The sequence below is a fragment of the Myodes glareolus genome, chromosome 4 (assembly GCF_982192425.1).
Source record: "Myodes glareolus chromosome 4, mMyoGla1.1, whole genome shotgun sequence".
Taxonomy (NCBI): domain Eukaryota; kingdom Metazoa; phylum Chordata; class Mammalia; order Rodentia; family Cricetidae; genus Myodes; species Myodes glareolus.
The window spans coordinates 75,603,227-75,747,405 of NC_142029.1; the positions used below are offsets into that span (position 1 = coordinate 75,603,227).

Sequence of the window (144,179 nt, forward strand, 5' to 3'; positions counted from 1 at the left end):
TCCCACGTCTACCATTCCCAAGGACTTTTGTTTCACACAGTTGATGAGCCAAGGGTTGGGCAGGCCTATTCCGAAGGTTTTTTCTGTGACACCTGTATGCAAGAAGGCATAGAACTCAATAAGCAACTGAACCAGGTTAATAACCTGCTACTCTCCGAGACTAGGGCACTGACTAGAGCAATGTATACCATACGGTCGCAGACAGAGTGTAATAAAACTACTTTTCTAGGAAGGCGGGGAAGAAGGATGGAAACAGTTTACTCAGTAGGCGTAGTGGACACTGCGGTGACCACCAGTCCTCATCAGTGAAGAACTTGCTGGCCAGATGCTGGGAAAGCAGTCTGCACTTGGAACCTTTCGAGGACAATTCAGTGGCAGAGAGGCTCCTACCCAGGGCTGAGACCCTTTAGAGATTGCTCACACTCAATAGCTGATTGATACACGAAGAGGAAGATCTGCTATCTGGCTGGATTTGGGATTACTCCAAAAGTTCTTTCATAAGGTTCTGGAGAGATGACTCAGTGGTTAAGGGTACTGGCTGCTCTCTCAGAAGATCCAGCTTTTGCGACACTCCTTGGTAAGTATTCTCTTGGTAAAATTCAGTTCAGGTTTCTTTCAGAGACCCTACCTCGGGACAATGGAGCATGGTCCTTGCTGACTCAGTTTCTAAATTGTACTTTCCAGAAAGCTCTTGGTACCTTAGAGAGTGTAGTGGGGTCAGGCCCAGCTCTTTTTGCATTGGTCTCATGATTGTGTGTGTGTGTGTGTGTGTATGTGTGTGTGTGTGACCTGCAGGGCCTTGGACCCTATTCCCTGTAACACACACGTACACACATACCACCCCACCCTGAGATGCACCAACACCCCGGTCACACCATAGCCAGCCACCCTATGTAGTCAGAGATCCTTGAGAAGACGTAACAGTTACAGGCCCCCAAACAACAATGTCTCTGTGTCTCGGCTCCTTCCTACAGCTGGGACTACAACGGGAGCCTGCTTTATTAGATCCCATTATAAATGGATGATTTGCCATCTCTGAAGATAAATGGGAAGCTTAATGCAGAGGTACCCTGTCTGGGGAAACTGGAGAGTTATGGATGTTAGCTTTGCAGCCTTGTGAAAGCACTTTCTTAGGGAAACTGAAATGACCAAGATGAGATTGAATTAGTATGTACTGGTATGAGCTTTTTCTCCCCCTATCCATCTTGATTTTTTTTTTTTTTAAGGGAAAAGATTTGCCTCCTGTGTGAGCAGTTTCATAAAATGCAAAGCTGAACTTGGGGTTGGTAATTAGCAGGGTTGCTGCCTGGTGTTAAGGTGGCAGCTGCCCAGCTGGAGTCTTCTGTGGAGGTGGGTAAGGGAGCGCCCTCTGCTGGCTCCCCTCCCAGTGGTGCCTGCCTGCTCCCACTCACTCCGCCCCCACTCCTGCCAGGTGCTTCCTTTCCTAGTCTTGACGGGGTAATTAGCGCCACCTTCCTTTCCAGCTGCGGGCTCCTGGATTCTGCTTCTGCTTCTCTGGGTGTCTCTCCCACACGTCCTCTTTATTGCCCTGGCTCATTCTGAATTTCAGACTCAGGTTGCAGCTAAGATGTAAGCTCGCTCCTTGCCAGTAGGCAACTGCATCTACTCCAGACTAAATGGTCGAGATGAAAAGATGAAGCTCTAGACTCCTGCTCGTCAAGAGAAGGATCTAATGGAGGAAACACGGACGTATACAGTGCCCAAACCAGCGCTCTATGATGGAGCTATCTGAGATGACAGGGATGTCCCGTGTTTGTGGTATACATTGTGGTCCCTTGAGACTAAGAAGAGGCAGGTGTCTGGGTCTTCAGCCAACCGGCTTAGGATCTAAGCAAATAGCTTCTGAGATTTGAGCCTCAGTGTTACATTTTGTAGACTTACAATGTGCTTCTAGAACCTCTCTAGAACCAAAGATCCACTGGCCTAGTCCCACTTCCTCCCGAGATAGAGGGAGAAAGAAAGGCTGTGATGTGTCCCGTTTCATTCATGATAAGGGAGAGACAAAATCGGGACCCTAACTCTTACTTCCTGGCTTTTTGACTCCAGTAGGCTGTACAAAGTGTGAGGTAGGGAACAAGCTTTAAGAGAGAACAGAAGACCTCAGGACTAGTTAGGACTCGGAGGCGTCTGTTGAAGCCTCCTGTTTAAGCCGTCACAGAAGTAAGACCAAGTTTGAGGGCTGGTGTGTACTGGAGGCTTATGGGGTGATTACAGAGGACATTTATTAGTGATATTACTCCATCACCGAGGCCTAGTACGCATCCCCATGGTCAGTGTCTGTCCGAAGTATCTTCAGCATCAGATAATTCTAGGAGTGAGTCATAGAAAGAGACAGAATGGTGTGTCCCCCAGTTTACCTGGGACACCAAAGAGTGGGAGCACTGAGAATCCCTGTCTCTCAGAGACTTTACTGGGCATAAGAGTTAATATTTTGGGTGGTCCCCATCAAACAGTGGATTCCAACATGGCTTCTGGATGAATCAAACACTTTGTAGAGATGGAGAATGGAAAGGGAGAGTTTGCAGTGAATAGACTTAGCCTCCTCTCTGCTCCACAAATATTTATGGACATAGATAGCGTCTAAAGAAAGTCTCGCACACAGGGCTGGGAGGGTCGGAAGCAGTAAGCATCAGGTGAACTCATTTGAAATTCAAAGCACAGACTATGTAGTTTTCTTTACATAATGCCAAGCACTGGGCCCACCCCAGGTCTCAGAGTACTTTTTGGAGATGCTGAGCTTTGTGAATGGAAGGATCTTGGTCACCTTGGCTCCCTAGCCTGCTCCAAACTAAGGCATGGGTGAGTTCTAGAGTGAGCACCCATCATGATCCTGGGCAGAGCCTAGGACCCACCTGGAGCTTCCTCCATTTCAGGTTTTCCCTAGTAATGTTCCTCATGTTGGTGAGAGCCTTCCGGCTTTTTATGGAACCACATAAAAACACTATAAATACCAGTGTATTTAAACTTGTCTGTGGCTTCTTACTTCAGATCGGGGGAGGGGGGTGAGAATTTTCTTGCTCACCTTGGATGTTCATCCTCTTTTAAAATTTATAAATTTAAATTCTTTTTTTAGTATTATGTAGTGTGTGTTTATATGATGTGAGTATGGTGTCTCGTGTATGTGTACGAAGGTCAGGACCACTTTGTGGAGTCTGCTCTCTACTTCCACCTTTCTGTGACTTCCGGGACCTGAATTCAAGTCACCAGGCTGGTGTGACAAGTGCTTTAACCTGCTGAGACATCTCCCTGGCCCATGTGTGTATCCTCTGGGTGCTATCTTTATGGTCTCCTTCTGGCTGTGGTGGGAGTTAAGCTCAAGGAACATTCAGGATGATTTCAGGCCTCTTCCTTCCTCTCCCCATTTGACTGTGGAGAAACCAAGAGATCCCAGGTCAGGTAGGGACTCCCTCAAGGTTGCACAACCAGTCAGCAGCAAGGTGTAATTGAGATTCCAGCTGTTTAAATCATCTGCCCACTTGCTCAGAAGGTTTTTAGTAAATTCTTACTGGGTATCCAGAAACCATGATAGCCAACAGGACAACAGAGTGGCAAGAAGACCCAGTCCTCATTCCTAGTGCTTGCGTTGGAGTAGGAAAAGAAATAAACATATAATCTTACCTATCTTTTCTTACACGTCATGAAGGAAATGGCAGAGTAGCTAGGAAAAGCTCCCTGGAACAGTCCTATATAAATTTTGTTCCCAGGGTGTTTGGAGACTCAAGGTTAGAACTAGGGACAGAGTGTCCCAGGCCAAGGGAACAGCTTTCACCAAAGCCCTGGGGAAGCAAAGTTTGTTGTCAAGGTCATTGTGGTGAGACAGAATAAGTGAGAGAAACTGGGATGGGGCCAGGTCATGAGGTCATGTGGTCAGCCAAGGTCATGTGGCAGCCCTCCTAGGTCGTCTGAGCAGAATAGCTGAGGTCCTGCAGCACAGTGTAGGAGGAGGTCAAGGGCTGACAAGCATCTGGATTGACAGGGACTTGGCTGTTTGGAGAAAGGCGCTCTGAAGACACAAGGACATGTGGCGTGGCTGCTAAAGGTGGGGGTAGCACAGGGAAGGTAGGGACTTGGTCACCTCAAGAGGCAATGTGAAAAGATCTTAAGGGGGAGCCCCAGAGTTCGCTGAAGAGGCTGGCAGAGGCAAATCAAGAGAGGCTCACCAGACCTACCTGAGGTCATTGAAGGGCTGGAGCCAAAGGACTGGAGCGACCTGCCTGTGCCTTAGTAGATCCATATGGAAGGAACCAACCTTGGGTGTTGAGTACCAAGGGAATCTGTGGTTATGCTGAGCTTCTGTGGTTTACCTCCTTGGGTAGGACTCCTGTCCTCAAACGTCCTGGCCAGATACTCTGCAGGGCAGATAGAATATGTGCAATGTTAATAGACCTTTGACCTGGTAGATGGGATGCATACCGGCAAGGTAGCAGGACCAAGTCCAGAGGTGGCAATAATAGATGTGACAGGAAGGGAAGGGAGGGGAAGGGAAGGGGAAGCTGACTTTGGTGGAAAGTGTCTACCATTCATTCCTCCCTGACAAGCTGCTTTTTCCGGCTGTGGCAGTGAGGCTGTAGGATCAGCCTGTATACCATTGTAAGTTGTGTGAGTGTGACTGATATAACGTTGGAGACACAACCCATGGATCCTGCCCTTTTGGTGACTATCCAGGCTGAAATAACAATTCGGTTGACAGTGTCCTCTCTCAGAGAGGTTCCCATCATTGAATGAGACAGTAGAAATGAGACATAGAAGGCAGTCGATGTACTGTCCAAGACACTGAGTGCTCAGGGCACAGAGGGCCCAAAGTTCCACTCTCTTGCCCTGGACTAGGATCCTTGATCTCGTATTACTCAATGTCTTCCTGACCTTTTCTATTTTTAAATTTTTATTTCATTTTGCTTTAGGTGTATGGGTGTTTTGCTTGTTTGTTTGCCTGTGTCCCACCTGTGTACCTATGGAAGCCAGAAGAGGGTGCATTATCCCCTGCAACTAGGGTTACAGATGGTTATGAACCACTGCATTGGTGCTGGGCATTAAATCCAGGTCCTCTGGAAAAGCAGCCAGTGCTTTCAGCCCAAGCTGTCTTGTCAGGCCCCATTTTCTCATCATTTAGGAGAAGACGATATCATGTAAGAGGCTCCATTTGTCTTCTTGATGCTGGCCCAGAGAAGACGCCAGTTAAATCACTTCTCTCCAAATCTCTCTTGGGGAAGAGCTTGTCCTAGATCGTTTTTTCTGCAGGTGTACCAGAGCACGGTGCTGAGCCAACAGGGTGCCTGTGTTGGCAGAAGTCTGGGTAGGTCTGGAAGTGTCTCTCCCAATTGAGTTTGGTCTGATCTCTGTCATGAAGATCACATAGTTCCATTCTCTCTGTGTGCTGTGAATTAAAACACAAAACCAAACCAAACCAGAGAAGGAATGCCTAGAAACACCCTAGAAATCATCTCAGAGGTCTCTGCTGAGATGATAGGACTAAGGTCCTGTGAGCTGTCATTCGGCTTCCGGACCTGCCTTTTCTGAGAAACTGGCCCTACAGCATCATCCAGTGGCATCTTCCATCCTGGCCTTTCCATGCATCACAAGCTGCAACATCCTGGCATTAATTCATTTATTTATGCTTCTTAATATGTGACCTGTGGGCTGTTTCCCATAACAACAATGACAACGACAACAGACACTGCCATTTATCATGCACGTAGGTGGCAGACACCTCAAGAAGCAACCCTGGGAACCTGGGACTGTGGTGGTTTACAGTGCTTGCTTAGAGTCAACAACCGAGTCAGGATTTGGACACACACTTTCCTGGCCTAGCTCAGTCTAAGCCAGTTAACCAGCATACGTTCTCTGTGTGTCCTATTAGACCGTCGAAGCCCCAGGAAGAGACTGCTGCATTCTTCCCATCTCCCTTTATTGTAAAACTCTGCTCAGTAACAAAAGTCAAGATTATTGTTGGGTATATCAGATACATACCTTGACTGAAGTTGAAAATGTTGTGTACAACCCCCCAGTTGTAGACAGAGAAGGGTACAATTAATTCTCAATTTCCATCCATCCTCCCTCCCTTCCTCCCTCCCTCCCCTTTCCTTCCTTCCTTCCTTCCTTCCTTCCTTCCTTCCTGCCTGCCTGCCTGCCTGCCTGCCTGCCTGCCTGCCTTCCTTCCTTCCTTCCTTCCTTCTTCCTTCTTTCCTTCCTTTACTTTTTGGTGTGTGTGTTCGTGTGTATGTGCAGAGTGTGTGTTACAGTGTATGTTACAGTGTGTGTTACAGTGTGTTACAGTGTGTGTGTATGCACACATGGAGTGTGTGAATGCAAGCACACTCATGCTGTGTGGTGTGTACAGAGGTCAAGAGGTCAGATGACAACCTGAGGTGTTGGTCCTTGTCTTCCCCGTTGCTTGAGACAGCCTTTTGTTTGGGTCTGCACCAGGTCTGCTGAGCTAACTGGCCTGCAGATTTTTAGGAATTGCCATGTCTCACACTTTCTTCCCACAGATATAGAAATAGAGGTGTTCATGCTACATGTCTGACTTTTATTGGGTCCTGGGGATTTGAACTTGGGTCCTTATGCTTGTCACACATGCTTTTACCCACTGAGCTATCTTCCTAGCCCTGACTTCCAGTTTTACCTGGTTGTACATGAGAGTGACCTTACAGACTTTGAGGCATGGGAATCAGGTCCCAAGTGACCTTGCTGCTGGTGTGTCAAAATAAGAAGACCCTCCTATGGAAGGGCACAACTAAAGAGATACCCAAGAATCTGTGTCTCAACCAGGTATCTGGCATTGGCATTGGTCCCAAGGTTTATTGTAGATGTCTTACATCAATATCCAGGACTCTATAAGAAGTAGAAACAAGAGTTGGTGATTGTTATCTACAGCCTTAGAGGGTTATTAGAGCTTGGTGTGAGGCTCACACAGTCAAGCAGTACAGGCTGGTGGTGCTGGCTCCCGGGGTAGACACCTTGTGAACTAGCATTGTCTAGGGATGCCTCTGCCATCTCCCTTTCTCCTTTTTGGACTCTGTCTTCACAGAACACCCTTACCTAGCCTTCCCACTGCCAGGAGCTCTGCGAAGCATTTGATTTGGGGCTCCAAATGAGCTATCTGAGTGGCCCCGAGGAGCCCCCATCTCTCTTTGTTTTTATCTGAACAGCTACATCAAATACCAATGTGCTTTGTTGTTAAGGGTAAGGTGGTTATAACTTAACTTTGTTGTTCATCACTCATCGCTATATGACCTTGAACTAGTCTGTTAGCATTTAGTCAGTAAATATTTGCTGAGCACCTACTGTGTGCCACACACTAACATAGATTGTGTAGACTAGGATAGGAAAGTGGCGTGCTAGGACTGGCAGAGGCCAGAACATCACTGGGAAGGGCAGTTAGGGCCTCTTTTGGTTGAAAGCATAATGATGATGCCTAAAGACATGATGGAGGAAAAGAAAATGTTATGGAGACATAGGATACAGCAAGTCCAAGGCCTTAAGCGGCAGAGCAGGGAACCACTGAGAAGTCTAAGAGGTTCCTAGGTTGCTGCCACACAGACAGTGAATTGCAGGGCCTCAAGGTGGAAGCAGAGAGTCCAGCTAGATGGCTACTGCAAGGGTCCTGGCCAGTAATGATGATGCTTGGGTCACTGGCTCTCTGAACCTGTTTCCAAAGTGAAGACAAGACTTTCCAGGATGGTGATGGAGAGGAAATGAAGTGAGTAAACAATATTCAGTCCACAGAAACCATAGTAACAACAGCAGCAACAGCAACAGCAGCAACAGCAATAGCAATGACAATAACAGCAGCAGCAACAACAACACTGGCAGCAGCAATAACAGCAACATAAACAACAGCAGCAGCAGCAGCAGCAGCAGCAACAACAACAACAACAACAACAAGAGACAGTCATGGTTGCAGGCGTGGCTGTGAGAACCCTCCCAGGAGAATTGAACCTATAATTGTCAGGACTTTTCAGCCGGAAAATCTGGGGACAGGATGCAGGCTGCCCTTCCTGGCTTTTTTTTTTCCTTTTTTTTTCTTTTTTTAATTTCATCTTGCATTCCAACCACAGTTATCCCTCCCATCCCTCCTCCCACCCACCTTACCTCCCCGCCCCACAGGAGCACCTCCCAATGGGTAAGGGCTCCCATACGGAGTAGACAAAGTCTGGCACTTTAAGTTGGAGTGGGATCAAGGCCCTTCCCCCTGCCTTAAGTCTGAGCACAGTATCCCACAAAAAGGAATGAGCTCCCACAAACTAGCTCATGCACCAGGGACAGATCCTGGTTCTACTGCCTGGGGCCCCTTAGGTAATCCAGGCTTCACCACTGTTTCCCACATATGGAGGGCCTAGGTCAGTCCCATGGAGGCTCCACAGCTGTCGGTCTAGAGTTCGTGAGTTTCCACGAGCTTGGTTCAGCTGCCTCTGTAGATTTCTCTGTCATGATCTTGACCTCCCTTGCTCATATATTTCCTTCTCCCTGTCTTCTGTTGGATTCCCAGAGCTCGGCCTGGTGTTTGGTTGTGGATTTCTGCATCTGATTCCATCAGTTACTGAATGCAGGCTCTATGATGCCAGTTGGGCTATTCACCAATCTGATTACAGAAGAAGGCCAGTTGGGGTGCTCCTACCACTATTGCTAGAAGTCTTAGCTGGGGTCACTTTTTGTGGATTCTTGGGAATTTCCTCAGCACCAGGTTTCCCCCTAAATCCATAATGTCTCTCTCTATCAAGATCTCTGTTTAATTGCTCTCCCACTCCATCCATCTCCCTCGACCATCCCATTCCCTCATCCTTCCTGGCTTTCTTATCCTGGGTTGTTAGTAGCGTGAAGAGCAGCCATGGTGCTCAGCACTCACGGCAAGACGGTCACCAGTCTGGAAGAAGTGGACAGGTGGTCTCTGGAGGAGGGACACTTCTATGTGGCACCAAAGCAAGACTGCCAGCAAGTGGGAGACCCCAAGCATTTTATGCTCCGTGCCTTCCCAAGATGGAGCTGGGAGACATTCCTGCCTTTCCAGTAAGTCTGCCGAGTTGAGACGGGATGGGAAAAAGGCCCAGCTAACAGGACAAGCAAACTGGGATGCAGAAGATGTGGAGACAGTCTCTTCTTGCCCCTGCCTTTCCATCAGCACGGAGGAGTGCACAGGAAACAGAGGAAGCAGAGATGCCCAGTCTTCTTCCCCAGCTTCCCGCCTGTCCTCTGAGAGGACAAGATGAGATAGACTGGGGCTGGGAAGGGGGATTTGGGAGGTACTCTCAGCATGCCACGACAGCAACTGAACCCTGGAGCCTATTTCTGCTCAGCGAGCGGCATCTTCTACCCTGCAGACATTCACCTCTTCTGAGTGGTGCTGGGACAAGCTGAGGGGCTAGAGAGCGCCGATGCCCTGCAGTCACACCTTGGACTGCTCTAGCTGGCTGCCACTGTGGTAAAGGGAAATTTTATGAGCTCTTCATTCCTCAGGTCCCACGGGGCCTTTGCCTTGCTCAGACCATCTCGGATACACACATATATCTTCAAAAGAAAAAGAAAGAGAGAGAAAAGCTATTTTATTTCATTGCCAAACTATCCACTTTAAATACCCTTTTTATTACAGTATCTGCATAGTAATACTAATAATAGATCTTGTTGGCAGTTCTAATGAGGCTGGAGAATATAAGGGTCCCAATAAAGTTAATTGTTGCCTTTAATATTCTCATACATTTATACATGGTAAATCTTTAAAGGAGAAAAAACACTCCATTTCACCCCTGTTAAGCAGCCGGTCCCAGACTGGATAGAGACCAAGTATAGTAGCAATGTGGGCCTGGAACTCGGCTCAGGACAACTTGGGCTGTCAGCTCCAAACTTCATTTCAGCAGCACCAGCCTGGGTTTTAAGCCAATTGGAGTCAGACTTCTAGGCTGGCCTTGATGCTTCTTCACTTTGTAGCTTAGACACACGACTGAACCTCTCTTAGCCTCATATTTATATTTTTGTCTAAGACGTGGAATTCATGCTATGTGTATGTAACTCAACGTAGTACATGACGTGTTCTCTGTGTTCTTCCTATGGAAATTATTATCATTATTTCTCTTCTCTGTGTGCATGTACTTAGTGCGGCAGGTGTGTGTGTGCATATGTGTGCGTGTGGACAGAGATCAATTTTCCGTTTCATTCCTCACTCACCACCCACTGTATTCTTTAAGGCAGGGTCTCTTCCTGGCCTGAATTAATCGATTAGGCTAGACTGACTGGCCAGTGAGCCCCAGGGTCTGCCTGTCACTTATTCCCCGTTACCGTGGTTACAAACACATGCCACTGTGCCCTCGCTTTTTACAAGGGCTCAAACTCAGATCCTTGGGCTTGTAGAGCAAGCACTTTCCTGACTGAGTCATCTCCCCAGATATGTCATCACGATTTAAAACTGTTTAAACACAATTAATATTTTATCTAACCACCCCGCATTCTCACTGAGGGCGAAATGAATCACAGGGCCACAAAGATTGTGTGAACTCCAGAGCCAACCACAAAGTTCTCTGTGGTTGGTCAGTTCTTCAAGGTTGCACAGTGCCAAGGGTTAACCAGAGCTTGAAGCCAGGGTTCTTGCTACTCAGGATCTTCCAATATTCATCAGCTTCTAGGTGACCCCTGACCTCTGCATCTCTACCCCAAGAGCGTCTCACCAACTTCGCTTTTCTTCTACCTTTTAATGCTTCCTGGGTCCCTCCTGCCCGAGTCTAGACCAACCTTGATTCCAAACTGAGGTAAGGGAGGGCTTCTTCCCCAGCCTTGGGACAGATAGTCCTGATTCTCATCGACCACTCCCAGTGGCCATTCTTTCCTTTCTCCTTTTCGTGGAGAAAAAAAAATCACATGAATTTTGCAGTTGCAGAACAAAGAAGAGCGTGTGTTTCACCATTTATTCTGTCTCCGACTCCATGTATTTCTGACAGTTCCATTGCACTACTGACACTTATGATGTTTTCCTACCAGGAGGGGTGGCAGAGGGAGATTTTACCCCCCCAGGTCCAGCTTTCACGGTCTGAGAGAGGGAGTGAGAACTGAGATGTCCCAGGTTAGGGACAGCCCCTGTGACCTTGTGTTTCAGCAAACAGAGCACAAACAAGACTCTCCCTTTCCCGACCTTCCCCACCCAACCAGGGTTCTCTTCTACACATCAACGCCTCTCCTACTGGCAAGTGGCAAGAAATACTATGTGACAGGATGGTTGCCATGGCAACTCTCATTTCCAGTTAAACAACCAGGCGCTGATGAAAGGGGTCTCGTTTGCTTTGGTTAAAGGGTTTGTTGAGAAGGGTGTGGGGCTCCTTTCTTCCTTTTTTTTCTGTCGCCTTTCTTATTCTTTGCCTTTGGTCTTGTGTGTGTGTGTGTGTGTGTGTGTGTGTGTGTGTGTGTGTGAAAGAGGGAAGCATGAAGTAGGGACCTTGATGGGCTAGGGTTGCTCAGTTCCTGGAGAAGAGGAAGGTAGCATCGGGCTGGACCAGAGGGAGTTAGATGGGGTTCTGGGTCTGAGAGAAGAGAATGCACCTCCAGTCCTTACATCCGTGGTTTCCTCCCAGACTCACCAGCTTACGTCTGTATTTTCTCAGAGGAAGGAAGGACCTGTTGGGGGAAGAAATGGGTTGGTGGAGGACCCTGTGTCCCAACAGGTGGTTGGGTAATTAAGTGAGCTTTATGCACACAACACTGTTTTGCCCGATGTAATTGCAGTTTCCATATAAATAATTCACGGGAAATTATTAGAGTGAGGACATCGCCCGCCTCTTCATAATTTGCTTAACCGAAATAGGCTCTTTCATCATGCACGTTGATTTGCCTTAAGACCATGCACTCAGCATCCTTCATAGGCCTGCTCCTCTGAAAACGAGAATGCAGAATTTAATTAAGTTATGCAAATCTGGCGTCCCCTGCCTGGGGAGAGGCAGAGTGTTTGCCCACATGGCTGTGGGGTGGCACAGGGAAGGGAAGGTGGAGCCAAGGTGTGCCCCAGGGGGTGGGTAGCTGTTTGGGGAGGGACCAGAGTGCTCCCTCCTCATAATAAGAGCAGCACAGGATGGGAGAAGGGTTTGGGTCTGGACTCCATGGGTGGGGCAGAGAAGACTCCAGGGATTTGACCTCCTGATTGACTGGCATGTAACTCTGGAGAGGTTCTTAACCTGAGGGACCTGTCAGGACCCTTCCATGTAAACTGAGGATAATAAAGGCACTGAGCTGGGGCTGGGAGCAGAGATTTAAACACTGTGTACCGTGCTGAATATGGTTCTCGCTCCAGGGTGTAAGGAATCACCCGCCAGCCGTCCTGTGATTATTGTAACATTTGCTGTGATTGTTGTTACTGCTCTTATGTAACGACACTGAATTCTCTGATTCAGGTTTTCTTTGCTTTTCACGGAGATGTCTGATTGAGACCCTCCTGCCTTCCTGCCTCAAGGAGAGTCAAACTTACATCTTTCTCCATAGATTAACCCGTGATTTGGGGAAAATTTTTTAATTAGAGGGAGAAAAACCTCACTTTTTGTTTGTTTTTTGAGACAAGGTTTCACTGTAGCTATCAAGCCTGTCCTGGACCTAGCTCTTGTAGACCAGGCTGGCCTCAAACTCACAGAGATCTGCCTGCTTCTGTCTCCTAAGTGCTGGAATTAAAGATGTGCACCACCAACCCCGACTTGAAAACCCTGCAATTTGAAGCCGTGAAGATGAAGGTTCACATTCCAGATCCGTTTGCTTGAATATGGTTATGAGCAAACTAATTGCCTTTATAAACCCTGAGGACTTCTTGGGTGGGGTGGGGTTGAGGGGATGGGGAGTAGGGTAAGAGAACTTCCCCTCTAGGGCTGGGGGTGGGGTTAGGAGGAACTTTCTCAAGGATCCAGACTAGTACCTGTTTTACGCTCTACAAAAAGTCATGACTGTCAGTGACTCTAGCCCACCTGCCTTAGCCTCCTCTGCTTACCCTTCCTTTGCCTTCTTCCACCATGGCCCTTCCTCTCCCTCCTTCCTTCTTTCATGCCATCCATCAAATACTCTCTATTAGTTCACTTTTCTTATTCCTCGGACAGACTACCTGCACATCAGAACTTGGAGGAAGAAGAATGTATTTTAACTCGGTTTCATGATAGGGAAGGCATGGTGGCAGCATTAATGATGGTCGCTTCTGTCTGTGGCAGGTTGGGATGATTTGCTCATATCCTGCTAGTCAGTCAGTAAGTAGAGGGCTCTGACTGGAACTGGAGCCAGGTTGTGACCTATAAACTTGGCCCCTGTGACCCTACATCTGCCAGCAGGGCCCCATGCTGAAAGAGTTTATAACATTAGAAAACAGCACCCCCTGCTGGGTACCAAGTGTTTAAGCATACAAGTCTGTGGGGGACAGTTCCCATTTCAACAATAAAAATGTCCCTAAAATCCAATAAGACATCTACATTGTAGAATAAGTAACTGATGACTTTAGAAGCCCCTTTTCCCCTTAAGGGGACTGACATTATTTCAGGGGACTAGGTGTGCTTAATTCCTAAATACCAAAGGCTTGGTAGCCCACAGAGGTACTCTATAGACCAGCAATCAAGTCAGAGATACTCCCCAGTCTCTATAGACAGGTGATCCTTAGTTTCTACTAGACAGTAAGTGTTTTTTTGCAAAGGAAGCTTAGTTTGGGAATTTGTCTAATAGCAGGTTTTGTATATCTTTTTCTCCCCTCCCTCCTTCCCTCCTTCCCTCCCTTCCTCCCTCCCTCCCTTCCTCTTCCTATATATCTACGTATCTCTCTGTGTGCCTATTTCTCTGTCTCTGTCTCTTTCTCCTCATTTCTTCTTCTCTCCTTATGTCTCCCAACCATTACCCCAGAGCCAGTTGCCTCATGCAGTAAATAAATCTCTATCGATCACCTGTGATATATAAGGTACCATGAAAAGTATTTAGGTTTACATTGGTAAACGAAACAGACCCAGTTTCTGCCCTAATTGAAGTTGTAGGTGCCAGATATATGCAAAAGGTTGCATCTCTAAGTATATTGCGCCATACTCATTAAAGCCTGTGCGGGAAAGATGAAGGAAGATGGGAAAAGAGCGGGGGACTGTTAAAATGGCAGGCATTCTCTCAGCAGGATTGGGAGGGAACTCACTGAAAGGTGAGAGGAAGGGTATTCTGAGTGGTGGAAGTGAGTGTACAAAGCTCGAGTCAGGAAGAGGACTGGTCTCTTTGAGAAGCTGAGAGTTGACAAGCGGCTGAGATAGCTGAGAGAACGAAAGTGCTGACGTTATCCCGTGACTGGACCCTATAGAAGGTCTCGGCCAATATCGGGGTACCTCAGGGTCCAGTCAAGCTGACACGTGAAATGTGTCACTCTCACTAAAGGGACAGGACAAGGGCGAAGCAACACTGTGGGGTTAGTGACAGCCAGGTGCTGTTGTCTCTCTCTACCCCTTAGGCTCACGGGACTGTGAGGGAGCAGTGTCCTAAAGCTGCTCGTGAGAGGCAAGAGATGGGGGCTCAGGACCGTGCGAAGTCACCTTGGGCAGAGATACAGTTAAAGCTTCCAGAAGTTGCCTTTCAGTACCAAGACCTGTGTCCCAAAGAAGTTTTCAGTCCTTCCCAGAAGTGGGGGTGAGTAGGACTTCCCACAAGGAACTTGGAGAGCATTGGGGACCCAGCGACAGAGGGATGTTTGTTTCTGGCTCTGCTGATTTATCCTTATTGAATTAGCAACTGATATGTAGCATCCTCACCTCTAGAGGGATGTTCTGGGTCTTTCTGTTGGGGCCCTTCACAGCTGCTCTCCATGTTTCTCTGAGTTCTAGGAGGCTGACCTTTAAAGGCCGTATCTTAGTCAGCTTTTGATCCCTGTGATGAAGTCCACTTGAAAAAGAAAAGTCAGCTTAAATGGATGAAAAGTTTATTTTGGTTTGTGTATTTTCAGCCCATCCATGGTCACCGACAGTTTCTTTGGGCTTTTGGAACCACAATACATGAAGGAAGGAAAGAGTGTGGCGGAGGAGGACTGTTCACTTCCTGGTGGCAGAAAAGCCGAAGTAGAAGAATAGACCAGGTTCCCATTTGTCCTTCTCAAAGGCAGGCCTCCAGTGGCTTGACTTCATTTCAGCTCCTCCAGGTTCCCAGCAACCCTCAGCAGCACCAACAGCTGGGGACCAAACCTTTCACACACGGCATTTGGAGGACGCTGTAGATCCACACCACAATAGACTACATTAACAGGATAAAATATCTAAGAGGGGATCTTTTCCCTTCTGGTTTGGCTGAAGTGAAGAATCAAGAAAGCGTGGAAAGGCAGAAAGGTTAAGGTATGCACCTCTCCTGTCTCCTCATTGCTAGGCAGCAGGTGGGCTGTGTCCCTCTCGAAACTGTCACACTCTAAGTGTCCTGTGTCCAGGCTCGGGTCACCACTGACTCTCAGTCCCATCCACCTAAGGTGGGGAGAGACACTGATACCTGCCTGTTGCTAATTGCACAGTGCTGTGTCACCCTTGTCCTGTCCCCTTAGCCCTGCCCGTGTATTTGAAGAATGCCCTCAGTGAGCATGGGGATTAGTTTTATATGTCAACTTGTCTGGGCTAGGAGGTACACTGCCATTTGTCCAGACCTTTCGGTGTGTCCGGTGTCTCTAGGAGTCAGCACTTGAATTAGTATGCAGCAAAGATCGCTCTCCCTCACGAGTCATGAACAATCCACCAGAGAGATCTGGATAGAAGAAAACTGCCGAGGAAGAGGAAACACGTGATCATCTGGAGTTGAGACATGAACTTTCTACCCCCATTTGATCATCTTGAGTTGACATGAGTCTTCTACCTTCAGACTGGAACTTATACCCTTGGTTTTCTGGTTCTTTGACTCAGCAACTTTGGGTCTTGTGAGCCATTCAACTCATGGCAGAAAGAGAGAAAGCAGGTGTCATGCTTCATATTGATGGTCAACATGATAGTATCCAGAGTCACCCAGGAGGCAAATCTCCAGGCATGCCTCTGAGGGCGTTTCCAGATTAGGTTAATTTATGGGAGATGGCCCATCATTAATGCGGGCCGTACCATTCCATGGGAAGGGGGTACCCTTCCGTGGGAAGGATGCAGACTCACTACCAATATTCACCTCTCCCTGCTTTTTGATTACAGAGGCCATGGGACCAACTGTCTCACACCCTGCTACCATGACTCCCCTGACATGATAGATTTTGCAAACTGTGAGCCAGAATCAACATCTCCTTCTTTCCATTGCTTTGGTCAAGTATTTTCTCACAGCCATAAGAAAAGTTGTTAATACAGGTATCCGGGACAAGATACAGCCCCCAGTGGCATGACCTCAGGGATCTTTTTTTCTCTAACTAGGCCTAGAAGTTTCCATCACCTCCCAATGCTATCTATCACATCATTAGCAAGGTGTTAATGAAGGTCACATTTCACCAAGGGAAAAAAACCTTTGATAAGCTCACCATGCCCCTTAATACAAGTATACCTCTCGATGACTGGATCTACCAACTGGGAACTAAGCCTTTAGCACCTAACTCTTTGGTGGAGTACATCTTATATTCAAACCATATTGGAACCTCTCAGCTTCCATAATTGTGTGAGCCAATCTCCTCCCTGCCCCTACCCCTGACTTTTCTCCCACACACCAGCCTTGATTGGAAAATTAGTATCAGGAAAAGGGAAGAGATGAAACAATTATCTCCATTACTGCTTCTTCACCTCTTCACAAATCCCTTTACCTTTCACTTCATTAAAACTTAATTGACATACAATAAACTGAACATATTTAAAGTGTACTATACGATGAGTTTTGACATATGTGTGTTCAAGATAATGAGCATATCCATCATCCCCCCAAGTTTCTTTGTGCCTGCCCCCTTTGAAATCCCTGGCTCCTGCTCCCCGCCCCCAGTCCCTAGGCAACCAAATCTGCTTTCTGTCACTACAATCTCATTTGCATTTCCTACAATTATATAAATGGAAGCATACAGTATGAGCTCTGTTTGCTTGCCTTCTTTCACTCAGCATAATTATTTTGAGCTCCATCTGTGCCGTAGTAAGTATCGATAGTTCACTCCTTTTCATCTCTGATAGTATTTTGTTATATGAATATCCCATGGCTTGTTTATTCATTTGCCAGTTGATGGACACGTGTAAGGTTTCCAGTTTTTTTTACTATTCCAATCCATGTTGCTAAGAGCCTTTGGGTGGAAGTCTTGGCCTGGCTGTGTGCTTTCCCTCTTCCTGGGTAAACTCCTAAGAGAGGAATGGTTGGATCACATTCTAGGTAGTTGTTTAACTGTTTGAAAAGATGCCACATTGCCTTCTAAATCAGTCGTACCATTTTACATTACCCAGCAGTGTATGAGAATTCCAATTGATTCACGCTCTTGGCAGTGCCTGGTATGTTCAGGCTGCTTAACTTTAGCCATTCCAAGAGATGCCACCAGTATCTCATGGTAGTTTTCATTTGCATTTCCCTAATCAATAGCAATGTTGAGGATCCATCATACGTTTCTTTTCTGTGATGTACCTTCTACAGTGAAGCCAGGTTTTCCTTTTTTAAACTCAACTTAAAATTAAGTTGTTTATGTTTTTATTGTTGTTTTGAGGGTCGTTTGCATATCACAGATATAAATCTTTCATGAAATATGACTTAGGGATACTCTGAAGTGGGGAGATGGCTGAGTGTGTGAAGAAGAGTTAGCCACGCAGGTGTGAGAACCTGAGTTCACACCCCGAGAATCCACAGAAAGCTGGATGCAGGAGCACACATGGCTGTAATCCCTGCACTCACTCCCGCAGAGAGATGGAAGGTGCAGACAGGAGAATCCACGGACAATCACAGGCCAGCTAGCCTGGCATGCACAGTGAGAATGAAAGGGGAGGCAGGGAGACCCTGTCCCAAATATGGTGGAGGACAAGGCCTGACTTATATTAGTGGGCCGTGGCATACAAATGTTTGAATTCACACAGACAAATGCACACACATACACACCACACACACATTGTACACATGTACAAAGGCAAATTATAGTAGCAACAATAATATTTTCCTGGCCTGTGGCTTGTTTTTTCATTCTCTTAACTATATTTGAAGAGCATAGATTTGTGAGTGTTGGTGAAATTTACCAATTTGTTCTTTAATACCATTGTACTTAAGTGTTGGGGGTGACCTTGCATGGACACCCCTTGGGAGAGGTGGTGAGAAGGCATGGAGTCAACAACATAGACTCTGGGGTCAGGCAAGAAACAAAAGCCAACTCATTTATTAAGGGGATGGGTAGGCCTCTTATACCCTCCCCCGAGGTCCCATTGGCTCAGGCAGTCAGCTCTGCTGCATTGTCCTTCCCTCATTGGCATCTCTGGTTAGATGTCTTTGCATCAGCAGTCTCTGGGTGTCGTGGCAGGCCTTAGGTTGTCTCAGGGAGGAATTACCTGCTGCGCATGCTCATGCGGGCTGGTTTGGGCAGGGCAACTGCACTTTGGGTTGACTGGCCTACAGTTTCTTCTACACCTAAGAAACATTCTCCTTCTCTATGAAGGCCATATCATGTTTCTTGACTATGTCAGTTGGCCATGTGGAATGATTGGTCTATCCTTTCAAAGTTTATAAAGCATACTTTATGATGTTTACACAACAACAAAAAATTGTTTAATGGAAGTCTTTTTCAGAGCATATCTTTGGGCTGTGATCATGGATTTGTCCATTACTCTGTGTAGTTCTGCCTTTCCTGTACACCATTTAAAACTTTGCTATCAGACACATACATATTAGGGATTGTATTTTACTGAACAACCCCCCCTTCTGCTATAAAAAAAAAACACTAAACATATCCCTGATAATATTTTGTGTGTGTATGTGCTGAAGCCTACTTTCTCTGATAGAAGGTAACCATCACAGCGTTGTTTCCTTTTAGTAGCTTTATTGGGTTTTGTTATACAGAATAACTTCTATAAGTTGAAATTTTTATCTGTAAGTGTTGCGATGGTTTGTATATTTAGTGCTTCCATGAAAGGCTCTTGTATTGAAGGTGTATTCCCTGATGCAAGTGGTGTTCAGAGCAGCATTCTACAGACGTGGTTGGATCATAGAAGCCTTGCCTTCATCAGGCGGAATCCATTCATGAGTTCACAATCTGGGAACATTATTGGGAAGTTACGAGAACATTAGGAGGGGGGACATGTAGGTCTCTTTGGGTCTGCCTGTGAAGGATGTGTCTTGCCCCATGCCCCTTCCTGTTGGTCTATCTCTCTGCTCCCTGGCCACCATCAGGTAGGTAGCTCCACTCCAGCATTCCTTCCGACAATGAAGAACTGATAATTCTGAAATAGTGAGCCAAATCAATCTTTCCTCCTCTCTGCTACTTCTGCCAGACATTTCCCACAGAAATGAAAGGTCTGACCTGCAGAGTTCTGTGTGCTCTTTTTGATTTTTTAAATATGATGCACAGAATCACTGAAAATTTGGGCTTTTACACACGGCCGTCCAGTGTTGAGACTTTTACTTGAAATGACTAACCTGTCTCTACTGCATAGCCTCTACAGAGTTGTCAAAATGGCTCTATTTCTGCACTCTGTCTTTTATTGATCTGTTTATTTAGCATTTATACCCAGACCTGACTTTCATCGCTGTAACTCTGTAGCTCTAAGATGAAGGTAGTGCTGGCTTTCTAGCTTTGCCCTCTCTGAAGTTCTGTTTTCTGCTTCAGAGTTTGTGTGTTTATTTGTATTTTCACCAAATTTTAAAAAGTTTTCAATTTCTACTAAGTAGCATGGTGCAGCCGTATGTGGTGGTGCATGCCTTTAATCCTAAAACTAGAAGGTAAAAGAAGGAAGTTTGAGGGTAGCTGGGTCACACAGGGTCAAAAACCTAAATCTGGAATAATGATTGATAATATCTCAGATCTAAAATTGACATTCTTAAGACATAGAATGTTCCAAATCATGAACAGAATGCGTATTACTATTTATTAAGGTGTTTAAATCCTTCTCCCCCAAATAATTCAGGCTCTTTGATTTTCATGTCTTTCAAGTATTTCATACTATTGATAACATCATAAAAGATCATTTTTATAATTTCCACTTTTGAGTACATATTTTGGTATTTTAAAATATTGAAATTAGCACATTCACCATATATCTTTCAACTTTGGTCAACTTATTTGTTAGTTCTGACAGCTTTTTAGAGATTCTATTGCACTTTTAGTCCATGAATAATCATGGTGTCTTTGAATAAAGATAATTGCTTTTGATCTTTTCCAATTCCAATTCCTTTTCTAATGTTTCTTACTGCTCGGACTCACAGTACAGTGTCAAACAGAAGACGATGTCCTGTGCTGTTTTATGGTGCATGTGAGGGCAAATCATGGTTTTTTATATACATAAATACCCTTTGTTGGGCCAAGGAAAATTTTCTTTTATGTACACTTTGGGGTGAAGTTTTGTTTCAAATGGATGCTGTCTTTTGTCAAATTCTTTATCAGCATTTATTGAGAATCTGTGTACTTTCTTTTAAAATTTTATTCATACACTAAATTACATCGGTATATCTAAATATTAAGCCAACCTTGCATTCCCAAACTAAATCTCTCTTACTCATAATAATTACCTTTTTTTTAAAATAGAAATTTCAACTTGTGCTAATCTTGTGTAGATTTTTTTTCAGCAATAATACGGGCCTGAAATTTCCTGGTAACAACCTTTTTTGAAGCTGTGAATAACAATGTTCCTATATAATGAGTTGTGACTATTTCCTTGTTTTCAGTTTTTCAGAAGAGAATGTAAAAATTGATACTGTTTTCATAAAATTATGAATGACCCCCTTTGATCTTGAAGGTTTTGTCTTGTTTGGTTATTGCAACAAGATCTAAGTACGTAGCCCCGGCTATCCTTGAACTCCTTGTATAGCCCAGGCTAGCCACGAGATCATGATCCTCCTGTATTATCCCCCTAAGTCTTGGATTATAAACCCGTGACACCATACTGAGCTCAAAGTTTTTTGTCAGAAGATTTTTCACTTTAACTGCCATTTTCTTAAGAGAGTGATGTCTATATTCTTTATTTTTCATTGAGAATTGATTATTTTAATCCTCCTATTTATCATTTTCTAGGTTGTTGTATTATTGGCATAGTTATTTACGACGAGCCTTTGCACTTTGATGCAGGGTCCATTGAGTTGTGATGTTTCTCATCATTTATCCGTGTGGTTGTTATCTTCTTTCTACTTCTGATCAGCTTGGTTAAAGATTTAACTTATCAATTTTATTGATAATCTCAAAGAATCACATTTCAGTTTTATCGAGTTTTCTTTATTGTTTTCCTGCTATTGATTTCCGTTCTGGTATTTATGATGAACTTTTCTTCTCATTGCCTTGGGTTTCATTTACGTTTTAACTCTCTTAAGGTAGGAGTTGAGTTCTTTGATTTAATAATTTCCCCTTTCCTTGTTTTTTCTAGTGGTGGCTTTTAGTGCAAAATACCTTCTCTACCAGGTGCTGCATTTGTGGCTTCCTACAATTTTAATTAAGTCACGCCATGTGTCTGTCTACCTAAGAGTACTTTATAATTTCCATTTTGAGTCCCCCAGGATCCCTAGGTTATTTGTGTAGTGAGTGTTTGGATATTTTTCAGAAATACCGTTATTAATTCCTGATTTAACTTAGTTAATTAGAACATTTTGATGACTTGAACTCTTTTATATGAACTGAGCTCTTTGTGGCACCAAATATGCGCCATATTATGAAGTAGTCTTTCTACCTTTGAAGCAAGTTTCTCTATGCTACGCAAAAAATTGCTGGGCAGAGTGATCAGTGGTGTTCACTGGGCTGATTTGTTTGATGGTGCAGTTCAGATATTCCTCATGTTTCCTACCTGCGGATAAAGAAGTATAACCAGTCACGAGCTAGCATCATTCCAGCCAGGAGCAGGTCATATAGATGACCCGAGTCCCACAAAAATATAATGGAGCTGAGAATCATGTGGCCATCATAGTGTAAGTTGTTATTCACACCCTGGTGGTGATGCTGGAAACAGCAAACCTACTGTGCTGACAAGCACATACAAGTCCAGCAAATACAGTGATTTAGAGTATATTCTAGTTATGAGAATAAATGATATACTGCTGGCTTGTATGTTTACTCTATTATACCTTTTATCACTATTTTAGAGTGTATGCTTTCCATTTATAGAAATATTTGCTGGAAATAACATGTTGCCACATGGGTAGCAGTCTCATAAGCTCACCTTCCCAGCACCTCTTGATTGTACCAAGTAACCACAAGGAGTGATTGGCATATACACTCTAGGTTTCATAAGTAGACTCCATGTTTGAACAGAGGTACCTATTATTTCTCTAATGTCCACACATCCCAAAGAATCTCACAAGTGTGCCTTGTTCTTGGTTTGTCCTTCACTCCTGACAGTTGTTTTGCTTTAAATCATTTAAAACTTTGTTATTAGTGGTATAAACACTAAAGATTATATGTCCTTTTAGATAATCAACTCTCTTTTCATTATAAAGCAAGTTTTTTTTAAAACGGTGATATTTTTGTTCTGAAAGCTACTTTATTTGATATAATAACCACTCCAGCTTTCTCTCTCTTTCTCTCTTTCTTTCTCATAGCTTCACAGAGAAAGATTGCACAGTAGAAATTGACCCAACTTCACATGTAAATTCAATGGGCTGTAGTTTCAGAGTTGAAAAGCCATCGCTGTAATTTAATACTAGAACACTTTGTCACCTCCAGAGGAAACCCATGCTTGCCAGCAGCCACCCTAGTCCCTTCTCTCCACCTTTGTTCAGAAGTTTACTATTTTCACTTCTTACTGATTTTACAGTTATGTTTATTCTAGAAATTTCCTAGAAGTGAAGTCATATTTTATGTGCTCTTTTTGTTTGGGGGCCTTGAAACTATTTCAATTACACCTTCTATTTGAACGTAACTACAATTATCTACAAATTCATAGATATTTTCACTGCTTTAACAGAGAGATCCCACATCTTCCTTGACCAGCTTTATCCCCTATCTTGCAAATTTTGAGTTTGCTGTTACAGCAATGATTCCGACTCAGACATGTTAAAGTCACAGAACATGCACAGCACCATTGGGATGCCGCATGGTGGCTTTATACATATTCCTCCTATTCTCTACCTTTTCAACCTTTGGCAACTGCGGTGGCTTGGATAGGAATGGCCCCCAGAGACTCATGTGTTTGAATGCTTGGCCTCTCAGGAGGAGCACTGTTAGAAGGTGTGACCTTGTTGGAGTAGGTGTGTCCTTGTTGGAGGAAGTGTGTCACTGAGCACTGAGTGGTTGGACTTTGAGGTCTTATCTACGCTCAAGCTATGCCCAGTATGGAACACAGTCTCCTTTGGTGTCTGGGGATGAAGATGTGAAACTCTCAGCTATCTCTCTAGCACTATGTCTGCCTGCATGCCATCATGTTTCCCACCATGACGATAATGGACTAAACCTCTGAACTGTAAGTCAGCCCCAATTAAATATTTTCCTTTATAAGAGTTGCCGTGGTCATGATGTCTCTTCACAGCAATAAAACCCTAACTGAGACAGCAACAAAAAAATCTAGCCTGCTTTTCTAAAAGTGTATTCTTTTAAAAATACATGTGTGGTTGAGATTGGCTTTTTTTGATCTAACACAATTGTTTGGGAACAAACGAGGCTGCTGCACATGGCAATAGTTTGGTACCTTTCGTTACTAAGTAGTATTCCACAGTGTGGATGTGCCGTGGTGGCCTCAACTTTCACACGCTGCACACATCTCAGTCAGTTAACCCTTTCAGTTGTTATGAGTATGGGTTCCGTAAACATTCACGAGCCAGCCTTTGTGTGCATGTAAGTCCTCATTCTTGTTAGATATATCCTTAATAATCCAATAGCACTGTTGTATGGTAATGACAGGCCCGTTTTTCACAAAACCGCTGAGCAGTTTTCCAGAGTGTCTGTATACTGTGACACGTGTAGCAGTAATGTGAACACGGTCCAGTTTCTATAAACCTTCAGTTGTGTTTACGTTGTCACTATTCTTTTAATTTTAGCTTCTCTGATGGGCATGCCATGATATTTCACTGTGATTTAATTTGCATTTTCCTAAAGGGTAATGATGATGGACTTTTTCTCATGTTCTTACTTTAACCATCTGTCTATCCTCGTTGGTGAAATGCCTCTTCATGTCTGTCCATTTTCTAATTGGATTTCTTAACTAAATTTTGAGGCGTCTTTCCATACTCTGGATGGGAACCTTTGCTGCACGCACAGTTTGAAAACATGGTTTCTCGCTCTACAGCTTCCCGTCTTAACACTCTCACAAGGTCTTTGACAGAAGCAGAAATCTTTATCTTAACAGAATCTAATTTATCATTTCCTCCTTTAAATGTGACTTTGATTTCAAGTCTAAGAATCCAATGGCTAACCCTAGATTTTCTAATTTTTTTTTTGAGACAGGGTTTTATCCTTTGTGGCTAGTCTGGAACTCACTATATAGTCCAGGCTGGCCTTTGCCTTGCATTAATTCTGTCTCAGTCTCCCAAGGGTTGGAATTCTAAGCCACACCTGGCTTAGAATGTTATTTAATATAGATACAGTTTTAAATTTGACATTTAAGGCTATAATCTATTTCAATTACTTTCTGCTCAACGTGTGAGATTTGGGCTTAGTTCTTTTTGTTTCCCTAAAGATGTCCAATCGCTTCAACACCATTTGTTGAAGAGGCGATTTTTCCTCCAGTGAATTGCTTTTGCACCTTTGTCATAAGTCAATTCAGCATATTTGTGTGGCTTTGTTTCTAGTTTCTCTACTCTATCCTATTTATCTGTCTATCTGCCAATACCACACGGTCTCAATTATTGTAACTATATTAGTCTAGAAATCAAACAAGCAGTTCCTTCACCTCTGCTATTTTTCAAAATTCTTTTAACTATTTCCATTCCTGTATCTTTTCACATAAAGTTTAGGACTTATATATCTATAAAACATATGTTTGGGAGTTTGATAGTACCACTGCTAATTTTCCCTATTAATTTGGGGGTGATTAACATCATTTGCTTAGTTCTGCTGAATTTTCTAACCCACTAACACTGGTATATAACTATTTATATCTCACCAATTTATCAACATTGAGTAGTCTTTAGCCTAGAAGTACCATACAAGTTGTCTTTTATGCTTAAAAGCTAAATATTTCTTTTTTTGATAGAGTTTAATTAGTGTTATTGTTTTAACATGGTGGTACATACCTGCAACCCCAGGAGGCAGAGACAAGAGGAGTGCTGAACATTTGAGGACAGACAGGCTTGTGTAGCAAATTCCAGGCCATCCAGGGTTACACAACAAGATCCTCTTTCAAAACAAAACAAAACAAAATAGCATAACCCAACAACATGGTATTGTAATATAAATTTTTATTTCCTTGAATTCATTGCTAGTATATGCCAATATCATTTACTTGTATATGTTTACACATGCTCTTACTAACTGCACTTACTGGTGTAAGCAGAGACTTCCTGTCCCAACTGCCTGCTCCCAAATCACCATACAGAGGCTTAATATTACTTATAAATGCTCAGCCGATAGCTCAGGCTTGTTACTAGCTAACTCTTACAATTAAATTAACCCAAATTTCTAACTTACCCTGTGCAATGTGGTTCATGATTTGTCACCTCACTTTCTACATGTCCTGCTCCCTTGGCAGCTGGCTGGCATCCCCTCCGACTCCACCCTTCTTCATCACAGTATCCTCAGTTTAAATGTACCACCTAACTTTATCCTGCCTTGCTATAAGTCAAACAGCTTCTTTGTTATCCAATGAGAGTAATATGTATTCACAGTGTACAGAAGGATTATTCCACAGCATATTGGTTCCAGAAGTCTCTGGTAGGAACTTGGGTTTCTTCATAGACAGTCATTTTGTGTACAAATATGGATGGTTTTCTTTCTTGCTTTCTGAATCACACATGGTTAACTCCTTTTCTTACCTTATCACACACACATAGGTATCCCAAACTGGTAATGATGAGAGGAGATTTGCCAACAGCATAATAATAGCTGAGAATTTCAACATTCCACTCACAGAAATTGATGTAATATATTGCTAATAAAATACTAAAATAAAGAAAATTATTATAGCTCCTGTATGTATTTAAAAGTATAGGAGATATTATAACAGCTCCATAAATTTACATCCATAAATTAAAACTTTGATTTAATGAATTCCTACGGAAACTGACTAGTACAGAACAGTCAGTATAAAAAAAAAAGACCACAGCTGTCTAACTAAGAAAATCAAATTTGCAATAAAAACCTTTCAAATTAGAGAAGTCTACCAAACACATGGAAAATTAGTATCAGTTCTATGTACTCCTGTCTAGAAAACAGAAGAGGAGGGAATCTCTTATATTAATTTTTGAAATGGCTCTGATACTGTACCAGAAAAAGACAGAACAAAGCAAAGTTACAAACTAATATTATATAAGGGTATAAACACACAAATTTTAAAATATACATTATCTAGTAAATTTTTCAATATATGAAAATTATTATGAACTTATGACCAAGTGAGATCTATATCAAGGATCTTATATTTGTTCAGAAATTAATCAATGTAATTAATTTACCATATTATCAATTTCAGGAAGAAAATTCATACAGTTATCAGTGCAAAGCTCAATGCCAATTCACAGCAGAAACCACAAAAAGAAAACTTAGTGAATTCTTTGTAGGAAACTTTCCTAATTCCATAAAGAACTAATGATCTACAGCTAACCACATCATTATGCTAGAGTGAAAGCAATTGCTTGTTCAACATGTTCACTCAAAACAGTGCTTAAATTCTAGCCATTGTAATAAGATAAGACAAGGAATTAAACATGTGTAACTTGGAAAGCAAGAAATAAAATCATCCCTGTTTGTTCACAAAATGACTATCTATACAAAAATCCCAAGCCCCTGTCAGAGACTTCCGGAACCAATAATTATAGTTAGTAAGATTATAGAGTATGTGATAAATATACACGGATCAATGATATTTGCATATGATAGCAATGAATTAAAGGAAATAAAAATTTATAACACAATACAGTGCTGTTGGATTATGTTGTTTTGTTCTATTTTGAAAGAGAATATTGCTATGTAAACCTGGTTGGCCTGAAATTTGCTATATAAATGTTTATACGTATAGCAAGTTTCATATTATATATATGTGTGTATATGTATGTATGTATGATATATATATCATACAAAATCATTAATTCCATTGTTTGGGTCATTTTCTTAGCATTGTTAAGAGTCTTCTTAGTAGATTAATCCTAATAGTAATAGGATTAATATATTAGATTATTAATATAATCTAAATGTATTAATATTACTACATAATACATTTTTCTTTCTTCAGCAATATTTTTTTGTTCTGAAGTGTAACATTTATGGTATAATTTTGCTCATATGTAATTTTAATCCTCTTGCTTTTAGATTCTTTATATTATTAAAGTTAGTAGCTTGAAGGCATCATGTAGTTAAGTCATGTGTTTAAATCCTCTTTTTAATTTGTAATTTTGTATCATTTATAGTTAATGTGATTATTGCTATATCAAGGATTCATCTGTTGTTTGATTTATGCTCTGTCTAATCTTATTTTGTAGATGTTTGTCTATGATATGTGTATGTGCCATGACACACATGTGGAGGTCCAAAGACAGCTTTGTGGAGTCTATTCTCTCCTTCAATTTTTATGTGGATTGAACTCAGGTTGTCGGGCTTATGAGGTAAGTGCCAAGTGTCTTTACTCATGAGCCATCTCACCAACCCCAATCTTCTTTTTTTTCTACTGTGTTTATTTTCCTAATTTATTAATGTTGTGGGTATATTTTTTGTTTAGCTTTTCTAGCTAATTTTCTACATATCATACTTTGTGTATACAGCATGTCACATTCCACTATGACCACATCCTTTAAACTCCCTCAACGTAGAGAAGTTAGCTTCTTCTGCATTTCTTTACCTTCTTTGGTTTGTAAAGTATGTTTCTTAAAGACATCTTCCACATGCTCTTAGAAAAACAGCAGTCAGTTTTACCACTGCTGCTTCAACAGTTACATAGAGCCCAGAGCACTCAACAGAAAGGACACCATCTGCATTTGCCTGTAACCTACTTCCGGAGTTCTTCCTGGAGTTCCAAATTATCTTCTTTCTATCACTTCCCTTCTAGTTTGAGACTCCTTTAGCCACTCTTTTAGGTTAGATATCTGGTGACATATTTTTGTTCAGAGAACATTTATTTCCTTCTTATCCACGATAGACAGTTTTGTCAGATATGGAATCTCAGGCAACAGATTTTTGGGGATCAGCACCTGGAAAATACTGTGTAACTTCCTATGGATCTCCAGGGTGTTCACTGAGAATTTTACTATAATTTGAGCTATTTCTCCATCGCAAGTGAGTATAAAAGGAAGTTTCTTTTACTTACCACTTGTTCTCATATAACCACTCTTAACTACTCTGAGTCTTATATTAATTATAAATGCTCAGTTAATAGCTCAGGTTTATTATTACCTGGCTCTTAAATTTAAAGTAAATTCTTATTTACACTCTGACATGTGGCAGTACTTTTATTAACATGACACTTTCATCTCCTGCTCTCTTTTCATCTGCTGCCCACTCCTGACTCCACCCTTTTCTTTCCTATCATCTTTAGTTTGGTTGCCCCACCTATACTTCCTGTCTGGCTACTGGTCAATCAGCCTTTTATTAAACCAATTTGAGTGAGAAATCTTTACACTGTACAAGAGGTTTATTCCACAGGATTTATCCCTTTTTGTCTAGTTAAAATAAAAGTTTTAGCTTTAACATAGTAAGATTATATACAACAAAACAGTTATCAAGTAAGAATGATAATTACAATATTTAGTCTATTTGTATTTGGCAAAATTAGAGAAAATACTTTATTATCTATTTTATCTTTGTGAGTTCAAAGCTTTGTACCTAATTTATTTTTATCATAACTAAAGAAAACTGTAACTATCTAGTCTTCAACTACATCAAAGACACCAGAAGGGTGAAATGTTACCTAATGACAGGGACATCATACTGCCTGGACAGGTACCCAAAATTGCTCTGTAATGCTGGGGCCTCCAACTCTGGCCACAGGCCTAGCATATCTGATAGACTTATCTGTGAAAAAGAGAATTTTGAAGAATTGTCCTACCTTGTCTTGGCAAAGTTAGGCAGTGGCCTTTCTTGCACCCTACTGATCCAGACTGGACAGTAGCTTTCAGCAATTCTTTGTCCACATAGCTAGTTTTTGCCAAAACAAAAAAACAAACTCCATATGGAGTTTTTTTGAAGTAATTTGTACTTCCCCGAACAGATGTCTCACTGTTAAGAAAAGTCTAAGTTCTTAAAACATTTTAAATGCCATGTTCTTCAGGTCTTTGAAATGTTTGATGATTGCCTATCTATCTGAAATATATCTCTGTATGACCTTGAAAACCTAACATGACCATAAGTTTGCTATTATAGATGACTATAAATATGTATTTCTTAATTATATATTACATTTTAAATGAACTACATGAACATAATACCCTAAACTAGAGTAGAAATATATAAACAGTAAGACAAAATTAACTTTAAATTTATATCAATAAACCAAAATCCATAGTAATGCAAAATATATAAGATTAATAGTTGTTCTTTGACTGGGCAGTGGTGGCACATGCCTTTAATTCCAGCACTTGTGAGGCAGAGGCAGGCAGATCTCTGTGAGTTTGAAGCCAGCCTGGTCTACAAGAACTAGTTCCAGGACAGGCTCCAAAGCTGCAGAGAAACCCTGTCTTGAAAAACCAAATCAAACCAAATCAAAACAAAATAGTTGGGTTTTTTTTTTTTTTGGCTAAAAGTAGATTCAATAATCTACCCTTTTATTCTATCACTTATATATCATATCTCCCTTTCTTCTTTTAGAAAGAGATCTTTACATTTAACTCTTTTGTTTAGCCTTCTTCTTTACTATGACCACTAACAATTTGTAATCAATCCTCCTTAAAGGATAATAAATATCCCCAACCCCTCCTTTGGAAATGTGGGCATAGTTCTCTAGACTACTTCTTGTTGTTTGGGAGCACTGGTAATCCTTGTACCTTGAGAAAATTAAGATAATTGCTAAGTCTTGGCTGTAGTATTCTGTGAGACAAGATCATCTCAGTCAGTAGTTTAGAAGCAGTTCTGGATATTGGATCACCTGGGCCATTGTTTTCCTTGGTGTCTGGTCCCCTTGCTCTGAAAACACATAAACTTTTAAAGGTATTATATATCTATCTATATTAGTACAAGTATAGATTGTACATTGTATACAAGTCATACAAAAATAATTTTTTGTTTTATGTTAGAGAAGGTGAACTATACAACATGTGTCTTGTAGTTCTTTTAAGTTTATTACTTTATGTTTGTAGCCATATTTTTTCAGGTGATTTTCTTCAATCAAACCTGATTTTTCTTATTCCAGAATGAATCCATAGCCTCTCATTTCCTGTGGAAACAAAAGCATAACCTCTCCCCCAAAGTAATTTATATTTTGACTTAAATTTTAAAGTCAGTATAATTTTAAAGTATATAGCTTGCTTTAATATAACAGTTTTCATAATCCAAGGTCTTTTAGTAGCAAAAAGTTTTAAAGACAGCAATAATATACACAATCCAGATTCGCTGTGTTTCCCAGCTTTATGTGACTATTATATTTTTATTCCTCTATTCCTTTTTAAAAGACTTCCTCTACTTTTTTCTCCCCCAAGACTACGTAGAGGTTTTCTTTGTCTGAATCTGTCCTTATTGCATCCCTGCAACTTTATCTGTGTGAGAAAAAAAATGAACAAAAACAGACAAACAAGCAAACAAAAAATTGCTGCGTAACTTACATCATGGTGTGCTGGTGTTGGCTCCTTTCCCTCAGCTCCCTGAGAGTCTAATCTCATGGTGGAGGTATGTTTACTGCCAGCTCTCAAAGTCATGTTTACTGTTCCACTCTAGGATGTTTCTAGGTCCATGCCATCACTGTATAGCATAGCACCAGCTGCTCATAAACTTCATGTAAGTGTTTGACAGTAGAGCCTCTTAAAAGAGTTGCCCATTTTTGCCACTAGCAGCAAACCAGAAAACAGTCTCTTAGTGGTGCTACACCTCTGCTCACTGCTAGCAAACAGAACTCACAGGAGAATATGTGGCTTCCAAGAAACCATGCTTAACTCTGTTCTTGTGTGTCTGGGATCCCTTTTTAAGCTTTGTCAGGTTTTATGTGGAATTTTTGGCCACATATTGGAGTGTCATATGTAAAAGGAAGTTTCTCGTCTCAACCACTTGTTCTCAGATAACCACTCTGAGTTTTATATTAATTGTAAATGCTTGGCTAATAGCTCAGGCTTATTACTAACTAGCTCTTAACATTTTAAGCTAACCCATATTCCTTATTTATGCTCTGCCATGTGGTGGTATCTCTATTAGCATGATACATTCATCTTCTACTCCCTCTGTGACTGCTGGCAAATCCTGACTCTATCCTTTCCCTTCCTATTATTCTTAGTTCAGTTGCCCCACCTATACTTCCTGCCTGGCTACTGGCCAATCACCATTATATCAAACCAACTTGAGTGATAAATTTTTACAGTGTATAAGGATTATTGCACAGCAAGTGAGCCATTGTTCTTTTATGTCTGTAGCCTTCAGTTTAGTCACTACATGTGGTGGTGAAGGTGTTATTAAGTTTTATCTTGTTTGGGATTTTGTAGCAGTTCCAGTGTGTAGGTTTATGTCTCTGGGCAAGCACAGAAAGTTTTCAGTCATTATTCCATGGAGTGTTTATTCTTGCTTTCCTTCACTATTTCTTGAAATCTAGTAATATGAAAATAAGATATTTTGTTATAATTTCTCAGGTTTTTGTGGTTATGTTCCTTTTCTATAGTCTATAGTCTTGATTTTTCTTGATTATTCAAATTTTTCCTACCTCATGAGCCGAAACTTTGTTACTGATTATGTTAAGATTTTTAATAAACTATTTTATGTTATGTGCATGGATACTTTGCTTATATTTATGTCTGCACAACGTGTGTATGCCAGGTGTCTGCAGAGGCCAGAGAGGGCGTCATATACCCTGGAACTGTTGGTGGAATTGAACCCTGGTCCTCTGGAAGAGCTCTTTACTGCTCTGCCATCTCTCCAGCTCCTGTGTTAACATCTTGTAACACCTTTACTTATCATAGATTACTTTAAAGAAATGTTATAGCAATAATGCTAACAACAGAAAATTTTCATTTCTCTCTCATATTTTTATTTTAGAAAACAGGGAGTCAGGTAGTCCAGGATGACCTCGAATTTATTATACAGCTGAACATAATCTTGAACTTCTAATTCCTCTGTTTCTGCCTCTCAAGTGCTGGGATCCCAGGCAAGTGATAGCACACTGTGTTTATGTGGTGCTGAGAACTAAACTCAGGACTGTGTACATACTAGGCAAGCCCTCCCCCAGCGGAGCCACATCCCAGCCTCTCCTTGTGCTTTCAGTGCTATTAATTTTACATGTTCCCTCTTCTGTCAACCCTGTACTGCATTGTTATTTGTGTTTAGTCATTTATTAAATGAAGATAGTTAAATGTTTAAGGAAAGAGCATACATGGTTATTTACACAGTTACCATTTTCAGGTTTCCTTCATTTCTTTGTTCAGGCTCATCTTCCCTCTGATGTCTGGAAGATACCACCATCCCCCAAGCTGGTAGAAGTCCTTCAGTAGTTTTATGAGTGTAGACTTTCATCTCAGCTTTTAAAATGTCTGAACACTTTTGACATCATCTTTGTTCTTAAGTCAGTTTTACTGGACACAAAATTCTTCTTGACTCTTTTTTATTTTAAGTATTTTACTTTATGATACTGCTCTGTGGTCTTCTCCTTTGCCTTGTGTATTTTCTTGCTGGGATAAAATACCCCAATGAAAGCAATTTAAGGACAGAGGGTTTATTTTGGTTCACAGTTCAGGGACCCAGTCCTTCCCAGTGGAAAAGTCATGGTAGCAGCAGGTCACGTTGCCTCCAATCACAAGACAGAAAGATGAGTGCTGCACAGTTCACGTCTTCCTTTCTGTGCAGTGAGGACACCAGTCTAGGGAATAGTGCCACCCACGGTAAGAGTGGTCCTTATACCCCAATCTAGATAATCCCACAGGATTCTCAAATGCTTGTCTCCTTGGTGATTCTAGATCCTGTCAAGCAACCATCAAGGGTAACCATTACATCTTTGTTCTAAGGAGATGTTTTCTGCCAACCTTATCTTTGTTCCTTTGTATATTATCTATCTTTCTGAGGTAGTATTAAGATTTTTCTCTTTATCTTTTTAGTTTCATTTCTTGAGTAGTTTAATGTTGGTATGCCTTATGATTCATGTAATGATTCTTACTCTTGGGGTTCACAGAGCATGTGTGTGTGTGTGTGTGTGTGTGTGTGTGTGTGTGTGTGTGTGCGTGTGTGTGTGTGTTAACTTATAGTTTGTATCAAATAGATATGTTTTGATTATTATTCAAATACATTTTCTACCCCTCCTCTCTTGCAGACTGTAATTGCCTGTATATTAGAGTGTTTGAGGGCATCCTACACCTCACTTAGAATGTGTTCACTTTAAAGATTCTATTTTCTCTGATTCATTTTACTTTCTTTCTTTTTTTATTGCTGTTTTCAGAGTCACTGGTCTTTCCTTTTGCCATGTCTAATCTGCCATTAGTCCTACCTTGTACAGTTGTCATTTCACATAATGTAATTTTCATCTCTAGAACTTTAAATTATTCCTCTTTTGTCTCCTCTACATCTTGGCTTGTTTCTCATTACATAAAATCCAGTTACAACAAATGGATTTGGTATCATGTGTGAATTCTGATACTTATGTCAGTTCTGAATTTTTTCAATTGATAAACTTCATCTATCTATATATCTATCTATCTATATATATTACTTTGAATGTTTAGTACTTTTTAAATGGGTGCTAAAAATGTGAGTTTTCTTATTGAGTGTCTCACATTGTTTAATGAATTCCATATTATTTCATCAACAAATAACAAATCACAGTGCATAGTTCTATAAGGGATCAACATTCCCCTTATGTGCTGACTGAGAGAACTAGGTACCTTAGATGATGTGTATGGGCCTGGTTTAAATTGTGTGGTTGAGAAAGTTTTTTTCTGGAAAGATGGTATTTAACCTGAATCCTGAAGGCTGAATGGAGTCAGTTGTAGTAAGCTTCCTTCTCTTTCTGGTCAGGCCCAAGCTCCAAACCCCAACTCTTATCCAAAACAGTGGGATGAGAAAGACAGGATACCGGAGGCTAACAGTGAAAGAGGGAATTTGCTCTGCAAGAGGATCTGTGCAGGTCAGCGTCAGGGAAGGATTTTCTGGCTGGGAGCTGGGTGGGAAAAATACCTTGTGAGTCCGCACATCAGCAGCTGCCACTCTGGTGCATGGAAGGTAGGTAGCTCAGGGGACTGTTAGTGCCATCCTATGGCTTGGCATGGAGGAGTGAGGCTGGGTCACTAGCCGTTCAGAGACATTTGTACCACCACAACCTTGGGGTTGTGATCTCAGCTTGGCACGGTCTTTGGTAACTAAGATTAAGTTCAGATTGTTGAGTTGGGTTATGGATCCAACTGCCTTGTCAATGTCATAAATGTCCTTGAGTGCAACTAGTTTTGGAAGCAGAGCTAAACTCAGCTGGACTTCTTTGAACCTAGAATAAAGAATGTGGGACTGTAGTGGGTGCAAAGGAAAAGGGCCAACGAAAGAAACACTCTTTGACTTTGAAACCAGAGCCAAAGAAACACACTCTTGCCCCTGACTAACTCAGCACAAAAACCAACCAATTCCCGAACAGGAAAACTAGCCATTCCCTGAACACAAAACCAACCAATCCCTGAACACGAAATCCAGCCAATCTCTAAGCTTGTCCAAACTCAGGGATTGAAAGTCAACCAATTCCCACCCTGAAAATCTTCACTCTGGAAAAACTCCATCCCTAAGAAGCCCTATATGAGGCTTGTAGTTCAGTTGGGAGCTGTGTTTTTCCACCTCGGCAGAAGTAGCCTGCCTCCTGAATCCGTCCTCCCAATAAATCTCTTGAATCAGTTTTGAGTGGAGGAGAGACATTAACAACTTTCGCTGGAGCTAGAGCAGAGAAGAGCAGGGCTGTACCGGTTTCGCTGGAGAAACCTTGCTAGCAGAGCAGAGTTGTTAGAAACCTGAGCAGAACTGTAAAGGAACCCCTCCCCTGCCTGGGCAGAGCTGTGACAATGGGAGAACCTTTCTCTGGAGCAGGGCTGTGAGCTGCTAGGCTTACAGTGACTTTGTGGTATCCTTGGCTCCTGACTGCCAGGATGCTTTTCCATCCCAGCTGTAATACTTACTGTGGGGCCATCCCCCACATGTGGTATTGGAAGGGAAACTAGCCACTGACATCACCGCACCATGGAAGAGCGTGGCTATAGACATCCTGTCCTGTGACTTCAGGCCAGCTAGGGAGTGGACCATTGAGGTAAGAGCTGACTCAGAGCTTCACAGTTTCCGGGGCGTTTGCTTCTGCCCACTTGGACCCAGTGTCCTAGGAGCTATCCAGAGAATGCAGTGTTGCTTGTATGAAAGAAGCATCTCTGTCCATAGACACATGGGGCCCAGTGGATTGGAAAGGGCATAGGGTGGTAAGCAAAGAGAGTAATGAATCTCTCTACTGCCCTTTGGACCACAGGAGCTGCGTGTGCTATGGGTGAATTCATGACTTCACCCACTGGCTTTGGTACCCAGCATGTATCAGACACATGCAGATACCTTCTTGCTGTCTATAAATTGGCTACACAAGAGGCAACAGCACAGGGAACTACCTGGTGACTTAGCAAGCTATGGACCCAGGCCCGCTGTAACCATTGCTGTTCTCATAGAATAAAGCAGTCAGTGAGTGGAGCAAGGGGTAGGGAACTCACATCCGTACAAGCGAGCACAGAGACTGAAAGACCAAGGGGGAGGGACCCCAAGGAAACACAGATAAGCCAGGCTTGATGACCTCCATGGTGAGATAATGCATACGTGAAAAATGACGGAATAACTGTAACCAGTAGACCTGTCAGGAAATATGAATGGAGCCACTCAGAGATTTTCATGGGAAGTAGAGAAAGATCTGGTATAGGAGGCTGGAGGTACCAGCGAGGCCCGCAGTGAGCTCCTCCTTAACTCCTTAACAAAGGAATCTGACAGGCTTCACTGAGGGGTGACTGTGAGGCTCGTTCTGGAAGGAATGTGCAAGCAGTTCATGGCAGGAGGTGGAGATGTTTGCTTGTCTTGTCTGGCTACTGTGGGAGAAAGGAAGGGGCTGCAGGAGGAAGGGTCTTATAGAACAAAGGGGCGAGAGGAAATGTTTGCATCGGAAACATTCTCTAAAAGCCTGTTTATTAACTCTTTGGGTCTCAGCCACAGTGGGTAGTGTCAGATTCTTTAAGAGGTGGGTTCTATAGAAGGTGTTTTTGAGGTGATTTAGAGTACCCTTGAAGGGGTTGATGGGACCTGTCCCTCCCTGTCTTTGGCTCCCTGACGGTGAAGTGCATGGCTTTTCTTCACCTCCTGCTCACACTGTCTTATGTTTCCTGGTCTTCAGCCCAAAGCAATGGGTCCAATCAATCACGGAAGCTCAAATTAATCTTTTAATCTTTATAACCTTTTTCTGACGTGTGTTACAGTTTCAGAAAGAAATATAACTGAAGGTGTAAGTCACAAACATATAACCCAGAAAATAGACCAGCATCACTGAAACCCAGAGAAATCCCAGGCCCAGCCCTTGGCCTGATCACACTACTCAGGTCTCAAGTACAACTATACCTCTCCTGGCTAGGCACCATCCTCCTGAAACACATTTTTACCTTGACCATCTTTGTAGCTTCCATTTCTTAGAGGCTGGGGCCCTCTGTCCTTTACCCTGCCTTCTTCTCTCTTATCTACCTACACTCCACTGCTCTCGTGTGTGGCTCTATACCTGCCCTCCAGAAGATGGACTTCCCATTAGAGATCCACTGTTCCTTGCTCTGCACTCTGACCCCAGCCTGTCCCTGTTTCCTTTGTTTGTCTTTCTGAATAATTCTACTCCTTCATTTGAACCTGGTTCAAATGACTGCTTCTTGCAGGAAGCCTGCCCTGGCTTCCCCAGTATGAAGCAGTCTCTACCTCCCCTTTGTTCCTGTGGCATTTGCAGTCCACGAATCTTCTTGCACTTAACACATGGCTCTTGGGTTTTCATTGTACAGCTGTGCAGGTAGGGAAAGGAGCTTTCTGAACTACGGAGATCTGGCTCCAAGGCCTGTTGGTCTTTCAACATGTTAGTTGATCTTTTTGTGCTATAATCTTTGTTCTTATGAAAGCAATGCAGAGGGTTAATGTAGTTGAATTCTGCTGTGAGGATTAGAACAACCTGGTATGTGAAACAGGGTTAATAAATAGAGCTTATTAGATGCTCATGGAGCGCATGCAGTTTCCACAAACGTCTCTTCGGCATGAGATTCTCGACACCATGAAGGGCCAACTACCATCTTGGGATGCCCAGGGGACTCAGGCTGACCTCTCTGAGTGTCCAGGTCTGTGTGGCCCTGCACTAGCCAGTGCCCTGTGCCTGTTTGCCCTGACCCATGACAGGTGCACACTCTGACCTTAATGGGAATTGTGACCCCGTGATGCAGGGCCAGCGATTATTACTGAGTTTCTCGGAGCTCTCAGTCCCGAGACTTAGTCCTATCTTTGCAAGACCTTAAAGCAGGTCCTCAAGGACGTCTCCACCCCCAGGGATTTGTTCCCCTTTTCTTGGTCACAAAAAGCTCTACTTTCCTAATGAGCTGTTAAGGAACTGCCAATTACGCATATAAATGAAGAAGCTGGAAACCATTATGGGTCCAGAAATGAGCTGAAGGGAGCAGCCTCCTCTCTGGCCGCCGGGTTTGCCTTGCCGCTCCTGGGAAAGCTGGTCGGAGTAGGGCCGAAATCAAGCACCGCCAGCAGCCCATGCTTCCTTCCTTCCTCTCACCCGGCTCTGTCTGCTCTGAAGTTTGTCCCTCACTGTGCTGAGCAGTTTTGTGTCAACTTGACTCAGGCTGGTGTCATCTGAGGAAAGGGAATGTCATCTGAGAAAAAGCCTCGCTGTTGTAGACAAACCTGTAAGGCATTTTCTTAGTTGGTGATTGATGGGGGCAGGTTTAGCCCACTGTCAGTGGGGCCACCCCTGGGCTGGTGATCCTGGGTTCTATAAGAGGAGGTTGAACAAGCCAAGAGGAGCAAGCCAGTAAGCTGCACCCCTCCATGGTCTCTGCATCAGTTCCGACTTCCAAGTTCCTGCCCTGTTTGAGTTCCTGTCCTGGTTTCATTTGAGTGATAAGGAAGTAGAAGCTGAATAAACCCCTTTCCTCGCCAACTTGCTTTTTGTTCATGGTGTTTTGTCAGAGCGGCAGAATGTTAACTAAGACACTCATATCAGGTAAAAGGGCAGAAGAGTGTCCATGCATTTAATATGTAACTTTATGAAATGTCTGAGCGATTTCAGACATAGCATACAGTCGGTCGCAACTACTGAACATGTATGGTATATGTTCTTCTAGAAAATTCTTCTTGTTAACTTTTATTTGGCTATGTATATGTCGCCCCAGAAATCTATGGCAAAAATTACTCATTAAACTACTAGTTAGTTTAACTAAAAAGAAAGAAGAGCATGATGAGGAGGAAGAGAAGAGAAGTGGAAACCATTGGGTTGAGTCAAGCAGGGATAGGAGGCAGGAGGCTGCCCTGGGGCAGTTTATCTTCCTGACCAACCTTGCATCACCTAATCTCATTAGCAAAGTCCCACCTTTTTAGTTCGTAGGGACCCCCCCCCCCCCCGCTTTTTTTCATTCTAAAGTACACAAAAATGTTTCTATGAAATATTTGGCCAAGATACCTTTAGGAGTACTGGTTTGTATATCAGGCCACTTGGAGGCCAACACTGTCTCTCCTTTTTGGTACAGCAATAACCTTGCTGTGTTACAGTGTCTTCACTTGCACAGACAGAAGGTGAGGACAGGAAATGACTTCCAGGATCAAGGCAGAGGATCCTGAAATTAAGACAGATTAACAAGAGAAAAACCTACAAATTTGTTTTATTAATAGATGCATCATCTACATGGAACCTTCAAGAAATGAAGACTCGAAGATATAAAGAAACTTATGTGTATGCTGTTTGGTGGGGAAGTGCAGAAGTATGATTGGGCAGAGGGAGTGTTCTAAGGATGCATCTTGGGGGAGGTGTTTATCCTTCCCCAGTTCCTTGACAGAGGAGTACACATTTTAAAGAGAGCCTCCGCCCCCTAAGATGCTACTGAATAACTCCTCTTAGGTTTCTATAAATTGGATGGCCCTTATAAAACTCTCCTAACCTTTCAGTTCCTTCAACTTAAAAAAAAGTAGGTGTGTTAACATGAGGCTTAACTTACCTAGAAGTTGAAGAGGCACCAAAGGAACTCTTCCCCTTCAGCAGTTACAGCCCATTGTAATAGTCAAGCAGAATAACAAGAGAACAGTAAAAAGAGGTTTATGCCCTAATAATAAAGACAGCCCCACATCATAGGGCCTTCCTGCCCTGGTTTCCCTTTCCTACTTGGCAGAAGCTCTTTAGGTGGACCTGTGAGAAGAGAGTCCCTCTGTTGTCTCATGATTGCTGAACCTTGAATGAGCCCGATTCCTTTCCAAGAGGTCTCATCTCAGGAGTCCTGACTGGCCTTTGAGTAGTGAAAAGCCTGGATCTAGTGGTATTAAACTCAATAAGCCCTGCCCAGAGTCTTTCTGCATCTCTCTGTCTTACAGATGAAGACTCTTCCTTGTAATATTTGGTGGACATGACAGTTTATGACCTACTTTGAGGCCAGATAACTTTCTAGGTTTTATCCTTCCATCAGCAGAGAAAGACAGGGGTGGGTGGAAAGTCAGGGGGAAATTCTGGCTGTTGTTTACATAGGTGTCTAGGGGAGCATGTCCTGAACCTTCATAGACAATCATAGCACTGTTTGGATAGGGATCTGGGAAGCCGAAAATGTACAATGTATGTAAACTCCAATAATTGTATCCAAACTCCGATAAGCTTTTAATCAATACCTATGACTTTCTAAGATAAAGTAGGAACTCACGGTGGGCAAATATGCTCCTTTACCAAGGCTCACGAAAGTTCTATGAGGAAAGAGAGGCCTACAGTCTCTGTTTCGCCAGCAAAGAAACTGAGGCAAAGAGAAATTAGCTCGAGGTCACCAGCAGAGATGGGAGTCTCACTTCCATTATCTGCGTCTGGCAACCCTGTCCTTTCCATTAGCTGTGCTGACTGCTAAGCCTGATTGTGTTCCCTCTCCCAAGGGATTTGCATTTTAATGGTGGCCAGAGGTTCTATGTTAATGCACAAAACTATGAATATCTAATTGTAGAATCTTAAAATACCACCTAGGGGGTGGGGGTAAGTGGGCAGGGTCAGGTATTGAGTAGGGAAAGGTTTTTTTTTTTGTTTTTTTTTTTTCAATAGCAAGGAAAGAAAAAAAATGTACTGCATTTGGAATCATGTTATACAAGCAAAAGGTCTTTCTTCTAGCCTGATTTGGAAAGAAGAATCTCACCCAGAAAAAGGAGAGGCAGGCAAAGTGGGGCTAAAAAGGCTGCCGACTTTTAGGTAAAGAACCATTATTACCGGGTCTTTGGGATTTGGAAAGGATTTGGATGGCTGAGGTCCCAGGAGAGGCTCTGACAACAATTCTCAGCTGGAACTGAGGAGACTCTTGAAGGACAAAGATGTTGCTGCTACCTCTAATCAAATGCAAGGAATGGGTGCAATTACAAAGGAGAACTTAATCAACTCTCCCATCCAGAATCCTGCCTGGGCTAGCACTGGCCTTAGGTGAGCAAGATTTTACGTTCAGATGATGCCACCAAGTCCCACTTTATCTCCATCTGGTTCTCTTAAGGCTTCGTCTTGAGGTTACTTGGAATACATCTAGCAGAGCCAGAATATACCCTCCTTATAACCAAGGGTATTGGAAACTTTGGGAAGCCGCCAACCCCCCATTGGGGAAATTTGAATCTCCTATCTGAGTAATGGACTCAGAAGAAAGCTCAAGTATAGGCGGAAATCCATAGCCTCAGCAACTTCCTGGAAGAGGAAGATGAAAAGAAAAAGAGAAAGCCATGCCTTTTGGGTTAGGCCTGGAGGTTAGGCAAGCAGCCACAGGGTAGAAAGGAGGTAGCTTTAGAGAAAGAGCAAAAGTCCAAAGTACCAAGGAAAATATACTTAGATTCCAGAGGTCACCGAAAAGAGACAGGAAAGAAGAAAAGGGGGAAGGGGAAAGTTACACCTTTTTTGAGCAAGGAATCAGAAAGACAGGTAGTACTTAACAGAGCCTCATGGCAGCTCCATAGCAACTGCAGAAAGAGCAGGAACTTGAGGAGGAAAAGCGCATCATCTTATTAGGGGAATAATTATCCCTCCCATCTCTTTAGCACAGTGTTAGGTGAACACACTTTTCTGAGGAGTGGTCAGGTGATTGAGGAGTGATTCTTTTCTGAGGAGTGGTCAGGTGATTCTGAGGAGAGGCCAGATGATTGACAGGTCCAGCTAGATTCACTCTTACATTTTCTGTAGCTTGGCACGTTAGGTGTCCATCCAGGCCAGAGGTAGATACCATTCTCTTGACCAGAAGGAAATAGCTTTCCAATAGTGGGCCTCCAATGCTACCATAGCACTGTTAGTCCTGATGAGTATCCCAGACACATCAGTGCTGGATCAGGAGGCCAGAAGCTAGTTTTGGAAAATAGAGGAAGAAATTAATTCAAGACACAGAGTTAACCTACACAGTCCCCACCCTCCCCCCCCCCCCCAAAAAAAGCTGAGGGAGCAAATTCCAGAAGGCAGAGGCTGACCTTCAGGGAATCTTGGAGGTCTGTCACTCATGGTCTCAGGTACCTGGAGCACCCAGGTGTACAGATTTAGAGGAAACCAGATGCATGCAAAGCTGCATGTGTCTGGAAAACCCCGAGTTTTTGTTGTTCCTACCTTTGGACTCTGAGTCTGCAACCTCTCATTGGTAGACTCTTTCACAAGCACAGGCTAGACCAGAGTCTGAGGAAGGCAGCTTCCTGGCTTTGTGCCCTGTGTGTCAGGCAATGGCCGAGAAGGATGGAACAATGCCACAGACCAACAAAGCTCTCTCTCTTTGGTTCTTTCTCCAGAGTTGCTTCTGTTGACTCTGGATTGAATGACTCTATCTGGACAAAATCCTGGATTGGGGTTTGACATACTTTTGAGAGGGGGCATCACAAGGCACCCTGAAATACCAGAGTTGGGCAACACGTGGACTGAGGGTTAGGAGGTATGAATCATAAACAGTAATTGTTACATAAGTATGAAAAAAAAGGAGCCATAAAAGCTTACGTTATAGTTTCTGTCTAGATAGATAACTAAAATATGAACTTTAGAACCAAACAGATACCAGTTCAAACACCTGTATGCATACTAACATCTTAAACTTCTTGGAGCTTAATTTCACAAAGAGGACAGCCATTTCATATGAAGTATCGTTACGGATTGAGTAATAAAAGCCGACTTTTATCTGGTGCAGAATGTGTGCACACAATGTCACTATGTTGCTCCCCCTTCTTTCTACTTAGTGATTAATTCAATAAACTGGAACTGGAAACTGACTAGCTCTGTCATCACCAAGCTGTTAGTATTGTTATGGGGAGTCTCCCAGAGATGACTGCTCAGACACAGGTAGAGTCTATTGAAAGTCTTTATTCTAGCTGCTGGGACGACTCTCAGGTATTCCGAGACTCCAGTGTAGCCCTGAGTGTCTAGCACATGGGGGTTTTGAAGGCAAAAGCCATGTCCTGGTACCTTGTTCAGTAACTTCAAGGAGTGCTTTGTAGGAGCAAGCAGCTTAGCAGAAGCTGCGATAAGCTGTTAGCTGGAGGGAGTTCTGCCCAACAGGCAGCTTGATAGCAGCAAAGGTAAGTTAGCTAGGGCATCTTGACCTCAGCTTCCGAGCATAGAATTGGACAATTTCCCATGGATTCTCCATCAGAGAGATCAAATTCTAGCTATTTCTGACCTGGGCTCAGCAAGAATGAAGATGGAGGAAACTCTGCACCGTCTTGCCATGTCACAGTAACAAAGATGAATATGTTGGTTTCTGATCTCGGTAATTTCAGAGTCCAGGGAGCAAGTTAGCCACAAATAAATGGTCACCCTCGGAATTCACGGCTGTGTTAGTTACTTTCATAATACACCTTAAAGAATTATTTGAATGAGGAAGAATATGGTTCTTGGTGTGAGATGTATCAGAGATATCCGTCCATTATGGCTGAGGGTGTGACAGAGCAGAGTGGCTCACATGGCAATGGAGGGAAGAGAAAGAGAAGGGGTGAGAACAGAGACTGTTGCTTAGCTAGATCTGTCCCTAGCCCTTCTTACTTTATCCAGATCCCCATATGATGGTGCCATAAACACTCAGGAGGAGTCCTTCCTCTCAGCTAATCCTCCTGAAGGTGCTTCTCCATCCTAGGTGACCCTAAATCCAACCAACTTGACCAGGAAGATTAACCATCATTATGGAGAAAGTTATAGGACTATTCCTGGATGCTCAGTCCAGCCAACTTGACTATGAAGATTAACCATCATCATGGAGAAAGTTACAGGACCATTCCTGGGTGCCAAATCCATAAAAATCAACTCCCTTGAATTGGACCTTCGTGTCACTATGACACAATGTGGGATAGAAACAATACAAAGAAGGAAACATGCATGTGGCTGGCACTTGGCTTCAGAACTTCAATACATCATGGCAGGAAGGATAGAGCAGACAGGAAGTAGAAAGGAGCAGTAACAGGAAGGAACAAATACAAGGTACAGCCTTCTGTGACCCACTTCCTCCAACTAGGCCCCACCTTCAGTCAATCTATCACCCTCCAAAACCAACTGGGGACTAAGTATTCAACACAAGCCTGTAGAGGGCCTTTCATACTCAAACTATCCTTTTTGTAAGATGGTATCTTATGAAATAGCGTTTATAACCTGCATGCATCCTGTTGAACGGTTTGATCTCTAAATTATTTATGATACCTCATATAATTAAATAGTATGTAGATGGTTGGTATGTTGTATGATTTGTGGATTTGTGTAAGAAAAAAGTCTGTGTTCTTCAATACAGATGCATTTTTTAAAAATATTTTTCATCTGTAGTCGGTTGAAATGCATATGGAAATCCACAAATACAAAGGGCTAATTGTCCTCCTTCCCAAAAAAAGCAGGTGAGGTGCTATGAAGCATTATATAACAGAAATGCAATAAAATATATTAAACAATATTTCACTATATACTTAATACTAGCACTGCTTGCAATTAGGGCAACGTTGGAAAGCTATCTTCAAGTTCTTATCATTTTCTACAGCCTTCCTGGTCCCCACCAGGAATCACAGCTGCCTGCTGCACAACTTAGTTCAGTGCTGGCCCTTCCATTGCTGTCTCCATACCATGTCCATACCACGGATCTGCCCTAAGACCTGAAGGAAAAGGAATTCCTGCTAACTGGAAAATCAGCCCCAGGATAACCAAAGACATTGTGTTGAGCTCCCAGGCTCCTGTCCTCTGCTTCGCTTTCTCCCTTGGGTGGGACTGTGCCTTTCTCTGGTGGCTGTTAGGCTCTGTACGAAGTGACAGAGTAGTTAGACTTGGCTTTTTACTGCAAGAGACTTTCTGCAACCTGTGAGTAACTTATTCTGCGTTTCTCTGCAGTTCAGCCCACAAGCGGTTAAACACTTGAGGGAAAGGTTCCAAGAGGCCCTGCCTAGTCCATCTCTTCATGTACAATGGCCAAGCTCTTTCTCTGCAGTGACCTTTGATCTAATTACACACTTGCCATCATTCATTTGGGCTCACCAGTGATTCTGTGCCCAATAGGGAAATGACAAGAGACTGAAGGGCCTCGAAAGTTCCGTCCTTAGCTTTGTGACTTTTTGACTCAAATGCCACCCAGGCCCTTGCAGGAGAAACATGCTGTGGTGGCTCCAACATCCAAATACTCTAGTACCAAGAGTGCCAAGGAGTCAGAACTATGGCTAGGAGGAAGGAGGACAGAAGACAGTAGGGGACCCCTGAGGACAGCTGTCACAGAGGTGGCATTGAGGACTTTAGCATTCAGATTGTGATTAGGTAGAAACAGATACTGGGCTGCCTTCTCCAAAGGCCTCTGGCAGAGTCCCAGGGGGATGCTGAGGCAGGTCCAATAAGAGGAAGCCATGTGGGAAGAAGAACAGAAGGTGATTGCCAAGCTAGAGTCTGAAAGGACCACAGGAGAGGAAGGAAGATCTCCGCATGCTCCAAGCAGGCTGAGCTCAGAGACAGAACTGAGAATATACAGTCACTAGGGCTTGCCTCCACCTGGGGTTCCCAGGGGACCATTTAACCACTGCTGAGGTTACTGGGTTATCCTGAAGTGTGACCTTCCCACCTCTGCTCTACACTCAATTCTCCCTGCTGTCACAGAGTCTTCCAGAAATGTAAGTGGAGTCCCTAGCCTTCTCTCCACCCTTCAACATCCTTCAAAGCCAAAGAATAATCTTAGACCCTTTGTTGTAGCTTTTCAGCCTTTCAGGAGCCTCTACCTGTCAATCAGTCTCCTTTCTTGTGATGTCACTCCAAGTACCTTGGGCTGCTACTGTTACACTGACTCCTCCATTTGTCAAACATGCCAGACCATGCCCAACTCGTAGGCACATGACCTTCCCTGCACCTGCTTATCCTCTTTGCCCTTGGGTATCTTACTTGCACGCTGCTTCTGAGGAGCCATCCTGAACTCACTGAACATTTCTGGATCTTTGCACTTCCTGACTCAAAGTCTCATGGGAGACATACTGCACCTACAGACCTGGGTCCAGATTCTAGCTCCATTGATGTGGTACTAGGTCACCTTGGACAATTGACTTGTCCAGTCTGAGATTTCCATTCTGACCATCCAAATGTACAACAGCTCATGAAGAGAACATGGGAGGATGTCTCCCACGCAGGAGAGCAGTCCTGCAGGGTTGCAAGCTGTTTAAGGTCAGGAATGACATGGCGGGGCTGGGAAGATGATTCAGTTGGTAAAATGCTCGCCAAGCAAGCTTGAGGATCTGAGTTTCATCTCCAGCACACACGCTGTGTAAAAGGCTGGGTAGGATGAGACAGGAGGATTCCTGGAGTTTACTGGCCAGCCAGTCTAGCCTGGTCACCCAGTCCCAGGTTCCGGTGAGACTCTATTTTAAAGAAGCAAAGTAGAGATCTCCTGAGGATCAACACCTGAAGGTGACCTCTGGCTTCTGCATACTCAAGAGCACGCACGGGTGCACCTCCTCACACATATAATTACATGAAAATTCTTATGTCCGCTCTGTGCTAAGCTCTCAGCTAGATTTAAAGCAAGGACAAGTAAAAGAGCAGAGGCCCTTGATGGAGGTAAGTGGTAATGAATCCCATAGCACTGGCCACCAGGGAAGGGTAGGGAAGGGTAGAGAAAGGTAGGGAAGGGGAGGGAAAGGTAGGGAAGGGAAGAGAAGGGCAGGAAGTAGAGAAGCAGGCAGAATCTGGAGGCCTCTTCCTCCTCATCACTCATTTGCCTAGCTGAGCTCAGCAGCTCTGCCACTGAGGATATAGGGCTCCAGGCCCTGAGGCTTGTTCCAAACTTGCCAGCTATTCTTGGGAGCTTTTTATGTCATAAAGAGAGTCCCCTAACTGGCCCGTTGACCTTTCCCCAGGCATCCTGAAGGCTGAGTTCTCATCTGGTGCACAATGTAAGAGCCACACTTCCCTAGAGAAAGCTGAAAGAACAGGCAAGAGGGACGGTAATAACTCCCACTTGGTGAGATTTACAGTGTTCCCGGCGTTCTGCTCAGCGCTTTGGATACATTTCCTCATTTACTCTTTGTGCCGTTAGCACAGCTATGGGTTAGGATGGTAAGAACTACAGTTCAGAACCATCGAGACACTTATTTAACACCACACAGCTAGGGACCAGCAGAGCCAGGTTACTACGGACCCAAGCCAGCTCTGACCCCGGAAGTCCTCACTCAGCATTTCACGTTCTTGGGATGCGGTAGGTCAGGTGCAGGGTTGATGCTGTGCAGGGACAAGGACACATAGCCCCAGAAGTTGGTTCCTGGGTTCTGGGTGGGCAGCTGGTTTGTGAGGACCGCTCTTTTCTTGGGGTGGGGTCAGGGAGAGGACGAAGATTTATTCCACTGATTATGCCATATGTTCCGCTGTGGCCGAGCTAGTGACAGAAACATGAACACCATTAGAGAGTATCATTATGGCAGGACTGACTGCATCGTCTCCAGCTGGAGCTAAAGTCGGGAGAGATAGATCAGTCTGTTGGAATCGCTCCCTGGAGGCAGGCAGCGAAGGCTCAGCCTAGCTCTTCCTCTGAAAGCGCTCAGGTGGAGCCACAGGTTGAGCCAGCAAGAGGAAGCTTGTCTGCCAGGGCAAGACTGCTCTCCCGGAGGGAGAGTCCCATGTGTAAAATGTCTGCCTGTATGAGCTTCTGTCCTGCCTCTTTCTAAGAAAATATGGCTATGGCAGGGTTCTGTTATAATCACCACATCTAATTACAAAAAGGGTGTAAATCACCGAACGAAATTAGTTTTCAGAGTCTTAATTATCATCAAAAAGAGTAATTAATAAGCAAAACAGGAAATGACCAAGCCAAGTTGCCTCGTCTACAAAGAAGTGTTTTCCTCTCAGCATTCAGTAGGATGGGGAGCGGGAGGGATCGGACAGATGCAGGGTGGGGGGTGAGGGAGGAGTGAGGGGGTTGTGGCACAATGCCAAAGCTTCCAAAGCCCCAGTGGACATTAAAAATGAATATGCCGGGGCTCCACGAATCTCAGATATTCACATTCCTTTCAAACTTGGTTTGCAAAGTTTTTAGGTCATTCCTTGCAGGCCGCTTCCTTTCCCAGGCCTGGCCACCAGAGGAAGGCAGATGAATTAGAATAAACAGACAGGCCAGTTCCCTTCTCTATCCTTCCAAGTAACAGGCTCTGGGCCAGAAACTCTCAAACCAATTGATGATAACAAGCTGAAGTTCAACGCCATTGGCTGTCTGCTGAGACTGCCCTGGCTTTTCGTAAGTCTGCTCCCCAGCTTGTTTATTTTTTTTCTTTTTTCTTTTTCTTTCTTCTTTTTTTTATTTATTCATTTTAGTAGTAGCGTCATATAAATAAAACACCATTACAAAAATGTCGCAGAAAGTTCAAAACGATTCATTATCCATTTCGTACAGATTAAAATTGTCATCAAGGCTGTTTGGATTTGTCTCGCGTTCCTTTCCTCCTAATGAGCCGGATAGAGAAGGCAAAGGATGCTAATGCGTCCTTACATCTCTATCATATCTCGGCTTTTACTATATAAAGCATCAAGGTCGCATTCTGGGGAAATGTCTTTTTACCAAAGGTGCTATAATAATAATGAAGAAGCAATTTGTTTCAGCAAACTGCCTGCAGTAATGAGGCTTAATTATAACCATGTTATTAATACCACTGCTTAAGGTAATTCACTTCTGAGCGGGGTGCAGAACAGTAAACTATAATTTAAACAAGAATCGAGACCTAATTTAAATCATCGGATCTACTGCGGAAAAAGGCAAACAGAATGACTATAATCCGCACGTTGATTTAAAGCTTCCCCTCCATGCCATTTCCAGGAGACCTGGGTGACTACCTGAGGGGGCAAGAAGCCCCCAGTGTGGGTCTTGGTCCTCCTACTCGTCCAGGAGGCTTTGTAGGCAACACAGCTGTGCTGACCTGTATCCAGGCACCTGTTGGCTCTTACCTCCTCCTCTACAGAGGCAGGTGAGGGTGACAGGCTGGAAGGAAGGGCCTCATCATCTCAAGGGCATCTTCGAGATGATGTTGAACTCACTGTGTTTCTCTCCCCGCTCTGAGGATGAAAACATGTGGCTTGTGATGGGCAACAACTCACTGGACTCGGATGGTTTTTAATGTAGTTTTGATTTATTCTTTGAGAATTTCATACACAGGTACAATGTATGTTGATTATATCTTACCTCTCATTCCCTCCACTCCCTCCCATCCAACTTCTCCTGATCACCCCTGTGTCTGCCCACATTCATAACTTATTTTTTAAAAAATAACCCACAGAATCCAATTAGTGCCTCCTGGTATGGGCACAGGTGTAGGGCATATACCGAACATGACCACACCAGGGACCACACCCTCAAGGAAAGCTGGCTCTCCTTAACCTCTTGCTGCCATCAACTGTCCTTAATGAAACGAGGCATGAGGTCTTGTGACTCCCTCCCCAACCCATGCTGGAATATTGAGTTGCTTGATCTTGGGCAGGTCTTATTTGACTCTCAATTCCTACAAAAGCCCACACTCAAGTCATAAAGGGAGGTGATTTGTTGCCCAAGAACACACAGTGCACAACAGAATAGAAACCAACACCCCTGGCCTATTGGTCTGGTGTCCTGGAAATGATATTAGCCTTTCTCTGTCATTTTTACAGGACTAGATACTAACCCAAAGATTTCAAAATGTAACTGATCCCCAGGGGCTCTTGAAATGTTTGTTAGACAGTGTTAGTCTAGACAGTTAGTCCTGCACCTCACACCTGGATTCTGATATCAGTGTGATTTTGGGCTGGGGGGACTCATGTGTTTGTCAAGAACTTTGAATATCAAGCGTGATATTCATTTCACTTCTTGCAGTATCAGTATACAATATACAAAAAATGCAGGCACGTGTGTGCGCATGTGCACATGTGTTTCCTTGACTACCTTTGGAGTTATATTTGTTCATTCATCTGCTTAACATTATGTGCATCAATTACGTGCATAACACTTTATATTGCTGCTCTATTTTCAATGGCTTTCCCCCTTCTGGATTCAGACTGTAGTTCATGTTGGCCTAAATGAAAAAAAAATAGGAAATTGAGAAAAGAAGTAAGTGTGTGATTTCTGTTGAAAGACCATGTGGGCTACCATGTTTTATAACTGTGCTCCAGAGAGGTTAGATATTGCCAAGGAAAGGAGATGTCTTTTCTAAGAGTCAATGTTAGCTGGTCAAGATTTAGGAATCTTGGTGTTCAGGCTGAGTTAATAAGGCAATTACGAATGCTCTGCTACTAACAATTTACAAAAATATGAGAGACTTCTAGAGTCAGAGCAGTGAAGGTGCTATTCACAGCCTTGATTCCATAAGAACCATAGGGCCTCTGCACCAGCGAGGGTCTTTGACCAGCACCTAGTTCTGCCTGTCCGTTTTTCAACTAATCACCTCGTCAGTCCCCAAACTAAGCCACTGTCCTTGGAGTTAGAAGAAAGAAGGGGGTGTCAGGCTAGGTGTCCCCACCTCAACCTCTTCCCAGCTCTGTACATACAGGGAGCTTCCCCATCAAAGCTGAGGGTGGAGCTCCCTAGATCCAAATCTGGGTATCTTAGAGGGAAAGTCCTTGAGCATCCTGACCTCTGAGTTCCAAAGGACTTTTTCAAACACGTGTGCAAAGTGGGAAGAGGGAAGTGGTCTTCCAAATGGTTCAAAACACAACACAAATCTTCATAATTTTTCTCTTTAGCATTTCTAGTTTTAATTTGACATATATACAATTGTTAGAAGCCTTACTTTAACTAAATAAAGGCCAACCTCTTTCTCAAGTCCGCCCCCCCAGACCTGCCTCAGTTTATCTCCCACATCATTCTCACATGCTTGTCTGGATCGGCTCGATCTGAGACACCTGTGCTTTCCTCTCTCCTTCTCGTACCTCTGCATTTTTTTTTCTCTCACTTTTGTTCCTTTCCAACAAAACTCTCTCCTGGGTTTCCCTACTGGTAGGAGTTTTGCGAAGCTAAATGACACCAAATGATGTCTCCAGCTGGTGGTAATGATTGGGTTCTGACTGAACTGCGGTAAGAAGGCAAGAAGCTATGAGACAGAGATTAGCCTTAGCTGTAACTGGGAGCAACCCCCCTCCATCACACAGTGCGTCTTCTGCACAATTGCACACATGTATACATATATACATGCATACATGCATACATACATGCACATGTAACGCAACTCAAGTTCATACACACAATGAAAACACAGACATGAATGCTGGTTTACAAAAGCAAAGACATACCAACAGAGCTCCATATAGCAACAGCCCTCATTTCCTCCCCCAGTTAACCCTTCCTAACTTCCCAAAGTGCTAGATTCGCTTCCATCAGTGCTGGTGGCAGGAGTCTGGCGGTGCTGTCCATTTCAATTCTGAAGACACGGTGAACTAGTCCAGATGAAATGACTGGCGGACGGCTGGCAGCAGTGGAACTGAGAAGGATGAGGAGGGCGTCGCATGGGGACCAGTTCTCTTTGGAGAGACAAAACTTCCTGCCCATTCCACCTCTTTGCCATCTCCTGCAGGCTGCTTCATCTCCTGCTGTGTGAGCTCAGAGGGGGTGCCCAATTTGATGAACAATACCTATAAAGCCATTCACAGTGCCCCACTGTGACAGAGTGGCCAACTGCCCTGGCTCAACACTGTACCGGTTCTGTCTCCCCGCGAATCTTCCATGCAGACACTCCCAGGGTAGTCTTCCCTTACCACCCCGGTTCCATGCAATGTTCTTGGAGTCATGCCTCTTAGAGCAGAATCTACAGTTGTGATTTTTGCAATTTGGAGAAATTGAGCCTCCTCCTGCAACGGTTTGAGAGGAGAAGGTGGTGGAAAGTTAGGATGTTAGAAGACACTTAGACCAAAGCTCCCTTTAAAGGTTGGACTACCTGTAGATACCTGCGACTTATTGCAAGGAGCCTCAGGGCTCATTTAAAAGCCTTGGAAATTGGGATCCCTTTAAGATGCCCTGCTGAGTGGTGTCACCTCTCTAGGTCAATGGGGCCATCACCCAGTATCTAGTTGAACCGGCCTCCCCTCAGGCTAGAGTTCCTGGGAGAGTCTTTGTGGGTGGAAAGTATCATTCAGTCTTGCTGGGTCACCATTCCGATGATAAAAGTGTCTTTCATCTCATTCTTTTCAAAGCACTTTCACACGATTAGCCTATTGACTGATTGAGTCATTGTACATGCTTATTGAACACACGAGATGCTTCTGATCTTGATAGAACAAGGCAGGATCTAGATAAATACCTGCCCTCATGGTGAGTGTCCACAAAGACCAGGACATGCTGAAGGATGCCCTGAGCAGTGAGGTGGGTTTTATAGAGAGAAAGGAGAGCCTCCTTCTAGAGAATTCCTGCCCCAACACCCTGAAGGTCAGACAGCACACCGGTTGAACTGGTTTCTCAGAGAGACCAAGTAACTTGGTGACTGTCCTGGCACTGGAGGTAGGTTCAGAACATACCTCCTAATTTGAGTCAGATGTGCCTTTCCTCTGTTGTCTTGAAATGCTACTTTCTAGAAAGTTCTTCCTGTGGCCAGATCTCATCTTCCCTTCAGCTTGTCTGAGTGGAGAAGCAGTCACATCCCAGTTCTTTCTGGGCCCACATGTACATCACTCCAGGGACAAGCAAGGGGGACAAAAGACATCTGTCTCCTTTATTTCCCAAAGACGGTCAGCAGCACTGAGAAGCTGTCTGCACGTCACAGTCACATGCAGCTTCTGCCAGGACACTTATTTTCCCAAAGGGAACCCTGACTGTGTGCACTGCACACAGTGGCAGGGGCAATTCTGTCTTCCTACTCAGAACTGGGACTTCAGATAACTGCTTGGGCCCAGGCCCCATGCCAGGGCCAGGGTTTGAGAGGGTCTGTTTTGCTTTTCTGTAGGAAGGATTGCACAGTGGTGAAAAAAAAAAGTCTGTGTGTCTGAGGGTGCCAGAGAATTGGGTGTGTCTCTGTGTATGTATTAATCAGAGTAACAAGATCAAGACAGACTTGATGAAAATTTTTCATAACTGGCAGGACACCCTGCCTTTCCTAGTATGATGGAAAACCCACTAAAGGAGGGTAAGGATGGCTGTGTACAGGGACTTCTTGGAGGTGGAGAGCTTCTTGGAAATGTCTCTGTGTGTAACAGCTTCTTCTTCAGAGCCCAGGGCATCTCACAAGTTACTCCTCTTCCTACTTCTCCTTGAATGTCAAGGGCCCTAACTGTAGCAGTATCTAGACAACATGGTGCTGAAGGTCTGCTGGGCAGATACCAGAGATGAGGGCGCTTATGTCTGGGATGTAAGACGAGACACTCGGGGCCTCCACTTACAGGTCTGGGGAAGTGAGGCTTGGGAGAAGCTGGAAGGCTGAGAAAGTTGTGTTCCTTGAGTCAAAAAGTGGGAGAGCGGCCCATCTGCGGGATCCCAGGGGAGCATGAGATGGTTCTGAGTCACCTAGGAAATGTGCAGACTTGGAGTCCTGTCCCTTTAAAGCCTTTCCCCACCGGGTTCTGCAGCCCACATAGAATGGATGCTATAGCTCTCTGAGGAACCGGAGCCATAAATGATGAGTGTCTCCCCTGAACTCATCTCCCTGCTCCTGGTGCTTAAAGTGAATTGAGACGAAGATCTGATAAATGAATAAACCTGTAAATGGAATAAAAAACCTTATGAACCTGAAGGAGAAATAGGAGTCCCAGGTCTGTTAAGTCTAAATTGAATAAATCTGATCAACTCCCTGACAATTTCTGCCAACGTTCTCGAACAAGGAGGAGAAGAGGGGTGAGCCGGGAGGGGCCGAGAAGAGAGCATGTGTGGTGGGAGAGGAAGGCAGGAACTGGCTCCTTAATTAACCTATCATTGGAGCCAACAGAGGGGAAGCCCCCAGCACCCCTAGTTTCACTCTTGGACTAATAAATAGATGGCAATAGAAGATCTGTCTGCCTGAGGCTTCCTCAGCAGAGCTATCAGATCTACAGAAAGCAGGGGAGGCCAATGTCTTTCTCTGGAGACCCCTGTGATGCCTAGCAGGTGTTGAGGTGGGGGACCTTGGGCAGTGTGGAGCCCTTTGCTTGTCATTGACCTGTGAAACTGTCTCTCTCTTATGCTAGGCAAATTGCTTGTTGCAATGGCAAAACAGAGCAGCAATGAGCGGTGTTGGTGAACCAGGTCCACAGTCTCTCCTCCTGATTCTGGAAGAGGGTGGGGTGGGAGCTCCTGATGGCCTCTGCCAACACGGAGCAGAGCAGTGCCATCGATGCTGCATGACTTTCAAAGCTGGCTTAGAAAAATCTCAGCTTCCGTTTGATGTTCGCTGGCAGTGTCTCTGGGGAAAGTAGCCACTATAAAGGATGTAAAACCCTCCCTGAGCTGCACTGACACAAGTGTTCCAGCACAGAGGAGCTCCCAACCAGCAGGCAGTGCCAGCAGGGAGCTGTAGGAGTGCACCCCCCAAGGCTGGGTGGACCCCTGATAACTGCCACCCAACCCACCTCTGACTGAACCACCCAGTGGGAGTCGCCTTCCCCAGTGGCTCCTGAGTTCCTGCCCTATGACGTCTGAGCTGAGAGGTATGCAGGTGCTGCTGAAAACTGCTGAGCCTTAGAGTAATTTGTTAGACTGAGGCAAAACACATCCCTAGTGGAGTCCTTTTCTAAAGTGAGTGGGTAGACTAGGCTAGCCTTTAAACCATAGTTTGAAAACTATGTGTGGAATTAATGAACTTTTACCCCAGTTCTTTATTGTTGTAAAACACATATAACATAAAGTTTATCAATATGCCTGTTTCAGTGCTATTAAATATATTAGTATCAAAATCCACCTCCATTATTCTTTTCGTTTTGTATAATTGAGTGTACACACACACACACACACACACACACACACACATTTATCTTGTTCTCTACCTCCCTGCTCACTGTTACCCCCATTTTACCTCAGGGTCCATCCATGTTGTATCATTTCAAATGCTCCTTTTTTTGAAGATTGAGTAATATTCCATGAAAAGATTAAAAGGACATACCACATTCCGCTTGTCTATTCACTCATGCCTTGGCGAGCACTGTGGTGGATTCTGTTTGTAGATAGTGCTGGGATGAACTTGTGCTCAGTAGTATAGCTTCAAGCTTCTGCCTTTAGCGCTCACCGACATATTCACAACAGTGTAATTGATAGGTTGTACAGTAATGTGGCTTTAAAATCTTTCAGAAAGCACCATGGCGTTTTCCACAGCAGTGGCGCCATTTTGTATTTCTACAGCACACCAGATTTCCAGTCTCTTCACACCTTCACCGACACCCATTTCCTGACTTTTTCCTTGTGAGTATGAAGTGACATCTATTTCAGACTTGATTTGCATTTTCCTAATGACTAGTGATGCTGAACAGTTTTTTTTTTCCCAAAACTGTTTTCTTTGAAAAGCAGAATTCAAATGGCACAAAAGAGTAAAGAAAAAGAAAAGCCCAGAAATCAAATAGTTTCCTTCCCTAGCCTGGAATTCGTCCCAGCAGTGAAAGATAATACCTCCAACAAATGTGAATCTTCCAGAAAGGTTTCATGTGAACAGAGTGTATACAGATTATCCTTATAAAATTACACATAGGATTATATCATGCTTAATTATTTTATAGTTTGCTGTTTTCAACAACTTGTGCAGATTGGTAATTTGCCCATCAATATACACATGTGGCCCTCATCCTTCTTCATGTCTGTATCGTATTGTAGGGTGTGGCCAAGGGAATATTTTCTTTCCTAGTCAGTCACTCTCCATGAGTAGCTCAGCTGCCTCTGAGGTTAGTTGGCTAGAATTGCTCTGTGGTACAAATCGGTCATCCTTGTATATTTATTCATATTAACTTTTATACAAGAATATTCGCCAGTCAAGTTGACAGTGCTGTTTCTGGGTCAAATGATACATGTGTTTAAAACTGCAACAATCCTTGCCAAAGTCGCCTTTAAAAGGCTCGCATGTAGAGCAGGCCGACGTCGCAGGCCGACGCCGAGGAAGCCAGCCTTCTGCCACACTTGTGATCTTTCAAGTTTCATCAATCTGCTAGAAGAAAAATGTGCCCTACTTTACATTTTTATGCCTTTTCTTACAACATTGGACATTTTTATCTGTGTTGTGATGATTTTTTTTGACGCTCTGTTCTTTGAATAGCTAATTCATGTTCTCTGCCGACCACACTCAGTCATTCATCTCTTTTTAACCCCATTTGTAAAAGCTTTTCTTATTTTAAGAAATTTACTATTTTTATGTTACAAATATTTCCTTATTAAATACTTTTTTTGACATTTCAGGGGTTTCTTGTATGTAGACTGTTTTGTTTCTAGAGCATCAGAAATATTAGTCTTTTTGTAAAATGGCTTTTGAGGTCTCCCCTGCTTTTGGATGTCTCCTCTTTTCTGGGATTATAAAAGAAAATAAATTTGTATGTGTTTCCTCCCAGGACATATTATTTGGCAAAAAAAAATTGATGGGTTTGGATTTTATTTTTGATCTAAGGAATGATAAGGACTCAGGGTTACTTTCAAATGGCTAGATCGAAGCTCTCCAGGAGAAATATAAACTGAGCCACATTTGTAATTGAAAATATTCTATTAACCACATTTTAAAAAGTAAAAAGAAACAGGTGGAAGTAATTATAAAAACATATATTATTTAACCCACTCTATCTAAAATATCATTTCATCATGTAATTGATATAAAAATTATTAATGAGTTAGTTTACTTTTTTTCATACCGAGTCTTTAAAATCTGGTGTGTACTTGGGACATTCTGTACTTTGTGTACCCAGTGGTGCGTGAAGCCCAGAGCCACCATCCTGGAGAACTCAAAGTTGAAATAGTCACCCCAGTAACATTGTCAACCCTTTCTTCCTTCCACCAACTTCAAATGCCACCTGTGCTGGCTAACTTACCTTTCGTATAGGGATGTGTCCAGCCTATGGAGTGCTTTTCCATTGAGCTCCATTTATTCCTTCCCATACTGATCATGGTCTGTTTTAACTATGTCGTCCTGACCTCTTTTACTATCCCATAGATTCCACACACCCCATTCTCTTTGCTTAGTGTTTCTGTGGCTCTTGCAATTTAGCTCTGGCTTTAGGCAGACATTTCTATCTGTTCCGGAAGTGGTCCCACATAGGCTCAGTTGTGCAAGTCCTTGGCCCCCAGCTGGTGGTCCTGGAGCCCTTTGGGATGTGTGACAGAAGTGGGTGACTGAGAGTAGGCGTTGCTGCAATGTGAACAAGCCCCACATTCACCCTGCTCTGGTGCCATGCCTTTCCCTTCCTGATGGACGGTGTCCTCTGAAACCATGAACATAAACGCATATCCCCTTAAACTGCTTCTGTCACATTGGCTAAAGTAACTAATTCAGCATCTAGTATTAGACACTATGTAATACTACACTCTGTCACTGTATCATAGCATGTCACAGGGTGTGTAGATCACACACTGCTAGCATGTAGGCTGTTCTATAATAAGGTATAGGGTTGTATGATGTGATACTGAATTTAGCATGGGACCAACACTAACTTCTGGTAACATGAAATAGCAATGATGCTGTGTTATGGTACTGGTGTCGGTCACAATACATCTGGGTCCAGAAGACCCCTCAATTGCCTCTAATGTCTTTCCACTCTCAATTTCAATGGCTCCGCTTGCTGCCCAGAGAAGGGAAGAACTGCTTGGGGCAGCTTTGTGCTGTGACTGGGGAGGTGGACCCCTCCAAACTGTGTGTGGAATGAGTGCTTCACCAATGGAGGCCTGGCAGGTGTGTGATTGATCTGTGAGCCTGATGTGAGGACCATGTTTGGAAAAGATCTGGAAGTGATAGTTTACTGTGTCCATAATGAGACTGAGGGCTCTAGCTGGGCGTGGGGAACCCCAGTGACTCCTGAAGTTATCACGATTGTCTTGGAAGATGGAGAAGAGGAAGTTTGAAGAAGGAAAGAAAGGAGTCAAGGACAAAGCAGGAAGTGGGATAGAAAAGTTGGAGGGAGGGAGGGAAGGAGGGAGGGGTAGAGGGAGGGAGGGAAGGAGGGAGGGGTGGAGGGGGAGCAGAGAGGAGGAGGGACTCTGAGAAGAGCAAGCTGAGGAGTAAGGAGCACTCTAAAGTTTTCTGAACTGGAACCTCTCATCACAGACACCCTGTGATCACAGTGGAATGTGGATTGGTTGCTGGGCTGTCCTCAGGGGGACAGGATGAAGGGAGTGGGGAGCAGTTCCTCTAGAGGCGCCTGGGAAGTTGGCATGGAGCCCAGAACAAAGGTTGGCACTTCCCAACTTTCCACAGTGCTGTGACTGGGTGCAAGGATTTTTTTCTTTATCCTCAGGGCCAGCCTGTCCCTAGTAGGAATGAGACAAAGATAAGGGTCAATGATGATACCATTCCGCCAGGAGGTAGAGCCAGGACCTACAGAGGCACTGAGTCTCAGTTTGTCATTCAGGGCCACTGAACTGTAGGTCTTTGGGCAGAGAGGAACGCACTGTCTCTGGGTGACCCTCTTGGCTTGCAGAGTCTCCTCTCTTACTGGGATCCTCTCAAGCAGGACAGATAGACAATCATGCTCACTGCTTACAACACAGGGCCATTAAGATAGCTCAGCAGGCCAGTGACAGGCAGGTGCCTGGTTCAAATACCTGTTTCTCATTCCCTGCCTGGCAGCACCAGTCAGGAATTTCTTCTCCAGTGTCTGGAGAGAAACAGAAAATGGAATGTCAGGTGTTGACTGGGAGCCACTAGATTGTCAAGGAGTCGCCGGGTCACACAGAGCCAGAAACAGAAGGGGGAAAAGCCACCCACCTTCACAGCTTCCTGAGATGTGCACCTTGTCTTTCCAGACCGCTTGCTTCTCATCACAGCTGCGACAAAATGCTATTTTCCTTTCCGCCGTGTGCACAGGTGCCAATCCAAATGAGTATTACTCACACACCTCTGTCCAAACACTGTGCAGGCTTCAAAGGTTGATTAAACCTCACGTTGCTACCTATTCCTCCTGCACTCAGATGCTAGGTGAAGCCCTCCCTGCTATGACCTCACCCCCATGCCCCTGTCCTTCTATGCACCCCCCCCACTCTCACCAGAGGACCCGGATTCCCCAGGAGAGGAGGGTGTGGTGGCTCCTGGGGAGGGAAGAGAGAATGTCAGGGAGCCAGGCATGGACTTATCTTAACTCAGAACTTGGAAAACAGAGTGCAGAGGGCACCTTGTGTACAAAGGGGTCTGGTGAACAGGGCACTCAAGGGTGGGAAGAGCAAGGGATTTGACTTTGATTACCCAGTAAAAATCCATTTCCTGCTCATAATGACTGGTTGGTGTGTATTGGAAATTACAGCCTACCTGGTCCTCTCTCCCCTGTCATTAGTCCCCAGTGGAGTGGTGTCTCACAGAAAGCACACCTGCTGAAAGAGGCATGGTGTGCAACTCCAGGGACCTGGGTCCCTGTGTATCCTGTCAGTGGTGGTTCGGGTCCCATTGGCCTGGGATATCTGGAAAGCACAAGAGATCTTTTTAGTGCCATGGATGTTCAATAGTCCTGCTGGTGCTGGAATGGAAGCCTGTGGGGTCTCCAGTCATCCCCTTTTCTTTTGGTAACAGTACCCTAATTTCCTCTGAAGAGTTACACCTTCCTTATCCCTACCAGAGATTTCTGGGCATTTGATCTCCTTACCCCCAATATCACCTTCCAGAGTGAGCATGTGTCCAAACCTTAAGCAATTGAAAGGCACCATAGGGGAAAGACAGTTGTAATTCTTCTATTGGAAAAAGAACTATAGTATTCAGAGAACCAGAAAGACAGCTCAGTGATTAAGAGTGTTTGCTGCTTCTGCAGGGGACCAGAGTTTGGTTCCCAGTACTCAAAGCAGGTAACACACATACAGCTGCCTGAAACTATAGCTCCAGGGTATCCAAGGCCTTCCTATGGAGTCTACTGGCACTGTATTCATGTACACACACACACACACACACACACACAGAGAGAGAGAGAGAGAGAGAGAGAGAGAGAGAGAGAGAGAGAGAGAGAGAAATAAAATATTTAAACTATAATTGTCAGAATATGAGGTTTTAGTAAGATATACCCCGAGAAAAGTGTTTTTTATTCTTTTTTAAAAGGGGTACTTATTTATTCTTTTTATTTTATTTGCATGAGTGTTCTGCCTGCATGTATGTGTACCTCATGTGCCCATGGTGGGCAAAAGAGGGTCAAAGGTCCCTCTGGAATTGTAGCTACAAATGGTGTGAATTACTGTGTGGGTACTGGGAACTGAACCTGGATCCTGCAGGTTAAGAGCCAGTGCTCTTAAACTGGGAAGTCTCTTTCTAGGCACCACTAAGGATAAGCATACACAATCTATATTTTCCATCACCTCTAGTCTGGGGTATACACGCCCAAGAGATAGGATTTTTTTTTTTTGCCCACTCATATATGGAAAATTACTGAAGAGCACTTTGTTTATAATTGCCAGCATTGAGCATGGCCTCTGTGTTCATCAACAATGGTATTAATGGAATACACCATTATTGAAAGAACAAAATCCTGTTAGACACAGGGAGTGTACATTCCACGGTCATGATCTTGACTACGTGCAGTTGGCTGTTTGAGAGCATGATTCCACCGATGGGAGGTCAAGGTGGCGAGTAGCTTATCATCTACGGGGGAGCCAGAGGGGGAAACGAGACAGAGTTTTCCCATGTATCCCTGGCTGTCCTGAAGCTAGTGCTATGGACTAGGCTGGCCTTGAGCAAGATCTGTCTGCCTCTACCTTCCTAGTACTAGGATTAAAGGTGTGTGCTGCCATGCTCAGCTCTACGGGATGTCTTCTGGGCTGTAGAAATTGTACATCTTGGGGTGCTAGTTTTACGTGGACTCCATTTTGCCGGAGATCTTTCCATTTCACTGATGACATTATAGCATGGTTTATAGAACGGGTAATGAAGAAGGAGGCTGCTTCTTGAGAATTCCGTCTGAACTCCTGAGTCAGGTCACACCTGAGGGTAAACACGTCTGCAGAGACAGCTACTCAGACACAGAAGGGGAGCGCCATCCCAGCAACCACATTTCATGCTCCCCAAACCCCACTTCTAGAAGAGGTCACACAGGATTATTAGTTTCTGACCCAACTATATAAGTGTGTGTGTGTGTGTGTGTGTGTGTGTGTGTGTGTGTGTGTGTGTGTTTGGTGAGGAGAAATGGGGTTGGGGTTCATGTGAGGTTCACAGTTCCCAACTTGACCATCACAGCCAACTCTTTTAGGTTATAGGTTATAGGCACCGAAATGGTAGGGATTTGAACACTTCCCAGGAGTGTGCTCCAGAGCCTTGGGTGCTGGTTCCTCGAGCCCTTAAGTAGGGGCTAAGGTTAGTAATGCCTGTGCCTTGCAGCATGAGACACACCTGAGTCTATCAGTTCAAATTTGTTAGAATAAATGCGTGAATGAAAGTTTTCCTGGGGGTTACATAACACAGGGTACACAGCCAGCAATGTCGGGGGTGTTCTCAGTAACCCTGAGACTCAGGAATCCCTTTTGCTCCCAGGGCCCCTGATGCAAAGGAATTGCGGTCTTGTGACCAAGGCTTGCTTAGGTCAGTTTCTCACAGGGTCAGGCTTGGGAACAGTCCCCATTGTGGCCTTGTCACAGAGGAACAAAGGGGCCTGGGAATCAGGCCAGGGTGGAAAACACCCTTTTGGGGTTCTTTAGCACTTGTTAATTGGTCACCTCGTTAGCAGCCCATCTGTAGCAAGCAGTGGCCGATGGGGTGGTGGGAAGGACTGCCCTGGCCAACAGGGGCCTCATGGACTAGTAATAAGGACACAGCAATTACAGGAACTTCTAGAGTGAGTTCCCTTCAGGAGCATACCAGGTCACTGCTGTGTCCTATGGAGAAGCAGGAAAGGTCAGAGGAAGAGAAAGAAAGAGCTGGTCCCCATCAAGGAGCCAGGGAGGAAGGGAGGGAAATAAACGGAGCCTCCATGGAGGTGAGAAACTAAAGAGTGACATTTGGAAGCCCCTCAGATGAGAGGTGCAAGATAAGGACAATGAAATCCCTAGACAGGAGAAGTTGCTGAGAGAAATGGCTCTGAGGGTCAGTACTGTGCTCCACAGAGATCAGGACTCGGGGCGGGGGATGGAGTAAGTCTTGTGCAACCAGGCTGAGAACAAACCTCCCTGGTCTCAGTTTCTCCACACAGCCTGAATCTGATGCCCTATGGGCCTCTGTGAGCTGTGAAGGCCTGTGAAAGGGAGGGAGCTGAGCTTCAAGCGAAGTGCTTCTCTTTCCCTCTAGACCTGTGCCCTAAATGTTCCTCTGTGAAGTCAGCCCCTTACACTAAAGTGAAGTCCTGTGCCCAGGTCTGAACAATGAGCCCTGAGCAATATTCCACCATCATTTCTAAGGCCAGGCATATAACAGCTCCAGCCGTGACTTCCCTGTTGTGATGAATCACGAAGCCTAGGTTATTGAGAGGCTTGTGGGGAGCAGAAGCCTCTGCTGAGCGTATGGGATGTCTGTAGGCACAGAAATTCTCCTTTGCCTGTGAGGCAAGGAGCTTTTGGCTTGTTCATGGCCAAAGCGTGGACTGTCTGGACTGTCGAGAAGAGAAGCAGAAGTGGGGGTCCTTGACCTCCCAGTTTGCAGAGGATGAGGGTTGAAACTACAGTTCTGACGAGTAGCAGTCCCTGCCTGGGCCCTGGTCTGAAGCAAGTGTGGTCTCTGCAGGGCCCCAGGCTGTGTAGGTACCAAGCAGCCTTCTGCTTTCTTCCTGTCTATGTGTATCCGCTCACAGACCCCATGCACCGAGATGAAAGGGTGTCTGCCTCCTTGATCAGATGAACCCAAGGAACTGAGAGAAACAGTTAGCAATCTGTGAGGTCAGACTACAGATCAGCTCTCCAGACTTGAGTCCCCGGGATAGGGTATGGAGAATTTTCTGATCCAGGTGTGGGGTCTGCCCTCTCTGGTCGAGGCCTGCAAGGGACGGTGAGACAGTAAAACAAGCATTGTTCCTCCGCAAATGCCTCCAAGCCTGCCGGAGCTTCAGCTCAGTGGCTGGGTGGGAGGTTCCTGATGCACATCATGGCCCATCCCTGAAGTACAGGTATAAGGTCAGCCTGCCATGGACTCACTTCCCTGACCCTGGAGAAGGAGTAAGAGAGTCACAATGAACTCAAGCGCCATCCAAACAGCTTTGGGACTCATTGTGTGTGTGTGTGTGGTGTGTGGTGTGTGTGTGTGGTGTGTGTGTGTGTGTGTGTGTGTGTGTGTGTGTGTGAGAGAGAGAGAGAGAGAGAGAGAGAGAGAGAGAGAGATTTTCTTCTGCTATTTCTTTGAATTGCATTTCAGAAACTGTCATTGCTTCCCAAGGGACTGCAGATGGGAGAGAGAAGAGCAAAAGGGGATGGAGTGGGGTGTGTTTCTTCAGGGACTCTTGGGTGAGATACTGTACCAGTTTACTTTCTCTCCACCTTCAGCCTGCCTGCCTGCCCATCTTCAGATCACCTTCTTCCACTGCTCTCCTGCCAAGTGAGTCTATTCTCAGGCTCGGAGCATTGTTCCAGGGTCCTTAGTTTCTTGTTTCCCTCACTCCGCTTCACCTTCATCACCCAAAGCAGCAGGTATTCATTATTTAAACAACCTGTGCCTCTGAAGTCTTATTTATGTAACATCTTTCCCCAGCATATGTCAAAATTTACAGTAAGTGCATTCATCCCATAATAAACATTTGGCTTTGCTGGTCTACCAGAGGCAGGGCTAATTAGGTAGAGCAATTCCCTTGTTATCGGAAGGGAGGTCAGCATAGCAATTAACATCCTCACGTAGCTTTCATAATTGTGACTTGGAGGCTAGGCCCTCTGGTGCCAGGTAGGGAAGAGAGAAGTTGGCAGGGAGGAAAGGAGAGCCTTCCCCAGCAAGTTCTGGAAAACCAGAGCTCAGCTGTGAAGATGGCAGTCTGGGGTCTCCTAACTCAGCGTGCATCTGAGCCCTCTGCTGGCCTCTTGTCTCTCAATCACAGCCTGGCCCCCAGGATGTTCTGCCCTGACCTCTGTCCACCCAGCCTTCTCTGTAAGCATACCAAAGGGCATATCCAGTAGGAAGTCCTATCACTGTCTCAGTGTTAGAGCATGCAAGCCAATGGACACAAGCAGCCAACTTTAGGGCTGGAGAGGAACTTTGAGATCATAGCGTTGACTTGTCAGCCCTTGGCGTCATTGCCTTCATCATTTCTACCAAGCAGATTTTATTTTTTAAATGTGTGGTAGAAGTCATTCTATCACCTCCTCTGGGCTGGAGAAAGAGGAGCAGAGTGTGAAGATCTGGACTGGAGTTCTTTAGGATCCAGGACTAGTCGCAGCTCTGTCTCAAGTACTATGCACCACTCTGGGGCAGTGGAAACATGGGTCTAAAAGCATCCCAAGAACAGGTGTGAGCGAACATGCAGAGGGTCAGGCTTAGAATCAAAACAGTATGACACGAGGGAGCAGGTGGGGACAATGAAACATAAGAGGACTGCTGTCCAGGGTCCCAAGATGCTCACACTCAGTGTTCACTGGAAGGAAGGACTCACCAGACTGAGTCTCCTGGTTACTGCTTACAGAAGAATACCCCGTGAGAATCAGCAGGGAGGTGGATGCTGAGGCAGTGACCAGAACTTCCAGCCCTGCCTTGCAGCCATCTCCTCCTGACAGAGCAGGCAGAGCTGTGTGGATGACGCCCAACAGTGGTTGTGGCACAGAGTTTGTGGGAGCCTTGGGATCTAATTTAGCTGGTGAGTTTAGGGAGTGGAATTACCTCTTGAGAACTAGACAAAGGTTAAATCTTGTTTGCCCAGGCAAGACATTCAGAAACAGAAGCTAAAGACACATCAGGGAGGAGACCTAAGGAGGCATGGAGGTATAGACTTGCCTGGGAAGAACCTACTCTCCTCTCTAAGCCTATTTACTCAGGGATGGATCAGAGAGACACAAACATCAAAGGCAGAAAAGGCCTTCTGGTAATTTCGCCAAACAGTGGGTTGGTTTAAAAAGTCTGTGAAGGAGGCAGTCTGAAGACAGCCCCAAGAGGAGGGTATGGTACATATTATGTTGCATCCCACAGGCCTGGGACTCCATTGTTTGAGGACCACAAAGTTCATTGACCTTCTAGAGTCAGGGAGACTGAGTCAGCTTAATCTCTACTACTTACGGTTTCCCCATCTGTAGGTAAACGTTTGAGTCTCAGCTTTTCACCTGAACAGTGGTGATGGTAGTTCTCCTGGATCGTCATGTTGTAGGGAGTATTGTCTGGGACGAACGGGAGCAAGACAATGACTGTCTTTATAGCCGCCATTCTTATCTTCTTACGAAGCAGAGTTCATCTTTGGATGCCCTTGGCCTCCCTAATGTTCTTTTTCTTATTGAGATGTGTATTAGTGACTAAATTACCTAATGCAATGGCTTTAGGGAGGAGGGACTTATTTGAGTTCATGGTTAGAGAGATTTCACTCCATGGTTCTTTGACCTCTTTTGCCTGGACAGAACATCATGGTGACAGGGAGCGTGTGGTGGAGACTGTTCTTCACATCTTTGCAGGAAGGTAGTAGAAAGCTTGAGACAGGAAGTGGGGGCAATTATAACCTCTGTTATAATATATAATATATAACCTGACCCACTCTAGCCAGACCCCACCTCGCAAAGTTTCCACAGCTTCTCAAAGAGCAACAACTCTGTAGACATTTCATATTGAAGCCATAACCAGAAGAGACCCGTTTCTCTGTTATTAGTTTCCTTGTGACAGCATCTGCCTCTCCTTCTCAATATTTTGTTTCTGTCAGTTGCAACACTGTTTGTTTTCAATTATCCATCCATTCATCCATCCATTCATTCATCCATCCATCCATCCATCCATCCATCCACTACCCATCCATCCAGCCATCCATTCAATATATTGCTGTATATCTATTGATATTGATGTTGTACTAAATGCTGAAGACAGAAGTCAAAACAAAAAAGTCTAGTTCTCAAAGGATTTAGAATGAACAACCAGATAAAATGCATAGTTCAAATATTGGCTGGAAAATACTTGAAGTATTAGAGAATCAGTGTGTGTGTGTGTGCGTGTGTGTGTGTGTGTGTGTGTGTGTGTGTGTGTGTGTGTGTGTGTGTGTGTTTAACCTGTTGCTTTACCTCCTGGTGCACCCTCATTCCTGCCTTCATTACCTCCTTGAGGTAATGAAGGTTCTTTATCTCTTTATTATTTATTCTGAGTGGTTCTTTCCTTTCTGTTCTTGCTCTTGCAGGAGGTTGTAGAGAAGCCAAATCTCAGGTTGGAACTTCAGATAGCTACTGGAGATCTCCCAGGGGAGAATGATGGGAGGAGTCTAGGACTGTCTGGGTCACTGGGACTGCATAAGACCACAACTGAAGACAGTTAGAAAGCTATAAACGCGACAGTAAACAGCCTGAGTATGTCCAGAGCTCAGACAGAGTAGTTGGCTTCCCTGTAATGAAATACCCTTCTACACTCTATACTCCCTGTCAGTAGCACCCCAGGCCAAGCATGGTCCTTGAGACACAGCAGCCTCTCCCTTTCTGGAATACCCATTGTCTTCCTCACTGCTTCATGCCAGGTGTGATTCCTCACTCGCTTGCCGTGTGGTCCTGAGGAGGAAAGCCCGTTTTCATATGTTTGATGCTCTCTGCTTCCCCATCCTGGACTGGTGCATGCCTGGGCTCATAATTGGTATTGCCTTTTTGATGGACAGGCAAGCATTCCAGCTGAATATAAACCATCTCTGATGCCATCATATCTTTCTTGTTAGAAACACTTTTGCCATGTTGCCTCTGGTGAGGTATTTGTCCTAAAGTCTCTGAGAGACAGTGTGATGGCGGAATTCAGATACCTGATCTCCCCTGTCTCTTTCTCTGCTATTTGAGTCTGTCCAGTGGTGTGGTGACTGTGGCAACTCCCCCACCCCCATGGATCTTCCTTCTATACAACCCAGAGAAAGCATCTTTAATTCCAAAATAGAACGGGAATTAAGTTGTGGACATCCATTCGGTTAAAGCAGCCTTCAAAGAGATGGTATCTTGGAAGGAACCTTTCTGTGGGGGAAACGTTTGGAAGGCTCCTGGCATGGAGATAAAAGCTCCATGAGAAGAACATTGGATGGTAGAGCATTAAGAAACCATGATCATCCCACAGGTCTGACCCCCTACAGTCCGAGCACAGGAGGACGAGAAGGTTCTTAGGGCAGGAGAAGAGAAGCCCGAGGAGGAAGCTGTGCGAAGCTGATCCTGAGGACAGGGGCTTTTCCTGTCAGCTTTCTGGGAAAGCTGCAGGGGCAGACAGGGCTGGGAGCTGAGGTCCGTCAGGAGTGGGCAGCGAAGTGTGCTGAGGTGAGTGTTTTTATCTGGTGGCAAATGGGACGCTTAACCAAAGGAAGAACGTGTGTGTTCCCGAAGGCTGTGATGACGAAAGCAAGAATGGCTTGCAAGGGGCAAGCAGGGATCAGAAGAGTCAACAAGGGATAAAGATTTCTCTGAGGAATACGTGGAAAGAGATCCCTCCCAGGGAGCCATTATTGTTGAAAGCAGCCACTCAGTTTGGCTAAGACAGAGACAAACTAGCTGTTAGGGCTAGCATTGTTGCCAACTTGACACAACTTAGGGCCCACCTAAGAAGAGTCTCAATGAGGCTTGTCTACATTGGGCTGGTTTGTGGACCTGTCTGGGAGGGGGGTGTTTCCATTATCTTAATTGATATGGGAAGACCCAGTCTAGATGTGGGAAGTGTTTTCTGGCAGCTTCTCTTTTTGCTTGCCTGGCTTTGCTAAAAATTAATCAATTAGTTAACTTTTATCATGTATAAATACATATGTTTGTTTATTCTTCTCTCATATGATCGTCACTGCCTAGATTGCCTGGCTTTTGTTCTCACTGGTGAGTTCTCCTCCCCTGTTGCTCCCTCTGACTCCTTTGCTGACATTAGAACAAGCCTTTCTGGGCTCCCATCATGGTCCAAAGATCAGCAGCTCTCTAGGAATCTTCTAGACAGTCGGCATCAGGTTGGGACTGCAGAGGCACCCCGTCTTGCGGACGAACCACTGCCGAGTTCTCAGCCTCATCTTGTAAGACAGCTATTACTGGACTAGTGAGACACGGCTGTGGAAAAGAAACTAACAAACCCTATTTCAACCCAAGTGATCGTCCTATCAGCTCTATTGCTCAAGAGAACCCTGACAAGCAAAGAAGAGTTCTGACCCCAAATTCAAAATCAAGGACGCAAATTCAGTCACATCCTACGAAAACTCCCGTGTACGAAGAGGCAGGATAGAAGAGAGGCTCTGGGGTCAGATAGACCAATATTTTACTGTGTGCTGGTTGTGTAAACCTGACAGTCAGACAGTTTCTCTGAGACTCACCTTACTCATCTTTAAAATATACTCAAATTGTACTTCCACCATAGTGCATTTTCAATGGTGAAATGAAGTCTGTGTGTAGCATTTAATATAATGCCAAGAATAAGGTGATTTCTCATGAAGTGTGAGTCATTGTGCATATTACTGACAATTGCTTGACAAGATGAGCATTTATTGTTAGGAAGTGTCCTTTTGCTTTGGAGGCTGGAGAAGGAAACAGGCAGTGCAGGATATTGAGGTAGCTTGGCTAACTTTGAACTAGCCTGTTAAGCAGCAATGGGGCAGCATGGATATCTGGGAGCTGAACATGGTTCAGCATAAAAGCAATGATACTGAATATGTGGTTTGAATATCTTTTAAAAGTACACGTGCTGGAAATTACATTTACAGTATGTATGTCAAGTCTCATGTATTAATGTTACTTGGAGCTTGTTGGGTTGTTATTGCTTTTTAAGAATTATTTTATTTTTCTTGGTGGTGGTGGTGGTGGTGGTGTGTGTATGTGTGTGTGTGTGTGTGTGCACCAATGCCACATATATGCAGTGCCCATAGAGGCCAGAAGATGCCCGAGAGCTGGAGAGGTGCTGAGAACCAATTCAGCAAGTACTGTTGAGCCATCTCTCCAGCTCCCTTGATGTGGTTTGAGCCGCATGTGTTTGGACACTTGCTCTGCAGCTGAGGATGCTGTTTGGGAAGGTTAAGGAGCCTTTAGGAGACGAGGCTTTGCTGGAAGAAGTGAGTCACTGGGGATGGGCCCCACTTCCTGTTTATCCTCTGTTTCCTAGCTGCAGGTGAATGTGATTGTCTTCTGCTTAGCCACCATGCCCTCCCTGCCCAACTCCATGTCTTCCCCTCCATGACAGAATGGTCCTCTCAAGCTGTAAGCCAGAATAGATCCCTTCCTTCCTTCCTTAAATGACTTCTTGTCAGATATTTTGTCTCAGCAATGAGAAAGTTAACTGCTACAGAGCTGGTTTTGGGGAAGTAGTTAGGGTTTGATGGGGTCAGAAGGGTGGGGTCCTGGTGATGGCATTAGTGACTTTTGTAAGAAGTCCCACACTGTCTCACTACATTGCCCTCTGGCCATGTTGCGATGCTTCAGGTAAGCCTTTGTCAGATGCCTTGTAGAACTGGTACCATGCTTGAACTTCCAGCCCCCAGAAACAGCAAAAAAGAAACTTCTGTTTCTTTTCTCTTTTCCAGAGAAACAGACAACAACCAACCCACATTTATTTTAAACTGACAGATGAAAGGAAACCTCCTCTTTTCATGACAACAAATAAACGCAAAGGTAATGTGGAGTTTCTTAAAAAATAGAACCATGATTTTTGCCAATTCTAATAAAGTTATTCAGATGGAGGATCATCAAAAGACACAAAATCTAGGAAGGGCAGGTGCGACGAGGCACAAAACTGTCAACACAACACAAAAGTTCCCCAGAAAATACTAGCTGCAGAGAGAGTGGCTGGGCAATGTGGGAAGTGGACTTCTTCTCTTCCGTGTGATGGAAAGAAATGACAGCGGTCAGGCCCATTCTGTGCGTCTGGGCTTGATACCCAGGAATACGTCAGTTAATAGTATTCTCTCCCACGCCACACAGTCGAAAGCTACCCATAAGGAAACATCAGAAAACCCCAGCGGAGCTGTTCAAACACATCGATACTGCAAAAGACGGGAAAAGGCAGAGGAATTGTTCCACACCAGAGTCATGACAATACAATCTCCAGTCCTGGATTGGATCCTGTCTTTGAGAAATCACCAACAGAGCCAATGAAAGCAGAATAGAGACTGGAGATTTGGGGAAAGAACCGCTGAATGGGAGGTTGCGGACTTTATATGCTTGAGTGAGACGGTGCACTTGCTCTTGCGAAGTGTGTGTAGCAATAAAGCATAGAGGGCTGCGTATCTCTTCTGCACTCTCAAATGGGCCACATAAAAAGATGAATATTGAGAAATAGACAGCTACAAAGCAAACACAGGAGATGTCAAAAAAGAAGATAGCATGGAACAGCGAATGTTCCTCCTTCTGTTTAAATTTCTCTCAAACAAGCATGTCTACATGGACATGTAAGTGCTTATTTCTAGAGTAATGAAGCTTTCAGTACTACCCATGTCCCCCGGTGAGGGAACAGCTGAAAGATTCTTCTGGTTGTTGACACATGCAGAAAGAGCTATGTCTTTCCCCGGGAACAGTGCTACAGTTTCTAGAGCTTTCTATACATACACGTAAACTTCTGCACACATATGTAATTGTATCATTTTGATGGCGATATAATCGCTAAGATGTCATCATTTTCATGTTGACTTTGCTGGAGTTTCTGTGTGGCTTTAATGAAGCTCTCACGTTTGTTCTAGCTGGTCTTCCTGCCTTCCCTCTGCAGCAGCGTCTGATGCGTGTGCTCTTAAGTGAGCAGACTCAGAATGTGGGTCACATCATTACCATAATGTGGAGACTTGTAGTGTTTGTTTCCTGTTCTGAGAAATGACACTCATGAAGACCTGCCCAGGAGGGCCTGAATCTGGCCACTGGACCCCTTGTAAGAGGAGGGTGCTCCAGGGTACATGTTAAATGAGAGTCGCACAAGCTCAAGTCTGAGGTTGGCCCAGAGCTAATCCACCCAGTAATGCGATACTCTGATTGGGTTCAGTTCTGAATTCCTTAATAAACTTCTATTTTTTTAAAATCATTCAGGTTCCAGTATTTTGTTATAGTAGTAAAGACAACAACAACAAACAAAAAACAAGCAAACCCAACACACAGAGATTCCACATGTTGCAGAGTTTCCTTGCTCAACATTCTCTGAGGTGACTTCTGTGTGTCCTCCTGTTCCAGAACAACGAAGGACAAGGGAGAAAAGTCTGAACCTCAGCCGGAGAGATGGCTGAGGGGGTAGAATACCCGACCGCTCTGCCTGAGGACCCAAGTTCGATTCCCGGCCCAGCACCGCAAGAAGTTCCGTTACCGTCTGTCAGTGCCCCTTGGCGACCTGAAGAACGACCCACACACAATCTTTCACCATCCACCATAGAGTAGTAGGCAAAAAAAAAAAGCAAAAACAAAACAAAAAAAAACAACCAACCAACCAAACAAACAAAAAACAAAAACAAAAAAAAAGTCTGAACCTTAACCAGGTTGTTGCCCTGATCTTAGACCTTTAAAAATTTATTTTTGTTTGTTGTGTATGTGTATGTACACAAGTGTGTAAGCAAGTGACCAAAGAACAGAAGAGGGATTCAGATCCACTAGAGTTGGAGTTGCAGGTAACTGTGAATCACCTGATATGGATTCTGGGGATTGAACTCCAGTCTTCTGCAAGAGAAATAAGTATCCTTAACCACTGAGCAATTTCTTCAGCCCCAGATTTTATAATTTAGAGGACCCCCAAAACCCACTCTAAATTGGGGTGTTGCGCATGCCTCCAATCTCTGCACTTGGGAGGTGGAGGCAAAAGTCAGGATCTTCTTCGACTAATAGCAAGTCTGAGGCCAGTGTGTGATACAGTTATACCTTGTTTAATCCCCACACACACCATTCAAAGTTCCAAGTTCCTTAGGCCCTGTTCTTTGTCAGCTGTCCCCTCTCTCACATGGTGGCTGTCTTTATTGGGAGGTAAAGGGGATCTTGCAAAGAATGCAAAGTTCATCCATAGTTACCTTCTAAAGAGGAGTCAGAAGTGATCCGCAAGCATCTTCCTGGGCCACCTTGCTTTCTTCACTTACAGGGCAATGTCTCTTCCAATAATGTTTGGAACAGGATGGAAGAACTTGACCTCCAGACTCCCCCCCCCCCAAGCCAGTTTGACTTCCCCACGCTAGTGTCCTTGGGCACCCATTGTGAAGTGGCCATGACTACTTTTTCTTTCTTTTTCCTCCCTCTCCTATTCACTCCATCGTAACACTCCTTTATTAAGAACTTACTATGTGCTATGTGCCATGTGCATCTCATCTAATTCTTGCACCCATGTGAGGGGAAATGATCTCATCACTTCCCTTTTCATGAGCAATAACCAAGGTATGGAGAAGTCAAACATTTGACCAATGTCATTTGCTAACCAGCAGAGTCAAGACTTAGATTTGAGGGTATTTCCTCTTCATGATGTCACTTCTGCTCATGGTTGCCTGGGTTCCCTGCTTTTTTTTTTTATAGAGTTCTAAGAGAACAAAGACATCTTAATGATCTAATTACCTTTTTCTCTGTGTTGACTCAGGGAGCGATAGTGCAAAATCAGCATTTTTACCCATGGGGGTAACACTTGGCATCCCTAGACCAGACAGCTTGTTTTGTGACTTAGAACGCACTTGCAGGGAAAACTCTACTTTTACTTAAGAATGTTCTGGTGAAGTCTGGTAGGTTGCTCAGTGGTTACAGTGCTTGCCCTGTGAGCATAAAGACTGCAGCCCACGTAAATGCCAGATGGGCATGGCAGCCTCTTATGATCCTGGCCTCAGAAGGTGGAGGCAGGATACCCAGAGCAAGCTGACTAGAGAGACTAGCCACATCAGAAACGCTGGATTGGACTGTGAGGTGGGCCTCAACAGTGGAAGGTCAAGGAGCCTCGATTCCCTGCATTGGTCTTCTGCTTACAAATGTGTGTGCATATGTAGGCATGCACCCACACCCACACACACACACACACACACACGCACATGTATGCCACAGACACAGACATACACACGCACAAATGAAAAGACAAAAATTTCCTCCTGAGAGGGTGAAATTACCAACTTCAGTAAATCGCCACCCTTCAGAACCTGTCCGTTTCGTGGTCATGCCATAGAATGAGAGGGATGCACAGGCATTAATGCCAAATTATGTTGGTCTTGAAGAAAAACACACCTGTGAATGTTTGAGTCATGAGCTGAACCAATCCCTTTCATCATAAAATACCCTTTGTTTGAAAAAAATGGCTGGCAGACAAATGATGGTTGTCTGGACTGGGGTATATGGAAAACATTTCCTTGTGGATGAACAGAGCGAGGCTGTCGCTTCGAGGAAAGCAATCGACAGTATTTGTTGTCATTGCGAAAACCTACGTTTTCAAGCCTATTAGGATTTGGGAAATTTGTATGCATATTGTATCAGTCATGGTCTAGCCAGGAGAGAGAAGCCACCGAGCAATTTGAACAGGGAAGATTTTATATAAGGAAAGAACTCTTTCCAAAAATGGACGTGAATAAAGAACACCTTAAGATTAAGGGAAACTATCCAAGGGAGGGGGGCGAGCGGGAGGAACTCCCTCCATGACTTGAGTTCCAATGGAGTCTGCCGTGTAACAGAGGCCAAAGCCCATCCATACACTGTGGGTCTAAACTGGCTGAAGGGGGACTGCCTGCACTTCATCAATGGAAATGCCAGAAGCTGTTGCAATGGGGGCATGCCGAACATTCTAAAAAGCAAGCAGTGGTACCCACAGAGATCCCCAAGAAGCTCCCGTCTATGGCTCTTTGGACTATCCCCAGGGAGATGCTGCCATATGACTGTGCAGAGCTTCGTGGGCAAACCTTTCACGGGAAACAATTAGCAGTGAGATGCCCCAGCTAGAATGGAACTCGCCACTTTGTGTTATGTATCATGTGGCAGAGGGACACGCATCATCACTGGAGTCAGGAAGAAAACCCCTTCCTTCCTCAGGTCCTTCCAGGGCTGCCTGTGGGTGAAACTGCTGCCTGGCATGGAAGAAATGTCCCTGGAACATAATAAACAGGAATGGAAGGCCAAGGAGCCGGGGAGCAGCCATTTGACGGGGGACACAGACCACTTCTTTGCCTGCTCAGCCTCTGAACTTCTCTTTTCTCATCAAATAAGATGTTGCTAACTTTCGAGCAGGTAAAACTCCCATCCCTTCTCCACGCAAGGCAATGAGGAGCCTCCGCAGTTATTATATCCATAGCTGGCTATCGGCATGTCTCCTTAAATTTAGCCATGCTACCACTGAATAATTTATAAACACTAAATTATGAAGCTGCTCTCCAACAGCTTATATATAAAATGAGCATGTAGCCTCATTCCCGGCAGCCTGCCGCCTACTCATGGCTAGCTTTTCTTGGCACTTGTCTTAGTTAGGTTTCTAATGCTGCGATGAAGACCATGACCAAAAACAACTTGGGGAAGAAAGGGTTTATTTCGTCTTAAATTTTTAAGTAATTGTCCATCACTGAAGGAAGTCAGGGCAAGAACTCAAAACAGGAACCAGGAGGCAGGAGCTGAAGCAGGAGCCATGGAGGAACATTGTTTACAGGCTTGTTCTCCGGGGCTTGCTTGCCTAGCTTGCTTGATTATACCATCCAGGGCCATCTGTCCAGGGGTGGCACTGTTCCCAGTGAACTGGGTCCTCCCACATCAATTATTAAACAAGCAACTGACCTACAGATTTGTCTACACATTAATTTTATGGAGACATTTTCTGAAGAAATTAAGATTCCCTGTTTCCAGATATTGGTGTCAAAGTTTATATCAAGTTGACAAAATTCCACATCATCCTAGAGGGATGCTGCCCAAGGAGCTTTTGCTTACTTGGCAAAGTACTTTCTCGTGGATAGTCTCCTTAGAAGGTGGCGACTTGGTAGCTTTGTGGGTTCCCCATCTGACTTACTTTGTCTTCAGCAGCACCCCTGAGGATGGCTTCCCTATAGATTTCCCAAACATCTCCCAATGGACCTTCTGTTTTCTGTCTCTCCATTTGCCAAACTCAGCCCATTGACTGTGTCCAGCTTTGGTTCAAAGCTCCCTAAACAACTTCTCTGCTACCCAGAGGGCACAATCATATTGTCTCAGTGGAGGCACATGCCCAGAGCATCATGCTACTTGAAGATTGCTGGTGAGGTCAAAGGTGATATTAGCAAACGTGATTTTCCAATACTGAATCATGAAATATGTCACTGTTTGCAAAAACAAGCACAGGTAACCAATATTTCCAGGTGATCAATTCATGATGTAAAATTCCATCAAAGAATAAGACGGATCAATGGATTTTAATGTAACAGCATATTAAAAGGTTTCCAACCTGTAACTCAATTTAAGAAACTGCCATTTGTTGAGTGTTGCTGTAATTTTCATGAGAGCCCATACTTATCAGAATGCAATCAAAGCAAATACTCCTTACTTTTCCAACTCCTTGTCTGTATGAGGTCATATTGTGTCCAAATACTCACACACAGAAATATTACAGCAGGCTATCTAAAACCCATTAAAACTATTGAGCTAATTTCTATTAAGACAGACATTAAAGAAATTTTTGAAAATGAAAAGTTCAGTTCCGTGGGCATGGTGGTGCACACCTACGTAGTGGCAGTCAATACTTGGGAAGTAGCGGCAAAAGGATCAGGAGTTCAGGCCAGCCTTACACTACATAAAATGAGTTCAAGACCAGCCAGGGCCATATAGTACTTTGTCTCAAAACAAACAAACAAAGTAGCAAAAAAGAAAGTAAAATAAGGTCGCTGTTCTTGCTAATTTTGCTATGAGAATGAAAAAATTCCTGTATTCACATATAAAAATTTATTATTATATTTGAATAAAGTAATACATACTAAAGTATTTAAAGCTTTTCTCAGTCTTTAAATTTTCTGGTGCAGTAAATATGGATAAATATAATCTCCATAAGCACAAGCTCTTTGGAGTCTCAACAATTTTAAGACTGTAAAGAGATTCCAGGACCATGTTCTTGGGAGCTGATGTTTTAGGCTAGAGAAACTTTTCTTCCCAAAGTGAGGCCTCTGAACTTGAATGTGAACGGCAGAAAACATCTTGTGGTCTATGCACCGTGAGAATAGAATCTCTTTGTATTTAGGAATTCATAATGATTTGCATCCAGGCTCCTAGAGACCCTCCAGGAAGACTCCCGGTCCATTGCTGTCACACTGCACGTCTCTCCCTAGCATCTCTGCCTTTGTTCATGCCGTGTCTGCCTGAGCTTTTGCTGAACCTGAGCACTGGCGAAGAGTCACTTTCTGTCCCTGTGTATATGTGGATGCACATATGTGTTTGCATGTGTGAACGCTGGTGATGAAGATTATCCTGTGTGTGTGTGTGTGTGTGTGTGTGCTAGTTAAGGTCAACCTTGGGTTTCATTTCTCAGTTGCCATCCGAGTTAGTCTCTGAGATAGGGTCTGGGATTCACCAAATAGACTAGGTGGTTTGGCCAGCAAGCCCTAGCAGCAAATTTGTCTCTCCTACCTCTGTGTTTGGATTCCAAGTGTGCTCCATCACACCTGGCTTTGTTCTAAAGTGGGTCCTGGGGATCGAACTCAGGTCCTTCTTCCTGTTGCTTTGAAGAAGCTCATCCCAAGAGAGATACTCCCTGATGGCTCTGGAAGCAGCATCAGCAAGACTGGAGAAGCCACCACAATGCTGCCTGATGGGAGTATCAGGACCAGTGGGTATTCTGTTTTCTTTTTCTCTCCCTGGTGCCTCTTGGCTTCACATGAACTGAACCCATTGCCGGTGCTCTTCGCTCCCCTTTGTTCTGTTTTCACCTCTCCCCAGCTGGCTATAGCATCCATGTACCTCCATGGACCTTGTCTGACTTTGTGATAGGTTTTGGAGAGAATGTCAGAGATGCCCTTGGCATAAGAGAAATCGACAATGATCCCCCCCCACATATTATTCATCTCTTCCATCCAGGTTCTCCTATATCTCACAATGCCAAATGTTCTCACTAGAAGTGGGTTGAGAAATCACTGTCTAACCTCTAGTGCCAGGTTATTGTATCTATGCCTTTGAAAGACTCTTTGCCACTTCTGTTTCACATCTTTGAGACATTCCCTGTTGAACAGTGATGGAGCTGTCTACAGTCTTGTTCCCGTTATTGGGTGTGCATCATGATACCTCCTAAAATGCTGCAGAACAGAGTAACTCAAGATCTTGCTGCAAGAGGGTAGGAAGGAATGTAGCTCAGTGGAAAAGCACTTGGTGAGCATGGCCAAGGCCCTGGGTTTTGACTCTGGCATCATTTCTCACAATAAGTAAAATGTCTGAAAAAAGTTGGCTTGCCCAAACTCTGAGGAGTGAGAGTTTCCACCACTGTATGTTACCTAAGCAATGGATTTTTGCCATGAGTGCTTCCTCTGGGAGTGGCCCCCAACATGTAACTTCTGCCCTAGGCCCCAAGCTGCACGTGGGCTCTGCCTCTTTGCCCCTGGCAGGATGACCAGCTCAACAGAGAGGAGCCCAGAAAGAGAAAGCCTCTTCAGTCACCTTTGAGATAAAAAGGAAAAAAAAATAAGAAAGAAGGAGAAAGAGAGAAAAAAGGAGAAAATCAAAGACTAATCCTAAAAACCATCCTTTAATCTTGGAGCTTCCAGAGCCAGTTTCTCTTTCATCTAGGACTTCCAAGTTATCTAGTTATTTTATGGGTCGTGAAGCCACCAGGCGGAGAGGGGGTGGTGAGGGTGGTGGTGGGGAGATTAAATTAATGAGCAGGTAAGGAGGTTTATTATTTGTCTGATCCTTCCTCCCTTCTTGCTAATTTCTCTGAGCCAATTTGGGAGGCAGAGCCTATCATGTTAATGCAGGGACAGACTATTGTACCCATGTTCTTTCTGAAGCCATTTATCTGAAGGATATTAAACATCCAATTTACATAGGCATTATAGCATCGTTGTGAGGCAGATGTGTGTGCACATGCATAAATGGTAAAAGATGTGTGCACGGGAGAGCGAGAGCGACACGTTAGGCTATGTATCAAGTGGGCCTATCTGCACATCCTCAGCTCGCATTAAGTGTCACCTGTGACAAAATTTTAAAGAGGTCTGAAGTCACTTAGCAAGCTACTTCAAGAAATCATTGGATTTTTAGCAGGAAACAGACCCCAGACAATAGCAGACAGACTTATTAAATATATTTCAACTCTTAGGTTCCTGAATTTCTTTATGTCTACTACTGAGTTTATTGTGGTAGGCCACTGAAGTTTAATATCTGTTTAATTGGATATCTGATGGTGTTGCCTCCCCTTGTGTGTGTGCCTATGTGGTATGGCATAGGGGGCAACAAACAGCAAGAAGAAGAGACCTGATTATTTGGTTGAGTAAGAGAGACATTAAAGTGCAGGTACCATCAAGATCCCGGTGACCTCCTCTGGTGCCCCCTCTCCTGAAGTGGGCATCTGGTAAGTTACTCTGGCAGCAGAACAGTTAGTTGGTGACACAAGGCTTTTATCCCCCCTCCAGGTTCCAGCCACACTCCCAGGAGCTTTCTTCCCTGTATATTTTTTCTCTAGGAGCTCCCATAACAGTGACTCTTAGCTTCCTTCTCGAAGCCTGGACTCTCATTAGAGCTGTGGGCAAAGGTGCTGCTGTTGTGGTTTTACCTCTGAACTAACAAACCTCGTGTGAGAGGGGAGCAGATTGCTTCACTGGTAAGGTTCTTGCTTTGCAAGCATGAAGGTCTGAGTTTGCTGGGGAGGGTGGCGTGAGCTTGCAATCCTAGTGCTGGGAAGACAGAGACAGGCAGATTCTTGGAACTGAGAGACCAGCCATCCTAGCCTCCTTGGCAAGTTCCAGGCAGTGAGAACGGTTCAAAAAAAAAAAAAAAAAAAAGCAAGTGGGTACCTATAAGAACAACACAGTAAGCTGATTTCTGACTTTCCTACATACTCCCACATATATGCATACAAGAGGGAGGGGAGAGGGAAAGAGAGAGAGATGAGCAATGGCTATGCCCTTACTGATAAATCTAGATCAACGAATAGCACCTGTGATGACATCTTTAGGCCTTCACGATTTGGTCAGCGACTTCTCCTGCCAACCAAGAGGTGTCACAGGAGGTCATTGCCCCATACCATGTCTTCATCCTGGAGTCCTCCATGTCTTAGCTTGGGTCCTTTTCCTGCCCACTGTCCTCCTGTGCCTACGATTAGCGAAGGAAGTGCAGGTTGCTGAGGTTAAGACCTGGCTGTAGCTGGAAGAGAAGGCAGACATCCCAGTCATTTGTTCTGTCCCCTACTCCCTCTTCAATGGTGCCTACCATTATGGTCTTTTATCATTCAAGTCTGTTAAGAATATTTTTTTTTCCTGCGATCAAAACTTCTTGTCTTTCCTGGGACTTAAAAATACTGTCCTTGAACCACGACGAGGCCCTTGCGCATTAAACACACTCTCAACTTCAAAGCTGCATGTGTGGTGCTGCTGAGGGTCCCTGGGGATCGTCAATATGAGACGTATGTTTGTTAAAGTACAAAGAGAAGCTTTGCTTCATGGTGAAGCTGATCTGAAGGGTAGGGGCCCTGCAGGGCCTTCCTGTCTGTCTCCAAAGGAAAGGAGGATTAGGGGAGGAGAGGTCTAAACTCTGGGAGGAGTTTGGTGTCAGCAGCCTCTTGTTCAAGGAGATGCAGTCTCCAAAGGCAGCAGGGGCAAGGATGGTACCATGAGCCCCGAGACTCTGCCCTTGAATAATCACGAAACACCATCCGTTGTTCAGAACTTTTTGGCTGGATGCTCACACCAGCCCTGTCGGTAGGTGTTGGTAGGTAGTTTCAGCGCCTGTTGCTGTAATAAGATATCTTGACACAAGTAGGGGACAGTGACCTTACTTTAGCTCACAGTTCCTGGTTACAGTTGCTGTCACGCAGCGATGTCAGGGAGGCAGGGACTGGAAGCAGCTGTTCACATCTGTGACCAAGAGAAGGACAGAATGAATCTGCTTGTTCTCAGCGTCCTTTCTCCCTTTTATGCAACCCTGGATTCAAACCCAGAGAACTGTGCCACCCACTCTTCTCCTGTCAATCAACAGAGTCTAGACAGCCTCAGACATGCCCATTGTTTGGCCGACCTAATCTAGTCACTTTATTGTTGATACCCCCTTCCCAGGTGATTATTGACAAAACTAACAATCCCAACAGGTAAATGCCACCCATAATTGTCTAATGAAGACACATAGGCTCAGAGAGGTCAGATTACATGTCTACATGGCCCAGGGAATATTAGACTTGCCTTCTAATAAGGTGGCCAGTAGATTTCACAGTCAGGCTGATTGATATCTGTGGCTGAGAGACAGGACTGTGTGGAAAAAGGCGGTGGGGTGGTATCCGGACTCAGGAGAAGAGAAGGCTGTGTTTGATGTGACTACCAGCTACTTACTGCTGCTGTAAGCAGACACCAAACATAAGCAGCCACCAGGAAGGGAGGGTCTACTTTGGCTCACAGGTCAGAGGAAGTAGGACATGGAGGCTGTGGCTTTTTGTTAAGGCCTGCTCTAATCTTTGCAATGACTAGCCTGTAAGCGGGTGGACCTATCACCCTCATGGTCCACGCCCAGTGGCCTACTCCAGCCAACCCAGCCTCAAATAGCAGGATCATCTGGGCACCAATTGTTTAAACACAGGCGACTAGGGGCGTTTCATAAGCAAGCTAACAATATGGAAGGCCCGCATAGTTTTCACCCCAAACTTGATGACTTCTAAGAGTAGAAATGATGAGGTCAATGGTCAAAGCTGAGTACAAAGTATAACCCGGGACTTCTCTAGACAAATCATGATATTTGGTCACCCAATTAGACAGCAGTGTATGGTCTGAGTAGGCACAATGGGTGACAGTGTTTCCAGTCTATAATGAACTCAGCAGATCTGACCTTATTTTGTGATTTCTACAGGGCTTCTCTTCTTATCTACCAAGGAAGCAGCCAAGCCCAGCCCTCTACATTCTTTCAAAAACTAAAATGAAAAAGTAAAATTAAATAAATGGAGGACTGGTTAGATGGCTCACGGGGTACCAGTCATTGACACCAAAGTTGATGACCTGACCTTGATCCTCAGGACCTACTTGGTGGAAGGAGAGAACCAGCTCCCTCACGTTGTCCTCTGATTTTCATGTTCAGAATGTGGTACGTTATGCTTGGCCATGAGCATGTACTCACACATACACACACATACATACACATGAACACACACATGTGCGCACACATACATACACATGCACACTTACACATACACACACACACACACACACACACACACACTAAAAAAAAGGTGACAAAGCAGAAGTGGCCTTCTCACGTGACAACAGTCAAGGTCATAAGATGCCTTGCTTAACTGTGCTCCTAAATGCCTACCGCACTCCTCTCTTAGAGGAAGAACAGCCAGCAAATGAAATCAAAGAGGCTGTGGCTGCTGCCTGCTGCCTGCAGACCTTTCCAGCTGCCTCAGCAGTACTATGACGACCCCTACCCACCTCATGTGAGGAGAGTTTGGCATCCTAAACTCACACAGTCGCTGTTTACAACCACCTGGGGCTGGGATTCACTCCCAGGCCTGTTTCTGCTCTTCCTCCTCCAGCTCAATAGCCTCCTGGCTCCTAACTGCCTCCACTCTTATCCTCCATCCTTGGGGTCACTGGAAGGTATTTTTGCAATCTAAATCTAATGAGACCACTCCATAAAAATCTTCCTAAAAGCACTCATTGGGGCTTCCACATCTGAAACCGTTAGATTCATACATTCACAGACTCCTACAATCTCTTTCTATTTCATCTTGCAGACTGCACTCGGCTGTGTCTGATTATCTACTATTCTCTGAATACATCTACAGCAGAATGCCCAAGCCTTATACCTTTGTACAAGCTGCCCCTTGCTACTGTCATCTCTCTTCTCACTTCCTTTTCTGCCATCAATGCTTTTACCCTTAAAAGCTCAGAACTCATGACAGACCTCCCTCTCCCCTCGTCCCCAGGCTGCATTACTTTCTGCATCCATGTGGCATGCTGTCTGTCACTTACAGTGTAGGTGTTTACTTACAGTTTGTGTCTCCTATAGGAGAGAAGGTGGAGAGGTAGGGTTTGAACTGGGCCTACTTCCAACTTGGCACTTGAGATAGGAGCAGGGAATTGAATTACACAGACCCCTGGGCAGAGATTTGTTCTTCTAAAACATTCAGGCCATCCCAGCTGTTGAAAGAGAGAGGCCGCTTGTTCATTCCGGCTGCCCAGAACCAAAATAACCACACAGAAACTGTATTATTTAAATCACTGTTTGGCCCATTAGCTCTAAGCTTCTTATTGGCTAACTCTTGCATCGTAATTTAACTCATTTCTACTATTCTGTATATCGCCACATGGCTGTGGCTTACTGAGTAAAATTCCCAGCGTCTGTCTTCCTGACTCCACCCTTCTTTCTCCCATCATTCAGTTCAGTCCTCCCTGCCCTGCTCTGCTCCGTCCCACCCTACTCTGCTATAGGCTTAAAGCAGTTTTTTACTCATTAACCAATAAAAGCAACACATAGACAGAAGGACCTCCCATACCACCCAGCCTGGCTTCCAGAGACTTTATTCACAAGACAACCAGAGAGGAGTTCTGAAGAAGAATTAGTCAAAGGAGACCGAGGGGATCTGCAGCTTGCCTGCTGGTCTCTGGGAACTCACTTGATACAATCGCCAGAGGTTCAGCCCAGGAAGTAACGTGATTGGGGACATACTTCATGGCCCACCTGATTTGCTGAGAAAAGTGTAGGTGGGCAAGAGTGGGGATCGGGGCAGAGAAGGTGCAGGCAAACATACCCTCCTTTGGCTTTCACACAATCTGTTCTCCATCTTAAGCTTCCTCTGCTCACAAAGCACATGGCCTTCTTTGCCTTCCACTAATGACACTGCGCTGGTCTCTCATTTCCCTCTGGGTCCCTGGCCTTGCCCTCTGAAGAAGCACCAGGAGCCTCTTCCCCCTGACTTGGCCTTCTCAGTCTCCTTGGTAACCTGTACCTAGTAACACACCTTCCCTGCTCTCAACCAGCAATCTGCCCTGTAGTACCATCACGCTGAGGGGTGGGATGAAGCAGAGGTGTAGTTTCGACCTTGAGATGGAAACAGGAGGTTCCATGGCTACCAGCTACCCCACACTCATCCAGAACCACTTAATCCCCAGACCGCACTTGGTGGAGGGCTTTGACTCTACCTCTTCTCTGAGCCCCCGTTGACCCTTTGCTGCAAAACTATTTATCTGCCTTTCTCCTCTTTGCCCTGAAATATTTTGGCAGCCCAATTAGTGCTTTGCGGATAGTTATTTGAGTCTGAACAGTCCTCCAAGCTGACCTTTGCCCTCCCGACTTCCCTTTCCTGTCCTTGTAGGAATGTTTGACAAGCTCCTTCCCATTTGTCTCCAGGCAGGCTGAGATGCTCAGAGACCCTCTTCCAGATGAAAAGCAGGTTAATTAAGGCAGACTTTCCAGCTTGTTCTTAAAAGGAAAAACAGAAGAGAGAGAACAGGTATCTTAGTTAATCGTTCCTAATTGTTTCTTTCCTCAAAAAATCTTTAGTGTAAAACAGCCTCATTGAGCACTTCCTGCCCTGGCCCTGAAGAACAGAGCGTGGCTGCATCAGGTCCAGTGAAAGAACTCCCCTCTCCCTCAAGATCCAGGCCACTTGCCCTCTCATGGTGGAAATCTTCCCCCTCTTGGACAATGACTCTTGAAGGTAATGGACACTGTGCTGTTTGTGGGTCAGTTGATTGGTTCATGCATAACTCCAGTTCATGCTAACTCAGGGAGGAGTCAGCCTGAGACAGTGGATTCCACTGGCATCAGACATGGCCATTAATGGGGCTATCTGAGTCTTCTCTTCCCTCTGCCTGCTCTTGCTTTTCTTTTGGCATGTAAATTCAGCTCAGGGTCTGCTTGCACAGGGATCAGAATAACAGTGGTTCTCCTTGGTGTTTCCATAGTATATTTTCAAGTCCTCATTACCATATTCACCATATATAATAGTATACTGGGTACCCAGAGGGTCAAGGTAGGATGGGTCTAATGCAAGAAGGCTATTGTTTTTCAACAGCAGGTTTACATTTCCTTCATCTTTGCAAGCTTCTCATGTCTCATTCTTCCATCCACCCACTGACCATCCATCCATCCACCAACCCATCTACCCACCCACCCACCATCTATCCATCCACCCATCTATCTACCCACCCACCATCCATCCATCCACCCACCCACCCACCCATCTTCCTACCCCATCTACCCATCCATCCATCCATCCATCCATCCATCCATCCATCTATCCATCCATCCACCTACCCACCCATTCATCCACCACCCATCCATCCATCCATCCATCCATCCATCCACCCACCAATCCACCTTCCCACCATCCACCCACCCATTCATCCACCACCCATCCATCCACCACCCATTCATCCATCCATCCATCCATCCACCATCCATCCATCCATCCATCCACCCACCAATCCACCCTCCCACCATCCACCCATCCATCCATCCATCCTCCCATTCTTCCTTCTATTCATCCATCTACTATCCATATTAGATGCTGCTGGTGCCCCACCCAGATCCTTTATTTACTAAAAGACCAACCCTTTATCCAGCTGCTCTAACTGTTGCCTTAAAATACTTCAGATTACTTTTCCAGAGGTTTGCCCTTGACCAATGGGGAGCTGCTCTCCCTAGAGGCTGTGAACCTATTGTTCCTTCCTTGGTGGCAGACCTCTGCTGACGATTAGTAACCAACACAGGAGTAAAAGGGCAGTGATGTTGCTGAAGGTAAGGCAAACACTGTTGAGCTACCCAGGAGATGAGTCTGAGGCCTGTTCCCAGTGAGGAGCCACTCTTGCTCAGCTCTCTTCCTTAGGCGGCTTACCTCCATCAGCCCTTTGTAGAGCATCATTTCTGATAGGCAGCGTGAAGAAGCACCCTCGTTCTGGTTCTGTTTTTACATTTTGTGTCTAGAGCGGCCCCAAATTGTGAGCATGTAAACCCAAAGGGGAAATGGGCACTAAGGCACAGAGGCCAGGGCAAGGTTGCCATGAAGATCCCCTGGCTGGCAGTGGGTGAAGCACTGGAGGCCCCTTGCAGCCTAAGCCAGTGTGAGGGCTGACACCTTCCGTTAGTGAACCTGTCAGAGGATATATGGTTGGCTCCATGCCTAGGAAAGCTAGGACGTGTTTAACTCTGCTGGAGCAGGTAGGGAAAGCCCAGCAACTTGAGGGCTTCAACATTACAGATTTATTTATCATATTGCTGGGGGCTGGGAGTCAAGGGCAAGAGGCCTCTTGGCTTGATTTCTCCTGTGGTCACTGGCTGTCCTTGAGTTCCAGGCCACTTCCTAGTCACTCCTCTGTGCACGGACTTCCCTTTTGTCCCTTTCTCTCCTTATAGCAACAACAGCCATTTGGGAGTAAGGCCCAGCCTCATTCTACCTTAACTAGCTCTTCAAAGTTTTTATCTTCAAATACAATTATGCTGGAGTTTGGGGTTTTGTCACTTAACTTTGGGGTGAGAGACCCAATTGGGTCCTTAATACAAGACTGCAGAAAGGGAAAAATGGATTGCGAGGACTGGGTGATTTTGAGCTAAGTGGCATTGATTTGTTGAAGGGAGAAAATGGCAGGCCTGAAGTTATAATTAACTATTTAAAGCAAGGTGTCAGCATTTAGAAAGAGCCTCCATGCCTGTAGCCAGAGCAGGCGGGAAGAAAGCCAGCTGTGGATTTCACTGTCAAAATGACAGAACTTTAGAAAAACTGACTTCCCAGCCTGGGCTGGCTGCACGGTAAACAAGGCACTGAAAGGCACAGTGTGGACCCCCACACTTGCGATGGAATATCCGCCTGCTCTACAGCAGAAGAGGCAGCGGTCTCTGCTTGCAGATCCTATGGAAGTCTTTCATTTGATGTGAGAGCCCCATGATTGCTCTCCGGGTTGGGGACTGTTCCCAGCTCCCCTCCTGGACTCCAGAGCAAAAATTGAGGCCAAATTTCAGCAGAGCCAGCCTGGGGGATTCCTGGGCCTGTTAAGGGATTAGAGGATTCTATTCAAAGCTGTAGGACCTGGCTGCGCTGCAGGAGAACCAGGAACCAGGAGCGGGTCTGGACTGGAGGGAGGCCAGCCTATAAAGCTCAGGACGGAGAGCTTTGTCAACATAAGGTAATCTCCCATTACACAAGATACAGCTCTCTGGCAAGGACCTCAAGTTTGAGTTCTGAGACCCTCCTGAGATGTCTCTTAGAAGCTTGGCTAAAACAATGGCCCACATGAAACCAAATGATTACCAACATTGTGATGGAAAGCAAAGCAGGCAGACACTGGGAATCTCCAATGGGTTCCTAGGGCTGCTCCATCACATAGTTCCAGAAGGTTTGCTAGCTCTGTTTGTCCCATGAGGCCCCGGAGAACTCTTTCACTAGGGTGGTGAGGAAGGTATTACTGAAGGGTACCCACATGGACAGAGGACTCAGGAGGAGGGCTGATGGAGGTCTTGTCACTGAGTTCACTGAATCCCATAATGCCGGAGGTTAGCTGGTCACACCTCACTGTCAGCAAGCAAGGCGTATATAATTACTATCATGGCCAACAATGGTTGTAAGAGAGCCTGGCTTGTGTGGATTTCTAAAATGGTCCCTAGATGGTGGCACTCTTAGAGGCAAGAGAGACAGAAAGGCACCAGTAAGAATAGAGAAGGCCCACTTTTCAATCTTTGACAGTTAACACCCCTGACTTGGTCTCCAGACTTGACGTTGCTATCACACTCTAAGCTCCTATAATGAAAGTGTGATCACGTTTCCATGAAGAAATTCCTCACACCTTGGGAGATGGACCCTACTGACCATCCCCGTGCTTTCTTGGAATACTGAGAATTACTTATTTGCACAGCCAAACTCTGGAATATTGGAATCCCCGTAGTCTTTTTGAGGTTCATTGGAGACAAGGGCCAAGTTGACCCTGATGTCTGGAGGCACAAAGCACAATTAATACACCTGTCATGGCTATTCTTGGTTGTCAGCCTGCTTACGTCTGAAATTAACTAGAACCTAGGCAACCTAGGCAGTTAGGTACACCTGTGAGGGGATTTTTCCTGATTGAAACATTTGTGGTGGGAAGACCCATCTTTAGGCTGGATCTTTTGAGTTGAGAAGGTCCACCTAAAACCTGAGCCTTCCCTTTACCTTCTGGTGACATGGAAGAAGGAAACCCCTGCTTTATGCCTGCTTGCTCTCATTCTCACTGGCCAGCTTGTTCCTTCACTAGCATTCAAATCGACTTCTTTGGGATCTTGGTATATAGTGAAGACCAGCAGAGGCACCCAGCCTCATGGAATGAACAGAATTCTTGGACTCTCCATTGGGAGGCTGCCATTGTTTGACTAGTTGGACTATGACCTGCATAATCTGTAAGACACTATAATATATAATACTATATATATGTATAGTATATATATATATACATATATATATGTGTGTGTGTGTGTGTGTGTGTGTGTATTCCACTCTGGTGAAAAAGTTGTCATGCACATGTGGGAGGAGAGATTGATCACGCCTCCAAACCTGATGCCAGGGAGACTAGCAGGGCCAAACTGCGACTTTCACATAGTCATCTGGTGAGAACCAATGAGGATGTCACTAACAGTGTGCTAGCCTCTTCTCATTGGTCCAGTTAACATGATAGCATCAATTCAATGGGACACGCTACAGTTTACCCCGCCCATATATTCATTCATTCTATCTGTTCTGTTTCTCTCGAGAACCCTAGCTAATACAGCACCCTTCTTAGAGAGGTCAGAAATGTCCAGGTAATCTGTTGGTGTATCTCAAAATGACCCACCTGTTGGGTATTTCCCTAATTATTGACATATAATTGGGACATACATATTTAGGAAGACATTAGTACTTTGCTATATAGAACACAGACCAGCAGCTACAAAGGCTCTGAAAGTTCCTTCCTTCCTTCCTTCTAGGCAGGAAATGAAATTTGCCATCCAAGGAGGATGGCAAAAATCAGGGACATTTTAACTCGTTGGAAAGATGCTGAGGTCAGCGACACTCCTGGGTGTTAGTCAGGGCAGGTGATTCCTGTGTACCTCGTCAGTCTAGCCTCTGTACAGCCCAAGCAGACAGTGGTTCACGGTAGATGACTAAGCTGCTGCAAAGCTGACCAAACAGGAGTCCCTGTTGTAGCTGCTACTGTACCAGTCATCCCAGATTCACGAGGGTTGATTAACATAGCCTTGGGTAAATGCTATGTTTCTATTGATCTGGTGAGTGCATTTTCTTAGCCCATCAGCAAGAAAGATAAAACACAGCTTGCATTAATATGAAATAGCTGACAATATACATCCACGGTCATGTCTTACGGAGAATGTTAATTCTTAGTTCCTAATGTAATCTAAAGTGTCCTAGACTCTTTGGACAGCCTACAATGCATCGGAATGTCCTTCTGAATGGATGTTATCGCGTTAATTGGACTAGTGAGAAAGGATTAATACATTGTTGGTGACATCCTGACTGGTTCTCACCAGAAGGGCATGTGAAGGGCATGTGAAACCTGGATTCCAGTTTTGAGGTGTGATCTCTCCTTCCACATGTGCTCCCAACTCTGAGACACCCTGCACTGCAAGTTCTTCACCAGAACTGAACCAATGGCAGTGCCATGACCCTGAGCCTCCAGGATCTAGAGCTAAGCAAACATGCATTGTAAATAAAGTTAACCGACCGGAAGTATTTGTTAGATAATGGAAAGAGAACAACACACATAATGTTGGAACTGCAATCCATCAGAACTCCAGAAATGCCATGTGTGAGTGAAATAAGGTTATGGGGACCAGCAACTGGCTCAGATCCGAAGGAAGACTAGACCAGATCCTGGGGGTGCCTGACCAAACAAATGTGTGTTTTGCCCACCATGGATTGCAAGCTATGGATTCCAGGAGCTGAACTCAGCGAGTGACTGGCATGGGGCAGAGGTAGACTGAGGTTCTCCAGGTTGATGATAGTTCTGCGGAGGATTTCCTGTTTCCGGTGACCACTTGTTTGTGGGCTCCCTCTGAAGCCAGTGGAAGCCATGTTTGCCCTAGCATTTAAACTGTTCTTCTCATGCCCAACAAGTCATTTGAGCAAGAACCTCTACTCGGAGTCTGCTTCTAGATAATGTGCAGATTTGTGTGTTCACTGATTGTTGTACAATGTATCGGTTGCTTTTCTTGCTGCTATAATGAAATGACTGATACAAAGCAGGCTAAAGGAGGGGCATGTTTTTGTCTTACAGTTTGAAGGGGTTAAGTCCTTCTCAACTGGGAAGGCCTGGGGTAGAAGTGTGAAGCAGTTGGTTTTCACAGTCAGGAAGGAGAGAGTGGACAGGAACTGCATCTGGATTATTAAACTTCAAAGTCCATCCCCCAAGACTCCCTTTTCCCAGTAAGGCTCACATTCAAACTCCAGCACATAGGATCTCTTTTCCTAAAGCCACCACCCAGCATGTCCCTTAAGCACTAGAGACTCATTGCCCTTCTGGGGTTGTGTTTATTGCCTATGTGTTCCATGAATATATACCATGAATATATATGCCCAGTCACCTTTTGACTTGTTTTCTCTCTCACTTTTGAACCAGGGGATTTTTGTGCTAGTGAAGAAGATCGGTTCAAAAGGAGGTTGGTTGCGGAGTTTCATCGCACTCCTGAGCTCAGCCACGGGAAGCAGGGACTGGGGGGCTTTTACTCACTTGCTGTTGTTTTCCATGGAGAAAATAGAGAAATCAAAGAAAAATAAAAGGAATTAATTTTTGGCTTTTGAACTTCTGAAAGCCCGGCTTTGGGAGGAGGGTTTTTAAAGATTTTTCAAGCAGCATTTTGAAGATGCCTGTTTTAACCTCGTGTGTCTCATTTTAAAGCAGCCGCTCCTGCCAGAGAGGAAACTCAATGGTGATAAATCTTGGCGCTTTCCATAACCTACACTCACCACTACAGATTAGGCTTCCTTTCTTTGGTCTGAATTAGTGAAGTTTGACCTAATGTGGACAGCAAGTGAATTGCAAATTGTATGTAAATGTGTATAAATTAGCACCAGTTATTAGAATAATTTGCATCTACAGCTCTATAATTAGGCAGCAGCCTGGGAGAGAAGGGCAGTGGGCAGGGCACCCAGGAAGCTGGGAAGGCAGCTCAGAAGTCTTGGGGTCCCCACCTCTATGTTAATGAAGCTTAGTGTTACCATCCCCAAACCCCTTAGCACAAGACCAAAGGGATCTGAAATCCATGGCTGCCCGGCTTTGAATTTCTCGGTTTTTTGCTAAGATTGAGGCATCTTGCTGACAAGTTTAGCTTCTCCTGTTCCTGCAGCACATGAGAGGTCAGGCATTCAGAATGAAGTGATCTCAGACCTACTGTCCAGGGTGACTGAGGCTCACTCTCTGACCTTCAGTTTCCTCATCTGAACAATGGAACTACCAGATCCCGGATTATCTTGTAGTATGGTGAGGCTTGGACAAGATTTTGCCCAGAAAGTGTGTAATATTCTACATGCATTTTAAAACACCCAGTTTTCAGAATGCAATGTAATGGGTTTCCTTCTGGCATCTTCACATTGTTATACTTTGTTTTTATAGTCCCCCATCTCCTTTCCCACTCTCCCCTTGTAGGTCATCTCTTAAAAAGTCCCTTTGGTTTCATGTCACATGGATCCCATTGTCCCTTCTCCCCTGTCTGAAGATATCTTCCTCTCCTTTTATATCCCCTTTATGTTTCCCTTCCTTTCACTACGCATGCACGAGCATACCACACACACACACACACACACACACACACACACACACACACACACACACATTATTTGCTTTTATTGAGATATCTGAATCCATTTACCTACCATGTGGCAGATCCAGGTTGACACTCTGTTTTATTGGGCCTCACAGCCCATTCCTCGTTACCTCCCAGTGCCTCGGCACAAGACAAATCTGAGGACTGCGGAGACTAGCTCATCCCTGCATTCTCCAGGCCCTGCTTGGTTTCCTGTCTCATACTGAGACCAGCCCTGGGGCCTTTAATGTTTTTGTCCCTTCTCCTTACCATACCTCCCGGTAGAAGATGCATTGGCGAGTGCCCAGGTCTTCAACCCAGCCTGCTTGTAGACTTGTTTAGAACATTTCCCTTTAGCCTGGAAAAACAATGGAAACAGTGTTGTGGGATTCTCCTCTGTATGCTGTGAATACCATTGGTTAATAAAGAAACTGTCTTGGGCCTGTGCAGGGAATAGAGGTAGGCAGGGAAAACTAAACTGAATGCTGGGAGAAAAAACGCTGAGTGAGAGAGAAGCCATGGAGCCACTGCTGGAGACAGACATCCTGAAACTTTACTGGTAGGCCACGACCTTGTGGTGATGCACAGATTAATGGAGATGGGTTAAATTAACATTAAGAGTTAGCCAGTAAGAAGCTAGAGTCAATGGGCCAAGCAGTGATTTAAAGAATACAATTTCTGTGTGATTATTTTGGGTCTGAGCTGCCGAATGGCCAGGACAAACAAGCGGCCTTACTACAACAGAACAGCACAGTTCTTTACTTTTTGCTGGTCACCATCCTTAGTGGCCATTGTCTGAGGGGAATGGGGGGTGGAAAGAGCACACAATGAAAACTGATGATATTGGCTCCCGGGTTAAAGTGTGAGGTGGGTATGGTGACTGCCTGCAATCCCAGTGAGTGGAGGCCGGGGATCCCTGGAGCAAGTGGGCTGGGTAGACTGGTTGTATTGGTGAGTTCTGGGTTGAACTGAGAGACCATGCCTCAGTGAATCAGGCTGAGACCTGATGTAAATCTTGTACTTCCCCATGCATGCACAGCTGTATATGTGCACCCATTCATATGTGAACACACACACATGGGCACCACATACACATGAGGACAGAAAGAAAAGATAAAAGATCACCTTGTTTGCCTTTGAAAGAAATCCATATGGATTTTCTCCCTAACAGATTCCCTGTCTAAACTTGTCTGTGTCACAGAACAATCCCTGGGCAGGACTGGAGGACTACACACCCATTGTGGAGATATCACAGGGCTCCAGGTCAGCATCAGGGCCAGATTCCTAATCTGGGACCTTATAAAACTTTTGGAGCTTATTTATATCCTACACAGAGTGACTGTTGATGAAATAGGATTATAGACAATTTACTAATATTTCCTCTTTATCAGAGATACCCAGGACAAACTCATCAGACCTTGCTTGTCTGTCCCTACTCACATCTGCCCCCGACCCTCAACACACTCGCACTAATTGTGGAGAACTGATGGTCTTTCCAACTGTCTCTGTTTACACTGCTGTCCCCCCCTCAGATGGCTTTTCCCGACTTACTCGCTTAGCCAATGTCTACAGGCTGATCCATCCATTCAACAGATTGAGCTGCATCGAGAGTCTACTGTGCGCCAGTCACCATGGTACACATGGGCACATTGGTAAACTGAACAAGGCCAGTCCCCTCTGTCATGGAGCTTACATCTTCTAAACCGTTTAGCACTCTGCTTATGTAGTTCAGCCTTCCTGGAGACCCATAAGCCTCCATGGACCATAGCCCGGCCCAGTGTTTAACCCTCTGCTCCCATGCCCTTAGAATTGCACAGGCTCCTATGCCCTGTGCCTGGTCATCTCTCCCACCCTTTGTCCTCTCTCTCTTCGCCCGCTGTCTGCTTGTCTTCTCTCACCCTCCTCCGTCCCGCCCACTGGCAGCCATATTCTCCATCCTTCCTTGGAGGTTATGAGGTCAATCCTTGAAACAAGAAGGTGACAACTTTCAAACAGATAAAAGAAAGCCCTTCTTTTCCCTGAAGATAATTAATTTGTGTCACTTGCTGGTCGTGGAACATAATTGAGGCCAAGGGCTTAAGAAGGCCCCGAGAAGGAATTAGGCACGTAGTCCCACCGGAGGGAATGTATCACTCACTGCGCTTCCTGTCCCTGAGGGACGAGGTTAGTGAGCTCTGCCCTGCGCCTGGTTACAAAAAGAATTCCTCAGCCTATTAAGCATCCTATCCAGGTACAGTGGGAAGACTTCATACTCTGCATCTTACACCAGGGTCCTGTAGCCAAAGGGTGTGTGGAGCAGAAGTCTAAAGTCTCGAATTCAGGGCTCGAGTCTATTGCTTTGCTATCTAAATGATGCAGACAAATTGGCTAACTTCTCCAAGCCTCCAGTGCCGTGAAGCCCCAGCCTCCCTGCTGTGTGTTTCTTGAACCTCTGTGAGGCTCTGGGAGGGGTAGACAGTGAAACAGTCAGGCAAGCTGCAGCATGCCAAAGACTGAACACTCCATGGATGCCTGGTGTCTCGCCTCTGGATGCAGGGAACAAACAGCTGGACCCTGGGGAAGAAGGATGCTTCCTGGAGGTTGAAAGTATAAAGTCCTTGACCGCTAGACTAAATGTTAAATGCATATGATGATCTCATGTGAGATGCAGGGATTGACAGCTAACCTAGCACCCTGGAGCCTGGACCCTGTTTTCAACACTACTTGATTGTGAAGGCTGGCAGGCTCTTTGTCCTTTCCCAATTCAGTCTATAGAATGAAGGCACTGTACCAACTCATGACTTCCAAAGTAGAGTCCTCACATATCAGTAAGAAATTTTAAGAAAAAAGTGGTCCCAGGAAGAGCATAAAAAAACATCTGGGCGATGCTGCATGCATAGCCTGTCGGGAGAATGAGAATGAGAGTTTGCATACTGAAATTAACGAAAATCCGAGACCGCCAACTGCTCTGCTTTAGCTTGATCTGGCCCACCTTCTGCAGGACCCAATATTAGCATTATGTGACTGTAGAGTACCCAGCAACACTCCTCAGTGAACATGCAGCAAAACAAAATCTTGGGACGTTCCCTCCGAAACAGTTTGTGCACCAGTGAGACTCGTACAGCATCATCGCTACACAAACTGGGGAAGAAAGGGCTTCCGACATCATACTGCGCACTGTTCGGAGTGTCCTAGTTGGGTACCTATTGAGTCTGTCCGTGACTCTCGTGTCGCCCCTTGTGCCTGACTATGGTAAGTGATACTCAGCCAGCTTTCCCAGGGTCAGGAGTGGGTGGCAGGGAACCCAGCAGATAGGGAGGCTGGGTGAGTGGCTGCGAGGGCACTGCAGGTGCAGGCGTGCTGTGCACATTGCCAATTAGCCCTCAGAGGCTGCACATGAGTGGTGTTTCAGGCCACTGAAAGCAGATGTGTTAACCCGATACGCTACCTGTGGAATGCCAGCAAAGAGAGGGGGACCATTCCAGGACACTCAATATCTCCACAAAAACGCATGAAATGTCAAGGCTGGACCAGATACTGCACAGGCAGCTGGAGACCAGAGCTGACTCAGCTCCAGCCCAAGAGGTCCTTCAAGTGGTGGGGATGGGGTCATAAACAAGATGCTGCAGGCAAACAGATGAGTACTGTTGCCAAGCGTGCACATACAAACCTAGGAGGCTTGTTAAAATCCAGAATGAGATTCGCAGCCTCACCCTCACGTTTTGAGGATCAGACTGTACGGGGCAGGGCCTGTGTACTGTGTATTATGCATGGGTACGTGGCTGGATGGAATGGGGAGATTTTTAAATGACCTGGATACCATTCATGTGTCAAGGATGCGGCGTAGAGTCAGAATGCCAGCTAGACAATGCCTCTGCCTCTCTGCGTCTGTTTGTCTCATGTTCACATGCTTATGGGGGGATTAAGGCCCAAATGCCATGTGTGAGGCACCAGCCCTGTGTTTAGCGTCCCACAGTAGATCAGGGAATGTTGACTATTCCAGAAATACTCATTAAAGTACCCTGAGGAGGAAAGAGCATCCAATCTAGTCCATTTCCACCAGTCTCACTTTCAAGGACAGGGAGGGTTCTAGACAGATCTTGGGTAGGATAGGCAGGGATTTCTGAGTGATGCATGCTGAGAGCAAGACATGTCATTTAACGCCAAGGATTGATTTTGGACCAGATGGTTCTGTGTTCTTTACAAGGGAGAGCTGCTCAGGTTCTGCACAGCTCACGACAGTAAGCTAAGACTCAAGTCTCCCTCACGGCAGCTCCTTTTACCACTGGGGAATGCAGGCTTCTTTCTCAAAGTTCTTAGTCTCACAGGTAAAAGAATTTAAAAATGGACTCAGATGGAAACCAGAAGACAGGTTTGTTAGCCTTGTAGAGAGACGGCAGCAAATCGAGAAGCTGGAGGTCCTGGCAGATGCCGGGAGAGCAGGACGGATCAGAGGAGGAACATTAAGATCTCAAAGTTAGAAGTCCAGGAAGCAGGCAGGTTTGGCCACAGAAGTCTGCAAGCAACTGCACCAGAGAAAGTCTTCAGAGAGAGGGGGGATAAGAATGCTGGGCATGGAAGGGTGTCTTGGTTAGGATTTTTACTGCTGTGATGAAACCCTATGACCAAAGCAACTGGAGAGGAAAGGGTTTGTTTCGGCCTGCATGTCCATACTGCTCATCAAAGAAAGTCAGGGCAAAACTTGAGCAGGGCAGGAACCTGGAGGCAGGAGCTGATGCAGAGGCCGTGGAGGAGAGCTGCGTCCTGGCTTGCTCAGCCTACTTTCTTATAGAACCCAGGACCACTAACCCAGGTGGCACCACTCACAACGGTCTGGGCCCTCCCCCATTAATCACGAATTAAGAAAACACCTTTTAGCTGGATCTTACGGAGGCATTTTCTCAATTGTGGATCCCTCCTCTCAGAAGACTCGAGCTATCATCAAGTTAACCTAGAACTATCCAGCACACTGGCTAGCAAGACTTTAGGGCTTTGGCAGTGTGTGAAAAGGGAAATAGAAAGCGGGGGACAAAAGTTAGCTTTTCTGAGCAAGAACTCAGAATTCAGGCAGGTTGAGTGGCAAAGATCCTATAAGCAGCCCCGGGGAGGGAGGGGCTTCTGCGATGTATAAATATATATCTCATATTCTAAGCCCGTCAGGTATATCATGTTTCTTGAAGTTTCTGGAACCTGATACTATGGATCATTTTTCTGTGTGTGTGACTGACAGGCTCATTTGGATTAACTCCTATGGGAGGGGACAATAGTCTATCTTTGTAATCTTATAATCTTTTGGGTAGTTTAGAATGTCACATCTCTATCCAGGTCCAGAAGTATGACTCAGATCCCATTCTTTTGATCAAAAATTGTGTAAAAGAGTAGATTTCAAAGAATTTAAGAAAAAAAATCTATAGACTAGCCACGGGGAAATAGCTTCCTCTTAATGAACCACAACCAAGTCCCGCAACCTCCATCTCCCTCTGTGTCTTGCAGTATTTCAGATTTTAAGGAGAAGCAACTGTGAAACTTTTCCCTTCCCTAAAATTAGTATGTGGCTGGAGATAGGCATAAACTTGAATCTCAGAGTTGACGAGGAAGAATCCATACGCAGTGACCTTCAAGCTTCTAATATTTGACTAGCTTCCTAACACTTTGGTCTGGTTCACACATTTAGTAACAGTGTGCTCACAACCTCAGAGTCTCTATCAATTTTTTTCTATGTGCATGCCTATTGCCTCTGCTAGCTCTTTAAGACCACAGTCTGGACATCAGATGTCTCTTCTATCTTTAACCTAGTGCTGTACAAACAATAGATGCTCAATAAAATCTGTGGTCAATTGATCAGACACCAGCTGTGCTGGTTTTGCCTTCAATTTGGGTTTGTTTCCACCTTTAAAGAGCGGGCACAATTATTATATTATCATATTATACAAACCAAATAACCTAAAAGACAGATAGTTAACAAACAGACTAGTAGATTAGGGATTGCCTGTGGGATTCGTTCTAATCAACTAGCCTGCTTATCTGCCTGTGATCAGGGCCCTGCATCTTTATCATTCAGCTGAGTGAAGCAACATCCCAAGTTCCCAGAGGAGTAGAAAGGGATTTCAATTACATATCTGAAATAACATGGGCTCCCTGGCTCTAAATTGCTAAAACCCAGTTTAAGTTAAGGAGACAAATAGACACTAATTATAGAGCAAAGTGGAGTCCAAAGCATCCGGGAAACTGACTGAATGCCTTTGTCCTCTCTCTAGTGCGAAACTAAAGGAGCTGCAGCCACCTCGCAAGCCTCCCTCTTTCCTCCCAGGTTGGGAGAATGGGGTGGGGACAGGGGAGCCATCAGTGAAGGGCAGCTGGGATGTTCCTCTTTTAACAAAAGCTAGTTATTCACTTGAAGATCCTGTATCTGTTTGTCTTGTATAATCTATGTCTTTGCTTGTGCACATTCTTATCTATTAGGAGGGACCATTTAAGTCCTAATTAATGCCACCATTTCCCGGTGAAAAGAGTAATGATGCGAAGGTGTCAGGGCTCGACTTGTGCTACTGCCCACTGGCTGTGTGATCTTGAATGTGCTGGCTGCCCTCCTTCGTGTAGCGAGAGCTCACAGGGAGATGATGAACGTTTAACCACCTTTCCATGGGGAACAGGGGGGAGACCTGATTTGTACCTCTTGCCAGTCTCTCTGGTGTAAATATTCCCTTTGTGGCTGATGTCAACCTGCCAACTCGATGTTACTAAACACAATAACATCTGGGAAGAAAGGCATCAATTAGTTCTCATGAGAGAAAAGGTGGAAATGGAGAGTTATGGGGGAAGATGCAAAGGAGGAGACACGAGGGAAGAAAGAGGTGAGTTTTCTAGAAGCAAAGAGGGAAGCCGTGAAAGATGTGAGAATCAAGCTCCATGGTTCCAGGAAAGACCTGTCTTGCCCATGTAAGGTTTTCATGGTGGGAGAGACGATTCTGGGAACATCTGAGACTCAAAACATGCATGTCCTTGAACCTCTGTTGAGTTAGGCTTCGTCTTGAAACCACTGCAGCACTACCAAGGGCAAGGAAGTAGCGTGATGAGAGATACTGGGGACCAAACACTGTAAGTGGAGAGTTTATGGCAGCTGGAATGAAGCGCTGGCCAGGAGAACTTGGGATTCTGGGTCTCAGGCCAGCATAGAGGCAATGGGACTAAAAGGCCTAGGAGGAGCACAGGTAAGGAGTCAGGATAGCCAGGGGCTGCTCAAGCTGTGTGATGGGCTGGGTGGCGAAGGATGCCCATGAGAGGAATTAGAGGAGAACCTGGGAGTCTAGAAAACCAGGAAGATCCATGGCAAGGATTCTTTCTGTCTTCCTCTTATGGCCCACAAGATTGCTCTCTTCTCTCTCTCTCTCTCTGTCATACCCCTCTCTCATCCACCCTTCTCCTGCATCCTTCTCCATCCTCTTCTCTCCACGTCGCTTTTCTCTGTTCACTTTCTTGTTCCTCTTCCTAAACAATCTCAGCTTCTCCTGGTCAACCTTGACCTTCTGTCTAGGCCACCCTTGACTCAGCAGCTCAGGATGTGCCTCTCTTCACTGTGAAAGATGAATATGGTTAACTCTGTTTTTATGCCTGTCGCATTGTGAAAACCACCAACCTGTGCCTTGATCGGCCTTGTTTCAGGTGGATGTACCTGGTCTAAAATGCTGGGGTCCAGTGGTAGGGATAATGATGCAGGGTAGCACCAAAGTTGTGATCACATGACCAAAAGAATGGAGGTCCCGTAGGAAAGGCAGATCATACCGGTGGGCAGGCTTCCAACACATCGTCTTTACATAGTCTTTGGGTTCAGAGAATAAAGAAAGCAGTGGGGTCAGAAATGACTAGAAGTCCCTAAGACTTGTTAGCTGGAATGATCTATAAAGCAGTGGCAGAAAAATAGGGAAATGGGAATCGGAAGGAAATGGAAGGTGATATATTCTGTTGAGGCAAGTCAGGTTCCTCTGATTCATTCAGCAGACATTCATTGAAGGTCTACCGAGTGCTGAGGACAGTGCTAGGTGAACATGGGGAATATACAATAAAATAATAGTGATGCTTACATCTGTGAAGTCTCCACTGCACACAAAATGCTTTGGCTAGACTTCTAGCCCTCTAATCATGAAGAGGAAGACCCCTTTAATTTCTCTTTGTTATCCAGGGATTGGAACTCAAGACCCTATGACGGCAAATCTCCAGGAACCATGCACTATAGTATATAAGGACAGTGGGTCTCAGGCTAAAGAGGGGTCCGTACTGTGGATGGATGGCTGTTAGAATGCACCTTCATAGAGATGTGTGTCATCAGCACAAGGAGAGGTTGAGTTTGTGAAAGAAGAGATGTGGTTAAGGTCAGAAAGAGAAGGGTATTAAATTCAGACTTGGCAGCAGTGAAGGACTCCATTGAGAATGAGGGTGGTGTGAAGTCTTCCAGGATTGGGACTCTCATAAGGAAAGATCAACTGATGGTGTTAATGTCGGAATGATTCCAGAGACTGAAGACAGTGATGAGGCATGAGGCAAGCTTGTGTGAGGACTCGGGTGTCCTTCTTGGTCATGTGACTCATTGAGACCAAGTCTAGACTGGGGAACCGATACTATTTGTGTTGAGAAATCAGTGAACATTGTTACAGATGCTGCTGAATGAATGGCCCGCACAGTAGTTCCCAGAAAGCATAAACTCTGCAGTAGATCCTAGCATTCCATTCTATTCTTGATGACCTCCAGCTGATGTTCCCTGATACTGAGGGCCTTGGGAAAACACAGCCCGTTAGCTTCTAGGAATGCATTTTGGGAAGCACGGAGGCTTCTTTAATCCCAGTGCTTGGGAAGATCAAGAGATCAAAGTCATCTCAGCTACGCAACAGATTCAAGGCTGGACCCAATTCTTAAATAAACCAAATCAAAACAAAGCACTGTCCAAAGAAATCTCCCATAAGATAATGTATCAGTGGAGGAATGTGATCCTTCAGGTATATGTTGAGCATAAGCCACACAGTATACCCAAGTGAACAGGGGAAAAACTTTGGTCAATAAGAGATCCCTGTTCTTATACATCTTACCTTCTAGGAGGGGAGAGAAAACACACTTGATGAGTGTCAGGCCCAGTGAGAAATCCTGCCTCAAAAAACAAACAAACAAACAAAAAACAAAGGAGAATTAGGCCTGAGGAATGACACCTAAGGCTGTCCTCCCTTCTCTACATACGTGTGCACATGGATTCCTCTACATGTATATATCTATACATACATGAATAAGCATACATACATACCACATAGACACACAAAGAAATACAAGATCATATCAAACTTCTATTCTGTGATGTGGAATTCCCCTCTGTATGCTGTGAATACCATTGGTTAATTAAAAAACTGGCTTGGCCTGATAGGGTAGAACAGAGCTAGGTGGGAAAAACTGAACTGAATGCTGGGAGAAAGGAGGTGGAGTGAGGAGAAGCCATGGAGTCGCTACTAAAGATAGACATGCTGGAACCCTGCCAGCAGGCAATGAGCCTCATGGTAAAATATAAAATAATGAAAATGGGTTAAATTAAGTTGCAAAAGTTAGCCAATAAGAAGTTAGAGCTAATAGACCAAGCAGTAATTTAATTAATACAGTTTCTGTGTGGTTATTCGGGAGTCTGGGCAGCTGGGAAACCAACAAGCTGCCTCCTACAACAATTCTCCAATGAAGAACAGCTTCTCTGGGAACTTAGCTATAAACTTGTCATATTTGTTACTTACAGCAGCCGAAAGATGGGGAGACCCTATTGTCTATCCAGCAGCAATGGACTAACAGGCTCTGGTATGCACATTCAATAAGATGTTATTCAGTCATGAAAAGGGAAAGCCGGTGATGTAGGTTCCAGTATAGATGAAGCTTAAAGGTAACATGCTAAATGAAGCAAGCTAGACACAGGTCAAATAAAGATGAGATTGCACTTAGAGGAGGCTTTTGGAACCATCAGCTGCACAGTTAACAGGAGTAGACCAGGAGCTAGGGGCATATAAATGTGGTATTACTATGTGATGGGTACGAAGCTTTTGTTTGGGGTAGTGAGAACATTCTAGAGACAGCAGTGATGGTTATGTGATGTGAGTGGGGGTGGATACCCTGAATGCTATTGTTCACTTCAACACAGAATGGAACAGCTTGCTTTCTGCCCATCTTTGACCAATAGAAACCTACCACACAAGCTGTCAAATGAGTGGTCTGTGGATGTATGGAAGGAGAAATGCAGGAAGGCCAGCGCGGACTTCTTCAGATGGTGGTGCCTGGGCCTGGAGTGGCAGCAACAGAGATGCTGCAAAGAGACAGATTGGAGGTTTTGTGTGCAAAGAGCTGATTGGTGGCGGATATGTGCAGGGTGTAGGAGAGGAAGGTGTCATGAGATAGGTCTTGGCTTGAGAGGCACATGTACATAGTAGTATCTTTATGTTTAGAGAGAAATATTTGGAGTGCTAGTGGGGACAGTAATATTATTCTTTTCTGGTGCACCCAAGAAGAGTGTGACAGCTTAGGGAGACAGATTTGGTCTCAATTTTTAAAAAATAAGCGAACAATATATGTTACAGTTGTGTAGCTTGGTCCTCTTGTGGTACTCCTAACAGTGGGAACAGGGGCTGTCGCCAACTCTTTTACTGTCTTTTGGGACTCTACTTCCCCACACTGGGGCACCTTGCCCAGCCTTAATATGTGGGGAGGTGCTTAGTCTTACTGCAACTTGATATGCCATGTTTTGTTGATACTCCTGAGGGATATGCCCTTTCCTAAACAGAAATGGAGGAGTGGAACAGCAGGGGTGGGGAAGGGACTGGGAGGAAAAGAGGGAGGGGAAACTGTGACCTGGATATAAAATAAATAAATAAATTTATAAGAAAAAATGAAGCAAACAAAGCTATCTTTCTAACATCAGCTGTGAGCATGGATGAGGGCTATGTAGGAGTGAGGAGTGGCTCACCATCACTGAGGTTTCTATAGAGACATATGTGGATGAGGTACTCCCAAGAGTCCCCAGAAACCCTCACCGACCTTCAACATAAGCCTTTGGCAACTCTATTAACTATGTTCTCATTACTATGAAAAAAAAATGCTTGCTAAAAGTCACTTAGTAAATGGAGGTGGGTTTATTTTGGCTCACAATGGGAAGGTACAAGCCATCATGGTAGGAATGGCATGGTGTTGATACTGTGAGGTGACTAATCTCATTGAGTCTTTTTCTTTCCAGGAAGCAGAGAGAGATGAAGTTGGTGCCTAGCTCATTTGCTTCTTTTTTGTCAGCCCAGGACCCCGGCCCACACAATCAATGATGCCGCCAATATCTGGGGTGGGTCTTCCTTCCTCAGTTAAATCTTTCCGGAAATACTCTCTTAGACATACCAAGAGGCAAGTTTCCATGGCATTTCTAAATCCAGTCAAGTTGACAGCGAAGCTCAACCATCATAGGGGCCTTTCGGTGCACCCTGACGCAAGACCGGAGATGACTGCCAGCCCAAGGAGGTCAATGGGTCAAAGAGGGAGTTTCTGTGTTCTGTCCCACCCCTTGTCTTTCCCCTTCCCTCCTCCTCCTTCCCTTCCCCCTCCTTCCCTTCCCCTTCCTTTACTTCTTCCCTCCTCTCTTTTCTGAGTGGGAAGAAAATAGCCTCCCAGTGTGCGCCCTGGCCAGGGCCCTGGGAGCCTGATGATGTGAGGTCAGCTGACCATTTTAGATTTGAACTGGAGCCCAGGAACACTTTCGCTTCTCCTTCTCAGCCAGGTCCTAACTTCAGGGTCTTGCAGATAACACAGATTCCCTGACATATCATCACAGACAGCCTCCTCGGCTCAAATCACTTCCTGCTGTGCACCCATAACACACAGATTGGAGGTAACTTCACTCCAGAGAACCAATTAGCAAAGACCCAGGCTGGGTAATTACAGTTTGATAAGCTCCTACCAGTCTATAACCAGTGCAGACGAAGTGCTAGGAACATCTCTCCCCACTACTCTGCTCTTCTCTGATCTTGGCCCTCCTGTCTCTGTCTTTTCCTCACTTTAAATTGGCTCCTGAGAACAGGGGTAAGGAGATTAAAGAGACGCTTGAGGTCGGAGGTCAGCGCTATTTAGGGCTGAGGTTGGGAATGAGGAACGGACCCAGTTACCAAGCAAAAAAAAAACCGACTAGCCTGCGTGGATGGGTGAGGAAGAGACCATATGCCACACTCAACATACAGGTGTGGGCCATGGAACTCTCAGGTGTGACCCGAATGTCCCTCCACTGGCTCTCTGGTCTCTAGGAATCAGAGACTGTGTGAAGTGGCTCCTTTTTCTTATCCTGCTTGAAGCTACCTTTTCACTCTCCCTGAACCATGGTTTTCACATATTCCTCTAAGGCCTTCTTTAATACTTATCTTTAATGCCTAGCTACCTCCCTGTCACTCACTGGATATATATAAGACCATATATATATATATATATATATATATACACACACATATGTATATATATGTGTGTATATATATATATATATATGGTCTTAGTAAGGATGTGTTCTATTTTCCCTTGCCTCATTTTTTTAAAGAAATAAAACATTGCAGACCCCATGTGCTATTTTTCATGCCCAGTTTTCTTCTTCAAAGTTTCTCGTGGTTAACTTCCCTTCAGTGACTTGAATTCTGATTTTTTTAAATACTGAACAGTGTAGTTGATTTCTATTTTGGGTGTTTTGCTCCTGAGCCTGAACACAGGTACAGACACAACATCATCACAATCAGAATACAAAATAATTCGATCGCTCCCCAACTTCCATTGTACTGTCCCTCTTGTCATCATACTTTCCCCATCTGTTAGTCCCTGGCATGAACTGATCTCTTTGACACCACTAGAGAGTTTTCTATTAAAAAGATGGAATCGATGGATTGCATGGTATGTAGCCTTAGGGATCTACCTCAACTGTGATGTGCATTGGTGATTTCTCGTATATATGCCTGTGTGGTATTCCATTGTTGAGAAAGAACAGCGATAGAGTATCTCCTTGCTTCTAGCCTTCTGTGTTTCTTGACGTTTGTGCCTATTGCTCTTCCTCCTGGGGACAGTTCGCCCTCCTCCTTTTCTTTCACACTTTTCTTCTTCAGATGCCAATTTTCATTAGAGAGTACTCCCTGGACTCTCTAGACTTGATGAGCCTTCCCGCACCAGGTATCTATCCCTGCCCATCCTTCCTTCCACCGCGAACTTGCATCTCATCCTTCTAAGTAGTTGTTGGCTCATTTGTCTGAGTTCTCTATAAATTTCCAAGCTTTTCTGGGCAACTGCAGCAATGATGGCTGTGTTTCTCTCCACTGGCAAATGCCAACAAACTTGTTGGATGAATGGATACTGCATTTTCTTTAGTGCCTCTATGGTAACGTCAATGAGAATGACATTCATAGACTCATATACTTGAATGTTTGGTTCCCAGTTGTTGGAACCGTTCAGGGGAATATTAGGAGGTGTGGCCTTGTTGAAGGAGCTGTACCACTGGCGGTGGCTTTGGGGTTTCAAATGTCCCATGACATTCCGAGCTAATTATCTCTTTCTCACTTGTCTCTCTCTGACTGCCACTTGGGGACCAGATGTAAGCTTTCAGCTACTGCTCCAGCCAGCATCATGCCTGCTTGCCTGTTGCCATGCTCCCCAAAGTGATGGCCATGGACTCCCAGAATGGAACTTTAAGCTTCTAATAATTTCTTTCTTCTCTAAGTTGCTTCATTCATGTTACTTTGTCACATTCGCAGGAAGGTATCTCAGTCTTCAGAGCTTCACGCTCAGCCACCTGCAGCCAATCTTTACAGGCTAATCCGAACCAGGGCCTTTGTCTCTTGGAAGATGCGTGATGCGTGCCTGCATCTTGCTTTTGTGAGTGTTGCATGGGCTTCCCTCTTATTTCTAACCACTAGTGTCCTTTCACACAAGAAAAAGAAATTGAGAACGCTTGTAATGATATCACAGTATCGTAAGATGGCTGGGGTAAAGTGGAATGGTCAAAGAATAAGAATAGGAGACTTAAGAAAAGCTAGAATTTAGAAATCCATGCCTTAAAACCCAAGCTCCCTAGCAACCAAAGATAAAGGGGAAGCCATCAGTAACAAATTTTGCATTGTTCCTAGGTAAAAGTTATACCTGTTGCCTTGGAGGAGATGAAGCTGAGAGAAATTTCTCCTGACGACTTCAAAATACAACACAGAGATCTAGGAGACAATTTTAAAAAGACCTTTCTTACATTAAATGCAATAGATAAAGTCACGTAGATTTTCCTTTAAGCGTCGCTTCAATGCAAACTTAAAACAGTATGCCTTAACACAAGCCAGCAAATCTCCTTTTACAAAAAGCCAAAACCACTTGGTCCAGATGCACAGCTTTGACTGTCTGTCTTGATCCAGGGATAAAATCTAGTATACCTGTAGTAGTAGATGGGCCAGGTGTCCTTAAGATAATCTTCCATGAATATTATTTCTTGTTCCTGGGCTTTTCCTGACGGCCAGCAACAGACAATTTATGTTTCCAGCTGAGGTTGTGGAGTGCTGGCATTCTGTGCTGTCAACATGGGGCATACCTACATTCTTTGCAAACCAGCCACGCGGCAGCAGCATCACCATCCCCTTATGGGATCCAACTGCTATTTGCTCATCGTGCTCATCCTGGAGGGCCACATAAAGGTCACATCCTGAAGGTCACAGAGGGGAGTTGAGGCCTACCCTCCCCCACTCTCATGCCCCAGGCACATGCAGCATCAAGAAGATCTCTTTGGAGAATTTTGGCTCATATTCAAGAGCATTCAGAAAAGAGAACATCAAGAGAATGTCCAATCCCAAGATTAAATGTGCAGAAGAAGACAGAGTATTAGCTAACTTGCGGATGCAGCGAGCACTCCTACCAAATGCAGTCTTTATTGCATTTTAAACACAGAGCTGGAAGAAGGCTTCTCAGCACCCCTCCTTACAAAGACACAAAGACACTCAACACGTTAAATTGGCTGCCTGAAGCAACTTGGCACATAGTTAAAAAAAAAAACTCTCCTCAAATCCTGTGCTCTTTACAATTCCTGGTAAAGATACTAGCATATTAGAATCCTACATGTTAATGTAGTGTAAGCATTTCCCAGAAAAGTAGAAGAGGCAACCCTTATCTTTAGAGCTAGAAACTGGGGTTTCCAGCTAAAATAAAAGGATTTGAAGCTATTTCTGCCAGAGAGTTATGAGTCATAAGACTGGCCACCAGCAGAGACTCTGGGATTTTCTTACTTACAACATTTAAAAATGTTATAGTTGTTTTTGACCCCGGAGAATTTAGGGGGCTCTCCCATTCAGAAGCACCCAAGTCTTCCCTGAGCTTTCCTTTTCTCCAACAGTATCTTTTTACAGCCAAGCCTAAGCAGATGAAGACCCTCGGCCTGCAGGCCTGCTGTCCGCTTGCTCATTCTCTCAGGCACACTTGTTCTGGACCACAGCTCTATCAGAGTCTCAGCAGGAGGTATTTGTCACTTCAGAGACTGCAGATGAAGGGCTGCAATGAAGGGACAAGTCACAGAGGTGTGAGCAAGCCAGGAACCAGCGAAGCATGGTGAAGATCAGAGACCAGAAACGCAGGGACAGACAGAACAGGGCGGGACTTCGTAGAAGGGGACTGTGGAAGCAAGGATTCTGCTCCCAAGAGTCTCTGTGATCTCTGTGAGAGCCTGACAGGTGCAAGAGTCAGAATCTGGTCTCCTGGGGTCAGATCAGAGGGCAGACGGAAGAGAATGGATCAGAGCAGGCCAAGGACAAGTGAAGGATGCCCAGCTCAGTGGGAGCAAACACCACACAGCTGCTGCTTTCCTCTGGCTTGGAACAATACAGGTGGCAAGCATAGAACAAAAGGGACACCCACAACTATCTTAGCAAAGAGTGCTATGGAGAAACTCAGCCAGAAGAGAGCTGGGGTGGGCAGAGACATGACTGAGAAGGTACCTTGGTGCGAGGACCCATGGTTGATCACTGAGGTCTCAGTGCCCTTATTCCAGCCAAGGGAGAAAAACATTCATCAAAGAGAATGGTAGGAAGGGGACAGAGGAAAGGCAGTCCTACACTGTCCCCAGGCACAACTGTATAAAGGACAAGGTCTGCCTTTGGTTTGCTGCTACTCCGCTGTAGTACTCCCTCACAAAGAGAGAAATGTCTCAGAGTCCCCAGACTCAGCCCGGCCCAGAGCTTCTGCCCAGGGAAGCTTGGTTTCAGCTGCTCGCAGCAGCATGCCCGGTCTCACACACCATGGCAACAGACCCACTGTGATGAGGAGGCTGCTGAGCTTACTCAGTGAGAGACAAGTACGAGGAAGGCAGGCCGCTGTCACCAACTGCCGGGCAGTGACCCAGAAAATTCTGCAGTCTCCGGAGTCTTCCCCCCTAGAGCTGGAAGAGAGTGGCAGCTGGTGGACAGTTGGCAGAGCACCCACGCTCAGCCAGGCTTCTCCCGAGTGGTCCTAGGGCTCTGGAGTGGGCTATAAATGGTATTGTGAGGGACTCACACTGTCTTCTCTGTCTCTCCTCTACCCCTCCCTTGCCATTTCCCTCCCCTTCTCCTGTCCTAGAAGTGCAGGATTCTGCGTTGTGTGAAGCAGAAACACAGAACTCATATATATGGCTGTTTCGGGAGGGCTTCCTGGGAGAAGAGGCTTTTAAGTGAAGATAGAGTAAGAGCTGGTCCAGGAGAAAGAACATCAGGCTAACATCCCAGCTAGACACAGTGGCAACAGGCAAAACAAAGAGGAGGGAGACATGACGGTTTGACTAAGAGTATCCCCATAGGCTCTTATATTTGACTGCTTGGCCCCTGTAATATGAGGGCCGGCTTGTTGGGGTTTCCATCCTGCCCGGTACCCCAACAGCCAGCAAATCCCAAAGAGAAATTACACACAGGACTCCATAAGGTTATAAACTGATTGGCTCATTAGGTCAGGCTACTTATTAGTTCTTATGACTTATCTTATCCCATTATTCTGATCTATGTTAGCACATGGCTCCGTACCTTTCTCAGCTGGGCAAGTTACATGCTGCCTCTTCAGTGGTCTGCACAGGAGTGGCAGAGGAACTTCTCTGCTTCCCAGAATTCTCCTGTTCTCATTGCTCCACCCCTACTTCCTGTCTGGCTTTCCTGCCTATACTGCCTGCCTGGCCAATCAGCATTTTATTAAAATATGATTGACAGAATACAGATAATTCTCCCGCACCAGGCCCCCAGTTGGTGAAACTGTTTGGGAAGAATTAGAAGGCCTTGTTGGAGGAGGTGTGTCACTGGGGAGGGCTTTGAGGTTTCAAAAGCCCTTGCCATTCCTAGTTAACTCTTTCTCTGTCTCAAGATGTAAGCTCTCAGCTCCTGCTCCAGGGCCATGCCTGCCTGGAGCCATTTCCCCATCATGGTCAGGGACTCGCCCTCAGAAAGGGTAAGCCCCCATTAACCTCTTTCTTCTGTGAGTTGCCTTGGCTGTGATATGTTTTGTCATGGTGGCTGGAAAGTAGTTAAAACATGTGAGGAGGGTGAGTGGGGAAGAGGAGAAGGGGAATAGAGGGAGGAGGGGGAATAGAGGGAGGAGAGGGGAAATGAAGGAAGGGAAAGCTAAGAAGGAGGGGTAAGAGAAGGGAAAGGATAAGGGGAGGAGAGTGGGAGGAAGTGAGAAGCTCAGAATGCCCAGAATATAAAGGGGGGGGGGATTCTGAAGAGGGTTCAGAGAGGGTTGCTGAGGCTCATGAACTCCTGACTGGAGAGCTTACCATCTCTTGGATTTCAGGCATGCTTTAGAGCATGGAAAGACTCCTTTGTCTCATGACATGGGACTGGAGTCAGAGCTTTGAGGATAATGGGGCTGGAACAGGAACTCAATGCTCAGCAATCTGTTCAAAGCCACACCGCAGCCCAAGCCCTGGGAGGATGTGTGGCACCGTCTCTGGTCTGAGAGTCATTTGTCACCACTGACCGCTGTTGCTGTCCTCTCTGGGGTGAGCTACCTTAGTCACCAACTCCAGCTGTGTTGGGGCAATTGGAGGGGACCAATAGGCAGCATTAGATCTCAAGAAACACAGCTGGGTGATTGCCAAAGCCATTCCTGAGTGAGCCTTGGAAAGACAGAGCCCCCAGGACTGCGTGTCCTGAAGGCCTCAGAATTGAGCTTCTCTCTGCTGCTTTTGTGGTCACAGCATTCCTCATAATCTATTGGTTGTAGGAAAGCTCTCAGGGGGGTTGTAGGCCCTCACTGGGCAGTGTTACTGGTACTTACAATAACAGTGATTGGCTTTTTCTGGCTTAATCTGCTGAAGCAGATTAAGGATTCAACCACCACCCTTAGAAAGAATTTAGACACGTAGATAGTTAGAAAGGCAAGGTTAAGATGTTTTGGTTAATGGCTTTGAGGTAGAAAATCTTGGGGAACAATTTAAAGTTTAGAAAGACACATGTTTAAGAGTTGAACAAGGGTTTCATTGAGGTCAGGGAACAGGAACAACAGCAGCCTGGCTATTGCTGGCTGATGTTCCTCTCTTGCTAGGTTGGCTGGTGATCAAAGGTGATGATGAATTCCTTGTACCCATTTCTGCCCTCATTCCTGATATAAAGAGATTGAGCTGACTGCTTATTTTTCATATATAAAAGTTTGGATTTGTGATTCTTTTAAAGACTTTTTTTTATAAGATTATCTTTCGAGATAAATAATAAAGTGATTGATCCTATCTTTGTAACTGCAAAATGCAGCCTGCTAGTAAAAGAATTGGCTGAGAAAAACACCTTGCTTGCTTACACTCTGTTAATCTGTAACAAGTTCCTTGGACATGAATGTATGTGGGTTCTTGGAGATAATTTGTTTTTCACTTGTAACATGTAAAATGTTTAATCATGTAAGGGATATGGAAAACATGCTGTTTTTTTACTTGTATCCATTGCAACCATTCACTTAAGAAAATAGAATGTAATCACATTGTAACTTGTATACTGCTTGAAAGATTTTCCTGGGGTATGCAAGCTGTGAGGGAAAGCTAGTTAGAAGGAAAACACCAAGAGATGGGCAGAAGGGATACATCTGGATAAAGGAATGAAAAGAAATAAGGAGATGAGAGAAGATGATCGAGAGCCCCTAAAGGTGTATATATGTCCCCCCCCCTCTTTTTGCCAGTCCCAGAGAGTTAAGTTTTTGCCCCACTCGCTGACCCGGGGCCCCAGAGAATTAAGTTTTACTCCCTCAGATAGAAAAGTCAAGTAGAGTGATTAGTTTGTAGACTCTGGGTAGACCCTCAATCCCTGAGCTGCTGAAGGCTGGTCCTCAGCTTCCCAGTCCTCAGCTGTCCAGACAGGATCCCAGTAAAGCAAAACTGGCTGCTGACCACGCCTGTGGGTGAGCACATGCTCAGCCATCACAAGGCCCCACCCCGCGCCTGGCTGTGTGCCCCGGGTTGGGTTGGCATCCTCGCTGGGACACACCCCAGCACTGTTCACTGTTTGCTGTCATCTGTTCTTCCTGAGCCGATCAGAGATGACAGGATCTCAAACTGGTAAATCTCAACCTGGGGTCATTTTGCATTCATGGATTCCCCAGCTCAGAGCCAGGCTTCTCATGACACTCTTCACACGTGTGGCATCTGCCTCAGGTCTCCTGCTCCCTGGTTCTAGCAGCCATGTGTTCTTAACTGAGCTCTCCAGCCTTTTCCAGACCCTGTCTTCTCGCTCCTCCTCTTCGCCCCCCGCTCCCGGGCTCCCACTCACTGTAGAGATCATTCATTTCCACAACTACACTCCCCCCAAAGAGAGGCTGCACAGGCCTCAGGAAATCTGATGCAGGAGGACTTGGCTTCGTCTGTCCCCAGATCTCCACTTCTAGCCCTAAAGCACCGAGAAGGCACCAGAACTCAACTGCCTTTGCACAGGGGAGTAGGGAGAGGAGGAGGGAGACCTGGAGTCTGCAGGAAAGAGCAGCTATTACTCACCAGAGGGAGAAAAGAAAAGGAATTGGTCAAACAGCAGGTGGTCCAAGCAAGCTCACACAGCCCAAATCAGCCCCGGATTTAATAAGGGATGAGAATGAGAGGCAGTGATGGAAAGACATGGCACTGTGGCGGTCTGGTCCCCCTCCTCCTCCAGTCTGCAGGGAGGAAGAAAGGTGAGTGGTGAGCGGCAGACATGAGGGGTGGGAGCTGTCTGGGAGTCTCCATAGGGGCTGAGAGAGGTAGAGGGAAGCAGGTGTCTACAGCCCCACACACGCCCTTTGCATTCCCAAGAAAAGGCAGAGTCCTTTTCAGCAGACTGTAGCACCCCCCTCTTCCCTTCTGATGCACAAGAACAAATACTATTTAAATAAACTCACCAATAACGGGCATCGCCTTTAAAGTCCAGGCCTTGCGTAGGTGTTGGAGTTGTGTGGCTGTTGCCAGTCAGTCGGATGGGACCTCCTGGGACTTGAATCAAAGCAGCTGGGATCCCCGGTATGAGACCTTTGTGAGCTCATATAACCGGAGATTTCAGGGTAAAATGCTGGATCCCATCAACCCCAACAGGCTCTTGACCTCTCACGCCCCATCTGCCAAAAACCAAAATAAGCGATGGTGGAACACAGAGGGAGGAGGTTCTGTTAATGTGGCCACCCAGGGAAGAAGAACAATGAAGGTTGAAGACCCTGAATGCATCTTTGGGAAGTTGACCTGGGGCATGGCAGGGGGTAAGGGGGATGCATAATTAAGCACCTTGGGCAGGGGGTATTCTGGTTTGCCACTGCCTCAATTCCGATTTTGTAAGGCCATCTTTGTCTTTGTTGGAGGGAAGCATTCTGGTTCTCAGGAGATGATCACTTCTGCCTCTGGGTCTAGCCAAAGCATCATAGACAATCACCCCAAAACCATTTGGATGTAGTCTACCCTGCAGGGTTGCCCTCTCCTTAGAAGTTATTGGAGTCCTTAGGTGCAGTGACACTGTGAAAATATCTCTTACATTCTAAGAGACGGGGTCTTTAGTTGGACCACACGGCTGAGCTGATAAAACACCTTGGGGTCGCAAAAGACTCAAGACCGCCATCTCTGGGCACTCAGCCTGCTTGTTTAACCTGCCTTTAAGAGAACAATGTAACAACCAACCGTACTTGCCTTGATTTCCTATGCAATCAACCTTTACAACCAAAGCTAATGCATAGCTGTAATCTTAAGTTATGTACCCTTCCATGCCCCTGACCCAGAGTAATGCATGTGTGCTATGATGATCATTTGCTGGAAACAGCAAACAGGCAGAAAGCAGCCTTATAAAGTGAATATCCGTCATAAATACTGGAAGCAGCACTCAGATATTGCTCGATCGCATTTGTTTGTTTGTTTGTTATCTGGGTCAGTTGGAGTCAGTGACTTAAGTCCTTGTAAAACTCTGTTAAAGATTTCTGTAAAGTACCCTCTTCCTTCCCTGTGTGATGCTTTCTGTGCTGAGCAGTAAGAGAGAGAGGAAAGCCTCTTGGTAGAGACAGACACAGATACAGGGACAGATTCACAAGACAGCCTTCAGGCAGGCAGAGACTCAGACCCACACAACACGGACAAGGTGGGTAGAGTCACAGAGGAAAGCAGAGAATTCAAATCTGGGTTAAATGATACCAAGAGAAAGTACCTGCTATGATTCACTCCTTAATGTGGCACCAGCACATTACTGGTGACTGAATTTATTACTGACATGTTCAAACCAACCGGAGTTGCATGCCACAAAGATGCTTACCCTGAAATTCACGATGATGGAAGAAGAAAGAATAAGGAGACAAGAGCAGAGCGAGAGGGACAAGCTGGAGTGAGTTAGGCCAGACAGCTGTGCCTCCTTCAGTCAGGTCTCTCAATATTCCATCATAGAAGGAGGCTTATGGGACTCAAAAAACTGTACAGTTTTGAGAAATGGTACATACCTTATATATTCATTCTGATTAAAATTACCTAATATTAAAACTCAAGGACTAAACGAAAATATACAGAAGAAAAATTAGTTGTCAGGCTCGGTTTGGTTAACTAAAGTGATTTGCTTTTCCTTCTCTAAAGTTCCTTGTAATGTTATTATTATACTATTTATGTAGAGAAGGGAAACAGAGGCTTGGTTCATAAGCCACTCAATCCTAGGCTTTGTCTCTAAGACGGGTTGTGAGCACAAAACAGCCGCAGAAACCTGCAGATAACTCTCAAATGCTCTGGTTCCTCCTAGTATGACCTCGAGAGCAGACGTATACTCCAACATCCTAATGCTGCTCATAGTGAGCAAAGAGGGGCCGTAACTATCCTCAGCATCTCTGTTGCATCCTCATCCAACCTCATCTCTATAAATCCTCAAAGGGGCCTCCTACCACTACCACCTTTGTCACTTGGGTCATTGCCTAACCTTCCCTGTCCCTGCTCCTGATCTACTGTGTCAACTGCAATTGCCCGCCAGTATTGACCAAACATCACATGCCAGGCCAAGGGAACCAGCATCTCCATTTCTAGAGCTATTCTTCCTCTATAGCTCTGTCTGATCCTCGAAAACTGCACAGCCCCAGGCAAATAAACACACTAGTCCCCCTCTATGCAGTTTCAGTGTCTATGCTAAAGCTAACATTCTGAGCCAGCTGAACAAATCCCTGCCCTTATGGAGCTGACATCCTAACATACAGGAGAAAGCTGGCCATAAAAGCAATAAGCAGTTTGTGCACACGTGTACAAAATTGAGTACCAGGTACTATGAATGCATAAAGTAAAAGCAGTGGGTTTTGCACATGTGAGTGGGTGTTCATACAAGTATGCATATGTGTCTGAGTAGTGTCTGTACGGGGGGGTGCTTGAGGGCAGAGAGGGTCGACAGAACAGTTGGCATCTGGAAGAAATGCGACGGTTGTTCAAACAGACAGGGAGGGGTCCTTATGGGTACCTCCTGGGATCTCAGGTCTTGTCTGCTATAGCAAAGTGTGTGTGGATGCCCAAGTTCCTCTTTGTGGGATCCAGAAGCTGGCCTTGGTTGATATTCGCACCCTGGGTTTTCCACTTGTAATAGAATGGAGAATGGACTCCAGATCTTGTTTTCCACCATGTTCGCTATAGGAGTGCTTAAGCCGGGATTTCACTGCGGCCATTCCACCTTGTCGGCCTTCAAGTGGGGTAGCACCAGGGGCAGGGGCAGTTAGGGATAGAATTGTGTTCCAAGGTTGAAGCCCTAACCCTGTGACTGTGCTAAGAAATAGAAGAAATGAAGATCAAATGTGCTGTTAGGGTGGGGCCCTAACCCAGTAGGATTTGTGACTTTATCATAAAGGATGCTAGGAAATGTCTCTCTGCTCATGCACAGAGAGAAAGGACATGCAGACAGTAGGAGAAAGTACCTTTGTACACCCCAGGAGGAGATCGCTCACTGGGAATCATCTCGTCTATGGCCTAATTCTTACACTTGCAAGCTCTGTGGTGTTCTGCTAGCAAGTCTAGACAACTAAGACGACACACTTTACTAGTTCCCAGTGTTCTCTCCCCCACCAATCACAGCAAGCTGCAGCAGGGTCTTAGGCCACAGATCTCCCATGGCACTAAGTGTGCAACCAATCCAGAGAAGGTGAACAACTAAGAGCTAGTCACTGATGGAGGGAGGAGCAGGAGAGATGATTGGCTTCAATATCTTGGGGAAGGAGTCGTGGTCTTCTGGAAGAGATCACCTAGCATTAGGCATGAGGAAGGGGACAATAAGTTCTCACCTCTTCCTCCCACAACCAAAACAACTGTAACTAAAGTTGAAATTGTAACCCTCAGAGCTCAAAGTCTGGAGCCCTCCCCTTGTCCTAGAATCCAGAACTCTTTCTTTCAGCTTTTTGTCAGATGCAGATTCGCGTCTGTAAACTGCTCACTACTACACCTCAGTCTATCCTCATGACGAGGCTTGAATGTGGGGACACTTGCATTTACCCCTGTTTATCAGGTGAGCGACTTGAAGTTCAGAGGCCAAGGACCTTTTCAAGGTCACACACCTACTGAACCAGAGACCTTGGTCCCAAATAAATTTGCCTCCCTGCAAATCCCGTGATTTTTTTTTTCTGCCCCATGCCCTGGGAACAAGAAGCCGTCACTTATTAGCTTGATGCGGGCTGTCCCTCTGCCCACTGCCAGCAGGAATCTCTTCTCATTCTTGTCCCGTGGTCAGGGAACATGTGTCCTGGGGTGAGAGGAAAGCCCAGAGCTATTCATTCGACAATTGCGCCTTTCAGTCTAGATTTGTTTTTTGATTTGTTTTCTGTTTGTCTTTTCTTCTGGGGAGGGAGGGCGAAGTGGGGGAGCGGCAGCCTTTTCTGGGAGCTCTGTTGATTTCTGCCTCTGCTGTGTAGGGATTTTCAATGACGAGGCTTTGATTTTCCTGCCTCCTTAGGAGAGTCATGCAATTTTTTAAAAACCCGCTGGCTCTAGTAGTCCATTTCTGCTCTGTGTTGCCTGCTGAGGAACCCAAGACCTCCAGACTGAGCCAATTTTCCTTCTCCTCATTTTGCATGAGATGGGGAAAAGTCCTTGACTTAGGGAGCTTTGCATGCACGTGTGTGTGTGTGTGTGTGTGTGTGTGTGTGTGTGTGTATGTATGTATGTGTGTAGGCATGAGAGAGAGGGTACCTCTAGGCAATGTGCCTTTGCTGCCCTGCATCAGAATTCTGGAGTTGGAACACACGAGTCTATAGTCTCAGCTATGAGGATCCATTGCACAGCCAGAAGAGAACATGGGTGAGCACACATCTACTCGGGTCAGTTGCGCACACTGGAGAGTGCGGATGCTGACATCAATGACATGTATGTCCAAGCAGCTGGAGTACCAAGTCATTGGCCAATCAAATATACTTAGATACACAAGTGTGCTACAAAGTCTATGTGCAATCTCAGGTTGAAGACCTCCATGAAACAGACAGCCAGAGACTTGCCGTGAGCAAGTATGCCAACACACTAACTACCAGATGATTCTGTGAACATGTGAACTCATAAAAAACATGTGTAGGGCACCAAGACACCAGGCTCGAGTCTTCACCTTGCTTTCTGCAAGAGCAGGTATTTTCCAGTGTATGTAGGAACAACAAGCATACACTTGCATTTGTGTTTCTGTTTGTGTGACCATATGGGCACCCCAGGGCGTGTCTTTGTTGGTGTGGGTGCACATTCCCCAGGGTGCATCTGCAACTCCAGAGCACACGTTCAGAGGGAACCCTGGGAGAGAGACACCTGGATGGGAGGCTGAGGATGTCGGGGCTCATTTGCATGGTGTTCCCCTGTGTTTGAGCTAGCTGTGTTCACAGCCCCAGAGAATTTCAAACAACACCAGTGACACCAACAAAGAGAACTGGGAAATGATGTAACCCTGCATACATTTCTGGAGCCTCGGGAACGGTCCCTGTGCGGGCTGGGATTCCAGCATGCCTGTTACCATGGCTATGGCTAAAGAGACGCAACTGGCTTCTGTTTATGTTTAAATCCCCATTCCTGTGACACCCCCTTTCTGAAGCCCAAACCTCATCCTATCCACCCCAAAGCGCCCTTCCCTCTTTGCTCAGAAGGTGAGATCTCAACCCACTACACACTCTGAGGGAGACCTAGGAGGATATTCCAACCCTTACACTCCATCCTCCGGAAACCCAGGTGCCTCTGGGTTGGGGGGAGGTTACCCTAGACCAGGAGCCTCCTGGCAAACCGCAGAGCTTAGTGGAGAGGGCCGCCGTCACGCCTGTCTTTAGTGTGAGCTCCTGGCCCAGCTTATGGTCACCCAACTGCCAGGGTTGATGGAATGAGCCCATACAGAGAGTGCTATCACTGGTCCCATGACAGCTGAGCCCACCGGCCGGGCTGGGGGTAATGGGGTAGACCGAGGGCACCTCAGGAAATAGGACCCCGTTCATGGATTCCTTGGGCAGGTCTTCATGCAATCTAAATTTTCTGCTTTTAGCTCCTCTCTGATTTGTGCCTGGGTGAGGAGGAGCCCAAAAGGAGTGGGATTTCCCTGAGAGAGCTGGAAGGTTGGGCGGGATTGAGCCGAGGTGTGTCTTCCCCTGCTCACAGAGTTTGGGTTTGTACAAGGCACGGTAAACTGAGCTCGAAGACATAAGTATCCTTTGTGTTTTTTTCTGGTCCAAGCTTCACTGGTACCCAGTTTTAGGCTCAGGATAACATAGAACAGAGAGGGCTCACACTGACATTCCCACTGCAGATGATGCGATAATGAACACCGTTAGCTCAGGATAAGATGACCCTTATCCCTTAGGATAAGATGATCCTTAACCCCTTACTCTGTTCAGCGTAGTGCCTTGGTTAGAGGGCCTGTATTAGCCACTGTTCTACTGCTGTGAAGAGACACCACGGCCAAGTAGCTTGTAGAAGACAGCATTTGGTTCGGGGCTGGCTTACAGTTTTAAGGGTTAGTACATGACCATCGTGGCAGGGAACACCGAGGCAAGGAGTGTGGAAACAGGAAGGCTGGCATGGGGCTGGAGCAGTAGCTGAGAGCTTACCTCTGGATCCAAAGACAAGACACACACACACACACACACACACACACACACAGAGAGAGAGAGAGAGAGAGAGAGAGAGAGAGAGAGAGAGAGAGAGAGAGAGACTGGGCCTGCTGTGGGCTTTTGAAAACCACAAAGCCTATCCCCAGTGGCACACCTCCTTCAACAAGGCCATGTCTCTTAATCCTTCCTAAACAACCCACCAGCTGGGAATCAAATAGATGAGCCTATGGGAACCGTTCTCATTCAAACCACCACAGGGCCCTTATTACAGCAGGCATTCAGTGAATTAAAGCGCATCTAGTTGAGACCTCCAAGCCCAGAATCTCCAAACCCAAGTGCTCCCGTACCGAGTATTGGCTGGACGATTTTCTGTTCTCAGGCTGTGTTCTGGTGGAAGCTCCACTCTAGCCCTTGGCATCCATATACCTGAAGAGACTGGAATGTTCTGGGAGAAGCTCCACCTCAACCCCCCTCCTTCATCTCTCTCCCCAAACCCTGCCTCATCTCAGAAAGTTCGCCAAACATGGCTCTTCCCCAAGAGATGCTCAAGACCACTCCCACAGGGTATTTAAACTACTCCCCCAGAAAACAGACCTGTGGTTTTTCAGTCTCTTTCCTGTCTCCTCTCTGAGGGGCCAGAAAATCATATGGGAGCATTTTACCCATTAAACCTGGGCTTTTTCTAATTCAGTTTGATTTGGATTGCTGCGTTGGCAGAGAGGCTTATCAGGGCACAGAAACTTTTCAGTGTGGCTTTCTTATTTTAAGAAAAATGAGGGTCTGGATCGAGTTATCTCTACCCATCCAGCCTGACATTTCATAATTCTATTAACTAATTGAATTGGATGGACATTATGGAAAATGTTGAACAACAGGCCGGTTTTTTTCTTTGAACATGAACCAGATCCTCTGGGTCAGAGAGAGGTCAGCAGAAGTCAAAACAGGTAGGTAACATCATAGATGGGTAACGCCAGCCGGGCATGCCAGAAGCCTGAGGTGGGAAGCGGCAGGTGTGTGCTTTCTGAGACTTTTCCTGAAGATTAGGTACTTTGGCGTCTTGACAGTGGTCACAGGCTACTTTCAACCGTAGCATCTAGTTGAGTCACTATGGTAGCTTCAAGGGACTGAAACAGGCACTATAGAAAACTTTTGGATTAGAGAAACAGGTCAAGTCCTTCAACAGAAACAAATAAGGGTGTGACTTGGTGTGGCCAGGGACTCAAGAATTTGTAGGTTTTCTGGAACATCCTCCTTATAATCTTATCCCTTCTGATTACTAAAAGTTACAGATTGAATTGTGTCACTAAGATTCATATGCTGGTGGTTCTCAATTAGAAACAGGGTCTCTCCTACCCCACCCCTTATCTATTATGTAGTGGCATGGGCTGAGACAGATACCCTCCCCATCCACCACCACCCAACCTCCCCCCACTCCCACCCATCAAGAGACCTGAGGCAGGTGGGAGAGCTGGCCCAGAGGTTAGAACAGGAGAGCTGTTTCTGCCCCCCACCCCCACCAGCTACAGCACTGGAGAGAGCGGGCCCTGCGCCTCACCTGGACAGCACAGTAGAGCCCTGAAGGCATAGGTGTGGGGGAACCTACCCCGAGGACTTGAAAGTGGGAGAACTGACTCTGCCCAGTTCACTGCTGCAAGGGGTGAACTAGCCAGGACAATGCAGGGGAGACCACCCTGGTGCCAAAGACAGGGATGAGCTGCTGATCTGACCAACGCTGCAGCTACCCAGGCCCAGAACCCGGGCTATGTGTTGGCTGCCCCAATATCCACTCCATCTGTGATCTGCTGGAGATGGGGCAGAGGGATCAGCCCTGCGGACCCAGGGCTGCAAGATCCCCATGACGCTGGCAGTGATAGGATATCCAGGAAGCATACCAGGGAGGGCCCAGTGGTGATGGTGTAGCAGAAACCAGGAACCTCAAACTAGAACCTCTAGGATGAACTCCTATATGCGAAAATATATGGATAAAGGGGTTTACTGTGTGACTCACTGTGTCCCACTGCAGCTTCCATGGGGAGAATCTCCCTTTCTTCCTCCTCCCTTCTTCTCTTAAATTTTATTTTGAGGGGAGGGAGAGGGAGATGGATGAGATTAGGAGACATAATGTGGAGATGCAATGTGAAAGATACAAAGAATACATAAAAAGAAAGTTAAAGAAAAGCAATAGTGTTTGGACAGAGGTTATTAATTCAGATGAGGTCATCCCCGGGGCCGGGACTATAGCTCGGGGTCTCTTTACTGCCTAGCAGGCACAAGACTCCAAGCTCAGTCTTCAATCATGCTAAAAGGTGTGTGTACGTGTGAGTTAGGGTGTGGGGAGGGGGAGGTGAACACAGAAAAGCTACCAGAAAGTGGAGGTCATGTGACAATGAGGCAGAACAAGAGAAAGTCAGTGGATGTCAAAGATTGCTAGAAAAATCAGTGGCAGCTTAGGAGTGGCTTGAAGCAGATGTCGCCTCCCTGTTGTTAGGAGGAATCACCCTCTCTACTCAGACTTCTGGACTTTCCTCAGAGCCTCGAGGCAATGCATGTTGTTGGTTTTGGCTCCAGTTTGTGGTATTTGTGTCCTTTAGCAGTGGAAAACTCACACAGTATGAGATGCCACGTGCTGGAGAGAGCCTTAAATCTCAGCCATTCCCCACTCCGGACCCTCATACTTTCTTCTTCAAGATGCCACTCAAACACCTTAGGTGGCAGGTAACATAGAAACAGGAGAATATTCCCAAAGAAAGAGATTCCCCCTCCTCCCCTGCCAAACTCAGATTTGCAGCTATTTCTGCCCACCAGGAAATCCTTCCTTCTTTCCCACCCATAGCCCACCTGCTGCAGTTTCAGACCATTCTGCTTTATTTTGCTCTCAAGAGACAATGATCAACCGGAATGCCCACCTCCAGAAGGCAATCCTTTGTTGTCTAAAAGTTACACTTGGAATCTCCTTCTCTGAGAGCTGACAGCTCCCACCTTCCAGTTCAAGGTAAACCTTCAGCTCACAGCCTCTGAAACGCCCAGGCTCTCAATCCAGCGAACACTCCGGTGCAAAGACCTTGCCTGTGACATCTCCACCCCAGCTGTCGCCCCATCCCTCCCCCGCTTCCCTGGACCTTTCAGCGGAGTCCTTCCAAAGACATGGCTTGCTGTGTGTGCCTGCGCACGCCTTGTCTCCAAACACGGCGTGGAGAGGAGTCATGGGGACTGAGCTGCGGTGGCTGCAAAATCACGGTGACCGACGAGAGGGCCTGATTGCTTGTGCATAGCTGCTGAAAGGGGTCTTGACATTTTAAGTGCTCGTCAGAGTGAGGAATGACAGCTGCAGACAATGAGACACTTCCTCTTTGCCTTTTGCTGGCTATTAATAAGTGTTTCTGATTCCATAGAAGTGGGAGAGATTCTGGGCCACTGGCTTGGCTTCGCCTTGTGGGATATTTTTCTCTCTCTCTCACTTTGTCTTTTCCCCTGTACCTCTCTCCTCTTCTCCCTGCCTGGCTGCCTCTCTTCTAGCTTTCAGGATCTTTCTCCCAGGTGTGGTTGCCGTTTGTCTTGGAGTTAGATTTGTCAATGATCAGGAAGTGGCATGAGACACCTGATCTCTGCCATGCCTCTGGCTCTCTGCTGAAAGGCGTTGGTTCCTGAATCCCTGTCCTGACTTCCCCAGGGCTGCACTGGAGTAGAAGGGAGGTTAGGGGCTGGCAGGGGAGAGAGAAGGGTGTGGACTTCTGGGAAAGGCCACTCTCAGGAACCATTAAGACTGTCTGTACATGCTGGGACAGAGAGACGGGAGACAGTTTCCTCCCCCACTTTGCCTATCTGCTTCCTTCTCTCCCTTCCCCTGGTCTTCCGTCAGTGCAAGTGCTCATGTGCTCCTCCTCAACCTGGCTGGGCAACGGGCTGCCTCCTGACTTCAAAGAAATTGTTCTACAGCGGGATCTCAGAAGGGATTGTTCGTATCCCTAGATTCATAGTGCTGAAGTTTATCTTCTTCCCAAACTAGGGAGACCAACCATTCTGACAGTGGAGTTTTCCTCAGTGCGAAAACGGGGGCAGTGCCCAGTGAACCAAACCCCTGAGCTACCCCTCCTCCTGATCACACGTGACCTGGCTTCTGGTTCAGGAAGTTGATACAGGGGGTGGATGGAGGTGTTCTAGACAGGAATCCTCAGACTGGAGCAGCCCAACTTCTTGTCCCAGTAAAGGAACAAAGAAGAGTGAGTGTCTGCTACTGATCTTGGACTCCTTATGGAACCCATGTGAACGGAGGAACATGTCCCTGTCCTGGGGCTGCCTGGCCCTGTAGTCCATCTCTCTTTCCCTCTTCCAAACACCCACTCCAACCTGGAGTCCAGGCCCAAAGCCCTTTCCCTTTCTTCTCATTCAATTACATACACAAAATGAGCTTTGCAAACAGAAGATTACATGCTGCAATAATTGAATCCCTCTCTGGACTTGGAGCTTGCTGGGCTGCGGTGTAGAGTGCCTTCTGGATACCCAGCCTGGCCCCAGGGCCCCGCTTTCACTTAGCCAAATCCTAACCAACATTTAAGCATCATTTTATAGCTAATGGTGTTTCTACCTCTACCAACTCCCTTGATTTTTTTTACAACTATGTGAAGTCAGCTATCCAGCAAGCCTTCTGCGCCTATGAATTTTGCATCCATGGATTCAAATAGCCACAGATGGGAAGTGTTTGGGGAAAGAAATGCCCCCGTACTGAACATGTGCTAATTTTTTTTTCTTGTCACCATCCCTAAATATAATGGAACTGCTATTTGCTTGGTATTTATATTGTATCTCATATTATAAAGAATGCCGAGATGATGTAATGTATGTGGGAGGCTATGCACAGGTTATTTGTAAATACTGTACCATTTTGTGCAGCAGACTCCAGCATCATAGAATTTGGGTATTCACAGTAAGTCTTAGGACCAATCTTGTCACCTCTGAGTCTGTTATTGTTTATTATTCTCTTTTTACAGAAGGGGACACTCTGAGACATAGAACAATTCTGAATGTTCTCAGTGACATAGCAAGCACTTGTTTCACAGCTGAGACCCAGGTCTAGGTTTTCTGCAATGGATTTTATGTTTTCCCAAGGGTAGCCACGTTCCACTTCCCACCATCCTTTACTCCTCTTATCCACCGTGGTTCAGAGTAAGGAAGGGGATGGCCGTTTTTCTCATGCAAGTCTAAGTTCATGAGTGTCTAGAGCAGTTGTTCTCAACCTTCCTAATAGTGCAACCCTTTAATACAGTTCCTCATGTTGTGGTGATGCCCACAACCATAAAATGATTTCATACTACTTCATAACTATAATTCTGCTACTTGTGGTGGTTTGAATAGGTATGGCCTCCATAGACTCATGTGTTTGAATACCTGGCCCATAGGAAGTGGTACTATTACGAGGTGTGGTCTTGTTGGAATAGGTGTCGCCTTGTTGGAGGAAGTGTGTCACTGGGGGAGAGTTTTGAGGTCTCAAGCTACGTCCAGTGTGGCACACAGTCTCCTTCTGCTGCCTGTGGATCAAGATGTAGAGCTCTCAGCTCTCTCCTCAGCATGATGTCTGCCTGCATGCCGCCATGTTTCCTGCCAGGACAATAATAGACTAAACCTCTGAAACCATAAGCCAGCCCCAGTTAAATGTTTTCCTTTATAAGAGTTGCGGCGGTCATGGCGCCTATTCACAGCGACAGAAACCAAAGCACTACTGTTAGGAATCGTAGTGTGAATAGCCGACATTCAGGATATCTGATATGCGACCCCTGTGAAAGAGGTCATGCCCCACAGGTTGAGAATCACTGGTTAAGAGCAACATACAGAACTGATTCTGCCTATAACACCAAAGTAAAGTCACTGTCCTAAAACACGGAAGAAAAGTTCTACAAAGACAGTTACTGGTCCCTCTAAAGAGAGTCGCCCATGCCCGCCTCCACCCCAACCCTCTACTCACATAGGTCTGCCCGAAACCTTTCCCAGTAGGACAAAAGCAAACACTTTGATTTCAGTTTTCTCATTCTTCTTTTAAAGTGGAGCCAAACATGAATTCCTTAGACTATGGATATGACTTCACCTTTGCCAATGCTTCCTCGCCAGTGCGTTTGGGCTCTCATCTAACCCTCTTACATTCAGGAAGCAGGTATTACAATTTTATCTCCTAGAGACGGGAAGCTGGGAGTCGAGCAGCAAAGATGCTCTTCCAATACAAAGCAGAACCCAGGTCAACTACCAGCTGGACCCAGGTCTTCAGCACCACCCCCACGTTATTGGCTGGAGAGGAGACTCTGGCACTCTTCCTTTCTCCAGGGCAACCTCATCTTTAAGTTGGTCTGTAGGATGCCATCCTTCCCACTCCCTTTGCTTTCCATCTTCTGTCCGTTAAATTCAGTCTCGGTTCTCATCTTCTAAGTTCTTTAGTAAACATCTCTCACAAAGTGAGCCTCCAGCTCTAAGAAGGACTCAGCTACTCCTGCTGTTTGCAGGGTAATAAAAGCTCAGGCTGTATAAAACTGCACAAGGTACTCACTCTGTGATACCTGCTTCTCCCCGGAGCCCCATCTCCTGCCTCTTTCCGCCAGCATCATACTCCATAGTTACGCTAAACAGCTTATAGCTCCTTGCTGCACATGGCAGGGGGCCTCGCTCTCCACTGTTTTTATGTGCACTGCTCCGTCTCCCTGGAGTGCCCTTCTGCTTCCCAGGGCTTCATCCTACTCCATCATCCAGGCTCAGCCCAGGCATCACCCTCACCAGAAATCACTGGCAAGACAGAGCGTGGCCAGTTATCTATGTCTCTGTGCGGGACACCTAATCCCCTACTAGACACTTGTTACACAAAGACTAAATCATTTTCTCTGGGCCCCTGCTAAAACAAGCTCGTGTGACTACCAGTTAAATTCTTGTTGAAAGTCCTTCAAGCCCTATGTTTAGCTTGGGTGACAATGTATGCAAAATTGTATCCTCTCAAAAGTCTAAACTCAGCTGAGCTTCTGTGGGGTTGTGGTTCCCTCCAGGTTCTTAGAAGTTGCCAATGTAGCCAGGAATCACAAGTACTAAAGGAAACTGTTCCTTGGCCTTGCAGTGTTCCTAGTATCACAGGAAGTTCTTTCTCATGTGTCAACAACAGTCACTGATTTTCTAGAAGATTTTAGAAAGCAGGAAGGAAAGTCAGTGCAATGTTCACCTGTCAGTCAAGGTGATACACAAGAGACAGACAAAGCAGGGCAGCCAATACCCTCTCTCCTAAGGATTCTGCTGGGGCTTCATCACCTAGAGGGTTCCTACATAAATGGAGACATTTGCCATGATCCTGGCAAAGACGAACAAACATTACCAAGATGTCAGTTATTTGCAAATGAATTGATAATTCTCGAGAGTACTCATGGTCAAAAACACAATAAGACTTTTTACATAGAATTTAAGTAGACAATTTTGAAATCCATAGTGAAAATAGATTTACCAAGGGCTGAGGATGCAGATCAGTGATTGGCAAGACCCTGGTTATCAAAAGATACTAATAGTATGTCAGGTTTCTGTGACAGTGTCTCAGGTAGCCCAGGCTACCCTCTAACTTACTGTGTGGCCCAGCACAGTCTTGAACTCCCTGCCTCTGTCTCCAAAGTCCTAAGATTACAGGTCTGTGCCATCACATAGGTTATTGGCATCCAAATATTATACATATAATATATATATATGTATATTCACAAAATTATATATATATATCAAAAAATTCTACTCAGTATATATCAATGTATATACTACTGTTTATATTAAACAGTAAAACTTTGTGATAGCCACATGCAGGAAGCTGAGAGACCAGAATGTCAGTCTACAAATAAATGTATATATTTGCCAGGCTTATAGTAAGGCTTATAGTAAGGGACCAACAAATAAAGGTAGCATTTCATGTCAGTGGGGCAATAAATTAGAGAGACAAGTGACTATTTGTTGAGGAAAAGTAGATTCCATGCCCACTATCAGTCACGAAAATCAATTCTGAGAGCCTCTAAGCCTACACGTGAAACTATATGCAGTTCTTGGAAGGGACTAAAGAACAGTATAAAGCCTCAGGGTGGGGGGGGGGCTTTAAAATAAAATAAAAGATATAGAGCCGAGCTGGCAACCTCCTGTTTGTGGGTTAAATCTGCACCGCCATCTCTCCTTGTCCAAAAATCCCACAAAGTTTTATTGGGACACAGCCCATCTATTTGCTTTCATGCTGTCTGTGACTGCTTTTATGCTACAACAGTGACGTGGGATACTCAGTCACACAGACTGTATTACTTGCAAAGCCAGAAGTATTTACTATCTGGCCATTTACGGAAAGAATGCTGACCCTCGGCATAGCGTTAAAAGACTGAGAAATAAAACTACAAAAACGTAACACGTTTTAGTCACAAAGATGCGGTGAGCAGAGTTCAAAAGGCAACGGCAGACTTGAAGGCAACATTCGGAAGATATATAGCAGACAGTGGATTATGACTGAGGACATGCGGAGACAGCCTACAAATCAAGGAGCCACTGCGACAAGAAAGGGACCATCACCCCGCAGGAGTAGGCCGAGGCCAGGGACAGGAAATTCACAGAAAAGATGCCCATGGCCGATAGGAAAACAAATGCGCAGTCTCTGCCTCACTGGAACCATCACCCCAAGCCCAGAAAAAAGGGCAAAGCAAGGGGATTGCAGAAATGATTTATTTTTTAAATTTATGTATGTCTAGGTACCATATGAGTGTCTGGTGCCCAAGGAAGCCAGAAGGTGACACTGAGCCCCCTGGGACCGGAGTTATTGATAGTTATAGGTCACCTGTGGATGCTGGGAATTGAACCACGGTCCTTTGGACAAGCATCCAGTGGCCTTAAGCACTGAGCCATCTCTCTCCAGGTCCCAAGAAATGTTCGATGAAAGAACTATTTATAAGCTTGTGATCTAGAGGAAACACACACATATACACATACATGCACATATACAAGGTGTGACATAGCCCTCTGAGGTTAGTAATTTAACATTGTATGTACTTTATATTATACATATATATATATATATTTTTTTACATATATGTCTACTATAATAAAATAGCATGGACATTCCTCATAAGCTATTAATGAATGGAATAAACAATGGTTTAAAATATTTGAATTTGAGGCTGACAATGAAGCTCAGTGATACAGAACTTGTCTATTAAAAAAATTTCTGGTTTTGATCTCTAGTACTGAGCACACGCATGCACACTCACACACATACATGCACACATGCATACACTCAGACATGCACACACACTCATACCCATGTACAGTGCACACAGGCATACTCACACAAATGTGCACACACATAAGTGCGAATGCCCACCTGTGCACACAGAAAGACATAGGGAACTTGAAGATAAAAGATGTAAAAACTCAAAAGTAAAAGCATAAGAATCTGGGATGACTATATCTCTGCAAAAATGGGTTTTAACTCAACTGTTATTCCTCAGTCACTGTGCTCACCCAGATGACATTACCAGTGTGCAGCCCACTCTTGAGTCCCTAGTATTAGGGAGGCTGAGAGAGGAGAATTCTGAGTTCAAACATAGAATGTTTTAGGCTGGCCTGGGTAACAGAAAAAGGTGCTGTCTTTGAAAAGACAAAGTAAAAGTAGATTTCAAGACTAGAAATATCACTTGAAAAAATATTTTAAAGTATAGATCCCTTAAAAACAGGCTTAATAATAATCTCAAATGTCTGTGCATTTGAGTATAGAAAATAATCTAAAGTATGAAATCCTTAAATCCAGTATTTATTTTATCATGCTTATCTGTAATTGGTAGATCAAGTATGAAAATATCAATAAAGTATGGATGGTTTAATAAACAAAGACCTGCTCTATTTAAAGCCTGAAGATGTGACAGCAAGACTAGAAATCTCAGGAGTGTAGAGGAGGTATCTAATAGGAGGTGAGACTTTGGGTATAAATTTATATTTATTTAATATATTGCATAAAGTCATATATTATTATTTTGTATATAACTTACACACATATACATATACTATACATATGCAATTTTATAATGTTCAGCATCCAGTAACATTGTTGGAGACATAGGGAAGATGGTTGTGTATTTGTTTGTGAAATTAAAAAACTTTATGATTATGTTTACTAATAATAGCAGCATAGCTAAAATCAAAATAAAAACAAGCCAAAAAGCAACAAATGGCAAAGCTAGACTGTGAATGTCTTCTCTAGTGTGTAACACAGTCAGCCTGATGTAGGAGCCTCATGTTTCCACATCTGCTCCCCCTGGAGATCCTTCCACTCTTGAAGACCAAGAACCAGGCCTGTGTCCTGGACGTTTTCTTTCCCAATATTTACATCTTTCTAGAAATTGCTTTGATTTAGATCCAATTCACAGACTATTGCCGTGTCTTTCCTGGACCCTGCTTGTTGGTAGAGAACTTGTGGGTAACTGGTACAGGGGGGGGCACTGATACACCTTCATAGAAAATGAAGAATGGGGTAGAGGAAGTCAGCCTTGTAACACGTCCACTGCTTTGTTTTTAACTATGAGAGTAGGAGAGATAGAGAAGGACTGGCTCTGGGAAGAAGAGGGGCAAAAGAAATGCCGGGCGGAGTAGAGCACAGAAGGAAACCCCGCTGGTTTTGGGGAAACTGACTCTGACTGACTTCAACAGTGACCTTGCACTTTCATACAACAATCGTCCCTGCGTCTTTATCAGGAATACCACACTGGTTTCTCTTACTTATCACCAGAAGGACCATGGTGGGAAGAGCGGTCTGCTTCTGTGCCTCCCATCACATCTACTCCCCAGCAGATTCTGTTTCCTGCCGGATGCTCAACAATTGGACCAAATGGGGCAACCATTGCTCCCCAGCAGCCTTGCAAATGCTCGCCCAGTGCTGGGTACTTACAGTGCTTGTGGCTTCTACTCTCCAAGACACCCATGCCACAGATGGGCAGCTCTGACAGGGCTTCGGTGGCCTCGCAAGGCCTCTTCACTATGGCAGTTCTGCAAACGTGGACTCTGCCTGTCCTGAACTGAACAGCCCCAGCTTCACCGATTGCTCTCCCCATAAGGTACTCTTTCCAGATCTTTCTTCCACTGATGACACTCTTCAGGCAAACTCCCGTTTGTCAGTGTCTCTCTTAGACTAAAGTGCCTCAAATTGACTCTTCAGCCCTTGAGCTTCTCAGCCCTGTGAGTGATAGGCAGAGCTGTGGAGAGGTCATAAAAGACTCCACAGGACTGGGAATTGGTAAGGGGCTATATTACTGTGTGGAGTATTTAAAAGAGAATTATTAGCTGCAGGGAATGACCTGGAAATTGCTTCAATATATAAACTCTTAAAAAAGTGTTCGTATGAAATTCATTAATACCTGTGACTTGTTTTGCCAATTCGAAGCTCCAAGCATAAAGTGTTACCACAGCACAAAGCACACATCTCCCTAGTCAATCCCTCAGTCCCTCCGTGACTGTGAATCACTCACACTTGAGGGGCAGCTGGCATCCTTTGAGCTTGGAATTGAACTGCAGACTTTGCAAAGTCAAGTGGAAGGTAAGACGGCCAGAGCGTCCCGGAGCCGGGAAGACACCTTAAAAGGGATCATCTACTCTAATCCCTTCATTTGACAGATAAGCCACCTTAAATCCGTTCTGGAACAAGTGGGGCATTAATAAATAAATAAAACAAAGTAAATTTTACCTATGAGGAAGCTGAGACTCAAAAGCAGTTAAGTGGCCAGCCCAAGAGCATGAGGCTGGTTGGGGAAGAGAGCCAAGGCCTGTCCAGGCAGTCACAGTTCCTGGGGCCCGCACCTAGTCCATCCCGATGGGGAATCAGCATGCCATAGGGATAGCCCCTGGGTGCTAAGAAATGATTGTCACCTCTCTGAGAACAAGACAAAGGCTAATGGCCATTGGTTCAGAGTCAGAAATCTGACAGTGACTGAACTAATCAGAGCCTGCAAGCAGCCAGCGTTCATCAACCAGCTTGCCCGGCCGGGACTGGCTTCCCAGCTGACCCTGTTCCCCCAGGGCACCCAGGAAGTGAAATCAATAGTAGAGTTAAAATTTCCAGTCTTCTTAAAGGTTGTATCTGGAACTGTAAGAGTCAGGCATCAATTTCAAACACGGTTTGAAATTCGTTAAGCTTTCCTTTAGCCTCCTGAATGTCAGCTCTCCTGAGCAGACTGGGAAAGCTGTCTCCCTGCGAAGCCAAGGGGTAGAACACATTTCGACCCTCTCAGATGCCTTTCCCCCAAATTCTAGCCTCTCCAGTTCAGGAAAGAGAACCTCTGTATTCTGTATGGTTGGCAATCAAGTGCTTTCTTTGCAGTCTTCACTGACTGCCCTAGGTATGCTGGGAAGGCCCCCAGCTTTGCCACGTGGAATGGAGGAGGAGTGTTGGTCAGCCAGAGCTGCACAGGGTAATTTCATTCCCGCCAGGGAGTCCGGAACTGAGTTCAAATCCCTTTGGAGTCACTAGGATCTGAAACTTCAGCTGCTCCCTGAGAAGTGAGCAGCAGAAGAAGGGGTCTCCAAGACTTTGGGGGGAGAATCACACATGCAAATTACACAGTATCTTACAGAGGTAGTAACCCGGAGAAGAAATTACCCAAGAGGGTCAGAGACACCCAGAAGGCTTGGGCAGCAGTTCAAGCCCAAAGCGTTCAGTCTAGGAGAAAAGCCATGACTCCAACCGCACGCCAGTCACCGGCCAGGTACCTCCCCCCATCCCATCAACATCTCTTCCAATCAGTTTTAGTTGGTGACTTTGCTTGGATGCCCGGTTTCCGATGTCTTTCAGAAGGACCGCTTATCTGCCTTTGAAGGTCTTATTCTGGGAACATTTCTTATTTTCCTCCTTTTCTTCTTTCAGAAAGAAAGGAAGAAAGGAAAAAACAGCAGCTTTGACTAGTCTGAGGGTGACACGAACGCCTGATTTTTATGCAACGTTGCAAGTGCCTTTCAGCGACACAATGGCAGGTTCTTTGACAATGTCATGCGTCTATTCAAAACAACCGGCATGCCAGTCAGAGGCCTGGGCGTTCGCACAGTGCTTGTTCTCAGTAGTGATAAGGCATGTTAGATTTTCCCATTCTATTTGAGAAATAATTCTGGTCTTTTTAAAGTCCCCTGCTTTTTTGATTATTTTTTTTTCTTGCCTCTTTGGTGAACAATAGGACCTGTCCCTGTTTGATTCCTTACGTGATGCTTGTGTGGTAACAACTCGAGAAAGAGAGAAAAAGAGAGTGGGGACAGGCTAGGGGCTGAAGAGGGGGAGAATGATGGCTTAACAGGCCCTGCCAGGTGCTGGCTGGGAGAGGCGGTATTAAGGAAGGGCTGGGAGATTAGTACTGTTAATTTTGTTGGGTCGATTTGTACAGCTCCTTTTGTTGAAAGTCAGTGTGTGCAGGAGGGCGGGTTAATTATCTGCTCCCCTGTTCCCCGGCCTGGTCCTCAGCAGCTAGCCCTCTCTCCTTCTAACAGCTATGACATGGAGGATGGGAAGTTTCCTTTTTGTGCCTGTTGGAAACATGACAGATAAAAGGAGAGAGCAGAGACCTGAGCTGGGTTTGGTGAGGCATGCCCATGATCCCAGTATTTGGAAGGTAGATACGGGAGGATTGAGAGCTCAAGACCATCCTTGGATACATACATATCAAGTTTGAGGCTGTTTGGAAAATAATAATAATAATAATAATAATAATAATAATAATAATAATAATAATAAAAACCAGAGAGGAAGGGAGGAAGAGGCTGTGGGGGAATGTGAACTACAGAAAAGGTGAAAGAACAATAAAATGACCCAGTTCCATAACTGGGTATAGCAAGGCCCCAGCCTTCTACTCACTGCAAATGGAAGTTGCTCAAACTAACTGTCCTGTCTATTTCTTCACAACTGGTGGTGTTGGCTTTAGTTGCATTACGAACAATGCCCGTACACGATTCAAAGCAACCACTGTTCCCTTGTGCCACACTTCTTCAGAGTAATTCTGGGCTGCCCTGACTGCGTTGATGTTGGTGGCTCTCTGGTGTGTTCCTCCTGGGTTGACCATGGATAGGAACTGGCTAGCTAGCCCTAGTAAGCTCACTTGTACGTCTGGTGAATGGTTGAGGCAAGGAGGGAAACCAAAGACAGATCTGTCACAGGGTGGCTTGAGTCTTAAGACTTCAAGAGGACAAGAAGAGAATCACTTGAGTCTCTCAAGATCCGCTTTACTGAAGTTGTGAATGGTCCATTAGCTAAAGAGTCTCACTGGCCAGCTGGATTCAAGAAGCAGCTAAAATAGTCCCTCTGCATCAAGGCCAGAGAAGAGTTATAGTCATTTTTCCTTCATCTGATGCAAAGTGGATTATTTTTTTCCCTCTGTCTTCTGCCTACATAAAGACACATCCACTAAGAGCTGATTTATACACTGGTTCAAAGCTTCAGTAGTGTTTCTGTCTTGAACCCCATTCCCATTCCCACTCTCCCATTCACACTCCATATGTTTCTGCCAAGCTGTACCTATCGTTTGTCTCCTTTGCGACTTTTCCACAAGACAGTATTGGCAGAACTTGCCAGCCATGCTCATTTTGTGGATGAGAAAAATTGAGACCCAGAAAGCTAATTATCACCTCTACCCTCCATGGGACACCTCAAGTCCCGACTGCGGCCTCAGAGTTGGGGTGCTTAGCTGAAGGATTAGATAACTCAAGAAATGATTGGCTTCTTTCTTCTGCCATACAAAATGAAATGGAAAATGCCTTAAACTTTATGATTTTGTGTCCAACAACCCCCCCCACCCCGCCATCCCCGATCAGAAAAGAACTCAAACTCCTTCCCACAGTTCCACAAAGGCAAAAAGGAAGCCTAGAAGGATGGAAGGGATGCAGAAACAGGAGACAGGCTGGACCTCTGCAGGGAAATGATACCCTGTGGGCAGATGGACTGAGGGCTGTCAGCGAAGGCAAGGGGGGACAGTCATTAAACTCTATATGTGTTTATTTTCTAGCCGACGCAAGCATCACACTCATCTGTTGAGACAGTTTATTTCTGTTGGCACAAGAACTCAGCAGACATTTGCTGGACATAATTCTCTCTATGGAACACTGAGCAGCTCTTTGGGCAGATTTCTTTTTCAGAGTTCCAGAAACCCATTTATTTGTCGTGTCTCCCACCCCACCCCCTACCTCGCAGTTCCTGGCATGGTGTGCTGCCCACAGTAGGTGCTCAATCAATACCATGGGCTGATTGGTAAGTGGCATGAGCTGTTTTGACTTCACACCAGGCCTGGAAGCTCTATCCCTGGGTGAGTGGATGGGGTTATTGGGAAGGCTAAATTAATTGATTTACTATTGACTGGAACTACAGACCTTTGTCCAATATTCCTACAATCCACAACTCCCTCAGTTGAAGAAAAACTTCAAATCTGACCTGGGTTTTACTTAAGGAGTCCAAATTCATACATCACTGAGAGATCAGTCCAGAGTCCTCTTCTCCCTCTGCTCTGTGCCAGGGTGCCATTCAGCAGGTTCTTTCCCTTCTCTATGCCCATTCCTGTCGTCTCCCATGCAAATGTTTTGAGAATCAATTGACATGATAAAGGAGAGACTGCAAGTGTAATACAGGTGTGAACAATATTGGCTCAGGCTGAGTATCTCCCATCCAAAATTCTTAGGACTAAAAGTGTTTTGGATTTCTACTTATTTTTTTTAATGTTTCCATGTATATTTTGAGATAGCTTGGGAATGGAACCCAAGTCTCAACGTGAAATTCATCTCCATCTCATGAATACCTTACACATGCAGGCTGAAGGGAATTTTATACAATGTTTTTAGGATGCCTGCGTTTTGATCTGCAACCTGTCACATTGTAGAATTTGCTACTTGTGTCATTGTGTTAATGCTCAAAAAGTTTCCAGGACTAGCTGGTTTTCAGCAGGAAATTTCTGGAAAGGTGATGTTCAGTGTGCAGTACCCTTAGACTGTTAGTGTAGAACTCAGCTACACATGACTTTTAAGCTGAGGATTTCAAGATCCAGTTCTATCCAAACTGGGTTTGAGAATTGTTAGAGCCAAACAGAGGCTATAGAGGCACCATATCACAAAGCTACCACTAGGGACATCACTTTGTGATGGTAGGGGGTCTAGCACACAGCCTGGAGACACAGAGAGTTAAAGTTTCTCCTCTGCTACAGCCCAGGTTGTACTGATGTGATTGATCCAGCACTGTGCTTCTCAATCCGTATGGTTTTGATAATATACAGATTATAGCTTAGCAGGTGCAAGGCAAGGCTTAAGAAGCCTTTCATCCAAGCACTTTGGGTGGCAGAGGTAGGTGGATCTCTATCCAACCTGGTCAACAGAGCTAAGTCCAGAACAACCAAAGCTACAGAAAGAAACCCTGTAGATGGAGGTTGCTTGTTCATTTCCCGGCTGCCCAGACCTGAAATAATCACACAGAAACTGTATTAATTGCAATTCTGCTTGGCCAATAGCTTAGGCTTCTTATGAACTGCACTTACATCTTCGGTTAACCCATTTCTATTATTCTATGTATTGCCTTGAGACTTAAGTTTTAGCAGTAAGGTTTCGGCGTCTGTCCCCTTCATCAGCTACATGGCATCTCTTTGACTCTGCCGACTTTCTCTCTAGCTCTATTCTGATTTCCTGCCTGGCTTTACTCTGCTAAACCTTTGGACGAAACAGTTTTAATCATCAACCAATAAAAACGACACATATCCAGATGGACATCCCACATCATCTTTTTAGACCTTTTCTGTCTAAATGGAAAGAAAGGTTTTAACTTTAACATGGAAAAATTACATATAACAAAACATATATCAAACAAGAATTGTAGTTACAATATTTATATCTAATTTATCTTTTATCTTATCTAAGGAAAACTATAATTATAACTATCTAGTCTTCACTCCATCAAAGACCGAAGAAAAATAAAATATTACCAAAATAAACTGGAAGTACATTGTAAGCAACTTCCAAAACTCTAGCATTGGCAGGTACATCTCACTACCTGTACAGTCATCCAAAGTTCTTCTGTAACATTGGGATACCCATCTTCAGCCTACAGGTCTATAGTATCTGACAGGCTTTTCCATGAAGCAGGAAATTTGAAGGATATTTTACCTATATTGGTAGAGTTTGTCAGTCTCTTTCTTCTGTGTCCTGCAGAATGTCTGGCAGCTTCTTCTGTGAAGCAGAAATCCTTAAGGACCATCCTGTCTTTTGAAAAGTTCAACAGTCATTTTTCTGTGAGTCCTGCATGTCCAGACCATACAGCATATCATAAAGCAATTCAGGTAAGAACAGTTTCTTGCCCAAATGGCTAACCTTGCCACATTGAAGGCAAATTTCATAATGAATTTCTTCAATTACCATCATCCTCTTGAAGATCCTCTTCCAGAAGCAGACCTGTCTCACTGTCAAAAAAAGTCTAAGTTTTTAAAACATTTTAAATTCCGTATTCTGTAGGTCTTTGAAATGGTTGAAGAATACCTATCCATTTGAAATATATCTCTGGACATTTAGAAAATCTAATAGAGTCCTGACTATTATATGACTATTATAACATATTATATTAATATGACTATTATAAATGATTATCCATTAATCTGCAGTTTTTAATAATACATTATATTTTAAGTGAGCTGTCTAAACATAATACCTTAAACAAGAGCAGAAATATATATAACATAATTGACCTTAAGTTTATATCAGTAGACCAAGATCCATACCAATGCAAAATATTCATCTTTATATCATATCTCCCTTATTTTTTTTTAAAAGAGGTTGACTGTGACCATTAACAATTTATACCCAACCCCTTTTAAATGAAAAAATTATTTCATTTAAAATTCATTATTTCATTAAAAAATTAATCATTTTGGCAATTTGGGCATAGTTTTCTCCAAACTACTTTCTGATTCTTGTTGGGTGAAGTTTTTTTAAGAGTTTACAGAGACCTTTTGAGAGTCTTGTTCCATCAAACCACATTAGTCTGGAAGGAATTCACAGGTTCTCATCCTCTGTGGAAACAAAAGAAGAACCTCTTTTCCAAAGTAACATATCCTTAGACCCAAATATTGAAGACAAAATACCGTTAAAATATATATGTTGGTTTATCTTATCAGCCCATACAATGAAATGTCTTTCTGTACTTAGCTCCTTCACAGTCAAAAAAAAATTCAAAGAAAGCACAATAATATACACAATCTAGACTCTCTGTGTATATTCCATCTTTATGTGGCTTATTTTTCTTTATTCCTTTAATCTATGACTGTCTGTACTCTGTCTCTTTAAAGAACTTTTAAAAACTTTTTTACTTTTTAAAAATCATTTACTTCTTTTTATAACTATTTTTCTCTCTCTCTCAAGCCTATGTACATTTATCCAACACTGTGACCCATTTAGAGATCTTTTTTTTTAATCTGAAATCTGTCTTTATTGTTTATTTGTAATTATCTTTGACCAGAAGCACTTTTTGGTTTTAATGCTAAGTGGGCATGGCTAAGACTAACTCCACATCCTGGCCTGTTGGCTCTGCCCAGGCCAACATGATGGAGGTATGTTTACTGCCTCTGAGAGCCACGCACACTGCCCCAGCTCCAGGGTCACAGCAGGTCTATATCACCATTAAGAAATTTGCAACATGCTGCTCACAGACCCCATTTAAGCACTTGGCCTCCTGAAAGAGCCAGAGCTATTTGTGCAACTAGCAAGAACCAGGAAGCCCTCCCCTAAAGAAGCCATGCAGACAGCCTTTCCTGCCAATGCTGAGGCAGGGAGACCTCTCTTAAAGGAGCTGTGGAGATCCTGCTTGCTTCCAGCAAACAGAGCCCATCTGGAAAAACCATGCAGCTACCAAGAAACTGTGCTAAACTCTGTTCTTTTGTGTCTAGAATTTCTTTCCAAGTTCTCTCAGGTTTTATGTGGACATTGCCCAATGTTGGGTGCCATTTTGAGGTTGGAGGTCACTCATTTGTTTCCATGCAGACCCAAAATAACCACACAGAAACTATATTAATTACAACGCTGTTTGGCCAATAGCTTAGGCTTCTTTTTTTGTTTGTTTATTTTTTTTTTTGAGACAGGGTTTCTCTGTAGCTTTGGAGCTTGTCCTGGAACTAGCTTTTGTAGATCAGGCTGGCCTTGAAATCATAGAGATCTACCTATCTCTGCCTCTTGAGTGCTGGAATTAAAGGTATGCACCACCACTGCCCAGCATCTTAGGCTTTTTATGAACTAACTCTTACATCTTCAATTAACCCATTTCTATTATTCTATGTATCGCCATGAGGCTTGTGGTTTACTGGTAAGATTCTGACATCTGTCTCCTTCAGCAGCTACATGGCATCACTTTGACTCTGCCTTCTCTCTCTCTCTCTCTCTCTCTCTCTCTCTCTCTCTCTCTCTCTCTTCTGATTTTCTGCCTGGCTTTTCTCTGCTAAGTCATTGGCCCAAACAGTTTTATCCATCAACAATAAAAACAACACATATACAGAAGGACATTCCACATCAAAACCCTGTCTTTAAAAACCAATGAACAAACAAACAACAAATAAAGAATTAAAAATAAATTAATTAATTAAAGAAAAAGAAGGAGGAGGAGAAGCAGCAATAGCAGTAGCTACCTTTTAGCAATCAACGAGGCAATGCTGACATTACTGATCCTGGAATCAATTATGAGTCCACCTAGTCGTTAAGGAAACCATACAGTGTTTGTGGGTAGGATTCTTTTTGTAGCCCTACTGTGACCAGCTCAAAAGGCACAGCCTGTAGGTTAAGGGAGGGCTGGGAGTGTGGAGGGGAAGCTTCTAATCCATGGCTCTATACCCCAAACAACGGTGATTTCTGGAATGCAGAGGTCAATGAGAGCTAGAGTTTTGCGCTCTTCCCTGCTAGGTCACACTACAGCAGAGAATGGGCCAGAGTGGTACTAGAGAGGGCTAGCTGCAAAGTGATCAGGCTTCCTATCTCTCTGATTTTGTTCTATCATTTTAAAAATGTACGTTAAATTTGTTTCAACATGACACATAAACATAGAAAATTTCTATGTATTGATGGGCTTCCACATGATACTCTCCTATACATATAGATACTACATACTGTTTGAATTTGGTTAACTATATCCATCCCCTCAAACACTTATTGTTACTTTACCATTAAAACCTTGAAAGTGTCCTGTCCCTGTCCCCCTGTCGTATCCCCCCTCCCCCACCCAGATTTTTGAAATATATGTTACATTGTTGTTTCCTTTTCTTTTCTTCCTTTTTTTCTTTTTGGTTTTGTTTTGAGACAAGGTTTCTCTGTGTAGCCTTGGTGGTTGTGAGCTCTGCAGACAAGGGTGCCCTTGAACTCACAGAAATTCACCTGCCTCTGCTTCTGGAGTGCTGGGATTAAAAGCATGCACTGCCTGGCTGTTATTTTCTAACCACTGTAAACCAATAGAATTACTCTGAGATGAACTCTTTACCTAATGCCTCCACACAGATCAATCCTCTTACGGCAGTCTGGGGAAACCCTTGTCAGCCGCTAGAGATAACCAGAACATATCCACCAAGGCCAAACAACATCTGAGGGTGGCTCAGTCCGTAAAGACAGGGCAGGCTCACCTAGATCTCAGTTTCCAAATTCTTTATATTTCTGGGACTCTACGTAATCACACATATCAGTGAGTCAGAGAGGTCCCAGCAGGCATCAACAGCCAGGGGAAGCTGGTTGTCTTTCCCCAAGAGAGGAGAAAAGGAACAAGGAGTCATTCCTATTACTCCTTCCCACTCTGCAGCAGGCTTCCTGGTTCACAGCAGGTGTGATCACACACCCTTGAGTCACCAGGGACAGGTGTTGAGGAATATTTGATTACACTGTGAAGATGTGCCTTTGCCAAGGCAGCTTCTGATTGGCATAATCAAGAGCTACAAGGCCAATAGCTATGCAGGAAGAGGTTATACGGGACTTCTGGGAACAGAGAGGACTCAGGGAATGAGAAAGGAGAGACAAGCCAGATGTGGAACAAGCCAGATACACAGAATGGGATAGAGGTAAAAGCCACGTGGTAGGAGGTAGATTAATAAAAATATGGGTTGATTTCAGTTATAAGAGCTAGTAGAAAACAAGCCCAAGCTAAAAGCCAAGCTTTCATAATTAATAATATGTCTCCATGTCATTATATGGGAACTGGCTGGCAGGTCAGAGAAAGACTCATTACAGTCAGGGTACAACCGATCAATTATTTAGGAATCTGATATTCTGGGATGTGTCTGTGCATATGTTCACTTTGGATAAGCTAAAATATGTCACTTGCTTTTTAATATTTTAAAGAGTTCAGTTAGACACAGGGACTCTGGCATGAGCAACCTCAGACTCACACACTGATCAAATGGATTCTTGAACTTCTCGAGTGCTTAAAGTGTATACACTTTAACTTGAAAAATTACCAGGTTTGTCTAAAGAAAAATTTTCAAACATAAAACACGAAGCTCATTTGAAGGGAAAATTTCTCCAGTGGAGTGAACCCAGACTGTCATAGGGAAGTTAAACCAGGCATAAAGGGAAATGTCAGCTGTGTGGGAGAACCAGCTGTCTCTCACTCGTTTTTATACAAAATTTATTTTTACAAGCTAGATCAGATTGCAGGAGAGTATATGGGTGTCTGAGGCTGGGCATCAGGAGGCCAGGAGGGAGTAGACCTTCCTCCCTCAAGGGTTGCTCAGCTCTCTCTGGGAGAACTCGGGATTTCATAAAAACTCTAAATAAAGCACTCTAGAGTGACACATTTATAAGCAGCGAAGAGTAACTTAAATAAGAGACACCGTCAGCTGTTTATTTTAAAAGCTTTTTACTAAGGGAGGAAGGAATAAATAAACCTTTCGATCTTCTTCTTGTTCTTTCAACAGGGTTGAGACTGAATTCCTTCCCGGCTCTGTTCTCTTTAGAAGCCTGATTTCTGTTTCCCCTCCCCTTCCCCACCTCTAGCTGAACTATCTGCCCACCTCCCCAAAAGAAGAAAAGGGAAGAGAGCCTGGCTGCACGAGCGTGTGTCAGAGACAGAAGATGAAGTGCTTGTAGGGTACAAAAGGGATTATAATGAAATTCTAGAAATGGTTTCCAGCCAGAAAGGAAAAAAAAATCGAAAAAAAAAAAAACAAGTGAGACAGAGGAAAGATGCAGGAGGGAGGAAAGGAACACAGAACGAAGACATGCACTGGTTGTTTTCCTTTCTTTCAGAAAACACCTGACAGCGTACTGGAAGGGTTCCTTGGGGCTCAAACTCCAAGAACAAGATGGTGGCAGGCGTGTGAGGCTGCTGGTCACACTGCTTTTACAGTGAGCAGGCAGAGAGCAACGAATGCTGGCACTCAGCTCCCTTCTTGTTTTTATTTCATCTAAGACCTCGGCCCACTAGAAATGCTCTCCCAGACACACTCAGAGATGCGTTTCCATGGTGATTCCAAGTCCAGTAAAGCTGATAAGACTGGCCATCACCAAGACTGGGGAATGGACTTTAGTTCAGTTCTTGAGTTTTCAGAAAAGGCCATGCATTGAAGGTTTGGTCACGAGGGTCTGGTGCTGGCCCCGGAACTTTCAGGAAGTTCCCTATTTCCACCACTGATTTCATCGTATGAGTGCCGGGATTACAGGCACTTTTACACAAGTTCTCAGGATTTGTGCTCAGGTCCTCAAGCAAATGCATTGACCCACTGAGCCGTCTCTCAGGCCCCTGCTTATCTCTTGGCTTCTCCGTCACTGTGTCCGGGGAGGGGGGCTAAAGCCACGCCATCATACACTCATGCCCTTTCCTGTTGGGTCTGATCTCTTTCTTCAAAGTTTTCTTGCTCTGCTGAGATAGTTCTGGATCCCATCTAGGCTGTGAGTTGTTTGAGTGAATATTCTGGGCCGGGATCAGGACTGGTTCTTGTTTATATTTCTCAGGGCGTGATTGGGAATAGATGTGCAATGGAACGGCTCAGAAAGACACCCATCCCGGCAACACGCTACTCCAGGCATTTCGTGTTTCTTAGTTCAAATCCCCAGAACACCCCTAATAAAGATGTTATACTGGCCCACATTTCAGAGATGAGTTATTGGGAGTCCAGGGCCTGAAGGACTTGTCCAAGGTAATCATGGGGGGGAGGAGAACAAAAGCCTGAACCCAGGTGTCTGGAAGCGCCACATTCAACCAAGACACTAATTCCCTCCTAAACCTCCCCCACTGCTCAGTTTTCTGACTGAACAATTAAATCAGAACCTTTATCACATGACAGAGTCCAAATAGAAGATCATTCTTTGATTTTGATTTGTTTGTTTCTGGATGCTTCTGTCTGCCACATGTCGTCCTCCCCCACTCCACCTAAAAACGCACAACCAGCACTTCATGTCACTCAGACATGTAGTTAGAATGGCCCAGAAAAGGGACTAGAGTTCTAGTCCCTATGCTTGGCAGAGTTGCAAGGGCTTTGTCTAGGATAAATGTGTTGGTAGTGTGCCCTTCCTGCAGCAGGACTGGCGTGAAACCATTCGTGACACTGACGATGATAACTGCATTTTAAAGTATAGTGATTAGAGTGATATAAGATCTGACATCTCCAGTCCCACTTTCCCCTGAAGCCTGTCTGCCACACATGGGCTCCAACTGAAGATGCAGAAGTGGCTTTGGTTGATGCTGTTTCCTGCAGCTATTCCTTTCTCCACAACACAGGCTGCCCTGGCCTCCGTCTTCCCAGGCTCGTCCTTCTATGTACTCCACCTCACCAATCAGGGGAGACATACAGACCAGACCAAGTACAGACATGGAAATTGTCCCTTCCTGAAGCCAGGCAACCTGAATCCTGTTGAGCTGGAGACTTCTGTCCTTGCATGAGCCCAGCATCCATCAGCCTTGGGTTTCTTGACTCTACCCTCCAACAGCCAACAAATTCTGTCTGACTTAGAAACAGCAAATGAGATAACATGGAAGAAGTTTTAAAGGTACATGGTTGTCACTTTGCATTGCAGGGATTGGTTCCAGGACCCCTGCAGATACCCAAATCCCCAGGGGTTTGCGTTTTAGGTAAAGTGCCTAGTACCAGTTTAACCTAAGCACACAACTAGACTTTAGATTGTCTCTAGATTAACTTTAATGTTCAATGCAATGTCAATGTCACCTACATTACAACTGTACAGCTCTGTTGAGGGAGGAATGACAAGGAAAGAGTCTGCACATGTTCTTTGCAGATGCAAGTTTTCCTTGAATTCTTTCAGTGCATGGTTGATTGAATCTGCAAATGTGGAGCCTGTGAATACTGAGGGCTGATTGCACTGAGCTACACAAAGCTGGTGTAAATGATGATACATAATAAACATTAATTTACTATTGTTCCCAGCAATGCCAGTGGGCTTTAGACTGTTCACAAGCTGCCCAGTTGCCTCTCTGAGAAGACAATATATGAGCTTGTATGGAAGCAGGGGGGCCCGGCCTTCAGGCCTCCTCTGCTCCAGGATGGTTATGAATTCTGTACAATATATTTGTATCATAGATGACAAAGTCTTTTTTTTATCACTGTGAAAAAATCTATAAAACAAAAAAGTCACCCCAGATAGAGAGTAAAGAATGTACAAAGGCCCTGTGGTAGGGGAGGAACTTTTGAACATTCTAGAAATTGGTCAAAGACCTTGGTACTGGAAACAGAATGAACAGGGTACAATTGGAGAGGGACATGGTGGCATTTGACCAGTACATTAATTGACAAGTGAATGGGGCTGCAGTTTGGATGTAGGATGCTTATTTCTCTGTGCTTTTCCTGTAATGCACATTTCTGCAGTAGCACTGATCACATCTGGCAATGCCCCCCGCCCCCCCCTCCTCCGGAGACTCAGTGGAGAGAGACCCCTGTAGAAGTTTCACTAACTCACCTGGCCATCTGATGCCAGCTGGAGGCCCTGGCCTTTATACCTGACTGACTCTGTCCATTCTTCCCACTCAGAGAGCCTCCCTCCTTCCCCCCTCCTCTGGATTCCCGTGGGGGCCACTGCCCATGTTTATGGAAACTGAACATGTCATTCAAACCAGCACCTCTGGCCTCCCAACGCCAGAGATCAGCAGCCACTGTTTTCCCTCTCTGTCACTGGACTGCAAGTGAGGGCTGGTCTCCCCGTGGCTGTTCCCAGAACCTCACAGACGGTAATGAGTCCGGGGTTGGTGTTAAGCTCAGATGTCAAACAGAGTGGCCAGGGCCTCCCGAAACGCCAAGAGAGCCCCGAGCTTCTCCCTCTACAAGGTCAGCTTGTGCGTAACACTTCATTAAATTGCTCAAACACTGAGCCGTGTCTTTAACCAATACCTTTAATGTCATTTTCTGCAGACTTAATAGAGGAACATTAGCATACCTGTCAAGTCTTCCCATTTCAACTTCGAAGCCAGTGAAGTTTAAAGTGCCTCCCTCATCCCACAGTGGATTTGGATTCAAACTTGGGTTTAAGGGGGGAAAAAAGAAAATAAAAAAAGGAGGAGGAGTTGGGGGGAATCCTCTATGGGGCTATGTGACGGAGTAGGGTAGTGTCTCTGTCTTGGCCTTCTTCAAAGCCCGTCTACTGCCTCTAGGAAGTACGTCTGGGTTAAGAGCTATGGGAGGCAAGACTAGGTATTGACTAGAGAGGGACTCCGTCTTCTGCCCATAGCTGTTTGTACAGAATGGAACCTGCAAACTATCTTAGGAGGAGACAACGACCAAACCAAGAGGATGCTATGGCCCAAATGTTTGTGACTCCCATTGCTCATGTGAACATCTAGTTCGTAAAGGGATGGTGTTAGAAGTGGGTTGTAGTGGCTATCACCTGTGATTGGCATAAAGGTGTTGCAGAAGTTTTAGGAGTGGCCAACTGGTCCACCTTGAGACCCATGCCACAAGAGGGAACCTGTGCCTGACACTGCCTGGAGGGCCAGGAACCAGAGTCTGGATAGCACGGAGACCTAGGGTACAACCAAACGTGACTAGAAAAGAAGAAAGAAAGAAAGAAAGAAAGGAAGAAAAAAGAAAGAAAGGAAGGAAGGAAGGAAGGAAGGAAGGAAGTCAATGAAATGACATCCTTCTGATATTCTGCTAAACTCAGATTGGTGCCTAGCCCAATTGTCATCAGAGAGGCTTCATTCAAAAACCGATACAAACAGATGCAGAGACCCAAAGTCAAATTAGGTGGAGCTCAGGGCCCCCTGTGGGAGAGGAGATATTATTGTAGAAGCCAGATGGGTCAAAGACACCACGAGAAAATGATCCACATAATCACTAACCAGTGCTCATAGGGGCTCCCAGACACTGAAATGACAGTGACAGAACCTGCGTGGGTCTGACCTGGGCCTTTGTCATATATGTTATAGTTGGGTAGCTTGCTGTTCTTGTGGGTCTCCTAATCATGGGAGCAGGGGTTGTCTCTGACTCTTTTGCCAGCTTTTGAAACACCTTTCCTCCTTGGGTTGCCTCATTAAGCATTAATGTAAGGAGATTATTGCAATTTGATATTGCAACTTGATATGCCATGTTTGGTTGATATCCCTGGGAGGCCTGTCCTTTCTGAAGTAAAAGGGATGAGGAGTGGATTTGGGGAGAGGGAGGTGGGGGGAGGGATTGGGAGAAGAGGAGGGAGGGGAGATTGCAGCCTGGATGTGATATATGAGAGAATTAAATACAAAGGGCTATTGGACAGTGTTGTGTTTGAATGTGAAATGTCCCCACAAGTTCATGTGTCTGAACACTTGATCCCAGCTGGTGGTGACGCTTTGGAAGGCTGTGAAACCTCTGGAGGCAGAGCCTCACTGGAAAAAGTAGGTCACTGGGGGCAGGCCTTCA

At 45.0% G+C, this 144,179-nt stretch overlaps 1 long non-coding RNA gene across 1 annotated transcript; it reads left to right on the forward strand.

Annotated features, from left to right (window-relative positions):
* The first annotated feature begins 19,148 nt into the window (after positions 1 to 19,148).
* On the forward strand, positions 19,149 to 75,934 carry LOC146894477 (uncharacterized). The gene is made up of 3 exons (XR_015001625.2): positions 19,149 to 19,266; positions 27,643 to 27,765; positions 69,570 to 75,934. It is a non-coding gene; the product is annotated as an uncharacterized LOC146894477 (long non-coding RNA).
* Positions 75,935 to 144,179: the final 68,245 nt, after the last annotated feature.